We start from the raw sequence: 144,179 nt of genomic DNA on the forward strand, positions 1-144,179 counted from the left end.
GCAACTAGAAAAGAGTATAACCAATCCCCAACTAGACCCCCCCCCCCACACACGTCGCGCGCGCGCTCTCAGGTTGTTCACAAGATCAAGGGCACACATAGGCACATGCCATAGTAATCTGGATTGGTTGCAATCCTCTTTCAAACTCATTGTTGACACGGTTGTTGAATGTTAAGTAAGCATGACATGTTAAATAATTATGCTGACTCCTTGAGTGGTCTATGCAATTCAGTTCAATTATACTACAAAAATGGATCGATAACAGGATCGATTGATTCCTTTAGAGAGTAAGGTCGTGCTGTATCCAGACTGAGCTGTCATGTGTGTAGAATCTATGTACATGTCATTGATTTGGTCGGATGCCCTAATTGAAAATTAATAACTTAAGTACCTTAAGATCCTTTTAGATGTGATAATCTTTCTTCTGAATATGCGGCGATATGTCATGATTAACTACGTAAAACGGTATTGGTAGGAATTGTCCACAATGTTGATTTTGCAAACATCATTAGTTGAGTAAACATTTTATTTATGTAATTGACATTTTACTTGAGAGGTGTGGCATCTAACTTATATCCCCTTAAGATGAGATAATTCATCTCCAAGCCCAGGCTCTTCTACTCCCTATGGACATAAAATCATTAAAAATAGCAAAAGAAACAATTCCAAATTATTTTTGTGGTGCAAGATGCTTGAGTGCGTGATGTCCATGCCAAATTTGGTGAAGTTTGTACATTCCAGTTTGGAAGTGAAAAGGTTCAGTTATTGTCGTGGTTTTGTCACGGCAGATGTCCTAGGGAAAGGACTTAGTCGTGGAGCCATCGCTACAGGTTAGCTTAAAGGGGTTAAAGCGGACAAGGGAGGCAGAGAGTTTATACTGGTTCGGCCCCTTGCGGTGAAGGTAAAGGCCTAATCTAGTTGTTGTGGAATTGCTAGGGTTTCGATGACCAGGGAGCGAATACGCTTTGCCTGAGTCTCGAGTTGTTGTCTGTCGTCCTAAACCGCCGCCGGGTCGTCCCCTTATATACACGGGTTGACGCCCGTCAGTTTACAGAATCCCGAGGCCGGTTCATAAACGTGTCCGGCTTGGTCTCTGCTCTTTCTATCTTACAACACAAGTTTACATATCAATGCCGGTTTATGTCTACAGGCCTTAAACCGGCTTTGGGCCCTGGGCCTTCATAAAGCGTCACCGTCTTTGTCTTCATGGGCTTCAGATACAGTGAACCATTATGGGGTTAACCCGGCCTCTCCCGGCCGGTTTACACCCAGTGGTAATATCCCCAACATTAGGCCCCAGATTGATTTGAACTGGTTCATGTCAATCCTCAACGCATCATCATCTTCACAGAAATCTTGTAACCACCATGACATCACTTTCCAGGACCATGATAAATCGCCATGACGTCATCTGTTATTAAGAACTGCGCATAACCCACCTTTATTAATGGGCCTCCGACAATCGAGGCAATAGAGCTGTCACATATCCCATTTTTCGGGCTCCTCGATTCTCGCGCCTGCCACTTATCCATTCACCTTATAAATAAGGCCGAGGGGTCCTTTCACTTTCCCCCCGTGCCTCTTCGCATCGTCTTCTTCCTCATGCCAACCAACCTTCGAGCTCCGCCGCCGCCGTCGACCTTCGCCTCTGCCTCAACAACGGCCGCTGCATCAACCAGACCGCACCAGAGAAACGCGGCGATCCTCCGCTGCTTCCTCAGCACCAGTAAGTTCCTTTTCTCCTCACTCCAGATCCACCATTAGGGTTCAGTGTTCTTCGTAGTTCTTTGAATCTCTTGGAGCTGTTCTTCCTTGTTCCTCTTCAGTAATACCAATGACTAGTTAGATCTGATTTTTTCCAGTGCCCTTGTAGTTTAAACTCCTTTTTCCTTGTTAGGGCATCTGCCTTATATAAAACTCATCCGAACTTGCTAAACTTTTCGAGCACTTGAAATTAGGTCAGAATATATTTTGATTTTCCAACGCACGGCAGATCTGAAATTACCATGCCAAGCTGTGAAACTTGTTCACTTACGCATCTTTAGACTTGTATCTTCAATACCAGATTGGGCGGTTTAATCCCGTAGAAAATGATGACCCAGTAGATACCATTAGTCCCCTATTGAACCGCCAATGCATTCGTCATTGTACTATCTCCATTGTCAGACTCCGGTTTACCAATAACAAACCCCGGTTTAACAATATGCATACATCCTCGCATCGCTTTATAGTTGTTAATTGTGAATCTTAAACCGGCAATAATTATGTTTCAGCTTGTCATTGAAATGGCAAAACAAGTCTATGAGTGCAACTGGGCTCCTTCTCGAGTCACAGAAGAACAATTGAGCAGATGTGTCGCAACTGGTGCCTTAGCCAAGAAAGAGGTCATCTACTGGAGGGCCCCTGGTCCAGAAAATCCTCCTAAACCCAAGGACGGAGAAGTAGTGGTTTTTGTTGACCATTTGGGTCGAGGTTTTAGCCCTCCCGGTTCAAAATTCTTCCGAGACGTACTTGCCAGTTTCCAGCTTCACCCTCAGGACATCGGTCCAAACTCTGTGTCCAACATCTGCCATTTCCAAGTGTTTTGTGAGGCTTACCTTCAAGAAGAGCCCACAGTTGAGTTGTTTAGAGATTTCTTCCACTTAAACCGTCGCACAGAGTTCACAGATGGACCCAATACTGAACTTGGCGGAATGGCGGTTCAAAAAAGGAAGGAAGTCAGCTTCCCTCACGCCAAGCTTCACAGTCACCCCAAGGAGTGGAACCAAACTTGGTTTTACTGCAAAGACACATCTCCAACTGACGAAAACCCCTTGCCGGGTTACCGGCCTCACCGTCTTAGCAATACACATCCCTTTCCTCAGAGGTTGACTGCAAAGGAAAAGTCCAACTATGCCCCACAACTGTCAAAGCTTAGAGCCTTCATGGCGAACGGTTTAACAGGTGTTGACTTTGCTCGTTGTTGGATAAGCTGGAGTATTCTGCCCTTAAGCCGGCGCCCCGGTTTGATGTGTGAATACACAGGGAGTTTGAAGGATCCTCAACGACACATTGATATTCAGCTTACAGATGTGGAAGTTACCGAGGCTGTGAAAAAGATGCTGAATGAACCGGAGGCTGTTTGTAGCCAGACCGGATTAAGCACTTTCTGTGTTTCCAATAAACCGCCAAAGGTAAGGATCATATACCCTTTTTTACTTTAACTTGCTTCTTTCAAAATATCTTATGAAAAATTGTGTCCATCTTTGACAGGGTGATGATCCGTTCTGGAAGAAAAAGCCACAAGATAAACCGGCCAAGCCACTTCGCCCGAAGACCAAGGTTGCTAAAAAACCTGCCAAGAAAAGGACCACTGCATCTTCCAAGCCAAATGCTGATGACGATGTGGCTAATCCGGACTCAGAGGTAGAACTTGACTCTCTTGGTCCATTTTTCATACACCTCATTGACGATGACTATTATCAGGACGACGCTGAAGGCAGTCAAGCTGATGACGTAGAGGTAATCATTCTTTCCTCCAATTCAGATCCTCTGCCAACATCGAAAATCCGTCGAGCAAACCGGAAAGTAAAATTTTCTCACCCTCTTGCTTACTTGGACCCCAACTTTCTTTTGAAGACGCAACAACACGAAGCTCGCCGCACGACCCGGCACAGCGGCCAGGTAGTTACCTCCGCCGGTTTACCGAACACTCCGGTTCGGAAACGCCGATCAGAGGTCTCTTATACTCTTGACACTTCTTGCCCCAAGGCGGGTTGTTTCCGGCAGCCTCTTAATCCGTCTGATTCAAATTATCAGGGCACTTCCCACTCATCTTCTGGCGAGTCATCGGCCACAAAGCTTCCACCCCTCAAAACAGTTCCTGGGTGAGCTATGCACTTGTTTTTATCCTTGATGTGTTATTCTTACATACTGTACCGATCCTCATGTTTATTTTTCTCAGCGCCAAGCCTAAACCCAGCAAGAAGGCTCGGTTAAATAAACCGGCTGATGATAACGTGGCTGTTGAACCGGAGAAGACTCCAGATCTAGAAGAAACCGATGCTCATGCCATGCTTGATGATCCGCCGCCTCAAGACCATGACTTGTTTACTGAACAAGTAGAAATTGACACCACAGGCCATGCTGATAAACCGACCAGCCTGGTCCGACCGATGACAAATCGGCCAGTCCAGCTAAGGCTACCAATAAACCGCCAACTCCCGTGAAGGCTGCTGATGATAAAGAGGATGATGTTATGATTACCGGTGTCAGCCACACTGCTCCTGGCAACCCGGTCGCTTTATCCAAACATAGCGCCAATGATGAACTTTCTGCTATGGGCAAAGGCAAATGGAGCACCGATTTGTCCAGCTACGCTCATCTCAACGCCCAAGACATTCACTCTGGCTTCTTGAACCGTCTGTACACCAGTCGTGACTATGAAGCCGGTTTAGTAAATCTGATGAAGGAGCGATATGAGGTAACCACACAACTATTTCTCTTATGTCCATTTTCAAATATCAACTCCAGTAGCCCCCAAGTGACGGTTTATGATACCAATCTAAACCGGGACTTAGTAATAACTTTATATTTGCAACACTGCATCTTTTTCACTGGTGTAGCCCCCAAGGGCCGGTTTAACTTTATAAAGATGAACCAGGACTTTTAAAAGACTTCCCAGATGAGTACTTTGAGCAAACATACATTAGCCCCCAAGTGCCAAGAGTAATACTTGTATTATGCTTGGGACTTGTAGAAATTTCCGAGAACAAGCAAATATGCATTAGCCCCCATGTATCAGGTGCATAACTTGTCATGTGCTTGATACTTCAAACATGTATTACCAACTCATTATACTTCTGTCTGTTACAGGCTGAGCTGAGCAAAAAGGAAGCTCAAAACGCCGATCTGCAAGAGAACATCAAATCTCAGCAAGCCGAAACCTCCAAGGCCGAGGAAGCGTTGACCAGCGCTTTAGATGCTATGGAGAAACTGAAAGAGAGCTTCAACAAGGAGCGGGCGGATTGGGAGATAGAAAAATCCGCTTTGCGAAAAAGAGCCGAGGACGCAGAAGCAGCTCTTAAACCGGTGGTAGATGAGCTGACTGGCGTAAAGCGGCAGATACATGCCATGACTGCTGCTGTGTTCGGTAAACATCCTTGCTTAGTTTCAACATATCTTCCCATGTGTTGCCGGTTTACTGACGTTTGTAATGATGCAGGAACTCGCATTAGTCATCTAGGCTCTGATGTACAGAAGAAACTGAAGGCTGCCTACACGCTGATAGAGCAATTGTACACCAGCGCGCAACGAATCATCTGCACCGCTTCTCACAATAAACCGCCCCCGACGTTAATCAAGGATACTTTAGACAGGCTATCTATGCTGCCTGCCCGGGTAGAAGAGCTAAAGAGATCTGCTGCAAGGGATGGCGCTCTGACCGCACTAACCCGGGCAAAAGCATGGGTGCCTGATCTTGATCCGGCGGACGTGGCTAAAGGCTACCCAAGCTTAAAAGAAGACGGATCAGAATTTGGCAATAAAGATCTCCGCGCCATAAACCGAGAAGTACGTCCACTGGCTTGTCAACTTGCTAAAGAGGCTGATCTTTCATTTTACCAGGCGAGTTATGACACCAATAACAAACGGGTTGCTGCACCGACTCCTGAGGCTCAAAACCTGATCCCTCCAATCCGTAAGCACACTTATGCCCCTGACATTGAACCGTCCACCCTTATAAGCGACGAAGCTGTGTTCCAAGCGTTAACTGGGATCGACTGGGCAACTATTGACTTCCAGCCGCTGGGTAGAGATGAAGAGGATGAACCGGTGCAAGATGATCCGCAGCCGTCAGGTCAAGCTGGTGACCAATCATAATCCGGAGGCCGGTTTAGTCTTCCACGTGCTGCAACACTTATTTCAGAAACAATTATCCTTTTGGGCACTGAAACACCTTGTAATAGGCTAGTTAAAGCACTTGGTCTGTTATGCCTTCATGCATATTTATTTGTGCCTGACACTTGTTAATCCGCCATGCTTAAGACATATGATGCTCATAAACCGTAGCGATTTACTCAAGCCATTCCTGCACACAAGAAGTATATAGTGTCCTGGCGGTTTACCGCCGGACGGGTCATGATGCCCAGATATATAGCCAGGGTTTATAATCGAGGCTGCAAAAAGATAATCAAATATGAAAATAATTGATACCTGTGACCTTGAGTCATAATGTTGGCTGACCAACTTGTTGTAGTGAGGGTAACAACCCTAATCCGGAGTATCAATAACTCCTGTTATATTATGCCGGTTTACGGTAAAACCGTTCCGGGTTGCGATAAACACCAATTTATTCAATGCTAGCGACTTTGAGTCGAAACTAGACCGGGTTGAGAAACTCCGGGTTATAAGTGATTACGTACTGACAACTTGTAGTTGACAGCCTAGCTGGGTTGATGAACACCGGTTTAAAAAACATCATAAGTCTTGTCAAAAGAGAGAAAAACTTGGCAAAAAGCAAATGAAAACTTGTCGTCAAGGCTTTTCACGGGCTACCAGGCCCCAAATTCGAGGCTTTTCATGGGCTGCCAGGCCACTGAGTTAAACCATTTTACAAAGCCTTTTAAGATGGTCCTCAATCCTTAACCAATCGTCGTTTTAACTTGACAAGTTCAAGGTCTTATCAGAGTAACTTGTCAAAGTTCGACGGGTCATACCAGGTTTACCTGGGCGGAGTAACTTACTTAAGAAGGCAGGCTAACCCGGGGTTTTAGGTGTATACACCAGGCTTCCAAGCCGTGGCTTGATAGCCTATTACAAGTGTAGATTATTTGTTCATTGCGATAGCAAAGAATCCCCAAGTAACATTGTGAGCTGTGCTCAGTGGGTGCCTATGTTTGAGTTGTTGTTTTGCAACACTCTCTTTGGCCCCGGAGTAATTTGGCTTTGAGCCGATCAAGAGGTGTGACTATGGTTCGAATACCACCAAGCCCCCAAGTGATATTGTGGCATTGCGCCGATCAAGAGGTGTAGCTGTGGTTCAAATGCAACCAAGCCCCCAAGTGATATTGTGGCATTGCGCCGATCAAGAGGTGTAGCTATGGTTCAAATGCAACCAAGCCCCCAAGTGATTTTTATATAAAGCTTTAATAAGCTGAATCAAGGGGTAAACCGGGCGCCGCTTTATGAACGGAAGCCCCCATGTAACCACACATGATATAAGAAAAACAATAGATACCCCGCTTTAGCTGAGGCTCCGGTTTATTATATTGATCATAATATATACATTGTCAGAACTATGTACATAAGCAGGGCCTATGGCTCAAGTATAGTAGGGCCGAAGATGAGCGATATTCCACGGCCGGTGGGTCTCCTCCTCCGATTTACGTGAGTCTTTGGGCTCTCGAACATCGATTAGGTAGTATAACCCGTTGTGCAGATTCTTGCTGACCACAAAGGGTCCTTCCCAAGGGGGGATAACTTGTGCATATCCGTCTGATCCTGGATGAGTCGGAACACCAAATCGCCTTCTTGAAAGGTTCTGATTCTAACCCGGCGGCTGTGATAACGACGCAGATCTTGCTGATAAATCGCCGAACGGGCTGCTGCCATGTCACGCTCCTCATCTAACAGGTCGAGAGCTTCTTGCCACGCCTTCTCATTGTCAGCTTCGACATATGCCGCTACACGGGGCGAGTCATGACGGATGTCACTTGGAAGAACCGCCTCCGCTCCATAAACCATGAAAAAAGGCGTGTACCCCGTCGATTTGTTGGGTGTTGTATTGATGCTCCATAACACAGAAGGTAACTCCTCAACCCAACAACCCGGCGTCCGTTGCAAAGGAACCATAAGCCGGGGTTTGATGCCTCTCAAGATCTCTTGGTTGGCCCTCTCCGCTTGACCATTGGACTGGGGGTGAGCCACTGATGATACGTCAAGCCGGATGTGCTCACGTTGACAGAACTCCTTCATAGCGCCCTTTGACAGATTGGTACCATTATTTGTTATAATGTTGTGTGGAAAGCCAAACCGGAAGATCAACTTTTTGATGAACTGAACCGCCGTAGCTGGATCACACTTACTGACTGGCTCTGCCTCCACCCACTTAGTGAACTTATCAACCGCCACCAAAAGGTGGGTCTTCTTATCCTTGGATCTCTTAACGGGTCCAACCATATCGAGCCCCCAAGTCGCAAACGGCCAAGTAATTGGAATCATCCTCAACTCTTGAGCCGGTACATGAGCCCGTCGTGAGAACTTTTGACATCCATCACACCTTTTGACCAAGTCCTCGGCATCAGCATGAGCCGTCAACCAATAGAAACCGTGACGAAACGCCTTGGCTACCAGCGATTTTGAACCGGCGTGGTGACCACAATCTCCTTCGTGGATCTCACGCAAAATTTCACGGCATTCTTCAGGGGATACACATCGTTGAAACGCCCCTGTCACACTGCAATGATGCAACTCTCCATTGATAATAGTCATGGACTTGGACCGCCGGATTATCTGCCTGGCCGAAGTTTCGTCTTCTGGTAACTCGCCACGGTTCATATACGCCAAATATGGAACCGTCCAATCTGGAATAACATGAAGAGCCGCCACCAACTGAGCCTCCGGATCAGGAATAGCCAAATCCTCTTCACCAGGGAGCTTGACGGACGGATTATGCAGCACATCCAGGAAGACATTAGGTGGAACCGGTTTACGTTGGGAACCCAAGCGGCTTAAAGCGTCCGCTGCTTCATTCTTCCGCCGGTCCACATGATCCACCCGATAACCTTTGAAGTGACCTGGAACAATATCCACCTCATGACGATATGCCGCCATGAGTGGGTCCTTGGAGTCCCAAGTGCCGGACACTTGTTGAGCCACCAGGTCCGAATCACCAAAGCACTTAACTCGGCTGAGATTCATCTCATTAGCCATCCGAAGACCATGGAGTAAAGCCTCATATTCAGCTGCATTGTTCGTGCAAGGGAACATTAAACGGAGAACATAACAAAACTTATCACCTCGTGGGGAAGTTAAAACGACTCCAGCCCCCGAGCCCTCCAATTGCCTGGACCCATCAAAATGAATAGTCCAATAAGTATCCGACTTCTCTTCTGGCGCCTGTAGTTCTGTCCAATCATTGATGAAATTCACAAGTGCCTGAGATTTGATCGCCGTCCGGGGTATGTATTTTAACCCGTGAGGCCCAAGCTCAATAGCCCACTTAGCAATCCGGCCAGTTGCTTCCCTGTTCTGGATTATATCCCCCAAAGGAGCAGAGCTAACCACCGTGATGGGATGACCTTGGAAATATTGCTTAAGCTTCCGGCTTGCCATGAAAACTCCATACACCAGCTTCTGCCAATGCGGGTCCTTTGCTTGGATTCAATAAGTACCTCACTGATATAATAAACCGGCCGTTGAACTGGGTATTCCTTTCCGGCCTCCTTGCGTTCCACCACAATAGCCACGCTAACAGCCCGGGCATTAGCTGCCACATATAGCAATAATGGCTCTTTATCAACAGGAGCAGCAAGAACCGGTGGATTAGCCAGCTGCCGCTTTAAGTCCTCAAATGCTTCATTGGTGGCGTCACTCCAGACGAAGTTATCTGTTTTCTTCAGCATCTGATATAAAGGGATGGCCTTCTCCCCAAGGCGACTGATAAACCGACTCAATGCGGCAATCCGGCCTGCCAGGCGTTGAACATCATTAATACACTTCGGTTTAGCCAAAGAAGTTATAGCCTTGATTTTCTCCAGATTAGCTTCGATGCCTCTGTTAGATACCAGAAAACCCAAGAGCTTGCCTGCCGGTACACCAAAAACACACTTGGCTGGATTAAGCATCATTTTATAATCCCGCGGGTTATCAAAGGTCTGCTTCAAGTCATCTATCAACGTCTCTTTCTGTCTAGATTTTACCATAATATCATCCACATAAGCATGAACATTGCGGCCGATCTGATCATGAAGACAATTCTGCACACAGCGCTGATAAGTCGCCTGGGCACTCTTGAGCCCAAAGGGCATAGACACATAGTAGAAGGCTCCAAAGGGAGTTATGAAGGCTGTCTTCTCCTGGTCCTTAACTGCCATTTTGATCTGATGATAACCAGAATATGCATCCAGAAGCTCAAACGCTCGCAACCCGCCGTAGCATCAATGATTTGATCAATACGCGGGAGGGCAAAAGGATCTGCTGGGCAAGCCTTGTTGAGATCTGTATAGTCCACACACATACGCCAAGTGCCATTCTTCTTAAGTACTAGCACCGGATTAGCCAACCACTCAGGATGAAACACTTCGATGATAAACCCAGCCGCCAAGAGCCTGGCTACCTCCTCACCAATAGCTTTGCGTCTTTCTTCATTGAACCGGCGAAGAAATTGCTTGACCGGTTTAAACGTGGGATCAAAATTAAGTGTGTGCTCAGCGAGTTCCCCCGGTACACCTGGCATGTCAGAAGGCTTCCACGCAAAGATGTCCCGGTTCTCACGGATGAACTCGATGAGCGCGCTTTCCTATTTCGGATCCAAGTTAGCGCTGATGCTAACCTGGATGAATCGCCAGGAACGAAATCAACAAGCTTAGTCTCATCAGCCGATTTAAACTTCAAGGCCGGTTCATGCTCTGTAGTTGGCTTTTTCAAAGAAGTCATATCCGCCGGATCAACATTGTCCTTGTAGAACTTCAACTCTGCTGTTGCACAAACTGACTCAGCATATGCCGCATCACCTTCTTCACATTCCAAAGCGATCTTGCGGCTCCCGTGCACTATGATAGTCCCCTTATGACCCGGCATCTTAAGCTGCAGATAGACATAACAGGGCCTTGCCATAAACTTAGCATAAGCCGGCCATCCAAACAGGGCATGATATGGGCTCTGGATTTTGACCACCTCGAAGGTCAACGTCTCTGATCTTGAATCATGTTCATCACCAAAAGCAACCTCCAGAGCTATCTTACCAACTGGATATGCCGATTTACCAGGCACCACTCCATGGAAGACTGTGTTGGACGGTTTAAGATTTTTATTTGTTAACCCCATGCAATGGAAAGTTTCATAGTAGAGGATGTTGATTCTACTCCCCCCATCCATGAGTACTTTGGTGATATAACCTCCCACCTGAGGTGCCACCACCAACGCCAGATGACCCGGATTATCAACCCGGGGTGGATGATCCTCTCGACTCCACACAATAGGCTGTTCAGACCAGCGTAGATAACGGGGCACCGCCGGTTCAACGAAATTCACTGCCCTTTTATGAAGCTTCTGATCGCGCTTGTCCAGGCTAGTGGTGAAGACATGATACTGCCCACTATTCAACTGCTTCGGGTTGCTCTGGTAACCCGACTGCTGCTGCTGCTGCTGATTTCCCTGATGATTATAACCACCTTGGTTGCCCTGATTGCCTTGATTGCCATGCCCACTCTGATTACCGTGAAAACCTGAACCGGAACTGCCTCCACCGTAACCTGAGCCATGAGATCCGGGGCCTGAACCGCCACCCGGTCCATGATCATACCGAAAAAATCGGAATTTTTGAACTCCTGCATGATATAACAATCCTTCCAGAGGTGCGTGGCTGGTTTCTCCTGCGACCCGTGCTTTGGGAAAGGCTGGTTTAACAGATAAGACAGGCACTCCGGATTAGGGCTTGGTCCTCCGCTACGCCGGGGCGGTTTACCTTTACGCCGCTGGCCCTTGTCCTGCGCGTTTGTATTAGCCACAAAGTCTAAACTGTTATCTGCTTTACGCTTACCGTTGTTTCCATGACCCGCCGGGTTATGCCGCTGCTCCTTGGTGTTGCTGCTCTTCTTTCCCTTCCCTGTCTTATCATTGTCAGACTCGGGATCCTTGGTACTATGAGAGTCGGCATACTTCACCAGAGCGGCCATGAGAGTCCCCATGTCATTGCAGTGACGTTTGAGCCGTCCCAACTTTAACTTCAGAGGTGCAAACCGGCAATTGCTTTCCAATGTCAAAACTGCTGTATCAGCGTTGATGCGGTCTGATGAATGCAAAATCTCCGAAACCCGGCGCACCCAATGGGTTGTCGATTATCCTTCCTCCTGGACACAGGCAGCTAAGTCCACAATTGACATGGGCTGTTTGCATGTATCCTTGAAATTCTGGATGAACCGGGCCCTCAGCTCGGCCCATGACCCAATGGAGTTAGCTGGCAAGTTTTTCAACCAAGTGCGAGCCGTTCCTTCCAACATCATGGTAAAGTATTTAGCGCACGCCGCATCGTCCACAGCCAGCATCTCCATTGCCATCTCATAGCTTTCAACCCATGATTCGGGGGATAAATCGGCGGTGTAATTCGGCACTTTACATGGGCCTTTGAAATCCTTGGGCAGGCGCACGTTGCGCAGCGCTGGGACGAGACACGACACTCCCAAAGAGCTGGAAGTAACCCCTGGTTCCACTGACGTGGTTGGACTAACCGGAGGAAGTTGGCGGGCCTCATGATGTGCTGCTAACTCGGCCTCTCGACGAGCTCTAGCGTGATCCACCACATCCTGAGCATCACCGCCACCACCCGCCGGGTTATGGCCATGGGGTGGATCACGGTTTCGCGCACTGCTTGACACGGCCGGTTCATCAATATGCCTGTTGTAGCTCCGGCTTGGGCGGGGAGTAGAATGGATCCTTTCGCGACTATATGAATAAGCCTGCTGCTGAGTTAAAGCTGTCTGAAGGAGCTCCCTAGCCCGTCGCGTCTCGACCGCTACTGGGGACTCGCCTTCGATCGGGAGGGCCGCCAGTCGTGAAGCGGCAACGACAATGTTATCCATCGGGTTAGTATAGTACCCGGCGGTGTTGGGACATGCTGCGATAGAACGTTGTTCTGACGGGGCGGATCACGGTTATCTGTTGGTGGAGGCTGAACCGGCGCTCCCGTTTCAGGTGCCTCTGCCCGGTTTACCGCCGGCGGATTACTGGTCCCTGCTCCTGGGGTATTAAAGAGGTTCCTTGCCTCATAAACCGGCGGTAGGTGAGATCGGTACCTTCTTCTCATAACGTCGTTTGACGCACTCTGATCCAACATAAGCCGATAGGCCTGTGCATCTAATGCGGCCCGTTCTGCAGTCATTCTGGCATCCTCCGCTGCCAAATCGGCCTTGGCCTGCGTTATCTAATCCTTCACTTTTGCAATCTCCGTAGTATGCTCATCCGGATGTGCCGGATTAACCTACGTCATCAGTGTTGCCAAAGCGTCGAACAAACCAGATAAAACCTGACCCGGCGGTCGCAGAGGGCCTCCTGCCCCGGCCACTGTCGCTGCTGCTGATCCAGAAATCACCACCGCTGCGGTCGAAGAGTGGAGCGCTGGCTGTGTACCGGCCATGAAAATCCCAACCCGATTCGGCAGATCAAAGGGGTCCGGAATACTTTCGCCATCGGAACAGCCCCCAATCCGGCCATCTTGCAACTGGTACAATGACTCGGTCTCCTCGGTCGATGACTCGTCACCGGAATAAACGACGGTTTCACCACCAGATTCCGATCTATCCTCAGATTCCACTCCGTGGATGACTCCCACGAAGGCACGCTTCATGACAGGCTTAACCCGGGCAGATCTCGCACGCTGAGCCGTTTCGACGAGGTCGGTGCAGATGTCCGGCTCAGGGCCCGGTTCGCCTATCTTGCCAATGAAAACATGTATGCCGCCGAAGGGGACCCGGTACCCGTACTCGATTGAGCCGGCCTCGGGGCCCCAGCCTGCATCGTCGATGTAGAGCTTGCCATGACGACTCTTGGTCATCCGGCCCGCAGCGTAGCCCTTGAGTCCTTCGAAGCTGCCCTCTAAGAACTCAAAACCATCGTGCGATAGCCCCACGGTGGGCGCCAACTGTCGTGGTTTTGTCACGGCAGATGTCCTAGGAAAAGGACTTAGTCATGGAGCCGTCGCTACGGGTTAGCTTAAAGGGGTTAAAGTGAACAAGGGACACAGAGAGTTTATACTGGTTCGGCCCCTTGCGGTGAAGGTAAAGGCCTAATCCAGTTGTTGTGCAATTGCTAGGGTTTCGATGACCAGGGAGCGAATACGCTTTGCCTGAGTCTCGAGTTGTTGTCTGTCGTCCTAAACCGCCGCCGGGTCGTCCCCTTATATACATGGGTTGACGCCCGTCAGTTTACAGAATCCCGAGGCCGGTTCATAAACGTGTCCGGCTCGGTCTCTGCTCTTTCTATCTTACAACACAAGTTTACATATCAATGCCGGTTTATGTCTACAGGCCTTAAACCGGCTTTGGGCCCTGGGCCTTCATAAAGTGTCACCGTCTTTGTCTTCATGGGCTTCAGATACAGTGAACCATTATGGGGTTAACCCGGCCTCTCCTGGCCGGTTTACACCCAGTAGTAATATCCCCAACAGTTATAGAATTAAATAACAAAAACTATATAAAGCAAATAGTGGATTAAGGCAGATTGCACTATTTGCTATTTTGAGTCATGTTAATGATTTTCTTTTCGGTCCAGAATATAGGATAAAAAACAAAACAAAAAATATGTAGCTGTCAAATATATACAGGATTGTTAAACATGAAGATATAATAGTAAGCATATGCATTGTACCACTTTATGAATTTTATTCCATTGCATAATATTGCCCATCCCAAATTACTTGTCTTTGATTTATCTAGATACGGATGTATCCAACACTTTTTAGTAAGCAGGACGGAGGGAGTAGGAAATAGTAAGCAACCAAATTACTAATTAAAACTCAAATTACTACCAGCAATCTTGGCGATACAATAGTTTTAATATATAATATAGCTAATTGGAATTCAGACTAGTTAGTACTTGTTCACTGTACATTTTCTTTTCAGATTATAACATAGTTTAATTCTTGATGATGTAAACATAAATAAGCTAACTAAAAGTTTCTCATATATTCTTGTACTATAACTTGTGGATGCAGCATGAGAGCAGATACTTCTATATCTTGATTAGAGAGGAAAATTGGGAGGGTCCTGATGAAAGGGTCTTCCACCATCGATGGCAAAGAAGGATGAGGTTGTGTCTCGGCTGATGAAAATATGCCCTAGAGGCAATAATAAAATGGTTATTATTATATTTTATTAATCATGATAAAGGTTTATTATTCATGCTATAATTGTATTGACTGGAAACTTAAATACATGTGTGGATACATAAACAAATACCGTGTCCCTAGTGAGCCTCTACTAGACTAGCTCGTTGATCACAAGATGATTAAGGTTTCCTAACCATAGACAAGAGTTGTCATTTGATAACGAGATCACATCATTAGGAGAATGATGTGATGGACAAGACCCATCCGTTAGCTTAGCATATGGTCGTTCAGTTTATTCCTACTGCTTTCTTAATGTCAAATACATGTTCCTTCGACCATGAGATTATGCAAATCCCGAATACCGGAGGAATACCTTGTGTGCTATCAAACGTCACAACGTAACTGGGTGATCATAAAGATGCTCTACAGGTATCTCCGAAGGTGTCTGTTGAGTTGGTGTGAATCGCGATTGGGATTTGTCACTCCGTGTATCGGATAGGTATCTCTGGGCCCTCTCGGTAATACACATCGCAAGAAGGTTGCAAGCAAAGTGACTAAGGAGTTAGTTGCAAGATGATGTATTATGGAACGAGTAAAGAGACTTGCCGGTAACAAGATTGAACTAGGTATAGAGATACCTACGATCGAATCTCTGGAAAGTAACATACCGACAGACAAAGGGAATTACGTATGTTGTCATAAAGGTTCAACAGATAAAATATCTTATGAAATATGTAGGAATCAATATGGGCATCTAGGTCCCACTATTGGAGAGGTGTCTCGGTCATGACTACATAATTCTCGAACCCGTAGGGTCGCATGCTTAACGTTCGTTGACGCTAGAGTAGTATTGGGATATTTGATGAGTCGTAACCAAATGTTGTTCGGAGTCCCGGATGAGATCCCAGACATCACGAGGAGTCTCGGAATGGTCGAGAGGTAAAGATTTATATATCGGAAGTCATATTTTGGGTTCCGGAAAAAGGTGCAGCTTTTTCGGTATTGTACCGGGAAGCTTCCAGAAGGTTCCGGAGGATTCCGGAGGGGTCCGGAAGTCCACAAGTGGGTTCACCACGACCCAAGGGCTAGCATGGGCTGCGGGGAGGCACCCTGGCCTTATTGGGCTAGGCGCACCAAGTCCTCAAAAGCCCATGTGGCTAGGGAAGGCAAAAAAGAAAGGAGTCCTAGTACGAATAGGATTGGACTTGGAGTCCAAGTCCTCTCCCCCTTAGCTGCGCCCTAGGGCTTGGAGGGGCTGTTTCCCATGCCCCTCCACCTATATATATAGAGGGGAGGGGGGCCCCCAAGATGATACACCAAGCCCTTGGCGCCCCTCTCTCTCTCTCCCCCGTTACTCCGTAGTTCCACCGCCTCGTCTCGGCGACGCTTAGCAAAGCGTTGTTGGTGCTCCACCGCCACCATGACCACCACGCCGTCGTGTTGGTTGTGATCCCATCTACTTCTCCTCTCCCTCTTGCTGGATCAAGAACGAGGAGACGTCATCGAGCCACACGTGTGCTAAACTCGGAGGTGTCGTCCGTTTGCCACTAGATCGGTTGGATCGTGATCGGACCGCGAAGAGTACGATTACATCAACCGCATGATAAATGCTTCCGTTTAGCGATCTACAAGGGTATGTAGATGCTCTGCCCCTCTCGTAGCTATGCATATGCATGGATAGATCTTGTGTGTGCATAGAATTTTTTTGTTTTCCATGCAACATTCCCCAACATCGGCGGCTCGGGGGGAGGGAGATGGGGCTGGGAGGCAGTGCATTTTCTGTCATGGCCGGCGGTCTTTAAATAGTAGCGGGAGCCTGGGCAGATGGAGTGATGGCTTGAATGCATTCCGCCGGAGTTGGCTTCTCATTCGCCGCGCCGACATGAACGTCGGGCAGGCAGAAAGAAGTTTAGCCCACTTGAAAGCAGTAGGAAGCCATCCCTGTCGGTACTAAAACCGGCTGATCTCGAGTAGGGGGTCCGAGCTATGGATCTAGGATCAATGGATAACAGGAGACGGGGGACGCGATATTTACCCAGGTTCGGGCCCTCTCGAAGAGGTAAAACCCTACGTCATGTTTTGAATATATTGATGTGATGGAGTATCGAGTACAAGATGATCTACCTCGAGATCGTATGTTGTGTTCTAAACGCAAGGCTTGTAATTGTTCCTCTACAGACTAAACCCCCCCCCCCCCCCGACTTATATAGATGCCAGGGGTACCTAGGTTTACACATATGGTCGGTTGCCAACTAGGGATAAACATGCCAGATACAAAAATTGTCCTTGAAGCAGCTTTGGCCATCCTCCAGGCGGTGGCCAGTGGGCCTCGGTTCAGCCCATAGGTGGTAGACCGCATGGGCTAGTACCCCCTAGTCCGGACACCCTCAGTCCCGTCGTCCTGCCCAATCACACTATGAACCGACATTAACGCACCCCAGGGAGTGAGCGCACGCGGCGCGAGCGGTGGGCCGAATCAGCTTTCTCAACCACTGCACCGGTGTGACTGCCACGCCATTTGGGTGGCATGTCGCAGTGACCGGCCACGTCCACTCTGGACCGGCATGGATGCTGCGCAGAGAGCGAAGTGTCGGTTGAAGAGGAACGAGTGTGAGCGTTTTGTCTGGGCCCTAGGTGTCGGAGGCAGTGGATGTCCGGACGCCTACAAACCTCTCCCAGCTTTGCTTTTCAATTTGTGGGATTTCGAACATGCGGCCATGCGGTGGACGTTTGCTACACGACGTTAGATGACCTAAAGTGTCGGACAACACGATTCAGACATTAGCAGGCAATTTTTTTAGGATACATTAGAGCATCTGCAACGGGGCACCCTATATCCATCTCATAAACCCGGGCAGGCCGTCCGGTCACTGACCGGTCACAAAATACCGACCAAACGGAGCTCTCAAACGGGCCTCAAACGCCCGGGCTGACCGGCACCCCTCATATCTGTCCCAAATGTAAGGCGGATATGAGGCGGTCCGAGCACGCCCGCCACATCAGCCCGGCCCACCGTTGGCCCACCCCTACCCCACAGAAACCCCCGTCCGGCAGAAACCCTAGCTCACTCTGCTCCGCTCCACTCCCATCCCCACCCCTTTCCGACGGTCCCATTTCCCCAATCTGCCAAATAAATAGCTCCGACGACCATGTCTAGCACTGGCAACCACTCCGACGGCAGCTTCGAAGAAGAGGAGGAGCTGGCGCTCGCGGGTCGATACGGGCGGCAGCTCTGGCTCCGGTGCGACGCCCCCTGTTGCCCGTCGCGCCAACGCCGGCCCTTCCAGCCCCGCGCGCGGATCAGCGAGGCCTGCCAGATCTTCTCCTCCCGCCCGATGGCCTCCTCCACCTCCGGCCGCTGCTCTGCGCGGGCATCGCTGGGTTCTAGTGCCCGCTCAGCCGATACCGCAGATGAGGACTCCAGAGTCGAAGGCACGAGCTGCCCGCCGCGAGAGGCAGAGAGCTAGGGAGATAGCGGGCGGGTCTGACGGGTCTGCGCAGTCCGCCCGCCGCCGCCGGGTGCCCGACGAGGAGGACCGTCTCTTCGAGTGGGCGTGCCGCCGGTCACTGACTCGAAGAGACGGTCCTCCTCGACACCCTCAGTCAGTGACCGTCGAAGAGACGGTCCTCCTCGACACCCTCAGTCAGTGACCGACGAGGAGGACCGTCTCTTCGAGTGGGCTTGCCTCCATCGTCTCCGAGATATCCTTTGCTCATACTGCAACGCGCTTCTGCTGCGTACTGATCGATAATGTAGCCGTGACCACCACCACCAGCAACGTACGGCATGAGTATGCATGGATTGGCTGGACCAGTTCGTGTGCTCTTGTCTCACTCACGTCGATCATGAATGTGTTTCGTCGCCTACAAACTAAAGATCGGCGGAAAACTGGTTGCGAGTGTGAAACACGGACAGAGATCAGGTGACATGCACCGTGTGCCTTGCGGCCGTGAAACACCCTCTACGTAGCCGATGCAGAGGTTGACCTCTACGTAGTCTGTGCATGGGCATGGCTCTGTGATTGTCAGCGCAGCATGAGCTTGGCTTGGTTGTACAGATCAAACAGTTGAGGCCGTAGAGATCAAACAGTCGTGGCCGTAGTCCGTAGAGATGGAGTGCAGCAGAGCAGAGCCGAGCATGCACTTCGTGCATGTGAGACAGTAACATTATTCAGGGGTGATATACTCTATCCACTCACTGAAATAATTTGGATGTTCCCTGCAGCAAGATGGAGTGTGAACCTATGACTGCGTTGTGCTAAACCAGAAAAGGAGGCAGAATATGCCGTAATAATAATACAAGTAATAATAAGGCGAGCAAGTCAAAAGGGTCCCAGGTATGGAATGATTATTTGTGAATAAACACCATCCATGCACCACCAACTGCTACAGTGATCAGCCTGGCTGAAAGGGTCCGATCTCCAATGTTTATACTGTGTGGCACTGGTGCAAACGGCATCTCCACAGATTGAATTGCCCTTTGCAACAGGGGTCATCTCATGCCTTGACTTTGCACACCAAAACTCAGCATGCCAGGTACTACTACACATGTCCTTTTAGTTCTGTTCCGCTGACCAATCGCTTCATCCACCAATAAGTACTTTTCATACTCTCTTACTGTAAATGGTGCGAGAGAAGACAGGTTCTGAGCACCTGAATGCATGCCACAGTAGATAACATGAACAGCTTACCAAAGAAATTCAGTAAGTGGCATACGGACACTTTAGAATCCTTGCAATTTTCTCGCAGAAAAAGCATGGGCGATAGATAACCCGGTCCATGATCCCCAAGATTGAGTCCAAGATAACACCAAATGCAATCCCAATCCACACAGAACGATAATTCCTCTGACCAGAAAGGGGATCCTTGGACCCTGTCTGCATGCATGGCCATCAGCTCCAGCTCTCGCAGCTCAATCGCTTTCAGCATCTATCGACGGGACGTGAGCTTTCATACTACAAAAGTGCAGAAAGAGATTACATAAGGCCACCTTTCTGCATCATGTCTCTCAGTGGGGGTAATATGAGAAGATTTTGGAATATGGGAATAGATCTTCCCACCCATTATGTAGCCACCAGCACCTGAAAGCTGCGGCCTATTTCTTAAGCTTTCTTAATTCTTATATATGCGGCTTTCAGGCTTTGCGACCCGGTCATGATGTGGCTTGGCCCGGTAAACCAGCGACAGTTGAAAACTTTGGCGTTCTAGCTCACCTTTTGACAGTGATCAGTGATCAGAACGTGCCTGATTTGGACATGTTGTTACAGTGGAATGTATACGGCTCTTGTACTGCACTTCAGCCAGCTGATGCTTTTCTAGTAAGACTGTGGGAGCCTCCGTTTGAACATGGAAAGATTCCAGCTTTTTCCGCAACTCCCTTTGTGTACCTGGTGCTAATTTGACAGGGCAAGGCAGCAAACGCGATGTTGTTTTCATCATATATATATGAGCTTTTCAGAGATTCTTGATTCAGACAAAGGGATAGTTTGGAAAATCTGTCTTGTGAGCAATTCAGGGTATTATTCTTCTGAATGGACCATTTTCTCGATAAAAGGATGCCTTTATTGAATTCTGAATGAGCCATGCATGTGTTAGAACTAGAAGGTGAATTCAAAGATGCATGCCTGAGATTTTACTGACTGTTGTACTATGGAAATTCTATCCTTTTCTTGGACTGATAAACTAATCAGTGGCTCACCATTTGAAGGCAGAGACAAGATGGTCACTGGTCCAAGTTGAACCATGCCGGAGCGCAGTCCAAGGGCTGAACCTTGACTTGGGGTGAGGTTAATTAACTAGTCCAACTATTTAACTGGATTTAGTCAAGCTACCTACTAGCCTCCTTGAGTCATGATTGCATCATGCCTTGCAAGCATCAACCATCTACTAGTTTTGAAATCATTTCTCCTGCCCCAGTCTCAATAGGTCTCTTACGCCATAGGCAAACTCTCAAACATACGGAATCTTTATTTGTTTTAAACTGTTGACCAGTTGACACGGTACACTCCTATGCTTGGATTAAGAATCTTTGATCTTGTACTTGCGTTGGAATCTTGCAGAAGTTACATATTTACAATCATTATTTCTAGACAGATATGATGTCGCTAGCTTAAATTAGCTAAGTAGAGCTGTAGAAATATTTTGTGTAGCGTGCACTCTTTGATCCATGTATCTTTCTGCATGTGGAAAAACAACTAGCAGAAAGGGTCGTGATTTTCCAGGAAAGCGTGTAGTACTATCAGCAGGCTATTCATTCCGATGAAGCCTAACCCACATAGCTCATCGGGAATCAGTTCATTTTCTCTTTGTTCTCCTCTGCCCCATCAAGGCGATAAAGTGGAGCCTCCATTCCTCAACATACACCGTCGGCGTCGAGCTTTTGTGCCCCCTCCCCCTTCGACTACCTCTCTGGTGGCGAGAGGTGTGGGGAACACGGTGCCTCAATGTCGGCTTGTAGATAGGCAAGTGTTTCATGGCGGGTCATTCGTGGTGGGGGCAGCGCGGTCTAATGGATGTGGTCCCCTCAAGCCTTCCCATATCAACGGTGTCATCTGCGAAGGCATTGATGGCTGTTGATTTTGATCTGACGGCTTAACAGGCCGGTTAGATCTATTAGTCTAACAGAAAAAAGGGGAAAGATAACGATAATGAAAAGGCCCGACGCAGCAACGTGCGTGAACTTTTTATCCCAACTACGGCGCCCTGATCGGGGGCACCCAAACCAACTGATGGTTTAGGTCCCCTGTCGCCAGCGCTAGATAAAAGGGGGTACGGGAGAGGGTTGGCAGCCTGCGATCACAATTCTCGTACGGTTTCACTCCCCTCCCGATATTCTCTCACCCCATCCGATCAGGGGGAGCGCTGCAGCAACGGGAAGACCTACTCCAGCCGCCGCTGCCGTCCCCGACCAGTCCCAGTGGCGTCCTAAAGGAATTAGGACGTCGAGGAGAACCGCTGCTTCGACTACATCACCCCTGCATCACGCCTGCACCGAGCAGGCGATCATGTCCACTCCCGTGACATGTAAAGGATCTCTAAACCCCTCTCTGTTCATGTTTATTGGGTGATCTAGATGCAATTTGATTCTGCTAATGGCATCCCATAGATGCATAATTACTCCAACAATGGCTTGGTGGGGTAGATTCCTGCCGGCCATTCTGATCTGTTGGTTAGGGTTAAGGTTTGTCAGCGGTTGGTTCCCTTTGTAGTCGTCTTTGTCATGTTGTTGCGGCCTTCGATGCGGCGTGAAGCTTGTGAGAAATAATGAAGGTTTCGAACTACGGCTCTTTCGGAGGTCACATCGGGGCGGTTGATTCAGCAGGACCGCGGTCTTAGTGACTTCACGATATGCGATCAATGGCGACAAGCTAACTACAGCGATGGGGAGTTTGCGGCGACGCGGCATCGGCCCTTTCAGGGAAAAAGATGGGCGGCCATAGGGACTTCAACGTAATTTATTTATTTTTCAGTAGTGTTTCTAGTGCTCGTTTAGTAAATATCTCTGAGTGTTTAAACAAATAGTTTACAAAATCAACATATGACTATAAGAAACCGGATTACACCACTTTTAAGTAAAATCCCTATTAAGTTTATATATAAAATAACAACATCTTGTTTTTTGTGTGTGGAGAAAATAATATCTTTTTATTTTTTATGGCGGTAATTGTTCGATGGTATCACAATCTCGATGTTGTTTGAGATGACCCTTCTGGGAAAAAAGAACAGCTTGTTGTCGCAGACCGGATTCTAGGGCGGTCGGCCGGCGGCCGGAGAGAGAGACGCGTGCGCAGCACCGGATTCCAGATGCTATTGCTAGCCCCGTTCAACGGCGAGAAGAGTCGTCTTGTCCAGGTTTCCCCGGCCGTGACCAAGCGTACGTAATTCGTAAACTCCTTTGGTCAGCATTCTCAGGCGTGATCGGTCTCACCCCGTGCTCGCTCCTCCATCTAAAACCACCCCACGAAGCTACCTTTTTCCAAAAATAACTTCACTAGCCGCCGGTTGCCACCACGAGAAGGAATCCTGCGACAAATCATCGAAAAACCTACTGGTCTGAACCCATGAGTGCACTGTTGATCTGAATCCAAATAAAAACTCCGAGTTTTCTGACGTGTCGCCGAAGCAGAGACGCATGGGGTTCCACGTCGACGGGACCTAAACTACTATCATATACAAGATGCCACCACAAACTGAATGAAAGCATATACAAAAATAATCATCATATACTATCTTGGAGGAGGAGAACGACCATGATGCCTGTTGTCGTAGCGATCGATGCGGATTAGGTGAGCATGGGATGGGCCCAACTATTTTACTACCCCAAACTTTTGTACAATGTCAACCCAAACGCACATGAGCCCTCACTACAAAGGTTGCCAATGAGGATAAATTAATTAGGGTGTTTGGACTCTGGCTAACATGCTAAATTGTGCACTAAAATAAGGGTGCATATGGGTTTGTAGCTTGGCAGTTTGCTCTGCCATTTGACTCGCATGCTGTTGTGTTCATGTGCGTAAACATATTATCAACCGAGCTAGCTACCAGGTCGCATCGATCATGTCACTAAATAAAGTAGCATCCTTTCTTTTTTCTAGAAGAAGTTGCTGTGTCACTATTAGTTTGTGGACACCAGTGACCCTGCTGCGTCTGATGCAGATCTGCGTTTGACTCTGGTTTGGCCGGTTGCAACTGCAAGTTGCAGCTGTTTATGTGTTTTGTCTGACAACGGCAATGCCGAAGACTCTTGACAAACCGCCGAATTACTAAACAGTGCCAAAGATTCCTACTCCATCGTAGTGCTCCTATACTATAATTCGTGATCTTCAGCCATGTCCGCGTCTCAACTACTCTGAATCTCTTTGCGGGTTAGTATAGTGCCTTGACTGATGAAGCACTTGCATTCAGACCAGGCGTTGATGGGCTTCAACGCTTGACTATATGTGGTGCAGATGTCTGTGGATTACCAACTATAAATTCAAGTTATATATTTGCATGTCAATTTTGTTGCAATCTTGAAATCTCATTATTGACATGGTTGTTGAATGTTTAGTAAGCATGATCAGCTTAAAATAACTTTAATGACTCTAGAAATGTGGTCGTGTTGTGTCGAGACCAAGTCATATGTGTCGAATCGATGAATGTGTCATTCATTTCGTCTGATGTCCTAATTCAAATAGTCAACTTAATAACCCTGAGATTCTGTTAGATGTGAGAATCTTTCTATCATATATGCGTCGATATGTCTAATTAACTATATATACTGGCATTGCCTGGGGTTCTCCAAAATGTCAAATTTGCAAACATCATTACACGAGTAAACAATTTTTCACCATCATTTTACTCGTGCAGTGTGCCATATAGTCTATGTAACACCTAAGTGTTACTAATATGGTCGGTTGTAGGATATGCTGACTTGACTATAAGCTAAGGGCTCTCAGCTTGGCTGCAGCTCGCTGGTCTTTGTTGGTCACCACCATTTTTTTGATAAAGAATGAATTTATTGACTTAAAATGAAACATGAAGAGGATATAAACATAAAGAGCACACGCCCCGCCTTCTATGCACACGATCAACATTAACACATGCACACACACAAAACACGCCAACAAAAAGTCATATAAAACCATAGTTATGGGTAAGCGAGGGAAAAAAACAAAGCGATCAGATCATTGATTGGCAAACTACTGCAATGACCATATATGTACCAACCATCTCATGACACCGCACGACGACAGGATTCTTGTGTCCAACTTAGATGATGTTCCTTGATGTTGTGTGCATGTGGTCGGCGACAGTGGCCATTGTTTGGCACAAATGGGAGCAAGAGGATCATGGGAGGAGCTTATTGAAGAATCTCTTGAATGTTTTCAGTTTGAATGTCTATAGGTGCTAAATCAATGCTGGCCAAGCTAGCAAACAATACAGTGTTCAGCGACCACAAAGAGATATTAAACATGCGACTCCGGCTAGCCGGAGCTAGAGGCACAATCGGTGTACCTCGGTGGCGCGCATATTGTCCTCGTGAGACCTGGTTTAGCCGTCTGAGAAGACGACCTTGAAGCAGTCCTTCTCCTTGGGCACTCCACTCTCGTAGCCTGCCGCCTGCTCTTGCAGTAAACGCGGTCACTTGGGGGGGGGGGGGGGGGGGGGCGTCGGTTCACGGGTGACCTACAGATGTTTGATTTAGCGCAACTCATCTCCCATCGGACAGCATGACCCACATCCAGCCTGCCAAGTGCCAACAGAAAATGCAATTGTTGCCCTTAAGTATATTTGATGTTGATGACAATATAAATATAGAGGACTAATCACGTTTGCTTTGTGTATCAAAGATTTTAGTCCCCATGAAATTATTGTGTGTGGATCATGGACCCATTTTAATGATTATGGCTCAAGGACAGAGAAACGAAGATGCATTTATATAGGTATAGCCTTTGTCGTTTGTTCTCTAGTATAGGGATCCTGCAATATTAAGAGGGGACCGATGGTGTCTTGCAAAAAGATAAGCTCATGATCACGGTTTCGAACATACTCCACTTCCAGTCATATGTCTTTCCCACTTCTATCCAATGCTCATATGACCCCCATGCACACGCTATTAGCCCTGATCATTTTCTTCACTAATGTCTCAAATAGGCCAATTGAACAATAACAAGTGTTCTCTATGCCACCGTATGTCTGGTATACATTGGATGTACGGTACATAGTCACTGCACCAGATGTCTGGTCTTACCTTCACCTAACTACAGCACCATATTTAGGGCCGGCATTCTAGTCCATACCGGATGTCCGGCAACTTATGCCACAGATGCCCGGTACTTACCAAAAATCCAGTAACCACCTATCTAGAGAGGATGCATTCCGGGCCAGACTTCTAGTCCCAACAGATGTCCGGCGACCACATATACCACTAGATGCCCCATATATACCGAATGCCCCTAGTCCCGTTTTTGCTGTGTTCTTCGTATAACCGTATGCACTTTATAGCCATCGGATGTCTGGTACTTACAGTCTATTTACACTACAACAACCTCATTTGGCTGGATTATATATACCCATGTCCCACTCTGGGAGAACGTTTACCACTCACTTTGAAAGAACCCTAGAACACCAAGGTCTCCCTCTCATTTCCTCCTACACCAAATCCAAGATCCCAAAGTGATTTGTTAGACTTCTTGAGAGATTTTCCACCAAGTGATAGATCCACTCCTTCCCCATCGCTTCACCAAAGGAATTCGTGATTTGAGCAACTCTTGAACTTTTCCCCATCGTTCCTGTTACTCTTGAAGGTTGGAGACTCCTAGGTGGTAGGAGTTCTTCGGAGAGGACTCAATTGTTGTGATTACCCCCCAAAAAATTTATGAAGGTTTGAAGACCACCGCAAGCTCACAACTAGTGGTTGATAATCACCTTTGTGATGATATCTGAAGGCGAGAATAGGGTGATCCTTCGTGGTAACACCCATCCCTCCAGCGTTGACTAGCTTCCCTCCAGGGAAGTGAAAACCGGGATACATCCTTGTCTCTGAAGTTTCGATTATCCCTAACCCTAACTCTCTACTTGTGGTTATTTGTCTCCTTGTCTTTGTTGGAAATATGCCCAAGAGGCAATAATATTATTATTTATTTCCACGTTTAAGTTATATTCTATGTTATAACTGCTATGATCCTGGAATATCCGATTCGGTGGAAAACTCATAAGCACGTGTGGAATGATAAACGGCAAAACATGATTCCTAGTCTTGCCTCTAGGGCGCTCAAGTGTTGTATGTGATCATGTTTTCCATATCTTACGTGTAACGATAGTCCCAAAACAACTTTGAGAATATTACGTTGGAAGAACGATCATACTAAATTGACCCAACTTGTTTGTTATACTTTGAGATACTATCATCACAAGTCAATCATTATAATACAGAGAGTTAATATATGCTTTAGTTCCTTAGAACATGAGTGTATCATAGTCACTTCTTACCGTACGATGGACTTTGGGGTTGCTCAAACGTCGTATGTAACACGATGATCATAACGACAACTTACAGGTACATCAGATAGTTTGACAAGGGGCTAGATAGCTCAAGAGTGGGATTTGCTCCTCCAATGATGGGAAGATATTCTTAGGGCCCTCTTAGTGTGACGGCATCCATCATCGTCAGACCAGACACATGTGACTAGGTCATAGGGATGCCGGGAACATGTCAACGAGAAAGAAGAACAAAACCGGTAACGAGGAGACCGCTATAGTGAGCATGAGAATGACTCGAGAGAATGCTGATGTATCTCACCTCGGGTTTTGTAAAGTATCGTGAAGCAAAGGGAATAGCACACGATAAATAAAGGTTCACTCGAATATCATTCATGTATTCATAGGGATCAATATGGATGTCCACGATTCCGATATCGATCATTGAACGAAAGCGAGTTTTGTTCATGTCTATGTTTTATCAAACCTATACGGTCACAAGCTTAACGGAATCACAATTTGTTGAGTGTTAGTTGAGTGAGAGTTATGAGAGAACATTCTCGGAATAGTTCCATGAACATAAGGAATAGTTTCGAGAGAGTTTCAGATGTTTCCAGAAATTTATTGGGAGGTCTCGGGAAGGCCCTAGGAACTTTTGGTGATGTCAAGAAGGTTACAGAACCTTCCGGATAAATCCAAAGGGCTCCTAGTGCAAGGAAACCTTGGTTGGGCCAAGGGGTAAAGCCCACGAGGCCTTAGGTCGGTGCAAAAGGAGGTTTTGCAGAGGACATGGGCTAGACGCCAGGGTCCCTGGTGTTTACCCATGGGCTAGACGCCGGTGCCCTTGGAGTTTACGGAAACACTAGGATCCATGGCGTTTTGTGTTGGAATCCGAGGAGGACTCTCCCTTCTGGTCCAAACCAACTTTGGAGAGGCCCCCTCCCCAAGTTGCGAACCCAGGGCCCGGCATATAATTAGAAGGGCAGGGGCAGCCCCTAGAACACAAGTTTTGGATCCTCTCTTGATCTAGTCACTAGTAGAAAAAGGGGCTTTCGTTCGGGCCTGGCCAGCCCATTAGTCCCGGTTCTGCCACGAACCGGGACCAATGGAGGCATTTGTCTCGGTTCGTGAGCCCAGGGGGCCGGCCGGGGCCTCGTGGGCATTGGTCCCGGTTCGTCAGGGCCCATTTGTCCCGGTTCTTGGCACGAACCGCGACCAATGGGCCTCGCTTCTGGCCCACAACCATTGGTCCCGATTCGTGGCAGGAACCGGGACAGAAGGAGGCCTTTAGTCCCGGTTCCAGCCACGAACCGGGACAATTGAGTTGCCTATATATACCCCATCGCCGGCGGGCAGAGCACTCCACAGTGCTATGTTTTTTGCTGGCCGGCGAGGAAGGGCATTTGGGTGCTCTAGCTCACCTCTTATGCATGTGAGGTGTTCGATGAAATGCCCGAGCCACACTAGTTAAGCTTTCTCCTCTCGAAGCTCGACCTCCGAGCTCCATTTTTTCTGAGATTTGTCTAGGTTTAGCGGTCCGTCACGCCCCGTCCTCGTCTTCACCGCCGTCGATCGCCCGCGCCGATCTCGTCGCGAGCACCACCGTGGTGAGCCTCTTGTTCTTATCTTCTTTCTGAAAGAAAAAAAATCTTACTTTAGATAGATATTTGTCTAATTTTCTTACTTTTGACACACATAATTATATATAATGCACGCAGATGTACCGGCAATGGATGTACGGTGACAGACACACCTCTGAGTACATTAAGGGCGTGCATAATTTTCTCAAAGTGGCTGAGGCAAACAAGCAGAATGGTTTTATGTGTTGTCCATGCCCTAATTGTGGGAATACGAGGTCTTACTCTGACAAGAAAATCCTTCACACCCACCTTCTTTATAAGGGTTTCATGCCACACTATAATGTTTGGACGAAGCACGGAGAAATAGGGGTTATGATGGAAGACAGCGAAGAAGAAGAGGACGATGACAACTATGTGCCCCCTGAATACGGTGATGCTGCAACGGGGGAAGCTGAAGATCAAGAGGAAGCTGAATATCCAGAGGAACCAGACGATGTGCCCGATGATGATCTCCGCCGGGTCATTGTTGATGCAAGGGAAAAGTGCGAAAGTAAAAAGGAGAAGCTGAAGTTCGATCGCATGTTAGAGGATCACAAAAAAAGGTTGTACCCCAATTGCGAAGATGGCAACACAAAGCTCGGTACCGTACTGGAATTGCTGCAGTGGAAGGCAGAGAATGCTGTGCCTGACAAAGGATTTGAGAAGCTACTGAAAATATTGAAGAAGAAGCTTCCAAAGGATAACGAATTGCCCGACAGTACGTACGCAGCAAAGAAGGTCGTATGCCCTCTAGGATTGGAGGTGGAGAAGATACATGCATGCCCTAATGACTGCATCCTCTACCGCGGTGCGTACAAGGATTTGAACGCATGCCCGGTATGTGGTGCATTGCGGTATAAGATCAGACGAGATGACCCTGATGATGTTGAGGGCGAGCCTCGCAGGAAGAGGGTTCCTGCGAAGGTCATGTGGTATGCTCCTATAATACCACGGTTGAAACGACTGTTCAGAAACAAAGAGCATGCCAAGTTGATGCAATGGCACAGTGAGGACCGTAAGAAAGACGGGAAGTTGAGAGCACCCGCTGACGGGTCGCAGTGGAGAAAAATCAAGAGAAAGTTCTGGGCTGAGTTTGCAAGTGACCCAAGGAACGTATGGTTTGCTTTAAGCGCGGATGGCATTAATCCTTTCGGGGAGCAAAGCAGCAATCACAGCACCTGGCCCGTGACTCTATGTATGTATAACCTTCCTCCTTGGATGTGCATGAAGCGGAAGTTCATTATGATGCCAATTCTCATCCAAGGCCCTAAGCAACCCGGCAATGACATTGATGTGTACCTAAGGCCATTAGTTGAAGAACTCTTACAGCTGTGGAATGGAACAGGTGCACGTGCGTGGGATGAGCACATGGGGGAAGAATTTGACCTAAAGGCGTTGCTGTTTGTGACCATCAATGATTGGCCCGCTCTCAGTAACCTTTCAGGACAGACAAATAAGGGATACCACGCATGCACACACTGTTTAGCTGACACCGAAAGTATATACCTGGACAGATGCAGGAAGAATGTGTACCTGGGCCATCGTCGATTTCTCCCGACCAACCATCAATGTCAAAAGAAAGGCAAGCATTTCAAAGGCGAGGCAGATCACCGAAAGAAGCGCGCCATGCGTACCGGTGATCACCTACTTGCTATGGTCTCTAATTTACACGTAATATTTGGAAAGGGTCCCGGCGGACTAGCTGTTCTGAATGACGCTGAGGGACGCGCACCCATGTGGAAGAAGAAATCTATATTTTGGGACCTACCCTACTGAAAAGAGCTAGAGGTACGCTCTTCAATCGACGTGATGCACGTGACGAAGAACCTTTGCGTGCACCTATTAGGCTTCTTGGGTGTGTATGGGAAGACAAAAGATACACCTGAGGCACGGGATGACCTGCAACGTTTGCACGAAAAAGACGGCATGCCTCCAAAGCAGTATGAAGGTCCTGCCAGCTACGCTCTTACCAAAGAAGAGAAGGAAATCTTTTTTGAATGCCTTCTCAGTATGAAGGTCCTGACTGGCTTCTCGTCGAATATAAAGGGAGTAATAAATATTCCAGAGAAAAAGTTCCAGAACCTAAAGTCTCATGACTGCCACGTGATTATGACGCAACTGCTTCCGGTTGCATTGAGGGGGATTCTACCGGAAAACGTCCGATTAGCCATTGTGAAGCTATGTGCATTCCTCAATGCAATCTCTCAGAAGCTGATCGATCCAGAAATCATACCAAGGCTAAGGAGTGATGTGGCGCAATGTCTTGTCAGTTTCGAGCTGGTGTTCCCACCATCCTTCTTCAATATCATGATGCACGTCCTAGTTCATCTAGTCGACGAGATTGTCATTCTGGGCCCCGTATTTCTACACAATATGTTCCCCTTTGAGAGGTTCATGGGAGTCCTAAAGAAATATGTCTGTAACCGTGCTAGGTCAGAAGGAAGCATCTCCATGGGCCATCAAACAGAGGATGTCATTGGGTTTTGTGTTGACTTCATTCCTGGCCTTAAGAAGATAGGTCTCCCTAAATCGCGGTATGATGGGAGACTGACTGGAAAAGGCACGCTAGGAGGGGTAGCAATAATATGCAGGGACGGGCATTCTTGGTCTCAAGCACACTACACAGTTCTACAGAACTCTACCTTGGTGACCCCGTATGTCGATGAACACAAGAACAGTCTGCGCTCCAAACGCCCGGAGCAGTGTGACGACTGGATTACATGTGAACACATCAGGACTTTCAGCAGTTGGTTGGAAACACGTCTCAGAGGTGACAACACTGTTTGTGATGAGCTGTACTCGTTGTCCAGGGGACCATTTTCGACTGTATTGACTTGCAAAGGATACGAGATAAATGGGAATACATTTTACACGATCGCCCAAGATCAAAAGAGCACGAACCAAAACAGCGGTGTCCGCTTTGATGCAGCAACCGAGAGGGGAAAGGACACATATTATGGTTACATAATGGACATATGGTAACTTGACTACGGACATGATTTTAAGGTCCCTTTGTTTAAGTGCAAATGGGTCAATCTGTCAGGAGGCGGGGTACAGGTAGACCCATAGTACGGAATGACAACAGTGGATCTGAACAATCTTGGGTACACTGACGAACCGTTCATCCTAGCCAATGATGTGGCACAGGTTATCTATGTGAAGGACATGTCTACCAAACCGAGAAAAAGAAAAGATAAGGAAGCGAATATATCATATGATGAGCCAAAGAGCCACAGTTCTTTCACGAAAAGGGACATCGTGGGAGTGGAGGGCAAGACAGACATGTCTGGAGATTATGAAAAGTTTCATGAAATTCCTCCCTTCAAAGTCAAGGCTGACCCAAGCATCCTGATAAACGATGAAGATTATCCATGGTTACGGCGCAATAAGCAAAGCACACAAGCGAAAAAAAAGTGAAGACTTTCTCTCCACAACTATTATGATGATACCACGCCAACTTTCAACCTTTTCATAGTTCATTTGAAATGCCTGTTGTAACAGACGAGTTTCCATATGAAATCCTGATACTTCGAAACCGATTGTCCGTTTTGTACACAAAGTGCATCCAGTGTTTGCCGTAACCCTCTCTACTTTCTTGCACATGCTATGTGGGTGAAATGATGATACCATGCCAACTTTCAACCTTTTCAGAGTTCATTTGTAGTGCTTTTCAATTTCATGGTCTTATAGCTCAAAATAATCAGTAAATGCATGGAAAATAACAAATGAAGTCAGAAAGGGTTGAAAATTGATGATGTGGCTTTGAATGGTGCATTTTGAACACAGAAAAACTATGGAGTTCAAATAAGTTCAAAAAATGAAATCCCTTTGTAACAGATGAGCTTTCGTCCGAAACCCTGATACTTCGAAAGAGATTGTCCGTTTTGTACACGAAGTGCATCTAGTTTTTGCCGTAACCCTCTCTACTTTCTTGCACATGCTATGTGAGTGAAATGATGATACCATGCCAACTTTCAACCTTTTCAGAGTTCATTTGTAGTGCTTTTCAATTTCATGGTCTTGTAGCTCAAAATAATCAGTAAATGCATGAAAAATAACAAATGAAGTCAGAAAGGGTTGAAAATTGATGATGTGGTTTTGAATGGTGCATTTTGAACACAGAAAAACTATGGAGTTCAAATAAGTTCAAAAAAAATGAAATCCCTTTGTAACAGATGAGCTTTCGTCCGAAACCCTGATACTTTGAAAGAGATTGTCCGTTTTGTAGATGAAGTGCATCTAGTTTTTACCATAACCCTCTCAAATTTCTTGCACATGCTATGTGGGTGAAATGATGATACCATGCCAATTTTCAACCTTTTCGGAGTTTATTCGAAATGCTTTTCAATTTCTGGGTCTTATAGCTCAAAAAAGCAGTAAATGCATGAAAAATAATAAAATGCATAAAATGCAAAAGGAATCAACTAAAAAGCTTATATAAACCTCTAGTATTTTTGAAACTAAAATTATATAAAATTTATGCAACTTATATTAACAAAGTATTTTTTGTTCAAAACATTAATAGCAAAAAAAAATTAACAAAATCTGGTTTTGATTAAAACAAATATTTAAAAAGATAAACTTTAATAAAATATATAAGTAGAAACCAAATAAAAAATAAAATAAACTTTAATAACATAAAGCAAAAAGAATTATCATAAAGTGAAATAAATAAGTAATTAGAAACAAAATAAAATAAAATAAATAAGATTTTTGTTGTAAGTAGAAACAAAACAAAATAAATAAAGCAAAAAAGAAAAAAAAACAGGGAAAAAATAAAAAATATGCCACCTACTGGGCCACCACTGCCTGAATACGACTAGAAACCAACCCATGGGCCAGGATTCAGGCCAGCAGAAGGCCTAGTAGGCCCATCAGGCATAGAAGTGTCAATTAGGCCCATAAGCCTGCAATGGAGAGGAGCTCGAGAGGGGTGCAGCAGTGGGGCTCCACTGCGCGCCCCTCTCGGCTAGCGAGGTGGGACTAAACTTTCGACGTGGGCGCAGCAGCACAAGGCCTTTGGTCCCGGTTGGTGGCACCAACCGGTACTAAGGGGGTGCATTGGTACCGGTTCGTAGCACCAACCGGTACCAATGCCACCCCTTTAGTACCGGTTGGCGCCACCAACCGGGACCAAAGGCCGCCGCTTCCCGCCCTTTGGGCTGCTGAAAAGAGGCCTTTGGTCCTGGTTGGTGGCACCAACCGGGACTAAAGGTCGCATTCGTCCCGGTTTTTGTCACGAACCGGAACCAATGCTTCGTCTATATAACTAGCACTTGTGAAATTTTTCATTCAGTTCGTCTTCCCCGCCCGATGACGCCGCCAGACTGCCCCTCTGCGCCTCGCCGTCGCCGTCGTCGCCCTGCCTCCGACGCCGTCGCCCTACCTCCGACGCCGTCGCCGCCCCGCGCCCCCCTGCCTCCTCGCCGCCCGTCGCCGTGCCCCTCACCGTCGCCGTCGCCGCCCCCTGCCTCCTCATCGCCCGTCGCCGCGCCCCTCACCGTCGCCATCGCCGCGCCCCTCACCGTCGCCCGCGTGTCCTGCCTCCTTGTCGATCGCCGCCCCATTGCGTAGTGAGCTCCATATATGAATTTCCTAATTTAGATGTGTAGTTAATTTAGATGCGTAGTTTAGATGTGTAGTTAATTGAGTTGTTGTAATTTGTTCATAAATGAATTATATGCAGAAGTTAGAATTTTTTTTCTGTTCATACATTTTTTGGTGATATTATTGTTGAATATGCAAATGTTTGTGTGTTCATATATATGCAAAGAATATGTCAATTTTTTTCATAGAATTTTTATGATTTTTTTCTGTTGTAATTTTGTTCGTAGACTTTTTATTTTGTTCATAGAATTTTTATGTTTTTTCTGTTGTTTTGTTCATAGAATAAGAAGAGAAAGTGTTTAATATAATTAGTTACAAAAATAATAGAACTAGTTAAACTAGTTTATTTTTAATTAGTAAATACTACTTTATTCTATTTATAGTAAGTGCTTAGTAGTTGAACTAGTTGATTTAACAAAACTAGTTTATTTACTATAGAAGTAGTTTATTTTTAGCAAGGAAATTAATAGAACTAGTTTGTTTTTTTAGTTAAAGCAATTATTCCCGCATCGACGTCGACGATGCCTATCCCGCATCCTCGTCGTCGACTCGGCGGAGGAGGCCAGCTTGATCAGAGGGGCCATGTCCGGGACTGGGCTCCGCCGGGCTGGTTTTGGGAGGTGCTACCTTCCGGGGGGCGTAGGTTGGTGAGGAGTCAGCCCGTCGTTGACCCGATCCTTGTTTGGTGGCGGTCGTGTGGGCCAGTGATGGTGCTGAGGCTTCCGGACACCGCGGAGGTGGTACATCACCGTGTCAGCGAGGAGGACGGGCACGTCCGTCGCTACATGGTTGCGTTGGAGGGCAGGTTCGACAATACCTGGCAGGTTCTTCAAGGATCTCACTGGAGCGATCCTGTGATGGTTCCTTCTCTTTGGGTGTCCACCGCCCGCGCCAATACCCGTCGGGCGCTACGGTTCTAGCTGTACTGGCGATGCTATATGTATGATAGTATTCGAGGTGTATTAGTGATAATATTCGACGATGTACGGACGCATGGAGATGATGTAGTTTTGCTTATAATTGAGTGCATCCTAATTTGAATACTACTTTATTTTGCAATTTGATTTTGCTTATTGAATGCTCAAATTGGAAAACTACTCCTACTTTGAATGCTAAAATTGGAGAGCAATATGCATAGCGTATGCATATGATTAGTTGATAACTTATAGGGTTTTTGTTTTCGCAGAAATCTAGGAGCCCCCGGCCCCTCCATCATCCCCGCCGTCGTCCCCGTCACCGACCCCCTCTGACCTCGAGGTGAGACCAGCCAAATCCTCTTTTAGAAAGATAATTAAACGATATTTCGGGTTGATTTTAAGTCTGTCGAGTCTCCACCATATATGAGAGGACGAAGAATCCCGACTGTTGTCGTGGGGGTAGCTTCTCCTTCGTTCCCGTGTGCTAGACAATTTGGTGTAATGCACTCGGGAACGAAAGGAGGAGCTACCATCACCGACGGTCGCAAATGTCAGAGAGGAATCAGTGAGGGAGAGTTCCACCATATATATATGAGAGGAGGAAGAATCCCGACTGTTGTCGTGAGGGTCGCTTCTCCTTCATTCTCGTGTGCTAGACATTTTGGTGTAATGCACTCGGGGATGAAAGGAGGAGCGACCATCACCAACGGTCGAATGTATACACCACGTGAGCTGAGAGTTTTCAACAAAAGACTCGACAGACCGATAGTCAACCCGTGATGAATAATAATGATCTAACTTAGGTTTTTTAGTACATATATTTAATTTTAGATGTTTAATATTTGAATTATGAACATAGGAAATGTCGTACTCGGACGACGAAAGTCTCCCGGGGGAGTGTGACTGGTGCCACGACGACCGAGGTCAGTGCGACAGGCCTCACCTGGACGAAGATCGGCGCTTCAGCATTAAGCTGGAGGAGACCTTCGATGTTGAAACGGCACGCAACGACGACAAGTGTTATTTTTTCGTAATTAAGCACGACTTCAAATATTTCAACATGTAATTTTCATCTTTTACAATTCGACTAGCTTATCCCATGCCATGCAAGACGCTATGTCTTGGAGAGGATGGGTTTTGAAGACCATGAAAGTTTCGAAACAAAGAAAATTCACCTAAGGACCCATCATGGTGTGGATTTTGAAGTAAAGCCGTACAATTCTGAGAGGGTAACCCATTTTGGTTGCAAAAAATGGGAAGCGCTTTGCAAGATGTATGGTTTTGATGAGTGTATGCTTGTCACCATGGATCTTGGTGATCCTAAAATCGAGCAAGACAATATGGACATTTGGGTCCTTGTTGATACGCCTCCAATTCTACCGCTATGTGAGTTTCTCAAACATAGTTATTAGCTAATTTATATTGTTTATTTCAAAATAGTTGACAGCTTATTTCCATTGACAACTTATTTTGATTGTTCAAACAATGTGCGGAACATGGTAGACAAAACCCACTACACCGATGGCTCCGAATTAACTTATCAGGAGAAAAATCATCTGGTCGGATTTTGTACTGATATTGAGAATTACAATATCTACAATCAAACTCCTCAACATTATGGTCGATACGTGCCACTAGTGCACGTGTTGAACTACGGTAACTACCATGGAGATACCCTGGTAAGATTTTTTACTATTACGACATCCGTGCATCTTTTGCATACTTCTAAAACTAGTACATCATTGCTAACTATGAAGTTATTACTATGTTTTTCAACAGATAATCCCAGAGGATTGTGTGCCTCATTTGATGTATCAGAATGGCAGCTTTCGTGTTTTGAACATATATCCAGGTCATCCTACGAATCTCAACTGTCCATACCAGATTTCTCAAAGAAGTGGAGACATGCTAATCAAAAAATGGAAAAAATGTATGGACAGTCGTCAGGAGGTTCTTGGAAGCAAAAGGAAGCGAAGCGCAAGAATTGAAGACAGGATGATCTCCATTCTCCATAATGGAGAGTCATGGTCTATATTATTTTATGCTATTTTACCTTAAAGAGGGAATTTAGGTCCTACCTAATACTGATGATCATGTGCTAAGAACAAAGTAGGGTTGGTTCGATGACTATGAGGATGATGATCGTATGACTTGTTATCAATAACGAGTAGAAGTTGTATGATGATGATTAGTAGGACTTGTTATTATGATGATGCATGATGCGAGCATGAAGAGTTATTATATATCTGTGGGTGAAATGAACATGGATTGGATTGAAGTGAAGGCAACATGCATGTGATGCATGTCGAAAGTAGTACAATCCAAACTTGATCAAGTTAGGATTAGTATTACTTTCGACATGCACCACATGTTGCCTCACTTCAATCTAAGTCATGTTTAGGCATAGCAGTAGCAGTAGCACGGAGATAAGAGAGGACACATCTCTCTATTAGCTACCTATACCAACCTAAATTAACCCCCAAAACCCCAAAACCACCCCCTTTCAAAAACAAAACCAGCCCCTGAAATGCTGACGCGTGGAAGCTAATTGGTCTCGGTTGGTGCTACCAACCGGGACTAAAGGCCCTCGTGCCTGGGCTCGCCGGAGCGGCCACGTGGAGGCCCATCTGTCCCGGTTAGTATAAGAACCAGGACTAAAGGCCTAGGGCAGTAGTAACGACCCTTTAGTCCCGGTTCCCCAACCGGGACAGATGGGCCTTATGAACCGGGACAAATGGCCCTTTTTCTACTAGTAGTTCTCTTCTAGTTTGATCTAGACTAGATCTAGTTCTAGTTATATTTCTTTTTAATCCTTATAATAGAGAAGCCCTGGGCGGTTGTCTTCTTCTCCTTATAATTATTCGGCGATGATTAGCTCTGGACGGTGAAGCTCCCAGATCGTGGAGCTTGTACACTTGCAATCTATAGAGAGGTCGTGCTTCCAGTCTTTTGTTCGAGGGATCGTTCGTGAATGGTTCAAGGGACTTCAAGTATGATCTACACCAACTCTTCTTCCGCTGTAACTCAAAGTTGGTAATGATCCCATCTAAACTGCTAATGCATCTTCATAGTGTTCCTGTTTCGATTGTATGACAATTTTTTTTGTTTTCTACCACGTTTCCCAACAGTCTTTACTAATACCATATTGTAGTTGATTGCCTCTCTACTAGTTGTTGTTGTTGAATATATTGCTAGCTCTTGAATCGGCTTTCCAATTATTAGGCTCACTTCCATATTTCGTTGAACTGCCTAATTGATAAGTAGAAATTAAATTTTGTAATTCTACCTAATCAATCTCCTCTAGGTCCATCTTCATCCTTTCACCAGCGAGCCGAAAATCGCGGCTGTTGGCGCCATCATGTTGTCACCCTTGCAATTCCTTGTATCCCTATCAGACGGCAGCACCTACGCCGCTGCAAGCCTGCTTCTCCTGAGCACATCATGCATGCTCCCTCGACGACCATCGCGCCTCCTGAAGCAGCCACGAGCGGGCAAACCGTGCCACCGGGAATACCACATGGTGCACGTGCAAGGCCGGGGTGGTGGCTGCTCCATCTCATCTCTAGCCAGCGTGGACGGGGAGGACAATGCCGCTCGCGTGCGAGGCCGGGTGGCGGCTGCTTCCCCTCCTCCTTCTCCGGCAACCACGTTTCCTCTTCAAGCAGCTTCCTTATCCTCTGCTCAACCTCCCTTCCCAAGGTGTATAACGGTGACGGGCCGCCTCACTCGTGCTAGAGCTCCATGCGTAGCTCCCAAACCACGGGTCTTCTATGCTGCTGCCACCGCCAAGTTTGTCAGAATCGCGATTCTATTATATGATTCTACGACTTTACGATCCAAACTAACCCCTCTGATTCTATGATTTTACTTCATAGAATCTATGTTAGGATCCTGATAGTGAAGATTCTACTATTTCTGATCCTACCATCGGAGCTTCGATCCGATTAAAAATCACGATTTTGACAACCTTGGCCACCGCCACTGCCGCATGCTTCCTATGCCAACACTTCCTCGCCGCATCGAGAATCAGCGGATCTATGGAGGTTACCGCATCACCGACCTCAGGGATCGCCGGTGAGAAGAAAAATCGAACGAGGGGATGAGAGGGGAAGGGGGAGTGGTAGTGGAGTTGTTCTGGCTAAGAGGATAAGACGCGAAAGAACAAAAAAGAAGAGGTTCGTTCGCGTCGAGAACCGCTGCATCGCACCTTTTTTTGGCTGACGTAACGCCCTTCCATGCTTTTTTTTGCGGGAAACATTTTTTTTTATCTTTGAGCATCGTAAGTTTTTTTTTTTTGAGCTGGCATCGTAAGTTTTTTGTGTGTGGAGAAACTGAGCATCGTAAGTAAGGATCGGAAACATATGCACCGGTGGAGCGTGCACGCTCGATAAATCGGTGGGCGCACGTGGACGTTTACACGGTTGGCATGCGTCCGTCGTCATGGTCGCCGTCCGTCCCGGCCGCGCGCGCCGGCGCCCGAGACCAACGTACGCACGCTCTTTGCTGGCAAGAAGAGGGCCATGCAGGAAGTCGCCGTCGCATGGTCGGCCCGCCCGCGACCAGCCTCGCTCCCCTCGTGATCGAGATCGACGGCTGGCCCGTCCTGTCCCGTTCCGTTCCACCGCCGGAGACCCGCGGCCCTGGGATCAGCATCGGACGGCCGAGGATCCCGCCCGTCATGCACGGTGGCGGCGTCACGCTCGCGCCAGCCTGGACGTGGCCCGTCGCGGGCCACGGGCGCCGGGCCAGGGTCAAAGCGGAGGCGGCCACGTGTCTGGTCTGAACGGGTTGACCCGGCGCGCGGGTTTGACTGGCTGCCCGCCGGTGCGTGGCCGTCATCCATGGCTGACTCGTCGGGAAGAGAAGAGCCGTGTGCGACCTCGCACTGGTCCGTACAACGCCCCAGTGTTTATTACCACTTGGAGTGTGCACTGGTGCTACCCGTTCTTCACCATGTCGCCTCCCAAGTCCCAACAAATTTGGCTCCTAATTAAGCAACTGTTTCTTCATTCTTTTCGACTGAAATTGAGATATTCCTCTAGGTTTGATGCACCGTGGTGAACTAAAACTACGTTTAATATCGGTTGAATAAGTAACATGCGACATTTTGAACTGGTAAAACCTACTCTAGTAAAAAAACTAGCACGTGAGACCAAAAAATCCGAGCAAGTGTGCATGTAGTCTATACTAGTATTGTGCTACCGAAACTGCCATACATCTCCAATTGACGAAGCAAATGAATAGTTAAGTAGAACCATTCCGGAAGGAGAAGCACTTTCCCCGCAAGAAGAAAGAAATAAAGATGAAGAAGCCCTTGACCATGCACCCCCCTACCCAACCACCTATTCATCCATCCATCTTTCTCCGCACACAATCACACACTAGCCCAGCCTTCTACTCGTCGTGCTAGCTAAGCTTCCTCTCCCTCCCTCCCCAGACCCCTCACACACACCCCTCGCCTTCCCCCTCCACTGCACCGCCACCTCTACACATCCGCTAGTACGGCAAGAACCCAGAAGGCCACCGGGACTTCGATCCGATCGATCCAGCCACCTAGCTAACTCGCCGATCCATCCATCCATCCATGTCGGGCGCGAGCCATGACCAGCACCGCCGCCACCTGTCCGGCGACTTCCAGTTCCACGACGAGCTGGCCTCGCTCTTCGCGCAGCGGCCGGCCGACGCCGCCTCGCCGTCGCCCATGATGCAGATGCAGCCGCCGCAGACGCCCTGGTTCTTCGCCGACTACCTGCAGACGCCGGGGATGGACTACGACGACGCCTTCGGCAGGGACTTCATCGGCTCGCCGGCCGGAGGCGGCGGCGGCGGCGAGGAGGTCAAGAGGGAGATGCTGGCGAGCGACGGTGCCGCCGGCGCTGTTGTTGTGCCTGGAGGCGGGCCGGGCGGGACGGCGCACAGCGTGTCGGTGTCGTCCACGTCGAGCGAGGCCGGTGTCGGCGGCGGCGCCGGCGCGGTGGAGGACGAGGCCGGGAAGTGCAAGCAGGAGGAGGGCGAAGGCGACGACGAGAGCAAGGAGGCGGCGGCCGATGGAGAGGCGGACAAGACCAAGAAAGGGTAAGATACTAAGATCTGATTGATTTCTTGCAGAAACTTTACTTGCTGATCTTGGCTTCAAGTTCTAGTTCTAGATCAGATATGTACCTAGAGGTTGATTGATTTCCATACAGTTCACTGATGATTCTCATCTGCCATGTGCTAGATTTTGTTCCTTCACGTTCGATTGTTCTTGTTGCTAGTTTGATTCGTTCTTCACTGATCCAAAATTTTCCAACCGGCCGCCGGGCTAGCCAATCCCCTTTCCACTGGATTAATACTAGGATCATTAACCAGTTCATGCCAGATATATAGCTGGGTGGATATATATTTAGTTAAGCCAGTTGATCGATCCGATTTAATTAGATCTACCATGCAGCATGCATGTGTTCGATCCTTTCCATTCCATTCTAATCTTGTCTTCTATTCGGTCAATGCACCGTATGAACTCGATCTGTTTCTAGGGTTTCCCACCAGCTAACCTGTTGGTCCTAGATCGAATACAAAATTGTAGTACTACTACTGGTGCAAAAAGGGCTCCATCTTTAGGGCTCGATCAGCTGCAAAAGGTTGATGAATGGTTGTTGTTGCATATATATGCCCACAGCTTTTTGATTGGAGTCTCAGCTTTTCCTCCTTTCATGATTTCTTCATATCTTGTGTTCATCGACATCCACTACTTTCAAGTCTTCGAATTTGACTGCACCAACCCTGCTGCGTCCTTGTTAATTAATCCACCAACAATATCACGTTTATTAGGAAATGACTTAAGAGATTCTGGCTAGGTCCTAAAGATACTCCGATTGATCCATCAACTATCAGATATCTAGCTGCTAACACGACTGATCCATGGATAGATCAGGGAAAATTACTTCACAGCTTCTATGGTCACATCGTGATGTACTTGTGCGAGTGACCTTTTTTTTTTGACTCGAACGGCAGGTGCTCTGCCTTTTCATTGAAGATTAGGAATGTACATAAGAGTGAGCAGTCGTCCAGAGAACGCTGCCTGTACAAAAAAAAGAAGAATTACAGCGCTACTCTCAGGAAATCTAAGTCAGCTTTTATCAGAGAAACCACGCCGTCCGCTGAGGTAGACTTGGCGTTGAAGACCCTCCTGTTCCTCTCATTCCACATGTGCCAAGCAAAATAAGCAGCAGCAACGGCCCATACAAGCATGATGGATCGATAACCAAATCCATCCATATCTATGAGTACAAATAAGAACTGTTACTACTGTAGTAGCAAACAAAAGAAAGATTAGGATAGTTGGTGTACGGTGTGAACCTAAAATCTCCATGTGTGTATGCATGCAGTATGTATGCGTGCGCCGGCTGTGCCGTACACACACACCTACCTAGACATGTTGTATACGTACGTACAGCCACTATGTTTGAACGGACCATGCAACTAAGTAACTAACTAATATAATCTCTCTAGTATGAACAAACATGCATATGCATGGCATGATTTCTCCGTACCATGTGATGCACAACGGCTATCGATCGTTAATTTGGTGTCTCCACTTTGATTTTCTAGCACTAGATCGATCTTTGCTTTGGTGTTGTACTAGTGAACTTCGATTTGGTTTGTTGGTATATGCATGTGTATAAGATTGACCAATAATGGAGTTGATTGTAGGGCGGCGAAGGGGAAAGGGGCCGCCAAGGTCAAGGGGGAGAAGCGGCCGCGGCAGGCGCGGTTCGCGTTCATGACCAAGAGCGAGGTTGACCATCTGGAGGATGGATACCGCTGGCGCAAGTACGGCCAGAAGGCCGTCAAGAACAGCCCCTTCCCAAGGTACTTTTATCTGTCGATCAGTGGATTAGGGTTTCTTTCCTTCTATATGATGCACCTGCGTGTGAATGGTTGATGCATGCGACTAACTGCGTAGAACGAAATGGGCGATGGTGCAGGAGCTACTACCGGTGCACGACGCAGAAGTGCCCGGTGAAGAAGCGGGTGGAGCGGTCGTTCCAGGACGCCGCCGTGGTGATCACCACCTACGAGGGCAAGCACACCCACCCCATCCCGGCCACGCTCCGCGGCGCCAACCACCTGCTCGCCGCGCACGCCCACGCGCACGGCGGCCACGGGCTCATCCACCCCGGCATGTTCCGGATGCCGGCGCCGCCCGGCGCCTTCCGTCCCGGCGACGCGCTCGGCAGCTTCCTGCAGCAGCAGCACGCGGCCATGCAGCACCAGCAGCAAGTCGCCGCGGCGGGGATGGCGATGCGGCAGGCGAACGCCATGGCGAGCAGCCACATGCAGGCGCCTCCTGCTGATCGTGGCCTGGCCACCGCCATGACCGGTGGTACCACGGGGAACAATACCCACACTGTCAGCAGCAGTAGTGGTGCCGATCCGCTGCGGATGGAGCACCTGATGGCGCAGGACTACGGCCTGCTCCAGGACATGCTCATGCCGCCGTCCTTCGCCCACAGCGACAACAGCAATAACAACCCCCACAACCGCCATTGATCGAGAGAGATCGAGCTTCCAGCTTGCCCTGACTGCGATCCATCGATCGATTCGGCGCCCCTTTTGCTTGTTAATTGACTCTTTTTGCATGGTACTGATATCTATCTATAATTGATGAATGATGAGGACACGATCTAGCTTAGCTGCAGCACGGAGAGGACGATGCTTGCGCACGTACGTGAGCAGTAGTTGCATGTTAGCGTAGTGTTAGTACTAAGGGTCGTTGTAAATTATGGATGCATGCATGCATGCGTGTGTACCTGATTGATTCTGATGAGCTCGTGCATTGTTGCACTTCGAGCCGTATCTATCTATCTAGTAGTGGTACCTGCTGCGCTGATGGGTAGTGTGGTGATGATTTTGCTTCATCTTGTTCCGTTTCCTTGACTTTGAACCAAGTACAAAAATTATGTGATGCTTAATAGTACTCCCTCCGTTCCTAAATATAAGTCTTTGTAGAGATTTCACTATGGAGTAGATACAGATGTATCTAGATGCATTTTAGAGTATAGATTCACTCATTTTGTTCCGTATGTGGTCCACAGTGGAATCTCTTCAAAAACTTATATTTAGAAACGGAGGGAGTAGCTTTCAAGGACTGCATGCATGCATGCAAGATTAATTGATTGTTTCTTGTTTCTTGATGACAAGGTGATGTACCACAGCATTATTTGCTACCTCTGCCATGATGGGAAATCAGGACGATGTCCTTGCGAACGTTGGGAAATCATGAATTATGTGAATGCAGTGCAGCAAACCGTGATTAATTTGCAGCCATACATGGATGGAGTATGTGTCAGCAATTCGGCACATATACATGATGTTGAAAGATCGTACGGATCAGGAGAGAGGCCGGTCCAGACACGTAACATGGGAGAGGCCATCATGTAGCTAGAGCTACTAGTGTGTGATTGCAAGCTAGCTAGCTACTCGGAACGGAACGGAAGGGAGGAGACTACTGGGGGCTAGGGTCAAAAGCATTCAAGGCACGCGCGGTGCAGCAACGTACGCTTCTCTCGCAAAAAGACACTGACTACGACGGTGCACGTAGACTACTCTGACCATGTACGCACGTAAGTTGAAACCCAGGTTTTCATGTGAGAGCGACTATTCTGCACCCTGCACCCAGGCTCATCTAAAAATACAAATTTTGGGAGTCTGCAAAACTTTGAGAAAGAACATATTCGGATCCGATTTTGTTTTGTTTGTACGAGCTCCTCATATGTCTAAATACCACCAACATTTCCATGCATCTTGCGCACATCAGCATCTTGAATGCCTAAAAATTTCAGTAATATTTTGAATTTTTTTTGGTTTACTGTTCACCGGATGTAGATGTGGCTTGCCACCGCTTTGAATTATTGAGTTTTCCTTTTCTATTTTGGGACAGATACTCATCAGAAGACATATTTTCCACATATTGCGTCGTAGTATAAGCTGTCGCTTTTGGACTAGAGTGGAGTCAAACAAATTTTTCTTTTACAATTAGTATATTTATTACGGGTACCTATGTGTGATTAATGAATTTCCTACATGTCATTTTTTTATAAAAAGCCCCCCCCCCCCCCCCCCCCCCCCCCCCAAAAAAATCTGTATTCAAGGACCAACAGAAGTACAAAGCAATCCAAAGAAACCAGAAATTACATCCAGTTGCGAGGAGCACCTAATAATATAACCTATTGGAGTGAGTCGAAGGCATGCCACTGCTGCTTATTTACATCTAAAGCTGGTCGGACCATGTTTTGCACGACACGTTGTGCAATCCAGTTGGACCAGCACACCATAAGAGACGGCGTCCCCATTGGGGAGACACGGTGACCGAGAAAACTGTCGGATCCGTAGATAGGCGGGCCACCCGCCTTGCTCATCCCGGCATCGTCGCCAAGGAGGGGAGAGAGTGATGGATCCATTATTCATACGGGCACCGACCTCCATCAAAACGACGCCCCATGAAGCAAAGAGAACACTCTGGTCTCTCGGTCCCCCTCCCTCTCGTCGCCACCGGAGTGGCTAAGGGAGGAAAGGGAAACCCCGGATTCGCTGGTGGCTGGAAGAGGCAGTTGCCTGGTCATTCTCCTGCCACTAGCATGGGAGGGGAAAGTACCTTTCGCTGTCCAAAAGCTCGGTTGCCTCGATGTTGTGGATGACGCCGACTTCCTCCTCAATGGGGGCGGCTCGAACGCCGGCGACAATCTAGACAGAGGCGGCTCAACGCCACTGTCATCGGAGGGAGGAAAGCCAGGAACAGGAGAAACAGGGGAGGGTCTGGGCCTCCTCAGCCGCGCGCGCCATTGGTGATCCCTGACACGGCCGAGCGGGAAGAGTACTGGACTGGGATCGCGGTGTCATCCCGAGCCGCATTGGGGGTGGGGGGGGGGGGGGTCGGCTACAACAATCCACTTTTTCCATCAACCTTTTTTCTTTGTTTTTTTAGCAAACCAAGTTTTGTCTATTGTAAGTGGCCATTTCTTTATACTACTATAAAAAGAAGTTTATTAAAAATCCAAGCCAACAGAGTGGAGTACGAGACACGCATTCGATCGGCGTCCCCTATCGTTTAATTGCATTAACATTTCGCATTCAAAATTGCACTGCATTTTGCATTCAAGTCGTCAGCGTCGGCACAAATGGGGATTGATGCCTGCCATTAAGCCGGGGATAGCTTTGAACCAAAGGAAAGTCAGCTCCATCACCGGCCTCTCGCCCGGCCGGGCAGCCAACCGTGAGACACCGACCCAGATTGGCGGCCAGCTACATAACTCGGCTCGCAGCACCAGCTACTAGTACTACTAGTAGAACAGTTCTGTTGTGCGGGTGTAGATTGGGCATGCATGCATGCAGATCATAAAGACTACTCCTGTGCTTAACCAGAGTGCCAGTACTACTGTACTACTACTATGCATGACCAGGTCTAGGTCAAATTGATGCATGCCTCATCCGGACACGTACGTACCGCGCCGGAAGAAACGATCAACCTCGCCGTGCCCCGGCCGGTTTGACGTACGTACGTTCGTGTCACGGTCACATCGCCTGAGACGTCCGGCAGGTAGTACGTACCAGCCTTCGGGAAGACTCAAAGTGCACCTCGCTCGCGCGCAGTTATTGGCGTGGCCGGCGCCGTACGACCGCTGCGTCGCAACGCGACGGAGACGACGACGGGAACGGAACTGGTGGAGTTGTGGCGCCCGATGGGTCCATGTATGTCGATCGCACGGCACCGTCAACAGCACTTCGGTTGCAGAAGTCACGTGCGTACGTGGCCGATGAGATATTGCTATTGCCTGGTCTTCATTAAGCTTCGTGTTTGCAGGAGTACAAGATTATGTGAGTTCTTTCCCCTGAAAAGGAGGGCATACCTTGGCCAGAAGATTTCTTTTCCAGATAAAGGACGCTTTTATTAACTGAAAAATGTAGCATCAAGCAGATACAAAGCATAGTGAGCAACACCTGATCTCTGCGTAGTTAAGATGCACACGACCAATACCAACAGTCAGACAAAAAGAAAAAGAAAAATCGACATATCGGCAGCGGAAGTCATATGACAGACACTAAAGCCTATGTCGAAGGGGGTTGTGAACTGATCCGGAGATTATGTTACCACCCATGTTGGGTAAAAACCTTTGTAACCACCTTCTTCAATCGCGTACACATCATCTTGAACAGCGGTTGGCACTCCGTTCGATGTATCATGAATCACATACGAAGCAAGTGCGTACATCGGAGAATAACCTGCAAAGGAGAACAATTTTTGCTATTAAAGGCCAAATTATTTCTACATAGCCAAAACGGCCATAAGAAGGCATACGCTCCCACCCTTTATTAGCATTTTGAACCTATTTGAAACACCATCCAACCAATGACCAAAAATATCGGCAACACATATTGGCGGAGACAAATTGGACGCTATTTGAATATCTGGTCATGTAGAATGCGCAAACTGGCCACAAGATATGTGAGTGAATATGTGACTTACAAAATGATCATTTGGCTTATATTAGATCAATAGGATATAGATAGTGTCTCCATTTTAGGAGATAGCGTTGGAGATGCCGTAAGCTACAACTTGAGCGAGAAATTTGAGGCGTCCACTGACAGGATACCGGAGCCAGTCATCCAACCATGTCCCTCAAATAGGCATCAAATCCGGACATCATAGGTGGGCCAAGCGAACCTAAGGGACAAATCACATGAGTTGTGAGGACATGGTCCAACTGACAATGGGCCAAGCGGACCTCCGCATGGTGTCCGGATTCCCACAAAGTGGACGTCCATGTTCAGGGGCTCGGGACGCAGTTACAGAGCGACCTCCAAAAGGACATCGCCGCTGCCTCACTAGCCCGACCAAGACACTAAGATTACCTTTAAACGATGGGATAACTCCCGTCAGCAAGGGGCCGGGATCCGCAACATCTCCAAGGCCCGTAGGGCCATTAGAGGTGGGTCGTCAGGGGTGTTATTTTGGAGAGTGGAGCTAAAAGATCCGAGTCAATCTTATAATTAGCTAGTAAAACATCAGGCTTCTTGCTCTTTGTACACCCAATTCAAGAATCCTGCCTCCTCCAATGCGGTTCATACCGGAGGTAGCGTCGGCAAGGGGAGCTGGAACCCTAATAGCCTCTAGATTGCCTGTGGAGGGAGAGGGGGTTGGGGAAGAACTTTAAAGTACTCCCTCCGTCCGATGAAAAGTGTACATCTAGAAATTTTAGGATAAATTATGGAATGAAGTAAAAAATGCATTGAGAAGATGCAAGCCACCATCTCTCTTCTCTTTAGTTACCCAACCCCCAATGATCTAAGTGCATGTAGAAATTAAAAAGACTATGTATAGAATGCTATTGGTCTTGATTACCGTGTGATGAAAGAAATTACTTTAAAGTGCATTGAGAAGATAGAAGTATATTTTTTATGAACAAATTTTAAACCCAAACGTACACTCTTCATTGGATGAAGGGAATACTTAAGTTAACTGTTTCTGAATTAGGACATCAGATGAAATGGGTGACGCACTTATGGATTCAGACGCATCGAATAATAGACAAAAACTGCTATCAAACTGTTATGTTTGTAATGATTCTATGTACCGAGGTACTTTACATCATTAAGTGCTCGGATCTACAACGTACCATGACTCGGTCTTGACACACCACAACCACAATCTACTCCCTCCGTCCGGTGAAGAGTGTATATCTAGAGATTTTAGGACAAATTATGGAGTGAAGTAAAAAGTGCATTGGAAAGGTGCAAGCCACCATCTCTCTCCACTTTAATTACTCAACCCCTAATGAGCTAAGTGCATGTAGAAATTAAGAAGACAATGTGTAGATTGTTATTGGTTTTGATTACCGTGTGATGAGAGAGAAGTATTTTTTTTCTACTTTAAAGTGAATTGGAAAGATAGAAGTACATTTTTTTTGGACAAATTTTGAAGCCAAACGTACACTCTTCGTCGGACGGAGGGAGTATGCGTCAACAAAATTATTTTAAGCAGTTGATGCTTACTCAACGTTCAACAACCATGTCAATAATGAGATTTGCATCAACTGATCAACGCTTGGCCTGAATGGAAGTCCTTGATCAGTCTCAGCTGCAAACGAGATTCAGAGGGTTTTTTTTTTTATAACAAACGAGATTCAGAGTTGACACACAGACATGGCTGACATAGTACGTGAAAAAACTTGTTAATTAACTATGGTATAGGAGCACTATTCGAACGGAATAGGAATCTTTTGTCACTGTTTACTAACTCGGCAGTTTGCCAAGAGTCATCGGCCCTGCTGTTGTCAGACAAAACATAAACTGTTGCAACCGGCCAAACCAGAGTCAAATGCAGATCTGCATCAGATGCAACAGGGTACGTGAGGACAACTGGTGTCCACAATTAATTAACAAGGACACCTTATTTAACTTCCTCGAGGTAAAAAACAAGGATACTTTATTTTGTCCCGGAAACAATTGCTAGATGATGCGACCTGGGAGCTAGCATTGGATAATACTATATGTTTACACAGAGGAACACAAGAGCATGCGGAGGTTTGACATTGTAGAACAGTTTGGGATAGTAAAATCGTTGGGCCCATCCCATCCTCACCTAATCAGCATCGATCGCTACGACAACAAGCATCATGGTCCTTCTCCTCCTCCTAGATATATTCTGCTTCGGCGACACGTCAGAAAACTCGGAGCTTACGCTCTTGGATTCAGATCAACAGTGTTTTCGATGATTTGTGGCATGATTCCTTCTTGTGGTCGCAGCCTGATTACGTCAGAAAACCCATATGCACGGGGGCAGGTAGTTTCATGTGGTGGTTCTAGGCGGAGGAGAGAGCACAGAGTGAGACTGATTACGCCTGAGAATGCTGACCAAAGAGTACTTGTTTCTCCGGCTACAGAATGATGCATAGGAGTAGATCAAAGAGCGTACTACTTGCACACGACACAAGTATTTCTACTACTCTACTTAGCTAAGCTAGCTAGCGGCATCGTATCTGTCTAGAAACATGGACCGTATGAAACTTTCTCCGTGTACCGTGTCAACTGGTCAACAGTTTCAAAAAACTGAAGATTCCGTACGCATGACAGTTTGCTTATGGCGTAAGAGACAGGAGCAGCTTCTGTTTTAATCAAAATCTTGATGGTTGATGCTTGCAACGCATGACGCTATGGTGACCTCATCCGGTTAAATAGTTGGCCTAGTTAATTAACCTCACCCCAAGTCAAGTTCTGCCCTTGGACTGCGATCAAAAGCATGGTTCAACTTGGACCAGTGACCATCTTGTTTCTGTCTTCAAATACCGAGCCAGCTCTGATGATTGATTAATTTACCTGTCCAAGAAAGGGATTAAATCTTTCGCATGCATCTTTGAAATCACTGCTTGTAGGGAAGGGAAGAACCATGAACCCTTCTAGTTCTACCGCATGGTTCGTCCAGAATAACACCCTGAATTCCTCAAATGACAGATTTTCCAAACTATTCCTTGCCCTAACTAAGAATATCTAAAGGTTAATAAAAAAAGAATCTCTGAAGAGCTCCTACATATATATGATGAAAACGACGCCCCATTTGCTACCTTGCCATGGGCTGGAATCTTTTCCATGTTCAAACGGAGACTCCTGCAGTCTTACCAGAAAAGCAGCAGCGAGCAGTAGTGCAGTACAACAGCCGTATACATTCCACTGTAACAGCACGTCCAAATCAAGCACGATCTGGTCACTGATCACTACTAATCCTGTCAAAAGGCGAGCTAGAAACAAACGCCAGAGTTTTGCTGGTTTACCTGGCTAAGACATCACCATGACCCGGTCGCAAAGCCTGAAAGCCGCATATATAAGAAAGCTTCAGAAAAATTATGCAGCTTTCAGGTGCTAGTTGCTTGGTAATGAGTGGGAAGATCTCTATTTTAACATTCCAAAATCCTCTTATATTACCCCTACTAAGAGACATGCTGTAGAAAGGTAGCTTCTATAATACTTCTCTGCACTTCTTTTCTTCGAAAAGTGTGGGATTTCTGTAATCTGAAGAACTCATTCTGCTTTTGTAGTATGAAACCTCATGTCCTGTTGTTAGATGCTGAAAGTGATTTTGCATGCGGTGTTATCTTAGACTTATTCTTGCGGATGTTGGATTGATCTGATGAGGATTTATTCTTTTTCTCCGAGAAAATTGCAACGATTCTAAAGTGGTCATGTGCCACTTACTGAAATCGTACTGTATTTCTTTGGCCAGATTAATGCAGATAGACATGCTAATGTTATTTGATGTGGCATTCATTCAGATGATCAGAACATGTCTTGTCTCTCACCGTTTACAGTAAGAGAGAATCCGTAGATCAACTGCTACATATGAGATTGGTCAGATATAAAAGTAATGTGTTTCCGTGCATTAGTACATTGGCATGCTGAGCTTTGGTGCGCAAAGTCAAGGGATGAGATGACCCTGTTGCAAAGGAGAGAGCAATTCTGCGAAGACCCTATTTGGACCAGTGCCACATTGTAAGGCCAACTCCAGCGCGCGACCCCATCATGTCCGGGTGCGCCCGTTTGAGGTAAAATGGACAAACCAGACAGCCCAGCGCGCGGACGCAAACGGACTTTTGTCCGTTTTATGTTCTCTTTCGACCCATCCCGGGCCCAAGTTTGGGCCGCTTTTGAGGTGAAACGGACAGCGCGTGGAAAGGCGGGACGCGCGCGCTTGTCCTCCCCTGGCCCGCCCGTCGGTGGCACAAAGCACCAGCCCGGCGCCCCATCTCGCGTCATTTCCCCACAAACCCTCACACGTCCCCCCCACCGCCTTCCCCGCCCATGGCCGATGCCCCGCCGAATTCCGGCGGCCAGGACGTCGACCCACCCGGAAAGGTGAAGAAGAAGGCGGCCAAGGGTCCGAAGAAGCCGTGGTCGGAACTCACGCCGGCGGAGCTCGCAAAGATGGACGCGGAATCGGCAAAGAGGAGGAACCGGAGGGCGGTCGTCAAGGGCAAGAACGCCGCGGCCAAGTTCGCTGTCGAGCGCGCTGCGTTGGAGGCCGCGCGGCGCAAGGCCGAGGTCGACGAGAAGGAGGACATCGTCAACAAAGCGCACGTCCTCCCCATGCTTGAAATTTGTTGTCCAGCGAGTTTCTCGGCAGCGCCAGTTGGCCCGACGAGCACAGGCTCTTCGGTCGCCCAGCCTCCGCAGTGCCCCTCGCCGACGTCGCGGACCACGCCTTTGTCGCCCGGTTTTCCTCCGCCAAGGTACGAAGGCCAGACCCGTTTCTTGGGGTCGGCGGACATTGGCGTGATCGTGCCATCCACCCCGCGCCCCTCGGTCGTCATCGACCTCAACGTCACACCGGGGTCCAGCAGCGGTGGCTGGCCGTCCGTCGAGATGCAAAGAAAGCAAGCACGGACGCCGTCTACGGGCACCATGCTGTCGCCCCGTGTCCTGTTTGACGAAATGCCAACACCAACGCCAACGGTCGACGATCCCTTCTACAACCAGTTCATGGAGAATGTCATCTAGGAGGGTGGGCATGGCGGTGCCTACGATCCCGATGAGACCCAAAGTCAGGATGGCCGCGCCCAGTACGGTGCTGATGAAGACATTGAGGCCCACGACCATGCTGACTACGACCATGGTGACTCGTGGCATGAAGATGATGACATCTATTGCGAAGGTGATGGTGATGAAGAGGAATGCATTGATATTGGGGGTGAGCCATTGTTCATCGACGAGCTCACCCAAAGAGCGGAAGCACAAAAGAGGAAGAAGAGCATTCGTACGGGATCATACTCACAAGAGGAGGACAAGTTGATTTGCCAAAGATCTGAGGACCAGTGCGCAACAAAAGGGACTTGTTTTTTGGACAAGAGTTCACAAAACATTCCATGAAAGAAAGTTGTTTGCGCCCTACCAATTTACGAGCGACCATGGCATCACCTCGATTCAAAAGAGGTGGTTGTTCATCCAACAAGAATGCAACAAGTATTGTGCCGCACTTGAGAGCGTTGAAGCACGTCCCGTGAGTGGTCTCAGCATTGGGGCCATGTTATGCTCTCTTATCTTTCATTGCTATGGCCATGAGACTTTGGCCTTCCATATGTTTGCATGTTCAATTGTTGTTGATCGTGTAGGCATTTCAATCTTTGGAAGCATTCAAGGCCCGACACAATGAAAAGCCATTCACTCTCACGCATTCTTGGACGCTCATCAACAATTTCCCTAAGTTCAAAGATCAATACCGTGAACTTCAAAGGAAGAGAGGCAAGAAGACGGCTGTCGGTGTCAAAAGCGGTCGATCTCGGGTAGGGGGTCCCGAACTGTGCGTCTGAGGATCGAAGGTAACAGGAGACAGGGGACACGATGTTTACCCAGGTTTGGGCCCTCTTAATGGAGGTAATATCCTACTTCCTGCTTGATTGACTTTGATGAGTATAGGGGTTACAAGAGTTGATCTACCTCGAGATCATAATGGCTAAACCCTAGATGTCTAGCCTATATGATTTGTCTTAGCCTCTACGGACTAAACCCTCCGGTTTATATAGATACAGGAGGGGCCTAGGGTTGTACAGAGTCGGTTTACAGAGAAAGGAAACTACACATCCGAGCGTCAATCTTGCCATCCACGCAAAGGAGAGTCCCATCTGGACACGGGGAAAGACTTCTACCTTGTATCTTCACAGCCCATCAGTCCGGCCCATATCGCATAGCCCGGACACCCGAGGACCCCATAATCGAGGACTCCCTCAGTAGCCCCTGAACCAGTCTTTCGATGACGATGTGTTCGAGACGCAAATTGTCTTCAACATTGCAAGGCGGGTTCCTCCTCTGAATACTTCAAAGCAGTCTTCTGAACACGAGAACTGTACCTGGCTGTGTATAACAGTTACAACCCTCAACCACAAGGGCACATACTTAATCAAAATAAGGCATGTCTACTGATAGTTTTTCGGCGAAACGTTACGTTGGCCCCTTTATTATTTCAAACGTTTTTCGGCCACCCGCTTCACGTTTCGAGACGCAGCCTCTAGTGACAAGTCTTGTCAAAGCAGCGATCGTGTCCTTTTATTGCGGGATTCTCATCAATGCGGGTTTGTGTAAGTGCATCTAGTGCCACCCCTAGTTGGTTTTGGAGTATTGACGACAAACCTGGTGGAGGGTCTAATGTGTTTGTGAGAATTGCAGGATAACACAGGTAGTAGTCCCTCATTGATTCGGTTTACCTACCTGAGATGACCCCTAAAAATGTATGAAGACATTGAAGACAATGGTGGTATGTGAAGATATTCACATTGAAGACTATGACATAAGAAGACATCGTGTGAAGACTATGGAGCGCGAAGACTTAGTTATTTCATTGTTTCCTTTTCTTCTTTGTTGAGTCATAGGAACCACCGTACTGTTAAGTGGGGTCCCAGTGAACAAAGTCAGAGTGACTGAAGTGATGCTCAACCAAAATCCTATGTCTTCGAGCGAAGACAATGAGAGCAAATCTTATCCAGAGCTGGATGAGTCAGCTTTACTTGTAGCCCAAGTCAAGCTGCCACGTGTGTTTGAAATCTGACCGTTGGAACACGTGTCAGTTCCTTAGTGACCCAGGGTCATTTCGGACAAATCAGGTCGGGTTGCCTAGTGGCTATAAATAGCCCACCCCTACACCATAAATTGGTGGTTGCTCAGAGTTAGTGCACGGCTTTTGTCGTTTGAGAGCAACCCACCTCCGGAGCTTTTGAGAGAGAGAAATCCTTGCGAGGACAAAGCCCAAACACCCAGAGCCAAAGAGTCTTAGGCATCACTGAAGTCTTTCTGTCCGCGTGACATGAAGACTTGTTACACTTAAGGACTGTGAATCCTCCAGCTGGTTAGGCGTCGCGTTCTGAGCATCCAAGAGTCATTGTGGATCGCCGGTGAACGAAGTCTGTGAAGGTTTGGAAGTCTACCTTGAAGACTTACCAGAGTGATTGGGCGAGGACTGGGTGTCTTTAGCTCAAGGGGAATAAGGTGAAGACACGGTCTTCTGAGTTGAATCTCAGCCTCCCTAACCAGACGTACAGTTGTCACGGCAACTGGAACTGATCCAACAAATCCTTTGTCCTCACCAAGTGACTGGTTCTATCCTCTCCCTCTCTTTACTTACAGTTTGTCTTCGTGAAGTCATTGCCTGCTTGCACTACCTGTTTGAATTCACTATGTGACTACTATCGTTGTTTGGCTTCATACTATCTTCCATCCTGATCTTTACTACATACCTGCTATTAGTCTTCTTGCTTTCACTTCATTGAATACTTGACTATGGCTTGCTTAGTGTAGTCTACCTTCCGCCGCATATCAATAGGTTCATTTCTATTGTTTGTCTTCGAAACTCTCATGTTTTGAAGAATTTCATAAAAATCGCCTATTCACCCCCCTCTAGTCGATAACTAGCACTTTCAATTGGTATCAGAGCAAGGTACTCCCTTGTTCTGTGTGATTCGGTTTAACCACCTGGAGTTTTAGCTATGTCGACTGCAGGGATAATCAAAGTCTCCGCTGCTTGCCCCATCTTCGATGGAACTGAATATCCCTACTGGAAGAATAAGATGCGCATGCATCTTGAAGCCATTGATGTCGACCTCTGGTATGTCGTCAAGAATGGTGTTCCCAAGACTGGTGAAGGTGTCACCCCTGCTGATGTCAAGAAGTTCATTAAACTGGATTCTACCGCCAAGAACATCATCTGTGGTCATCTGACCAAAGGACAGTATGGCCGTGTGAGTGCTCTGGAAACGTCAAAGCTAGTCTGGGACTAGCTCTCCAAGGTCAACGAAGGCGTCTCAACCCAGAGAGATCAAAGGATCAGTGTTCTTCGCAACCTCTTCAACCGCTTCAAGAGAAACGACAATGAGAATGTCCAGCTCACGTTTGATCGCCTCACTGACATCACAAATGAGCTTCGTGCTCTCGGGATAAACTCACCCCCATGGCGAGACTAGACAACCCACCCTTTTTCGTTTTCTGCCGCCACTGGGTGGCCGCGCCACTGAGATCACCAAGCATGAAATCGTCAAGACACTCCTGAGATCACTTGACAGCTTGTTCGACACCCTTGCCTTGATGATACAAGAACGCCCTGACTTCAAGACCTAGACCCGTCTGACATACTTGAGAGGCTCAACACACATGAGTTCCAACTATCTGAGAAAAGAGATATCTATGGTCCTAACTATGGCCGAACTCATGCTTTGAAGGCAAAAGCTGTTTCCTCATCTGAAGAAGAATCTGACTGCAGTTCTGGTGATCCTGAAGACGTTGGAAAGGATCTTTCTATGCTTGTGAAGAAGTTCCAGAAGTTCACTAAGAAGAAGGGCTTCAGAAAGTCTTCACGATCCAGCTCAAGAAATGATGAAGCTTCCACTCATGACTACAAGAAGAGAACATGTCACAAGTGCAAGAAACCTGGACACTACATCTCTGAGTGTCCACAGTGGGACAATGAGAACAAGAAGAAGAAGAAATCCTCAAAGTCTTCTTCCAAGTCCTCGTCCAAGTCTTCATCACATAAGAAGAGCTCATCTGGCAAAGGCTTGTGCTTTTGTTGGCAAGGAGATGGATTCAGAGGAGGAGTCTGCTTCTGAGGAGGCGGAGGTGGAGTCTGAGGAGGAGTCCGACCCTGGCGTTGCAAGTCTGGCTCTAGCTACAGCCTACGTTGCCAAGTCCATCTTCAACACTGAAGACAATGGCCCCGTCACCAATGCCGATGCTAATGACAAGGACGACTCTGCTCCCACCTACTGCTTCATGGCACGAGGTGCCAAGGTAAAATCACGCGATGCTTACTTTCAAACATCAAGTGAAGATGACTCTGATTGTGAATCCAAACCCAGCTACAAAACACTTGCTAAAATTGCAACTGAACAACAGAAAGCTATGGAACATACTCAAAAACTGTTAGACAAAAGCGATGACCTGTTGGACGCGGAAATGACCTGTTCTCAGTCCTTAATTGAAGACATAAAAAATCTTCATGTTAAGTACCAGGAACTTGAAAGTCGTCATGAAACGCTCTCAACCACTCATGAAAGCTTTCCTATTATTATCTTCAAAGGAAGCAAGAGCTTGAGAAATTGAGAGCGGCTCATGAAGATCTTCAAAAGGAGAATGAGTCACTTCGCGCTCAACAAATCAGTCCCGCTCAGGAAGGATTTGAACCACCATGTCTAAAATGCCTTGAGCGTGATAACGCTACTTCTGTTGCTAAATGTTCTACAGCTGCCACTGTTGCAATATCTTCAACTGTTGATGTGGTAACTAACCCCTCTACTGAGGATACCACTACTATTGCTGATGAAAATGCTAGGTTGAAGACATTGCTTGAAACAAGGATGTACAAAAGTCTCAAAGGGCATCCGATACTGTGCGATGTCCTCAAAAAGCAGATTCTGAACCGAAACCCTAGGAAAGAGGGTGTTGGGTTCGAGAGGAAAATGAATGTTGATGGCTCCTACTGGAAGCCTGAGCAGTACCCCAAAACCACATGGGTTGCTGCAAAGGGACCTTCAGTGGATCCATCCACCTTATCTGGCTTCACTTGTGCTAACCCTATTATCATTGATGAATCCTTTGATGCAAACTATAAACTGTTTAAGAATCAGAATGGTGAAGTGTTTGCCAGGTATATTGGTACTAACTGCAGGAATGGGCCACCTATGAAGAAGATCTGGGTTCCCAAAAGTTGTCTTGAGAATCTTCCTGTGAATGTCATCATGACACCACCTAGGAAGAAGACAAATCCCAGACCAAAGGCTTCATATGGTCCAAAGGCTTCATACAGACAGAGGACTCACCTGAGTCACCCTAACGCGAATGTTTTGTAGGGAAATCATACTCAGACTTATGAATATGAGCGTGTTTCTTCAAACCGCTATGTTCATAAAACTACGAACTTTTCTGCTTATTCATATGAGTACTATTCACCTCCTGCAAGGCTATTTGCTAGGGCTTCAAAGCCGAAGTTCTCAGATGCTGCACTTAGACTCATTGCTTCTAAGCCACCCCTGAAGATGTGGGTGGTAAGAAGAATTAACTTTCTTTTGCAGGGAAAGGTCTCCAGCCGAAAATCAAAGGCGTCTGATGCTAATGCTGGGGACCTAAAACATCTTGGCGCAAGATCAAATGCCCAAATGGTCTCACTATGTATTTTGTTCCTGAATCGCTTGCCAATCATCCTATCAGTCCTAATCTTGATCTGAGCTTTGATAATCCTCTTGTGCGTCAAATGTTTATGCTTCACAATACTCTTGGTGATGCCTATCCCCCTAACTGTACTGTAGGGTATGACACCTCATGCTTCAGAATGGATTATGGACAGCGGATGCACTAATCATATGACTGGTGATCGAAGTCTTCTCATGGACTCAACTTTACGTCCATCTGACAAGAGTCACATCACATTTGCTGACACTGGTAAAAGCAAGGTATTGGGTCTAGGTAGAGTTGCAATCTCAAAGGATCAGCACATGGATAAAGTGATACTTGTTGAATCCCTTGGTTTCAACTTAATCTGTCTCAATGCTTTGTGACTTGAACATGATTGTGATATTTGGAAAATATCATTGCCTTGTACTAATGGAATCTGACAAGTCTCTAGTCTTTGAAGGGTATCGGAAAGATGATCTGTACATGGTAGATTTCTCAGCAGGACCACAACTTGCCGTATGTCTTCTAGCAAAAGCTTCAGAGTGCTGGCTCTGGCATCGAAGGCTAGGGCATGCTGGCATGAGGAACTTGCACACTCTCGCAAAGAAGAAGCATGTCATAGGCATCGAGGGCGTCAAGTTCAAGAAGGATCACTTGTGCGGTGCCTGCGAAGCTGGAAAGATGACAAGGGCCAAGCATCCCTCGAAGACAATCATGACGACATCTCAACCCTTCGAGCTGCTACACATGGACTTATTTGGCCCTACTCACTACTCTACTCTCACTATTACTGCTTGTCTCTATGGCTTCGTCATTGTTGATGATTATTCAAGATATACGTGGGTGCATATAATTCTCTACAAGACTGAAGTGAAGGATGTCTTCAGACGCTTTGCCAACCGTGCCATGAACAACTATGGCGTCAAGATCAAGCATATCAGAAGTGACAACGGCACAGAGTTCAAGAACACCGGCCTCGACCTTTACCTGGATACGTTGGGCATCACTCATGAGTTCTCAGCTCCGTACACACCTCAGCAGAATGGCATCATGGAGCGAAAGAACAGAACGCTCATTGAGATGGCACGGACGATGCTCGATGAATACACGACTCCAAGAAAGTTCTGGCCTGAAGCTATTGATACTGCATGCCATGTCATCAACCGTGTTTATCTTCACAAGCTTCTGAAGAAGACATCCTATGAACTCCTCACTGGTAAGAAGCCAAATGTCAGTTACTTCAGAGTATTTGGTGCTAGGTGCTGGATCAAGGATCCACATCACACTTCAAAATTTGCACCGAAAGAACATGAAGGTTTTATGCTTGGTTACAGAAAGGATTCGCACTCCTACAGAGTCTTCAACCTCTTTCACTATAAAGTGGTTGAAACTGTGGATGTGCGGTTCGATGAGACTAACGGCTCGCAAAGAGAGCACCTGCCAAATGTGCTAGATGAAGTTCCACCTAGTGAATCCATCAAGCTAATGGGAACTGGAGAAATCATACCGTCTGAAGCACAGCCTGAAGAGGAACTTATCATTTCTGCACCCAATCAACCTGAAGACAATGCTCAGCCTGAAGACAATCCTCCTGACGTTGATAATGATCAGCAAGAACTAAATCATCGTCCAGTTCATCCTCGTGTTGCAAATGAAGTACATATTGAGAAGATAATTGATAGCATCAATGTGCCAGGTCCACTCACTCGTTCAAGAGCAACACAGCTAGCAAATTTCTGTGGGAACTTTGCATTTGTCTCAATATCTGAGCCCAAGAAAGTTGCTGAAGCCTTCATGGAACCTGAATGGATTCAAGCTATGCAAGAAGAGCTTCAACAGTTCAAGCTGAACAATGTCTGGGAACTTGTCAAGCGTCCTCACCCTCACAAGCACAACATAATAGGCACAAAATGGATATATCGCAACAAGCAAGATGAGCATGGCCAAGTCATTAGAAACAAGGCCCGCCTCGTTGCTCAAGGATACACTCAAGTTGAAGGGATTGACTTCGATGAAACATTTGCTCCTGTGGTGAGGCTTGAAGCCATTCGCATACTGCTAGCCTATGCAAATCATCACAACATCCTTCTGTATCAAATGGATGTAAAGAGTGCATTTCTCAACGGCAAAATTAAAGAAGAAGTGTATGTTGCACAACCTCCTGGCTTTGAAGATCCAAAACATCCTGACATGGTATACAAGCTTAACAAGGCACTGTATGGCCTCAAACAAGCCCCTCGTGCTTGGTATGATTCACTCAAAGACTTTCTTAAGAGCAAAGGCTTCAAACCTAGTTCCCTAGATCCTACACTCTTCACAAAGACATATGATGGTGAACTGTTTGTGTGCCAAATATATGTGGATGACATTATCTTCGGCTGCACCAACCAGAAATACAGTGATGAGTTTGGACACATGATGCAAGAGCAATATCAGATGTCCATGATGGGTGAGCTGAAGTTCTTCCTTGGTCTTCAAATTTGTCAACAAAGCAATGTCATCTTCATATCTCAAGAGAAATATCTCAAAGATTGCCTGAAGAAGTTTGGAATGCAAGACTGCAAAGGTTACACGACGCCAATGCCAACCAAAAGTCATCTGTGTCCTGACGCCAATGGTAAAGATTTCGATCAAAAGGTATACCGCTCCATGATTGGTTCTTTACTTTATTTATGTGCATCTAGGCTAGATATTATGCTTAGTATTTGCATGTGTGCTCCATTCCAAGCGACACCAAAGGAATCGCATCACTTAGCTGTGAAGCAAATTCTTCGATATTTGGCTTACACCCCAACATTAGGACTATGGTATCCAAAGGGCTCAGAGTTTGATCTCGTTGGATTCTCGGATGCTAATTATGCTGGCGACAAGGTGGATCACAAGTCTACATCAGGCACATGTCACTTTCTGGGACGATCACTTGTCTGTTGGTCTTCAAAGAAGCAGAACTGTGTATCACTCTCCATTGCTGAATCTGAATACATTGCTGCTGGATCTTGCTGCGCTTAGCTTCTATGGATGAAGCAAACACTCAAGGACTATGGCATCCATCTGAAACAAGTACCACTCTACTGCGACAACGAAAGCGCCATCAAGATTGCCAACAACCCAGTTCAGCACTTGAAGACAAAGCACATTGAAATTCGTCATCACTTTCTCAGAGATCATGTCATGAAGGAAGATATTGATATCATACACGTCAACATTGAAGAGCAACTGGCAGATATCTTCACAAAGCCCTTGGATGAGAAAAGGTTTTGCAAGTTGCGGTGTGAGCTAAATATCTTGGAATCCTTGAATGTCCTGTGATCAGGCACACATCCTAACACTTATGCATGTTGATGACTTAGATGTGCAACACACGAAGTAATGTATGTCTTCAATCAATGAAGACTTACACTCTGAGTGTGAATACATTAATGCGGAATTTGACTTCGGAGCTCCACGATAATTGTGCGCCGTGTCTGGGTCTAATACTTCCTATACGGTGGGTAAAGCCACCACCAAATTCTTCTTCTGAAGTGTTTTTCTCATGGCGTTACATTTGCTAAGTCTTCGCATTTAGTTTGTCTTCAATATTAACATGACTCCATGTTTATCTTCAAAATGTTGATTTGGTCTTATTCTGATATATACATATATTAGTGTTCTGTCCTCTACAGCATTCACTTATAGCTATGTCTTCTCGTTTGAATCTTTTGAACTAAGTGAATGTGATCGGACCCTAACCTCTCTATGCTTCAACCTCAAACTCTATCTATCCAAATCATATGCATTCTGTTGAAAGCCGTCGAATGTCTTCTCTGCGTCCTTGTCAGCAGAAGATACAGAGACAAACATTAAATCTGTTTTAAATGCTCAATTTTTATTGCCTGAAACCCGGAGAAGCCGGAACGACCATCCGACAGTCCAGGCATGAGTGGGAACATGGAACAACTCCCAATGTGTTGCATGTTCGCCACGTGTCCCTCAGATGTGAACCGCCAGGGGCACCTGCGTAATTGCGCTGTGCCGTCCCTTTCCTGATAAATGCACATCCCATCGCGGTCAAAAATCCTTCTTCCACCTCTCCACCTTGACAAACCCTAGCGCCACCGCTAGCTCTCGACGACGCCGGTGACGAAGCGCTTAGCTGCCGTGACCTCACCGACGCCGTCCTCACGCCGGCCGCGGACATCGTCTTCTCCGCCGCCGCCGTAGGTGTCCTCCGTCGCCAAGTTAGGGCACGGAAGATTGAACTGCTCGGCCTCATCTTCTACTCCTTCTAGCAGTTCATCGTGTGGTAAACTAAAACTCTCTTTTTACTGTCTTTTTGATCCGATAGATTCAGTCTTCCTACCAAAAGTGGTTTCTGCCTGCACAAATTTGGATCTATCCTGTTTTGCATCTCATATGATGCCTAGAATATTCACTTATGCTTCGCACAAAGTTAGATTCCTCACTTGTACCTATTCTTGGATTCGTACAAATCTGGAACCAACTCTCAACATATAAGTGAATGTCTTCGCGCTATGAGGTCAATGTCTTCAAAACTCATTTATCTTCAAAATCTTATGAGAATGCATATGACCTCTTCCCCTTCCCTCGCATCTCTAATGCTGTCACAGGTACATGTCCGTGGGAGAATCCCTTGGTCTCATAGTCTGCATTCATTTGCAGAATTCTTACAGCATCATATCAACTCTCCCGAAGCCAGTTCCTGTCTGACCAGCAGACGGAAGCCTTTGACAGTGTTGAAGCCATTCAGTCTGAACTACATGGCCACAGATAAGTTAGCAAGGAAGGGAGGCAAACAGTGCCGTGGGGGAACATAAAGAGATTTTCCACCTGACCTCTATGAGCTATACAAGACAGATCCAGAGGAGGACTACAATCAGCGCAAAACACGAATCCAATGGATTCGAAGATATTGGGCAGAACAATAGTACAAGTACAGGTTCGTGACCCAGGAATATGCTGAAAAGAATGCCATCAAGCGACCCTGGGGAGACATCTTGCACAAAAATCTTCCACCCAGGTCCAGAGCTGAAGCCATTGATCAAGGCTTCTACCCTTGCATGGTCCGTGGACCACAGCCTGCTGATGCTGACCCTTCTTCGTTGCTCTGGTGTCGTGACGACAATCTGTTCAAGCGCAACTTTCAGTTTGCCAAGAACTCGGCCAAAGAGAACAAGAAGTCACAGGGATTAGATTTCAACCCAGGTCCCTCTGCTCCTCGTGCCGATGGCACACGCGAAGCTGAACCCAATCTGTTGGGGATCGTAGCAGAAATTTAAAATTTTCTACGCATCACCAAGATCAATCTATGGAGTTTACTAGCAACGAGAGGGAAGGAGTGCATCTACATACCCTTGTAGATCGCGAGCGGAAGCGTTCAAAAGAACGGGGTTGATGGAGTCGTACTCGTCGTGATCCAAATCACCGAAGATCCTAGCGCCGAACAGACGGCACCTCCGCGTTCAACACACGTATGGTTGGGAGAGACGTCTCCTCCTTCTTGATCCAGCAAGGGGGAAGGAGAGGTTGATGGAGATCCAGCAGCACGACGGCGTGGTGGTGGAAGTAGCGGGGATCTCGGCAGGGCTTCGCCAAGCTCAACGAGAGGGAGGGTTGTTACGGCGGGGGGGGGGGGGGGAGAGGGAGGCGCCAGGGGCTTGGGTGCGCAGCCCTCCCTCCCCCCTTTATATAGGGGCCCTGGGGGGGTGCTGGCCCCTGGAGATCCCATCTCAAGGGGGGGTGGCGGCCAAGGGGGGGACTTTCCCCCCAAGTCAGGTGGGGCGCCCCCCACCCCCAGGGTTTCCAACCCTAGGCGCAGGGGGAGGCCCATGGGGGGCGCACCAGCCCACCAGGGGCTGGTTCCCTTCCCACTTCAGCCCATGGGGCCCTCCGGGATAGGTGGCCCCACCCGGTGGACCCCCGGGACCCTTCCGATGGTCCCGGTACAATACCGGTGACCCCCGAAACTTTCCCGGTGGCTGAAACTGGACTTCATATATACAAATCTTTACCTCCGGACCATTCCGGAACTCCTCGTGATGTCCGGGATCTCATCCGGGACTCCGAACAACTTTCGGGTTACCGCATACTAGAATCTCTACAACCCTAGCGTCACCGAACCTTAAGTGTGTAGACCCTACGGGTTCGGGAGACACGCAGACATGACCGAGACGACTCTCCGGTCAATAACCAACAGCGGGATCTGGATACCCATGTTGGCTCCCACATGCTCCTCGATGATCTCATCGGATGAACCACGATGTCGAGGATTCAAGTAATCCTGTATACAATTCCCTTTGTCAATCGGTACGTTACTTGCCCGAGATTCTATCGTCGGTATCCCAGTACCTCGTTCAATCTCGTTACCGACAAGTCACTTTACTCGTACCGTAATGCATGATCCCGTGACCAATCACTTGGTCACATTGAGCTCATTATGATGATGCATTACCGAGTGGGCCCAGAGATACCTCTCCGTCATACGGAGTGATAAATCCCAGTCTCGATCTGTGCCAACCCAACAGACACTTTCGGAGATACCTGTAGTGCACCTTTATGGTCACCCAGTTACGTTGTGACGTTTGGTACACCCAAAGCATTCCTACGGTATCCGGGAGTTGCACGATCTCATGGTCTAAGGAAATGGTACTTGACATTAGAAAAGCCTCAGCAAACGAATTACACGATCTAGTGCTATGCATAGGATTGGGTCTTGTCCATCACATCATTCTCCTAATGATGTGATCCCGTTATCAGTGACATCCAATGTCCATGGTCAGGAAACAGTAACCATCTATTGATCAACGAGCTAAGCAACTAGAGGCTCACTAGGGACATGTTATGGTCTATGTGTTCACACATGTATTACGATTTCCGGATAACACAATTATAGCATGAACAATAGACAATTATCATGAACAAGGAAATATAATAATAACCATTTTTATTATTGCCTCTAGGGCATATTTCCAACAGTCTCCCAGTTGCACTAGAGTCAGTAATCTAGTTACATTGTGATGAATCGTACACCCATAGAGTTCTAGTGTTGATCATGTTTTGCCCGTGGAAGAGGTTTAGTCAACGGATCTGCGACATTCAAATCCGTGTGTACTTTACAAATATCTATGTCTCCATTTTGAACATTTTCACGAATGGAGTTGAAGCGACGCTTGATGTGCCTGGTCTTCTTGTGAAACCTGGGCTCCTTGGCAAGGGCAATAGCTCCAGTGTTGTCACAGAAGAGAGTCATCAGCCCCGATGCATTGGGAATGACTCCTAGGTCGGCAATGAACTCCTTCATCCAGATTGCTTCATGTGCTGCCTCCGAGGCTGCCATGTACTCCGCTTCACATGTAGATCCCGTTATGACGCTTTGCTTGCAACTGCACCAGCTGACTGCCCCACCATTCAAAATATACACGTATCCGGTTTGTGACTTAGAGTCATCCAGATCTGTGTCGAAGCTAGCATCGACGTAACCCTTTACGACGAGCTCTTCGTCACCTCCATAAACGAGAAACATATCCTTAGTCCTTTTCAGGTACTTCAGGATGTTCTTGACCGCTGTCCAGTGTTCCATGCCGGGATTACTTTGGTACCTTCCTACCAAACTCACGGCAAGGTTTACATCAGGTCTGGTACACAGCATGGCATACATAATAGACCCTATGGCCGAGGCATAGGGGATGACACTCATCTTTTCTCTATCTTCTGCCGTGGTCGGGCATTGAGCCGTGCTCAATCTCACACCTTGCAATACAGGCAAGAACCCCTTCTTGGACTGATCCATATTGAACTTCTTCAATATCTTGTCAAGGTATGTGCTTTGTGAAAGACCTATGAGGCATTTCGATCTATCTCTATAGATCTTGATGCCTAATATGTAAGCAGCTTCTCCAAGGTCCTTCATTGAAAAACACTTATTCAAGTAGGCCTTTATACTTTCCAAGAATTCTATATCATTTCCCATCAATAGTATGTCATCCACATATAATATGAGAAATGCTACAGAGCTCCCACTCACTTTCTTGTAAACACAGGCTTCTCCATAAGTCTGTGTAAACCCAAACGCTTTGATCGTCTCATCAAAGCGAATGTTCCAACTCCGAGATGCCTGCACCAGCCCATAGATTGAGCGCTGGAGCTTGCATACTTTGTTAGCATTCTTAGGATCGACAAAACCTTCCGGCTGCATCATATACAATTCTTCCTTAAGGAAGCCGTTAAGGAATGCCGTTTTGACGTCCATTTGCCATATTTCATAATCGTAGAATGCGGCAATTGCTAACATGATTCGGACGGACTTCAGCTTCGCTACGGGTGAGAAGGTCTCATCGTAGTCAACTCCTTGAACTTGTCGATAACCCTTAGCGACAAGTCGAGCTTTATAGATGGTAACATTTCCATTCGCGTACGTCTTCTTCTAAAAGATCCATTTATTTTCTATCGCTTGCCGATCATCGGGCAAGTCTGTCAAAGTCCACACTTTGTTTTCATACATGGATCCTATCTCGGATTGCATGGCTTCAAGCCATTTGTTGGAATCTGGACCCGCCATTGCTTCTTCATAGTTCGAAGGTTCATCGTTGTCCAACAACATGATTTCCAAGACAGGGTTGCCGTACCACTCTGGTGCGGAACGTGTCCTTGTGGACCTACGAAGTTCAGTGGTAACTTGATCATGATCGTCATCATTAACTTCCTCTCTAGTCGGTGCAGGCACCACAGAAACATTTTCTTGTGCTGCGCTACTTTCCGGTTCAAGAGGGGTCATCTCATCAAGTTCCACTTTCCTCCCACTTACTTCTTTCGAGAGAAACTCTTTCTCCAGAAAGGACCCGTTCTTGGCAACGAAGATCTTGCCTTCGGATCTGAGGTAGAAGGTATACCCAATGGTTTCCTTAGGGTATCCTATGAAGACGCATTTTTCCGACTTGGGTTTGAGCTTTTCAGGTTGAAGTTTCTTGACATAAGCATCGCATCCCCAAACTTTAAGAAACGACAGCTTAGGTTTCTTTCCAAACCATAATTCATACGGTGTCGTCTCAACGGATTTCGACGGAGCCCTATTTAAAGTGAATGCGGCAGTCTCTAAAGCATAACCCCAGAATGATAGCGGTAGATCGGTAAGAGACATCATAGATCGCACCATATCCAATAAAGTGCGATTACGACGTTCGGACACACCATTATGCTAAGGTGTTCCAGGCGGCGTGAGTTGTGAAACAATTCCACATTTCCTTAAGTGTGTGCCAAATTCGTGACTCAAATATTCCCCTCCACGATCTGATCGTAAGAACTTTATTTTTCTGTCACGTTGATTCTCAACCTCACTCTGAATTTCCTTGAACTTTTCAAAGGTCTCAGACTTGTGTTTCATTAAGTAGACATACCCATATCTACTCAAGTCATCAGTGAGGGTGAGAACATAACGATAGCCACCGCGAGCCTCGACGCTCATTGGACCGCACACATTAGTATGTATGATTTCCAATAAGTTGGTTGCTCGCTCCATTGTTCCGGAGAATGGAGTCTTGGTCATTTTGCCCATGAGGCATGGTTCGCACGTGTCAAATGATTCATAATCAAGAGACTCCAAAAGTCCATCTGCATGGAGTTTCTTCATGCGTTTGACACCAATGTGACCAAGGCGGCAGTGCCACAAGTATGTGGGACTATCATTATCAACCTTACATTTCTTGGCATTCACACTATGAATATGTGTAACATCACGTTCGAGATTCATTAAGAATAAACCATTGACCAGCGGGGCATGACCATAAAACATATCTCTCATATAAATAGAACAACCATTATTCTCGGATTTAAATGAGTAGCCATCTCGCATTAAACGAGATCCAGATACAATGTTCATGCTCAAAGCTGGCACTAAATAACAATTATTGAGGTTTAAAACTAATCCCGTAGGTAAATGTAGAGGTAGCGTGCCGACGGCGATCACATCGACCATGGAACCATTCCCGACGCGCATCGTCACCTCGTCCTTCGCCAGTCTCCGCTTATTCCGCAGCTCCTGCTTTGAGTTAAAAATATGAGCAACCGCACCGGTATCAAATACCCAGGAGCTACTACGAGCGCTAGTTAGGTACACATCAATAACATGTATATCACATATACCTTCGGTATTGCCGGCCTTCTTATCCGCTAAGTACTTGGGGCAGTTCCGCTTCCAGTGACCGTTTCCCTTGCAATAAAAGCACTCAGTCTCAGGCTTAGGTCCATTCTTTGTCTTCTTCCCGGCAGCTTGCTTACCGGGCGCGGCAACTCCCTTGCCGCCTTTCTTGAAGTTCTTCTTATCCTCGCCTTTCTTGAACTTAGTGGTTTTATTCACCATCAACACTTGATGTTCCTTTTTGATCTCCACCTCCGCTGATTTCAGCATTGAATATACCTCAGGAATGGTCTTTCCATCCCCTGCATATTAAGTTCATCACAAAGCTCTTGTAGCTAGGTGGGAGCGACTGAAGGATTCTTTCAACGACCGCGTCATCCGGGAGATTAACTCCCAGCTGAGACAAGCGGTTGTGCAACCCAGACATTTGGAGTATGTGTTCGCTGACGGAACTATTCTCCTCCATCTTACAACTGTAGAACTTGTTGGAGACTTCATATCTCTCGACCCGGGCATGAGCTTGGAAAACCATTTTCAGCTCTTGGAACATCTCATATGCTTCGTGCTGCTCAAAACGCTTTTGGAGCCCCGGTTCTAAGCTGTAAAGCATGCCGCACTGAACCAGGGAGTAATCATCACTACGCGACTGCCAGGCGTTCAGAACGTCTTGAGTTGCTGGGAAAACAGGTGCATCACCTAGCGGTGCTTCAAGGACATATGCTTTCTTGGCAACTATGAGGATAATCCTCAGGTTACGGACCCAGTCCGTGTAGTTGCTACCATCGTCTTTCAGCTTGGTTTTCTCTAGTACGCGTTGAAGTTGAGGGCAACATTAGCGTGGGACATTTGATCTACAAGACATATTGTTAAGATTTTTAGACTAAGTTCATGATAATAAAGTTCATCTAATAAAATTATTAACGAACTCCCACTCAGATAGACATCCCTCTAGTCATCTAAGTGTTACATGATCCGAGTCAACTAGGCCGTGTCCGATCATCACGTGAGACGGACTAGTCATCATCGGTGAACATCTTTATGTTGATCGTATCTGCTATACGACTCATGTTCGACCTTTTGGTCTCTTGTGTTCCGAGGCCATGTCTGTACATGCTAGGCTCGTCAAGTCAACCTAAGTGTATTGCGTGTGTAAATCTGGCTTACACCCGTTGTATGCGAACGTTAGAACCTATCACACCCGATCATCACGTGGTGCTTCGGAACAACGAACCTTCGCAACGGTGCACAGTTAGGGGGAACACTTTCTTGAAATTTTAGCGAGGGATCATCTTATTTATGCTACCGTCGTTCTAAGCAAATAAGATGTAAAACATGATAAACATCACATGCAATCAAATAGTGACATGATATGGCCAATATCATTTTGCTCCTTTTGATCTCCATCTTCGGGGCGCCATGTTCATCATCGTCACCGGCATGACACCATGATCTCCATCATCATGATCTCCATCATCGTGTCTTCATGAAGTTGTCTCGCCAATTATTACTGCTACTACTATGGCTAACGGTTAGCAATAAAGTAAAGTAATTACATGACGTTTCAGTTGACACGCAGGTCATAAATAAATTAAGACAACTCCTAGGCTCCTGCCGGTTGTCATACTCATCGACATGCAAATCGTGATTCCTATTACAAGAACATGATCAATCTCATACATCACATATATCATTCATCACATCCTTCTGGCCATATCACATCACATGACACTTGCTGCAAAAACAAGTTAGACGTCCTCTAATTGTTGTTGCAAACTTTTACGTGGCTGCTATAGGTTTCTAGCAAGAACGATTCTTACGTACGCCAAAACCACAACGTGATATGCCAATTTCTATTTACCCTTCATAAGGACCCTTTTCATCGAATCCGATCCGACTAAAGTGGGAGAGACAGACACCCGCTAGCCACCTTATGCAACTAGTGCATGTCAGTCGGTGGAACCTGTCTCACGTAAGCGTACGTGTAAGGTCGGTTCGGGCCGCTTCATCCCACGATGCCGCCGAATCAAGATAAGACTAGTAACGGCAAGTAAATTGACAAAATCAACGCCCACAACAACTTGTGTTCTACTCGTGCATAGAAACTACGCATAGACCTAGCTCATGATGCCAGTGTTGGGGATCGTAGCAGAAATTTCAAATTTTCTACGCATCACCAAGATCAATCTATGGAGTTTACTAGCAAAGAGAGGGAAGGAGTGCATCTACATACCCTTGTAGATCGCGAGCGGAAGCGTTCAAGAGAACGGGGTTGATGGAGTCGTACTCGTCGTGATCCAAATCACCGATGATCCTAGCGCCGAACGGACGGCACCTCCGCGTTCAACACACGTACGGTTGGGAGAGACGTCTCCTCCTTCTTGATCCAGCAAGGGGGAAGGAGAGGTTGATGGAGATCCAGCAGCACAACGGCGTGGTGGTGGAAGCAGCGGGGATCTCGGCAGGGCTTCGCCAAGCTCAGCGAGAGGGAGAGGTGTTACGGGGGGAGAGGGAGGCGCCAGGGGCTTGGGTGCGCAGCCCTCCCTCCCCCCTTTATATAGGGGCCCTGGGGGGGCGCCGGCCCCTGGAGATCCCATCTCAAGGGGGGGCGGCGGCCAAGGGGGGGACTTGCCCCCCAAGTCAGGTGGGGCACCCCCCACCCCCAGGGTTTCCAACCCTAGGCGCAAGGGGAGGCCCATGGGGTGCGCACCAGCCCACCAGGGGCTGGTTCCCTTCCCACTTCAGCCCATGGGGCCCTCTGGGATAGGTGGCCCCACCCTGTGGACCCCCGGGACCCTTCCGGTGGTCCCGGTACAATATCGGTGACCCCCGAAACTTTCCCGGTGGCCGAAACTGGACTTCCTATATACAAATCTTTACCTCCGGACCATTCTGGAACTCCTCGTGATGTCCGAGATCTCATCCGGGACTCCGAACAACTTTCGGGTCACCGCATACTAATATCTCTACAACCCTAGCGTCACCGAACCTTAATTGTGTAGACCCTACGGGTTCGGGAGACACGCAGACATGACCGAGACGACTCTCCGGTCAATAACCAACAGCGGGATCTGGATACCCATGTTGGCTCCCACATGCTCCTCGATGATCTCATCGGATGAACCACGATGTCGAGGATTCAAGTAATCCCGTATACAATTCCCTTTGTCAATCGGTACGTTACTTGCCCGAGATTCGATCGTCGGTATCCCAATACCTCGTTCAATCTCGTTACCGACAAGTCACTTTACTCGTACCGTAATGCATGATCCCATGACCAATCACTTGGTCACATTGAGCTCATTATGATGATGCATTACCGAGTGGGCCCAGAGACAAATCCAAGTCTCGATCTGTGCCAACCCAACAGACACTTTCGGAGATACCTGTAGTGCACCTTTATGGTCACCCAGTTACGTTGTGACGTTTGGTACACCCAAAGCATTCCTACGGTATCCGGGAGTTGCACGATCTCATGGTCTAAGGAAATGATACTTGACATTAGAAAAGCCTCAGCAAACGAACTACACGATCTAGTGCTATGCTTAGGATTGGGTCTTGTCCATCACATCATTCTCCTAATGATGTGATCCCGTTATCAATGACATCCAATGTCCATGCTCAGGAAACAGTAACCATCTATTGATCAACGAGCTAGTCAACTAGAGGCTCACTAGGGACATGTTATGGTCTATTTGTTCACACATGTATTACGATTTCCGGATAACACAATTATAGCATGAACAATAGACAATTATCATGAACAAGGAAATATAATAATAACCATTTTTATTATTGCCTCTAGGGCATATTTCCAACACAATCTTGTTGGGCCCTTCTACAACCTAGAAGGTCTCATCACTCACATTATGGTTCAAGGGACTGCCGTGGATCACTCCGCAGATGACGCTGATTCTGACGAAGCGCCTGCACCACCGAAGCTTAAGAAGCTGAAGAAACCCAAGGCTTCGAAGCCTTCCACTGCACCAAAAGCTTCACGAGCGAAGCCTCTGGCCACTGCTCCTCCTTTACCGAGTGTGCAGTCTGAAGATCTCTCACGCATCTCCAAGTCTGAGAAGAAGAAGAAAAAGCCCATGCACACCACTGGTCAAGCACTGACCCCTGCTGCTGTTCTAAGAAATGAGAACGACGCCATTGATCTGTCGAGTGATGACGATCTTGCTAATGATGCTCTTGAACTGCTGATAAAGAGCACGCAAGAGGCGGAAATCTTCAATGATTTGCCTCTCTTTGACGTGGATGTGTTGAACAATTTCATTGACGAGTGGTTTGACACCCCCAATCTCAGCTTTGATGATCTGCAACTCCCCATTGGCCTCAGCGTCTCCTTCCATGGAGCCATTGCTCCTGAGCTGGCTCTAGCTCAGAAAATTGTTGAAATGAAGCACAAGATCGACTATGAAAAGGCTCAGTTCAAGAAGCATATGGCCAACCTCAGTGTGACAGACGTCCAAAACTTCAAGACAATGCTGCATGAGCTCAAGGAGGCATTTCACAAGAAACGTAACGAAGCCAAAGGTTCTCGAGAGAGAATGAAGCATCTGGCGGCAAAGTGTGTTCAAGCTTACAATGAAGCTGAGAAGCGCAAGGCACTTGGGCGTCCTGGCATCGACCCCAAGATGGCTGCCAAGCAGAAGAAGCCTGCTGTGGACCAAGCTGATACATCCAGGTGGGAAGAACCTCGCATTGTCTTCCCTGCTAGTATGACAGGCGTGAAGCCTAAGGTCCCCACAGTGGCTTCAGAGCTTCAGAAAACAAGGGCAGCTGAAGCCAAAGCCAGAAAACGCAAGACCAAGAACACCACTAACGAGGCTCCACCTGCCAAGAAGCGTAAAACCAAGAAGAAAGATCGGGCTGCTCCCACAGAGCCCCTTGTCGTCGAGCCAATTTTTGTTGCTCGTCCTACATCTGCACAACAAGAGCGTCGTTTGATAGTTCATGAGCCTGCTTCCCAGAGGCTCCTGAAGCTGAAGACATTCCAGCTGTCAACCCCATCGCAGCTGAAGACATTGGTCCCCAAGACAATGTACAAGATGATGAAGTCCTTCCTCAGATCGAGCACAATGTGGTATCATCGCCTGTTCTCACGAACAGCAAACTCATCAGCATTGGTCGTCCTTTGACGCCAATCGCTCAGGATGATTCATGGGCTGATCACCCTCAAGACTCCTCCCGACAAGAAGAAACACCAGCTACTCCCCCAACTCAAGTCACCACTCCGGTGCTTCAAGATGATGACTTTGAGGCCCAACCTACTCCATCTCCACAAGCGTCGCTAGCATTCCGCAGGCTTCGTAAAGGACCAAGGCCACAAGTCACTCTGTCGAGTGTTCCAGAAGGAGAAGAGCACCAATCAGTATCACGCCAAGTTTTTCCTGAAGCCTCTCCTACTGCGAACATCTCCACGTCTGAAGCCAAAGCGGCTGAAGACATTCCGGCTGCATCAGCCGATGAACAAGAAGAGCCAAGAATTGAAGAAGAACATGTTGCTACACCGCCAACCAACCCTGAAGTTGTTCTCGAGGAGAACGTGTTCGACCCTCCAGCTACTCGAGTGGAGGTTGATAACATTGAGGCGACCACCAACACCAACACTGAAGCCAATGACGTTGTCATGGCTGACGCTCATGTGGCTCCTGAAGTTAATGTGGTGCCCGAAGTGATTGCACCTGAAGTCAATGCTGCACCTGATGCAAATCTGCAGTCTGAAGTCACTACCACAACCACTGCCACTGCTCCTGGACCGCCTCCAAGGCCACACACCATCGAGCAAGCATTTGATCGTGGTCAGTTGGTTACTGTCAGATGGCCCATTCTGGTTCCTCCACCTGCTGCCGGTCCACAATTTGACTATCATGTCGAGCACAGGCCTCAGGTCCAGAAGCCTAAGCCAAGACCGCCAAGGTTTCCAGGTACTACAACTTCACCAGGGTCGTTAAATGCTAATGGCTTCATTACGCACAACACTTTCTTCGATAGTGCCAAGAACCCCTATTCCAAGCCAAGGATCTCATCTGATCGGTTCTGGAGCTATCAGCAGCGCAATTACTATTCTTGTGTTCTCTATGACCAAGGGCGCATCTTCCCACATATGCGTCTAGACTGTGAAGCCATTGCTGGACTGCCCTGCCTAGAAGAAGCCCTAGACTGCTTCCGTGATGCTGGTCTTCTGAACTTTGTGACTGATAAGGAGCATTGGAATGAAGAGCTTCTGCTACAATTTTATGCTACCCACCACATTCGCGACTACAACAGGGATCCGAAGACTTGGGTCATTGAGTGGATGGCAGGCAATGTCCATCATGAAGCCAAAGCTCTTGATATCATTGAGCTAACTGGCCTGCCCACTCCAGGTGAACTCTTCGAGATTGGTTGTCAGCTTCACCGCTATGCATTGGAGAGCATTTTTCAGAAGCCCGAGCCCAACATGAGCCAAATGCTAAGCATGATGAAGCCTCTGCGACGCGACACTGAATACCCAAGAGAGTTCTTTGTTGAAGACCTAGAGTATCTGCCCCAAACAATCTATCATATCATAAGGCGAACTCTATGGCTCATCAAGGGACATTCTTCTGCAGCGAAGCTTGAAGGAGCGATGAAGACATTGGTCTTCTATATCTTCAATGGCATCAGCTTCAATGCTCAAGACTTCTTTATCAGGCAATTGGCTGCATCAGGCTCTGATCTCTTTGGTCTGAAGTTCTACGCTCCATGGGTTATGCGCCTTATCAAGCTTCACTCAACTATCAACTATCAGCTTTCTGCTCGCAACCATCTGATATTTTTGCCAGAGGTTGATATGTCAGTTGAAGCCATATACCCAGAGCCTGCCAAGGAGCCCATTTATCTTCACAATGCTGATCACCAAAGCTTCACACAGCCCATTGCAGGAGCCAGGCAGTCACTCGTGTTTATCCTTTGGCTGGCAATACACGTGGCCTCGAAAGCGATCTCGTGTTCTCAATGACCGAGAGCTTCTCGTCGCCCTGCATCAGGAACAGGATAAGCATCACTACTGGCTGAAGCGACAGATGCAAAGCCTCTTGGTGGATGTCAATCGCATTCGCAACCTTGCCACCAAGAATGCCTTTGTCACTCATGAAACCTGTCGGAGGTCATGGAAGAGTTTAACATTGCTAAGTGCTGAAGCAGATCTTCAAGACGATGGCTTCGCTGAAAGATTCAAGTTTGACTCCACTCCTCCAAGGAATGTTGTCTTGCGTCGAACTCCCTCTCTTGAAGACTCTGACTATTCCTCCTCGGCTGCAACGGTGTATGCCAGAGTCATAGATGACCAAGATGATGCTACTTCACCACCTCCAACCTCAGCGCGTGTAGACACTGCACCAAGTTCTTCTGCACCGCCAAACGCCAACGACGTCCCTGCTGCTTCACCTACTCCTTCTGGGAATGAGTAGAGGCTCTATGTCTTCAACCCTTTTTGGTCCTTACTGACAAAAGGGGGAGAAGCATATGAGTTGATAGTCTTCAAGCGGGTCCATATGGGCGGTTGCTTTATATTTTGCCTACTGTTTACAACTCTCGCTTTTGATACATTTGGTTCTTTGAGATGTAACACTTAAACTTGATGGTCGTCTGCTACGTTTTCTGCTATTCTGTGATGCGATGATAAATTCCGCTGCGATGATAAATCCCGCACTAAGTCATATTGCAGACGTCCATTTTTCATTATGCTTGTCATTATCCTCGTTATATCAAATCATGCATGATGAATTGTCTTCATAAGTTGAAGAGGATCTCCATAAGTACAACCTGCCATGTGCATTTGCATTCCAAAAGCAAATTACTTATATGCACATCTTCAGGGGGAGCCTTTTGCTACTTATGAAGATGATACCTTTATCCTTTACAATTCCACATATTTATCCCCATTGAAAACTTCAACCAGTTTGTCATCAATCACCAAAAAGGGGGAGATTGTAAGTGCATCTAGTGCCACCCCTAGTTGGTTTTGGAGTATTAATGACAAACCTGGATGAGGGACTAATGTGTTTGTGAGAATTGCAGGATAACACAGGTAGTAGTCCCTCATTGATTTGGTTTACCTACCGGAGATGACCCCTAAAAATGTATGAAGACATTGAAGACAATGGTAGTATGTGAAGATATTCACATTGAAGACTATGACATAAGAAGACATCGTGTGAAGACTATGGAGCGCGAAGACTTAGTTGTTTCGTTGTTTCCTTTTCTTCTTTGTTGAGTCATAGGAACCACCGTACTGTTAAGTGGGGTCCCAGTGAACAAAGTCAGAGTGACTGAAGTGTTGCTCAACCAAAATCCTATGTCTTCGAGCGAAGACAATGAGAGCAAATCTTATCCAGAGCTGGATGAGTTAGCTTTACTTGTAGCCCAAGTCAAGCTGCCGCGTGTGTTTGAAATCTGACCGTTGGAACACGTGTCAATTCCTTAGTGACCTAGGGTCATTTCAGACAAATCAGGTCGGGTTGCCTAGTGGCTATAAATAGCCCACCCCCTACACCATAAATTGGTGGCAGCTCAGAGTTAGTGCACGGCTTTTGTCGTTTGAGAGCAACCCACCTCCGGAGCTTTTGACCTAAAGACTTGTCCGTGTGACCTAAAGACTTGTTACACTTGAGGACTGTGAATCCTCCAGCCGGTTAGGCGTTGCGTTCTGAGCATCCAAGAGTCATTGTGGATCGCCGGTGAACGAAGTCTGTGAAGGTTTGTAAGTCTACCTTGAAGACTTACCAGAGTGATTGGGCAAGGACTGGGTGTCTTTAGCTCAAGGGGAATAAGGTGAAGACACGGTCTTCTGAGTTGAATCTCAGCCTCCCTAACCAGACATAGAGTTGTCACAGCAACTGGAACTGGTCCAAAAAATCCTTTGTCCTCACCAAGTGACTGGTTCTATCCTCTCCCTATCTTTACTTACAGTTTGTCTTCGTGAAGTCATTGCCTGCTTGCACTACCTATTTGAATTCAATGTGTGACTACTTTCGTTGTTTGGCTTCATACTATCTTCCATCCTGATCTTTACTACCTAGCTGCTATTAGTCTTCTTGCTTTCACTTCATTGAATACTTGACTATGGCTTGCTTAGTGTAGTCTACCTTCCGCTGCATATCAATAGGTTCATTTCTATTGTTTGTCTTCGAAACTCTCATGTTTTGAAGACTTTCATAAAAATCGCCTATTCACCCCCCTCTAGTCGATAACTAGCACTTTCAGTTTGGGTAATCCAACTGTGACATTCACACGACCCCTTGGGAACAGGCGAGTTTTATGTCTTGAGGGGGGGGGGTCGCTTGATATTCACGGCCTATATAAATGGATAAAAATCCCTTCTTTTCAGCCCACGCCTTCTCCCTTCCCCAGCCTCTCCATCCTCGAGCTCCAGCGCCCAAGTTTCGATCTTCCCCACCGCCACCAACCTTTTCAGTCATGTTCGGATCTGGTTCTCAAGGCAAGTGGGTGGCCTCCTCTATGACGCACAAGGACATCAAGGAGCTCCGGGGGGCGGGGTACCTGAGCACGGACGTCGCGCACAGGATCCCTGTCAAGAAGCAGGTCATCCCCATCCCGAAGCCTGGCAAAAGGGTGGTTTTTATCCCCCACTTCCTCCGCGTACTAGGGTTTCCCCTCCATCCCTTTGTTCGAGGTCTCATGTTCTATTACGGGCTAGATTTCCAGAATCTAGCCCCGAATTCCTTTCTCCACATCTCGGCATTCATCGTCTTGTGCGAGGCGCTCCTCAGCATCCCCCCACACTACGGCCTATGGCTCAAGGTCTTCAACGTGAAGCCGAAGGTGGTCGACAGGCAGCACGCGGACTGCGGCGGCGCCGTGGTGAGCAAGCTCCCCAACGTCACCTGGCCCAAAGGGGTCTTTGTGGAGACGGTCAAGATATGGCAGCAGGAGTGGTTCTACATCACCGAACCTCGTGGCGCCAACTGGGCGGCCACTCCTAAGTTTAGGTCCGGACCCCCAATGCGGCTCGAGTCGTGGACCAACAAGGGTCTGGACTGGGGGTCAACTGACGAAGTGATGATGCTGCAAAAGCGCATCAAGAATATTATTGAAAAGAACACCAGCCTCACTAACGTGATCCAAGTGATGCTGTTCCGCTGGATCCTTCCCTGCCAGCGTCGGCCTCTCCACATGTGGGAGTTCAATCCGGAAGGACCACGGACCCTGCAGCGATTCTTCAGCACGATGCACGGAGAGATCTGGAAGCTGCTCTTCAAGGCCCAGAATTCGTGGCCGAAGAAGACCGATGACATCGGCCTCGACTGCAATCATCCAGCCACCAAGGTAAGTGTTCAGTTTCCGAACATAACTCAGTTCACAAATCAAAGGGGTATGCTGAAACTTCCATCCTTTAATCAGGGCTGGACAAAGAAGGCGGAGCGGATCAAGTGTCTGGCTCCGCTGCCCGAAGACCCAGCTGATCCTCTGCTCACGAGGATGCTGGTCCCGGCTGAAGGAAATATGCCCTAGAGGCAATAATAAAGTTATTATTTATTTCCTTATTTCATTATAAATGTTTATTATTCATGCTAGAATTGTATTAACCGGAAACATAATACATGTGTGAATACATAGACAAACAGAGTGTCACTAGTATGCCTCTACTTGACTAGCTCGTTGATCAAAGATGGTTATGTTTCCTAACCATAGACATGAGTTGTCATTTGATAAACGGGATCACATCATTAGAAGAACGATGTGATTGACTTGACCCATTCCGTTAGCTTAGCACTTGATCGTTTAGTTTACTGCTATTGCTTTCTTCATGACTTATACATGTTCCTATGACTATGAGATTATGCAACTCCTGATTACCGGAGGAATACTTTGTGTGCTACCAAACGTCACAATGTAACTAGGTGATTATAAAGGTGCTCTACAGGTGTCTCCGATGGTACTTGTTGAGTTGGCATAGATTGAGATTAGGATTTGTCATTCCGATTGTCGGAGAGGTATCTCTGGGCCCTCTCGGTAATGCACATCACTATAAGCCTTGCAAGCAATGTGACTAATGAGTTAGTTATGGGTTGATGCACTATAGAACGAGTAAAGAGACTTGCCGGTAACGTGATTGAGCTAGGTATTGAAATACCAACGAGCGAATCTCAGGCAAGTAACATACCGATGACAAAGGGAACAACGTATGTTGTTATGCGGTTTGACCGATAAAGATCTTCGTAGAATATGTAGGAACCAATATGAGCATCCAGGTTCCGCTATTAGTTATTGACCGGAGACGTGTCTCGGTCATGTCTACATAGTTCTCGAACCCGTAGGGTCCGCACGCTTAAAGTTCTGTGACGATCGGTTTTATGAGTTTATATGTTTTGTTGTACCGAAGTTAGTTCGGAGTCCCAGATATGACCACGAACATGACGAGGAGTCTCGAAATGGTCGAGACGTAAAGATCGATATATTGGACGACTATATTTGGACGTCGGAATGGTTCCGAGTGAGATCGGGAAAATACTGGAGCACCGGGAGGTTACCGGAACCCCCCGGGAGGTATATGGGCCTTATTGGGCCTTAGTGGAAAAGAGGGAAGAGGAGCAAAGGAGGGGGCGTGCCCCCCATGCCCAATCCGAATTGGGAGGTGGGGCGCCCACACCCCCCTTTCCTTCCTCCCTCCTTCCCTTCCTTTCCCTTTCCTACTCCAACTTGGAAGGGGGGAATCCTACTCCCGATGGGAGTAGGACTCCCCTTGGCGCGCCCTCCTCCGGGCCGGCCGCCTCCCCCTCCTCTACTCCTTTATATACGGAGGAAGGGGCACCCCTTGGAGACACAACAATTGATCATTAATCTTTTAGCCGTGTGCGGTGCCCCCTCCACCATAATCCACCTCGGTCATATCGTAGCAGTGCTTAAGCGAAGCCCTACGCCGGTAGCATCATCATCACCGTCCTCACGCCGTCGTGCTGACGGAACTCTCACTCGAAGCTCTGCTGGATCAGAGTTCGTGGGACGTCATCGAGCTGAACGTGTGCTGAACTCCGAGCTGCCGTGCGTTCGGTACTTGGATCGGTCGGATCGTGAAGACATACGACTACATCAACCGCGTTGTTCTAACGCCTTCGGTCTACGAGGGTACGTGGACACACTCTCCCCTCTCGTTTCTATGCATCACCATGATCTTGCGCGTTCGTAGGATTTTTTTTGAAATTCCTACGTTCCCCAACAGTGGTATCAGAACCAGGTTTATGCGTAGATGTTATATGCACGAGTAGAACACAAGTGAGTTGTGGGCGATACAAGTCATACTGCTTACCAGCTTGTCATACTTTGGTTCAGCGGTATTGTTGGATGAAGCGGCCCGGACCGACATTACGCGTACGTTTACGCGAGACTGGTTCTACCGACGTGCTTTGCCCACAGGTATCTGGCGGGTGTCTGTTTCTCCAACTTTAGTTGAACCGAATGTGGCTACGCCCGGTCCTTGTGAAGGTTTAAATAGCACTAACTTGATGAAATATCGTTGTGTTTTTGATGCGTAGGTAAGAACGGTTCTTGCTCAGCCCGTAGCAGCCACGTAAAATTTGCAAGAACAGAGTAGAGGACGTCTAACTTGTTTTTGCAGGGCATGCTGTGATGTGATATGGTCAAGGCATGATGCTATATTCTATTGTATGAGATGATCATCTTTTGTAACGGAGTTATCGGCAACTGGCAGGAGCCATATGGTTGTCGCTTTATTGTATGCAATGCAATCACCCTGTAATTGCTTTACTTTATCACTAAGCGGCAGCGATAGTCGTAGAAGCAATAGTTGGCGAGACGACAACGATACTACGATGGAGATCAAGGTGTCGCGCCGGTGACGATGGTGATCATGACGGTGCTTTGGAGATGGAGATCAAAGGCACAAGATGGTGATGGCCATATCATATCACTTATATTGATTGCATGTGATGTTTATCCTTTATGCATCTTATTCTGCTTTGATTGATGGTAGCATTATAAGATGATCTCTTGCTAAATTTCAAGGTAAAAGTGTTCTCCCTGAGTATGCACCGTTGCCAAAGTTCGTCGTGCCGAGACACCACGTGAGGATCGGGTGTGATAAGCTCAACGTTCATCTACAACAGGTGTAAGACAGTTTTGCACACACAGAATACTCGGGTTAAACTTGACGAGCCTAGCATATGCAGATATGCCCTCAGAACACTGAGACCGAAAGGTCGAGCATGAATCATATAGTAGATATGATCAACATAGTGATGTTCACCATTGAAAACTACTCCATCTCACGTGATGATCGGTTATGGTTTAGTTGATATGGATCACGTGATCACTTAGATGATTAGAGAGATGTCTATCTAAGTGGGAGTTCTTAAGTAATATGATTAATTGAACTTAAATTTATCATGAACTTAGTACCTGATAGTATTTTGCTTGTCTATGTTGTTGTATATAGATGGCTCATGCTGTTGTTCCATTGAATTTTAATGCGTTCCTTGAGAAAGCAAAGTTGAAAGATGATGGTAGCAATTACACGGACTGGGTCCGTAACTTGAGGATTATCCTCATTGCTGCACAGAAAAATTATGTCCTGGAAGCACCGCTAGGTGCCAGGCCTGCTGCAGATGCAACTGACGACGTTAAGAACGTCTGGCAGAGCAAAGCTGATGACTACTCGATAGTTCAGTGTGCCATGCTTTACGGCTTAGAACCGGGACTTCAACGATGTTTTGAACGTCATGGAGCATATGAGATGTTCCAGGAGTTGAAGTTAATATTTCAAGCAAATGCCCGGATTGAGAGATATGAAGCCTCCAATAAGTTCTACAACTGCAAGATGGAGGAGAATAGTTCTGTCAGTGAACATATACTCAAAATGTCTGGGGATAACAATCACTTGATTCAACTGGGAGTTAATCTTCCGGATGATAGTGTCATTGACAGAATTCTGCAATCACTGCCACCAAGCTATAAGAGCTTCGTGATGAACTATAATATGCAAGGGATGGATAAGACAATTCCCGAGCTCTTCGCAATGCTAAAGGCTGCGGAGGTAGAAATCAAGAAGGAGCATCAAGTTGATGGTCAACAACACCACCAGTTTCAAGAAAAATGGTAAAGGGAAGAAGAAGGGGAACTTCAAGAAGAACGGCAAACAAGTTGCTGCTCAAGAGAAGAAACCTAAGTCTGGACCTAAGCCTGAGACTGAGTGCTTCTACTGCAAACAGACTGGTCACTCGAAGCGGAACTGCCCCAAGTATTTGGCGGATAAGAAGGATGGCAAGGTGAACAAAGGTATATGTGATATACATGTTATTGATGTGTAACTTACTAGAGCTCGCAGTAGCACCTGGGTATTTGATACTGGTTCTGTTGCTAATATTTGCAACTCGAAACAGGGACTACAGATTAAGCGAGGACTGGCTAAGGACGAGGTGACGATGCGCGTGGCAAATGGTTCCAAAGTCGATGTGATCGCCGTCGGCATGCTACCTCTACATCTACCTTCGGGATTAGTTTTAGACCTGAATAATTGTTATTTGGTGCCAGCGTTAAGCATGAACATTATATCTGGATCTTGATTGATGTGAGACGGTTATTCATTTAAATATGAGAATAATGGTTGTTCTATTTATATGAGTAATATCTTTTATGGTCATGCACCCTTGAAGAGTGGTCTATTTGTGTTGAATCTCGATAGTAGTGATACACATATTCATAATATTGAAGCCAAAAGATGTAGAGTTGATAATGATAGTGCAACTTATTTGTGGCACTGCCGTTTAGGTCATATTGGTGTAAAACGCATGAAGAAACTCCATACTGATGGACTTCTGGAATCACTTGATTATGAATCTCTTGGTACCTGCAAACCATGCCTCATGGGCAAGATGACTAAAACGCCGTTCTCCGGAACAATGGAGCGAGCAACAGGTGAATATTGAGGCTCGCGGCGGGTATCATTATTTTCTCACCTTCACAGATGATTTGAGCAGATATGGGTATATCTACTTAATGAAACATAAGTCTGAAACATTTGAAAAGTTCAAAGAATTTCAGAGTGAAGTGGAAAATCATTGTAACAAGAAAATAAAGTTTCTACGATCTGATCGTGGAGGAGAATATTTGAGTTACGAGTTTGGTCTACATTTGAAACAATGTGGAATAGTTTCGCAACTCACGCCACCCGGAACACCACAGCGTAATGGTGTGTCCGAACGTCGTAATCGTACTTTTCTAGATATGGTGCGATCTATGATGTCTCTTACTGATTTACCGCTATCGTTTTGGGGTTATGCTTTAGAGACGGCTGCATTCACGTTAAATAGGGCACCATCGAAATCCGTTGAGACGATGCCTTATGAACCGTGGTTTGGCAAGAAACCAAAGTTGTCGTTTCTTAAAGTTTGGGGCTGCGGTGCTTATGTGAAAAAAGCTTCAACCTGATAAGCTCGAACCCAAATCGGAGAAATGTGTTTTCATAGGATACCCGAAGGAAACTGTTGGGTACACCTTCTATCACAGATCCAAAGGCAAGACATTTGTTGCTAAGAATGGATCCTTTCTAGAGAAGGAGTTTCTCTCGAAAGAAGTGAGTGGGAGGAAAGTAGAACTTGATGAGGTAACTGTACCTGCTCCCTTATTGGAAAGTAGTTCATCACAGAAACCGGTTCCTGTGACACCTACACCAATTAGTGAGGAAGATAATGATATTGATCATGAAACTTCAGATCAAGTTACTACCGAACCTCGTAGGTCAACCAGAGTAAGATCCGTACCAGAGTGGTACGGTAATCCTATTCTGGAGGTCATGTTACTTGACCAAGGCGAACCTACGAACTATGAAGAAGCGATGGTGAGCCCAGATTCCGCAAAATGGCTTGAGGCCATGAAATCTGAGATGGGATCCATGTATGAGAACAAAGTGTGGACTTTGGTTGACTTGCCCAATGATCGGCAAGCCATAGAGAATAAATGGATCTTCAAGAAGAAGACTAATGCTGACGGTAATGTTACTGTCTACAAAGCTTGACTTGTTGCGAAAGGTTTTCGACAAGTTCAAGGGGTTGACTACGACGAGACTTTCTCACCCGTAGTGATGCTTAAGTCTGTCTGAATCATCTTAGCAATTGCCGCATTTTATGATTATGAAATTTGGCAAATGGATGTCAAAACTGCATTCCTGAATGGATTTCTGGAAGAAGAGTTGTATATGATACATCCAGAAGGTTTTGTCGATCCAAAGGGAGCTAACAAAGTGTGCAAGCTCCAGCGATCCATTTATGGACTGGTGCAAGCCTCTCAGAGTTGGAATAAACGTTTTGATAGTGTGATCAAAGCATATGGTTTTATACAGACTTTTGGAGAAGCCTGTGTTTACAAGAAAGTGAGTGGGAGCTCTGTAGCATTTCTAATATTATATGTGGATGACATATTGTTGATTGGAAATGATATAGAATTTCTGGATAGCACAAAAGGATACTTGAATAAGAGTTTTTCAATGAAAGACCTCGGTGAAGCTGCTTATATATTGGGCATCAAGATCTATAGAGTTAGATCAAGACGCTTAATTGGACTTTCACAAAGCACATACCTTGATAAAGTTTTGAAAAAGTTCAAAATGGATCAAGCAAAGAAAGGGTTCTTGCATGTGTTACAAGGTGTGAAGTTGAGTCAGACTCAATGCCCGACCACTGCAGAAGATAGATAGAAAATGAAAGATGTTCCGTATGCTTCAGCCATAGGCTTTATCATGTATGCAATGCTATGTACCAGACCTGATGTGTGCCTTGCTATTAGTTTAGCAGGGAGGTACCAAAGTAATCCAGGAGTGGATCACTGGACAGCGGTCAAGAACATCCTGAAATACCTGAAAAGGACTAAGGATATGTTTCTCATTTATGGAGGTGACAAAGAGCTCGTCGTAAATGGTTACGTCGATGCAAGCTTTAACACTGATCCGGACGATTCTAAATCGCAAACCGGATACGTGTTTATATTGAACAGTGGAGCTGTCAGGTGGTGCAGTTCTAAACAAAGCATCATGGGAGGATCTACGTGTGAAGCGGAGTGTACATAGTTGCTTCGGAAGCAACAAATGAAGGAATCTGGATGAAGGAGTTCATATCCGATCTAGGTGTCATACCTAGTGCATCGGGTCCAATGAAAATCTTTTCTGACAATACTGGTGCAATTGCCTTGGCAAAGGAATCCAGATTTTACAAGAGAACCAAGCACATCAAGAGACGCTTCAATTCCATCCGGGATCAAGTCTAGGTGGGAGACATAGAGATTTGCAAGATACATACGGATCTAAATGTTGCAGACCCATTGACTAAGCCTCTTCCACGAGCAAAACATGATCAGCACCAAGACTCCATGGGTGTTAGAATCATTACTGTGTAATCTAGATTATTGACTCTAGTGCAAGTGGGAGATTGAAGGAAATATGCCCCAGAGGCAATAATAAAGTTATTATTTATTTCCTTATTTCATGATAAATGTGTATTATTCATGCTAGAATTGTATTAACCGGAAACATAATACATGTGTGAATACATAGACAAACAGAGTGTCACTAGTATGCCTCTACTTGACTAGCTCGTTGATCAAAGATGGTTATGTTTCCTAACCATAGACATGAGTTGTCATTTGATAAACGGGATCACATCATTAGAAGAATGATGTGATTGACTTGACCCATTCCGTTAGCTTAGCACTTGATCGTTTAGTTTACTGCTATTGCTTTCTTCATGACTTATACATGTTCCTATGACTATGAGATTATGCAACTCCCGATTATCGAAGGAACACTTTGTGTGCTACCAAACGTCACAACGTAATTGGGTGATTATAAAGGTGCTCTATAGGTGTCTCCGATGGTACTTGTTGAGTTGGCATAGATCGAGATTAGGATTTGTCACTCCGATTGTCGGAGAGGTATCTCTGGGCCCTCTCGGTAATGCACATCACTATAAGCCTTGCAAGCAATGTGACTAATGAGTTAGTTACGGGATGATGCACTACAGAACGAGTAAAGAGACTTGCCGGTAACGAGATTGAGCTCGGTATTGAGATAGCAACGAGCGAATCTCAGGCAAGTAACATACCGATGACAAAGGGAACAACGTATGTTGTTATGCGGTTTGACCGATAAAGATCTTCGTAGAATATGTAGGAACCAATATGAGCATCCAGGTTCCGCTATTGGTTATTGACCGGAGACGTGTCTCGGTCATGTCTATAGAGTTCTCGAACCCGTAGGGTCCGCACGCTTAAAGTTCTGTGACGATCGGTATTATGAATTTATATGTTTTGATGTACCGAGTTAGTTCGGAGTCCCAGATATGATCACGGACATGACGAGGAGTCTCGAAATGGTCGAGACGTAAAGATCGATATATTGGATGACTATATTTGGACGTCGGAATGGTTCCGAGTGAGATCGGGAAAATACCAGAGCATCGGGAGGTTACCGGAACCCCCCGGGAGGTATATGGGCCTTATTGTGCCTTAGTGGAAAAGAGGGAAGAGGAGCAAAGGAGGGGGCGCCCCCCCCCAAGCCCAATCCGAATTGGGAGGGGGGCCGGCCCCACCTTACCTTCCTCCCTCCTTCCCTTCCTTTCCCTTTCCTACTCCAACTTGGAAGGGGGGGAATCCTACTCCCGGTGGGAGTAGGACTCCCCTTGGCGCGCCCTCCTCCTGGCCGGATGATAACCCACAAGTATAGGGGATCGCAACAGTTTTCGAGGGTAGAGTATTCAACCCAAATTTATTGATTCGACACAAGGGGAGCCAAAGAATATTCTCAAGTATTAGCAGTTGAGTTGTCAATTCAACCACTCCTGGATAACTTAATATCTGCAGCAAAGTATTTAGTAGCAAAGTAATATGATAGTAGTGGTAACGGTAACAAAAGTAACGGTACCAAAAGTAATATTTTTGGTGTTTTGTAGTGATTGTAACAGTAGCAACGGAACAGTAAATAAGCGAAGAACAATATGTGAAAAGCTCGTAAGCATTGGATCGGTGATGGAGAATTATGCCGGATGTGGTTCATCATGTAACAATCATAACATAGGGTGACACAGAACTAGCTCCAATTCATCAATGTAATGTAGGCATGTATTCCGAATATAGTCATACGTGCTTATCGAAAAGAACTTGCATGACATCTTTTGTCCTACCCTCCCGTGGCAGCGGGGTCCTAATGGAAACTAAGGGATATTAAGGCCTCCTTTTAATAGAGTACCGGAACAAAGCATTAGCACATAGTGAATACATGAACTCCTCAAACTATGGTCATCAGCGGGAGTGGTCCCGATTATTGTCACTTCGGGGTTGTCGGATCATAACACATAGTAGGTGACTATAGACTTGCAAGATAGGATCAAGAACTCACATATATTCATGAAAACATAATAGGTTCAGGTCTGAAATCATGGCACTCGGGCCCTAGTGACAAGCATTAAGCATAGCAAAGTCATAGCAACATCAATCTCAGAACATAGTGGATACTAGGGATCAAACCCTAACAAAACTAACTCAATTACATGATAGATCTCATCCAACCCATCACCGTCCAGCAAGCCTACGATGGAATTACTCACGCACGACGGTGAGCATCATGAAATTGGTGATGGAGAATGGTTGATGATGACAATGGCGACGGATCCCCCTCTCCGGAGCCCCGAACGGACTCCAGATCAGCCCTCCCGAGAGGTTTTAGGGCTTGGCGACGGCTCCGTATCGTAAAACGCGATGAATTCTTCTTTCTGATTTTTTTCTCCCCGAAAGCAAATATATAGAGTTGGAGTTGAGGTCGGAGGAGCTCCAGGGGGGCCACGAGGTAGGGGGCGCGCCCTAGGGGGGAGGGCGCCCCCCCACCCTCGTGGCTAGGGTGTGGGCCCCCTGGTCTTCATCTTTTGCAAGGATTTTTTATTATTTCCAAATAGACGTTCCGTGGAGTTTCAGGTCATTCCAAGAACTTTTGTTTCTACACATAAATAACACCATGGAAAGTCTGCTGAAAACAACGTCAGTCCGGGTTAGTTCCATTCAAATCATGCAAGTTAGAGTCCAAAACAAGGGCAAAAGTGTTTGGAAAAGTAGATACGACGGAGACGCATCACCGGCCGCCTCCCCCTCTACTCCTTTATATACGGAGGATGGGGCACCCCTTGGAGACACAACAATTGATCATTGATCTTTTAGCCGTGTGCGGTACCCCCCTCCACCATAATCCACCTCGGTCATATCGTAGCGGTGCTTAAACGAAGCCCTGCGTCGGTAGCATCATCATCACCATCTTCACGCCATCGTGCTGACAGAACTCTCCCTCGAAGCTCTGCTGGATCGGAGTTCGTGGGACGTCATCGAGCTGAACGTGTGCTGAACTCGGAGGTGCCGTGCGTTCGGTACTTGGACCGGTCGGATCGTGAAGACATACGACTACATCAACCGCGTTGTTCTAACGCTTCCGCGTTCGGTCTACCAGGGTACATGGACACACTCTCCCCTCTCGTTGCTATGCATCACCATGATCTTGCGCGTTCGTAGGAATTTTTTTGAAATTACTACGTTCCCCAACACCGGTGCTGAACCAGGCGCCGGAGAAGAAGGCAAAGAAGAAGGGCAAGGAGGCCAAAAGTGGCCTCCGCCGTAAAGGTACTTCGGACGCTATGTCCGAAGAGACCGAGGCTCACTCCTCCCACGAGGGAGATGAAGGCGAGGAGGAGGAGGAGGAAGAAAGCAATTCTCCCCCTAAGGGGAGGAAGAAGAAAAGGGCGGCCTCCGCAGATCCAGAGGCGTAGGCGTCTAAAAGAGGAAAGATATCCCTCTCGGATGGCTCGGATTCGGATGCTGAAGCCATCCCCAAGCGGCGTCCTAGGGCAAAGCCCCTGGCCGAATCGTAAGTATCTAAGAATGCTTTACATACATCCGATCTCTTACAAGTTGTAGGATAACATGTTGGTTACGTGTTTCAGTTCAGCCCGTGGTCTCCCCCAGCAATCGTCATCTTCGGGGAACTCTCTAGCGCCGGAGATGGTGCAGAGCGAGACGCCCCCGGGAACCTCTCCACAACCCACCGCAGATGACACCGAGGTGTTATCCCAAAGGACCTCTCCGGGCCACGAAGAGGTGCGGGAGGCCGACAAGGCAGCACCAGAGGGTAATGCCTCGGCTGCCGAGAACATGGGGGCGCAACCCCCATGGAGACCGACGACGGGGGCCCTGACCAGTCCGCCCCCCAGCTGAACACCATTCCGGAGACCAATGTGGCTCCGGAATTGAGCGAGCAACCCCCTTCAAAGGAAGGGCGAGCGCCTACTCCGACGGCGGTCTCCACTAATCCGGAGGCGCCGAGCCCTCTGATGGATGCACTGCAACGTGCTTTCGTCGTGGAGGAGCACCGTACCCTGATGGGTACGGTGATTGAGAAGGTCCAGTCCGCCAAAAGCGGGCTGAACGAAGCCTTCACCAGCCTACTAATAGGCTTTGAGGTATGCGATGTAATATTTTTAGCCGCTTTTCATATGAAAACATGCCTGTGTATAGATAGTAGCCCCTGAGACTCTGTTCGGCTTTTGAAAAAAAAAAGAACAGAGGATCGATAATATTCGCAGGAGATAATGTACTGCTCTATTTTGAGAAACAGGCTTCACTGTTAGCGGCGACCGTCCAGGCCGCCGAAGTATCTGAGCTCAAGCGGAAGTTGGAGTTGGCCAATGAGGATCTCGTCCGCATCAAAAAGTGGTTCGATCAGGCGCAAGGTATGTTTGGAAAAATTGTTTACACACCTGAAGTAATATGCCCATGCGGAGTCTAAGCCCCTGTGTTGCCCTGGTCATTATTGCAGGTAGTGCGGCCGAGGTCGAGACCCTGAAAGGCGACCTCGCTCGAGCCAAGGAGCAGGCATGGGTGAGCCAAGCGGCCGCAGATTTGAAGGCCGAGCAGGTTGCCCGCCACCGATACTAGGAGTGGGTGACCGAAGTCGAGCAAGTGCTCAAGGATGCCGCCGGCAAGTGCGAGGCCTTGGAAGAGAAGAACAAGGCCCAAGAGGCCGATCTCGCTAGGGCTCTCCAGGGGGCCAAGGAGGCGCGGACTGAGTCCCGGGCGGCTCGCTAGGAGATCAAGTAGGCTGGACAGATAGCGGCTGGTAAGCCCTTTCTTTTGCAGAGTAAATTCGGCGGTCAGAGGTATCCTTGCTCACTCGACTATGGAGTTCTCCATATGCCTTTGCTGATCTCCCGAGGAGCGCTGCCGACGCCGCACAGTATTTCCGGGCCCAAGAGGGGAACACGACGGAGAAGCTCTTCTGGTCATAGTACCTGGCATCAGAGCGTCCAGCGCTGTTGAACGACCAGATGATGCAGCTGGCGAAGCTGCATAGGATGTCCGGTCTAGCCATGAAGGACTTCATAGTCCGGCTCTGGCCGGCCAAACCCATTCCTAGCAGTTACTTCGGCCTGGTGAAGTGACTCGCTGACGCACTGCCCCGCATTGACTCTGTCAAGCGCTCAGCATGCATAGAAGGTGCGTGGATGGCCTTTGCCCGTGTCAAGATGCACTGGGCGAAGATGAAGGCCGCCGTCGTGGTGGTAGAGGGCCCACCCGAAGGCAAGGACCACCGCAAGCCGGAGCGGTATTTTGAAGACGTCCTGGAGGGTGCCCGATTAATAGAGGGCCAATGCTCAAAGGATGTCATATTTGAGTGAATGTATCCGAGCTGTCCAGACGTTGTATTATGAACCAAGGCCTTGTGATATACTTATGGCTTTATCTAAACTACTTACCTCCTGTGCGGCCGTATTGTATTATTCTAAAAGTTTGCCAGTCGTCGGCTTCAGCCCCCACGTGGATGCTAAGGGGTGTTCGGAATAACGTATAATCACTCTTGACCCAACGTCTTGGTCCGTAAAGGAGGTGACTACGTAGCGAACCAGGCAATCAGACTATGCGGCTTTAGCACTTTCACTTAGCCATAGGAGTTTGACAGTGGAGCTAAGTACTAGCCCCTGGTGCGTATGCGGCTGTCCGTACTGGGATGCCTTGAGCGCGTGACTGAACCGAAGTCAGTCCTTCGTATAATACGGAAGAAATCGCAAGAGATTTATATTAAGTCGCTGAATAGCTGACCAGCTCTCGCCATATCATGACAGTCAGTTTTCGGCTTTCTCTACTGAGGTGTTTGACCGGACGAGCCAGAAACACAATCGCAATAGTTCTCCCTTTACTACCTTAGCCGAACAAGTGGAACATAAGGTGGTAACCACAGGAGCCGGGCAACCCAACTATTGACCAAAGACATGATTCGGAGCTGATGCATATAATGCCATATTTGAGATGCCGAAGTATACTATAAAAGTGTTTGGACTTTTTGAAAAAATATATGAGGCCGAATAGAGCCCCTGGCATTGTAAGCCATTGTGAAGTGTATATGCCAATCTGACGTGAAGAGGGAATACAAATTAGGAAATAAGCCAATACCAAATAGGGTTGGGCGAAACTGTTTCCATTATAGACTGATTGAGACGTCAAAATGTGTTCTTACAGAGGATGCCATAAGCGTCAAGGCTATTTTACATGCCGAGAATTTGTGAACAAGGGAAAGCTGTATACGGGTCCTAAAAAGAAAAGGTGGTCTTGAAGATCCTTTCGATACCCTGCCGCATGTTAGCGTCGCTTTCGCCTTTGAGGGAGAGATTCCTTGAGAGGAACGGCCCACGGTTGCCCGTATGAAACCGGGCTCGGAAAGAGTCCTTGTACGACCGTGGAGTAGCTAGGTTTTAATGCACCTATGGTATTGAAGAAGAAAAGGAGAAAATGATCAAAGAAAAAAGGTCAAGGTCATATAGGGTTGAACCATACTATAGACCTATCCGTATTGTGCCTCCGTCATTGCCCAAGGTATTTTGAGTGCGTAATTTTGCAGACGCGGTACAAGTGCCGCGGATGTGTGTGGCGATCGACGAAGGCAAAACTGCTAGTCTAGCTCGGGAGTCGCCGAGCTGTCATCATGCAGAGTGGGCTGGACTCGTTTAGCATTGTCCTAGGGCTTGATGGCTGATGAAGTGTGCGTCTTGACAGGGCCGCTCTGTACCTCGGCCGCGAGGGCCACGGTGTGCTGCTCGGTACGGAGGGAGCGCTCCATGTTTCCATTAACTGTATTAACGCCGCGGGGTCCGGGCATTTTGATCTTTAAGTAAGCATAATGCGGGATCGCTTTTAAGCGAGCGAAGGCGGTTCATCTGAGCAGTGCGTGATAACCACTGCGGAAGGGGACGATGTCGAAGATCAAGTCTTCGCTCCGGAAGTTGTCCGGCAAACCGAAGACCACTTCCAATGTTATTGAGCCCGTGCAGTGGGCTTCTACACCAGCTATTACTCATTTAAAGGTAGTATTAGTAGGCTTAATTCTTGATGGGTCAATACCCATTTTGTGGATCGTGTCTTGATAAATCAAGTTAAGACTGCTGCCGCCGTCCATAAGGACTCGGGTCAGATGAAATCCGTCGATGATTGGATCAAGGACCAAGGCTGTCGAACCTCCAGGACGGATACTGGTCGGGTGATCCTTACGATCAAGGGTGATCGGACAGGCCGAATTTTGGGGCGACCTGCTCTACGACGTAGACGTCCCTTAGCGCACGCTTGCGCTCCCTCTTGGGGATATATGTAGCGTATATCATATTCACTGCTTTTACCTCCGGGGGAAATTTCTTCCGTCCCCCTGTGTTCGGTGGGCGAGGTTCTTCGTCGTCCTCGTTTGGCGGCCCTTTCCCCTTGTGTTCGGTGTTTAACTTACCGGCCTGTTTAAAGACCCAACAATTTCTGTTGGAATGATTGACAGGCCTGTCAGGGGTGCCATGAATCTGGCAAGGCCGATCGAGTATTTTGTCCAAACTGGATGGGCCATCTTTGTTTCCTTTGAATGGCTTCTTCCGCTGTCCGGATCTAGAGCCGCTGAATCCGGCGTTGACTGCCTTGTCTTTGGTATCATCATTGTTGCTTCGACGCTTGTGTTTGTTGCGTCGTGGCCTACCATTGCCATCTCTGGCTACGGAGGTGCCAGGGTCGCTGGTACTGTTGCTTCTACGAGCTAACCAGCTATCCTCCCCCACGCAAAAGCGGGTCATGAGTGCGGTAAGGGCTGCCATGGACTTCGGCTTTTCTTGGCCGAGGTGTCGGGCAAGCCATTCGTCGCCTACGCTATGTTTAAAGGCCGCGAGGGCTTCGGCATCCGGACAATCGAGGATTTGGTTCTTTTTAATTAAGAATCTAGTCCATAGCTTGCAGGCTGACTCTCCGGGTTGCTGGACTATGTGACTTAGGTCATCGGCGTCCGGAGGCCGGACATAGGTACCTTGGAAGTTCTCTCGAAAGGCATCCTCCAAATCTTCCCAGCAGCCAATGGAGTTTTCTGGGAGGCTGTTTAGCCAGTGCCGAGCTGGTCCCTTTAGTTTTAATGGGAGGTACTTGATGGCATGGAGATCATCACCGCGAGCCATGTGAATATGGAGAAGGAAATCTTCAATCCATACTGCGGGATCTGTCGTTCCATCGTATGATTCAATGTTAACGGGTTTAAACCCTTCTAGGAACTGGTGCTCCATTACTTCATCGGTGAAGCATAAAGGGTGTGCGGCGCCTCTGTATTGGGCGACGTCACGACGGAGTTCGGACGACATCCGTATTCGGTTTTCAGCCCGGGTAAGGTTATGATGGTCGCGCCGGGCCTGATGGCCGACCTCTCGGTGTTGGAGCGCGCCCCCTTGATCCTTAAATTGATCTGGTTTGACCAGCTCTATTGTCCAGGTCCTTGCGTAGGTCGTAGGTGTAGCCCGGAGCTGCTACCTCCTTGCCTCTATGGCGGGGTGGTGCGGGCTGGTGTTCGGCGTAAGTAGCTGCTCTGTCCCGCCCACGTGGTGGTTGGTCAGGTTCGTCAACAGCTTTATACTTTGGCGGTATTGGCTCAAGGGCCTTGTCGTCAAATTGTGGTAGTAGCTTGCCCTTCGGGTAGCTCTTTGTTGGGCGTTCAAGGCCGTATTCTTCGGCTGCTAGGACTTTATTCCATCTGTCATTGAGCGTATCCTGTTCGGCTTGAAGCTGCTGCCGCTTCTTTTTTAGGCTTCTCGTTGTTGCGATTAGCTGGCGCTTAAAGCGCTCTTGCTCGAGGGGTTCCTCTGGCACGATGAAGTCTTCGTCGCCGAGGCTCACATCATCCTCAGAGATTGGTAGATAGTTACTATCCTCTGAGTCCTCATTCCCGACTGGATCGTCGGGGTTAACTTGCCCCTCCTCCCAATCGTCATGTTCGGATGTGAGCTCGACGGGGGCTTCGGGGTCTTCGGCGTTCTCCACAGTTTACTGTCTCCGGTGCCGGTATTGCTGTCTTTTTGCGACGTGATTTTGAGCGGTGCCGCTGGCGTCGACGTTTCGGTGGTACCTCAATGGGCTTGTCCTCGATCGGATCCTGATTGTCGTCGTCGTCCTCTTTGGGTGTGTCCACCATGTACACATTGTATGTTGAAGTGGCCGTCCACCATCCTGTGATAGGCGGGTTTTGGCCTGGTTCGGCTCCGGCATCATCGTCCATACCGTCGATGTCTTCGGAGGCGTAGTCAAGCATGTCGATTAAATCCTCGATAGTGGCTATCAAGTGGGTGGTGGGTGGGGCGTAAAATTCCCCGCACCCAGCCTCTAGTTCGGGCTGTGAGTGATTCGGATGTGATGCATGCTACCTCTTCAGCATGCGTTGGTTTTCCCTTGAAGAGGAAAGGGTGATGCAGCAAAGTAGCGTAAGTATTTCCCTTGGTTTTTGAGAACCAAGGTATCAATCCAGTAGGAGATAACACGCAAGTCACCTAGTACCTGCACAAACAATCAAGAACCTTGCAACCAATGCGATAAAGGGGTTGTCAATCCCTTCACGGTCACTCGCAAAAGTGAGATCTGATAAAGATAATAAGATAAATATTTTTGGTATTTTTTGTTGTATAGATTGGAAAGTAAAGATTGCAAAATTGTAAACGAGATGCGATGTAAATAAAAGAGATGTAATATAATAGGAAAGAGACCCGGGGGCCATAGGTTTCACTAGTGGCTTCTCTCGAGATAGCATCTATAACAGTGGGTGAACAAATTACTGTCGAGCAATTGATAGAAAAGCGCATAGTTATGAGAATATCTAGGCAATGATCATGAATATAGGAATCACGTGTGTGTCAAGTAGACCGAAACGATTCTGCATCTACTACTATTACTCCACACATCGACCGCTATCCAGCATGCATCTAGAGTATTAAGTTCATAAGAACGGAGTAACGCATTAAGCAAGATAACATGATGTAGAGGGATAAACTCAAGCAACATGATATAAACCCCATATTTTTATCCTCGATGGCAACAATACAATACGTGCCTTGCTGCCCCTGCTGTCACTGGGAAAGGACACCGCAAGATTGAACCCAAAGCTAAGCACTTATCCCATTGCAAGAAAGATCAATCTAGTAGGCCAAACTGAACCAATAATTCGAAGAGACTTGCAAAGATATCAAATCATGCATATAAGAATTCAGAGAAGAACCAAATATTATTCATAGATAAACTTGATCATAAACCCACAATTCATCGGATCTCGACAAACACACCACAAAAAGTATTACATCTAATAGATCTCCAAGAACATCGAGGAGAACTTTGTATTGAGAATCAAAGAGAGAGAAGAAGCCATCTAGCTAATAACTATGGACACAAAGGTCTGTGGTAAACTACTCACACATCATCGGAGAGGCTATGGTGTTGATGTAGAAGCCCTCCGTGATCGATTCCCCCTCCGGCGGAGCGCCAGAAAAGGCCCCAAGATGGGATCTCACGGGTACAGAAGGTTGCGGCGGTGGAAAAGTGGTTTCGTGGCTTCCCCTGATGTTTTTAGGTTATAAGAGTATATATAGGCGGAAGAAATAGGTCGGTGGAGCTCCATGGGGCCCACGAGGGTCGGGGGCGCGCCTACCCCCTGGGCGCGCCCTCCTGCCTCGTGACCGCCTCGCGGAGTTCCAGACTTCAACTCTAAGTCTTCTGGATTGCGTTTGTTCCAAGAAAGATCATCGCGAAGGTTTCATTCCGTTTGGATTCCGTTTGGTATTCCTTTTCTGCAAAACACAGAAATACGCAAAAAAACAGGAATTGGCACTGGGCCTTCGGTTAATAGGTTAGTCCCAAAAAATATAAAAGAGCATATTAAAGCCCATTAAACATCCAAAACAGATAATATAATAGCATGGAACAATAAAAAATTATAGATACGTTGGAGACGTATCAAGCATCCCCAAGCTTAATTCCTGCTTGTCCTCGAGTAGGTAAATGATAAAAACAGAATTTTTGATGTGGAATGCTACCTAACATATTTTTCAATGTAATTTCCTTTATTGTGGCTTGAATGTTCAGATCCGAAAGATTCAAGACAAAAGTTTAATATTGACATAAAAATAATAATACTTCAAGCATACTAACCAAGCAATTATGTCTTCTCAAAATAACATAGCCAAAGAAAGCTCATCCCTACCAAATCATATAGTTTGGCTATGCTCCACCTTCGTCACATAAAATGCTCTAATCATGCACAACCTCGGTTTCAGCCAAGCAATTGTTTCATACTTTAGTATTCTCAAACTTTTTCCACTTTCACGCAATATATGAGCGCGAGCCATGGACATAGCACTATAGGTGGAATAGAATGGTGGTTGTCGAGAAGACAAAAAGGAGAAGATAGTCTCACATCAACTAGGGTATCAATGGGCTATGGAGATGCCCATCAATAGATATCAATGTGAGTGAGTAGGGATTGCCATGCAACGGATGCACTAGAGCTATAAGTATATGAAAGCTGAACAAAATAAACTAAGTGGGTGTGCATCCAACTTGCTTGCTCACGAAGACCTAGGGAAATTTAAGGAAGCCCATCATTGCAATATACAAGCCAAGTTCTATAATGAAAAATTCCCACTAGTATATGAAAGTGACAACATAAGAGACTCTCTATCATGAAGATCATGGTGCTACTTTGAAGCACAAGTGTGGAAAAAGTATAGTAACATTGTCCCTTCTCTCTTTTTCTCTCATTTTTATTTTTATTTTTGGTGGGCTTCTTTGGCCTTTTTTATTTGGGCTTCTTTGGCCTTTTTTTATTTGGGCTCTTTGGCCTCTTTTATTTCTCATAAAGTCCGAAGTCTCATCCCGACTTGTGGGGGAATCATAGTCTCCATCATCCTTTCCTCACATGGGACAATGCTCTAATAATGAAGATCATCACACTTTTATTTACTTACAACTCAAGAATTACAACTCGATACTTAGAACAAAATACGATTCTGTATGAATGCCTCCGGCGGCGTACCGGGATGTGCAATGAATCAAGAGTGACATGTATGAAAAAATTATGAATGGTGGCCATGCCACAAATACGATGTCAACTACATGATCATGCAAAGCAATATGACTATGATGAAGCGTGTCATAATAAATAGAACGGTGGAAAGTTGCATGGCAATATATCTCGGAATGGCTATGGAAATGCCATAATAGGTAGGTATGGTGGCTGTTTTGAGGAAGGTAAATGATGGGTTTATGGCACCGGCAAAAGTTGCGTGGCACAAGAGAGGCCAGCAATGGCGGAAGGGTGAGAGTGCGTATAATCCATGGACTCAACATTAGTCATAAAGAACTCACATACTTATTGCAAAAATCTACAAGTCATCAAAACCAAGCACTACGCGCATGCTCCTAGGGGAAGGGTTGGTAGGAGTTAACCATCGCGTGATCCCGACTTCCACACATAAGGAAGGCAATCAACGAAACACCTCATGCTTCAAATTTGTCACACCACATTTACCATACGTGCATGCTACGGGACTTGCAAACCTCAACACAAGTATTTCTCAATTTCACAATTACTCAACTAGCACAACTCTAATATCACCATCTTCATATCTCAAAACAATCATCAAATATTCAATGCACTCTATATGAAAGTTTTTATTATACCCGTCTTGAATGCCCATCATATTAGGACTAATTTTATAACCAAAGCAAATTACCATGCTGTTCTAAAAGACTGTCAAAATAATATAAGTGAAGCACGAGAGATCAATAATTTCTATAAAATAAAACCACCTCCGTGCTTTAAAAATATATAAGTGAAGCACTAGAGCAAAATTATCTAGCTCAAAAGATATAATGAAGCACATAGAGTATTCTAATAAATTCCGATTCATGTGTGTCTCTCCCAAAAGGTGTGTACAGCAAGGATGATTATGGTAAACTAAAAGGAAAGAATCAAATCATACAAGACGCTCCAAGCAAAACACATATCATGTGGTGAATAAAAATATAGCCTCAAGCAAAGTTACCGATAGACGAAGACGAAAGAGGGGATGCCTTCCGAGGCATCCCCAAGCTTAGGCTTTTGGTTGTCCTTTAATTTTATCTTGGGTTGCCCTGGGCATCCCCAAGCTTAGGCTCTTGCCACTCCTTATTCCAAAATCCATCAAATCTTTACCCAAAAACTTGAAAACTTCACAACACAAAACTTAACAGAAAATCTCGTGAGCTCCGTTAGTATAAGAAAACAAACCACCACTTTAAGGTACTGTAATGAACTCATTCTTTATTTGTATTGGTGTTAAACCTACTGTATTCCAACTTCTCTATGATTCATACCCCCCGATACTACTCATAGATTCATCAAAACAAGCAAACAACACACGAAAAACAGAATATGTCAAAAGCAGAACAGTCTATAGCAATTTGTAACTTTCGAATACTTATGTCACTCCAAAAATCCTGAGAAATTAGGAAGTCCTAAGCAATTTGTTTATTAATCTTCTGAAAAAATAATCAACTAAAAAGCACGTTCCTGTGATTTATGAAAATTATTCTCGTGCGCGCAAAAGTTTCTATTTTTCAGCAAGATCAAATTAACTATCACCGTAGGTTATCCTAAAGGTTCTACTTGGCACAAACACTAATTAAAACACAAAACCACATCTAACCAGAGGCTAGATGAATTATTTATTACTAAAAAGGAACAAAAAACAAAGAACAAAAATAAAATTGGGTTGCCTCCCAACAAGCGCTATCGTTTAACACCCCTAGCTAGGCATAAAAACAAGAATAGATCTAGGTATTGTCATCTTTGGCATGCAATCCATAAGTGGCTCTCATAATAGATTCATAAGCTAATTTGATTTTTTTCTAGGAAAGTGTTCCATGCCTTTCCTTAACGGAAATTGGAATCTAATTTTAGCCACCTTAAGTTAACCATTAATTAACAATCTCACATCTCTCATGGATACACTCAAACCCAATCCACGTCTACGAGCATAGCATGGCAATATAAGCATAACGTAGAAGTAACTCCCAAGGGTTTGATAATAAAACAGGTAATAGGTTCTACCTCATCATCTACTTCCCAATACCCACAAGTCAATCACATCCTAATCATGCAGTGTTTGAGGATTGTAACTAATGCATAAAAACTCATTTTCTCCTTTATCTCGGCAATCTCTTTGTCATCCTTCTGAGCTTCACGAATCTTTCCCAATAATGTCGACTGAACCTCCATTACTGCAAAAAAAACCTCTAGGGACTATCTCCAAACGAAGCTCCCTGAAATCCTCGGCTAACTCCTTTGGCAATACTCCGCTTACGAGGGTATTGACATAACTCTTCCGGCTCAAAGCGTTTGCTACGACATTGGCCTTTCCTGGATGATAATGCAACTTCATATCATAATCCTTAATAAGCTCCAACCATCTCCTCTGCCTGAGATTCAGCTCCTTCTGTGTGAAAATGTACTTCAAACTTTTATGATCCGTGTACACATCACAACTTTTTCCAATAAGAAAATGTCTCCACGTCTTGAGTGCATGAACTACAGCTGCTAACTCCAAATCATGCATAGCATAATTCAACGCATGCGGTCAAAGTTGACGTGAGGCATATGAAACAACTCTTCCGTCTTGCATAAGTACACCTCCAAGTCCTAAGCGAGAAGCGTCGCAATACACTTGGAAATCCTTGCGTATATCCGGCAAAATCAGCACTGGGGCTCTAACCAAACGTTTCTTCAGCTCCTGAAAACTTGCCTCACATTCATCTGTCCATTTAAACTTGGTGTCCTTCTTCAACAACTCCGTCATAGGCTTCGCAATCTTGGAAAAATTCTCAATGAATCTCCGATAATATCCCGCGAGTCCTAGAAAACTACGGATCTCTCCTACTGAGGTGGGTGCCAACCACTCAGTGACTGACTGAACCTTGGTGGGGTCTACTGCCATACCTTCTCCTGTTATAACATGCCCAAAGAATCCAACTTCCTTCAACAAAAACTCACATTTGCTGAACTTGGCATACAACTGATGTTCCCTGAGCTTCTCGAGAACTAAACGCAAATGCTCCTTGCAACTGATCAATACAATCATTGATCATCGGCAGTGGGTACTTGTTCTTGATCGTCACTTCGTTCAATGCACGATAATCAACAACCATTCTCAAAGATCCATCCTTCTTTTCAACCAAGAGCACTGGGGCTCCCCACGGTGACGAACTTCGTCGAATGTAACCTTTCTCCAATAACTCCTTGACCTGCTTCTTAACCTCCTCCAGATCATTCGCGGGCATCCGGTATGGTCTCTTCGATATCGGCCCGGTGCCTGACAATAGCTCTATCAAAAACTCAATGTCTCGATCCGGCGGCATGCCTGGTAGCTCCTCTGGAAATACATCTGGGTAATCCTCCACTACAAGCACTTCCACCTGAACAACTCCCGTGAGAGAATTTACTTGGATCCTCCTTGGCGCATGCCTGGATACATACTTGATCCTTTTTCCCTCCGGGGTGGTGAGCAGAATTGACCTACTAGCACAGTCAATGTTTCCTCCATACTTCGATAGCCAATCCATACCAAGTATCACATCCAATCCTTGTGACTCCAAAATTATTAGGTATGAGGGGAAAACATGGCTACCAATGGTTAGGGGTATCCGATCGCACCATCGGCTGGCCATATACTCTGCTCCTGGTGAGCCTACTAACATGAGTGACCTAAGGGCTAAGGTGGGTAACTTGAACTTGTCCACAAACCCCCTTGAAATGTATGAATGCGATGCACCAGTATCAAAAAGAACGATTGCAGTAAATGACTACCTATAACTGCATCTGGCTGCTCTTCAACCTCTTCCATGTTAACGTGGTTCAATTGTCCCCTGTTGAAAGGGTTGGGCTTTTTCCCAGAGCTTCCATTGCCATTACCATTCTTTGCTTCAGAACACTCAGTGGCGTAATGTCCAGTCTTCCTGCACTTGAAACTAGTAATGTGACTTAGATCCTTCTTGGCGGGAGTAGAGGGGTTAGAGCGGTTCTGATTGCTGCTTGTTCCATTCCCATTTCCACTCTTGGGGCCACTTTGGTTATGCAAACTTCCTCCATTATGAGTGTGGCCTCCATGGTTATGGGTAAATCCTCCCGAGTTCGTGGTGAAACGAGGCTTCTGCTGCGCTCCTGAATTGTACTTCCCTTGTCCATACTTCCTTTTGCAGCTCTCAATCTGCTGCTGCTTCCCTTCAATCATAAGAGCCCTATCTACTAACTCCTGGTAGTTAGCGAATGTCGCTACCATTAACTGCATACTCATCTCATCATTCAGCCCTTCCATAAACTTCTCCTGTTTCGCGGCATCGGTGGCCACATCATCTTGGGCATAGCGGGCTAACTTACTAAACTCATCCACGTACTGCCCCACCGTACGGTTCCCTGGCGTAAGTTGCGAAACTCATGCTTCTTCATGCTCATAGCTCCAGTTGAGACATGTGCGGTGTGGAACGCTTGCTGAAACTGATCCCAAGTGATATTGGGTATAGGGAAAGTGGTCGTGTAATTCTCCCACCATGAGGCTGCGGGTCCATCCAATTGATGTGCGGCAAAACGCACCTTCTCAGCATCTGTGCAACCTGCGGTGGTCAACTCCCTTTCAATCCTGCATAGCCAGTCATCGGCAACTATTGGCTCGGTGCTAGTGGAAAACACCGGCGGCTGTAACCTCAGAAAACGGGCTAAGTTGTCAACTGGAGGTGGTGGCGGTGGGTTGTTGTTGTTGTTGTTGTTGCCTTGGTTCTGGACTAGTAGCTGCATCAAGGCATTCTGCTGTTGGATCAACTGAGTGAGCTCCGGTGGAAAGACAAATCCGGTGTCACGTCTCAGAGGCATCTGATGGGTTTAGAGGGGAGAGATTAGAATAGAATGAGGTCTAATGAGAAAGAACTACCCATATGCACATGAGACAACACAATCATATCACACCAAAACAATTCAAGCAAGGGCATACAATCGATCTAATTATCGTTACAGTGCTCGGACTACTACTATATACATGGGGGAATACTACTGATAATATGGTGGTCTACTAGAAATTTTGATTGGTGGAAGACTCCATGATATCCGCTCCAGCTTCGTCTTCATAATCATCATCACTACTGTCGGGGTCGGAGTCGGTGTCGTCGATGATGATGTAGTCCTCGGGATGGTCGTCATCTCCTCCTGGCGCGGAGTCTCCCATGAATACTCCTAGCTTCCTCGTCAGGTCGTCATTCTTCTCCACTAGTATTGCGATTTCCTCCTCATATCTGTCGCGTGTAGACTTGAGTTCCTCTTCTAGCTCCATGTTCCTGGTCATCACCTTCTTCATATCTATCATGCTTGCGCACATCTGGTTCTCCTGGTGACGAATGTCCTGGTTTAACTCCTGGATGAAGGCTGCAATGGACCTGTCCCTCCTGGTGCTGATCATCTCCCATTGCTCATCTCGGCGCCCACATATCTGGTAGATAGTTTCCTTAAGATCCTTGTGATAAACTTCGCCGATGCATCCCATGGCGATGTGGGCTGCCATGCTCTTTCCTAGACTCCAGGTTGGTGCATCAAAGGAAAACTCTATGGGCTCAGTAACTGGCGTGAACGTCCTTCCTGGAACTTGAACTCGAATCATCCAACACTCCTCTTCTGGTAAAGTGGCGGTGTAGGTCCCGGTGAAGCTTGGTATTCCGATGTTCAGGTACCTAGTGACTTCCTTCAAGTGTCGACCAAAGGGTGTGTCTTCATCCGGTTGTGCAAACTTGTTCCTTGAGTCCGCCATCCTAAAGAGTGGAAAATGGAGAGGAGTCAGAAATGAGTAGAGAAGAGTGACCTATGGCTTATCTTAGTGGTCGTGTCCTACAATCAACGTATGCTCTGATACCATCTTGTAGCGATCTGACCTCACACGGTCAAATCTCTGTGTATATGTGTCATCCCTGGATCGGTAATGCTGACACACAGTACTTGAAGGATTTATAACAGAGTGCAATCACACACTTATTACATCGAATGTCTCAAAAGAGATCTTATTACAATAATATGGCTTAAGGCCATCTAAATAAGATAACAGCGGAAGGCTTGGAAGATAAAATGAGTCCATCAACTCCAATGGCATAGCTGAGTGCACGACAATGACCTAGCGCACCTTACTCTTCATCTGAAAAGTTTGCAACAAGATATGTTGCAGCCCGGAAACGGGTCAGCACATGGAATATGCTGGCAATATAACACAATAGAGCAATGAACAGATAAATGTTGTCACTATATGCATATATGACTGGTGGAGGCTCTATGGTTATAATGTTCTGCGAAAAGCCAATTTTTTCCTACAACAAACGAATATATTTTATTTAACTACCATGGTGGTTGAAGCATTGAGAAGGTTCCTCCAACTCAATCCCAATTAAGCAGTATTAATAACCCAACAAATTAATTTAGAGTGATGAGATCAAATCAATAATTCAAGTACCAGATACTCAAGATGTCCATAACCGGGGACACGGTTAACCATGATTAGTTTGTACACTATGCAGAGGTTTGCGCACTTTTCCCCACAAGACTCGATCTCCTCCATTGGATTTCTCGCACTACATGGTGTTTGAGAAACGGATGACCGAGACATAGTCTTTCAGAAGCAATAACTCTAACCCTGGGTAGATAGTACCAACCTACATCCCCTACATCTGCTAGCCTACCACTGGAAGAGGTCATGCAACATACTCAACTATGCTAGAGCCCATAATAGCTTGTGGCTGCACATGGAAGTTTCTAGCATAAATAATCTTATGATCCCTTTGAGCCTGGGTGGCGAACCATAGGATGATCACACGGGTACTCCGGGGTATCCTAGGACAACACTGTATTCTCCAGGTGCCCGCAACCAATCCACCAAGATGTGTATTTAAGTAGCCACCTGAAGTTAACCATTAATTAACAATCTCACATCTGTCATGGATACACTCAAACCCAATCCACGTCTACGAGTATAGCATGGCAATATAAGCATAACGTAGAAGTAACTCCCAAGGGTTTGATAATAAAACAGGTAATAGGTTGTACCACATCATCTACTTCCCAATACCCACAAGTTAATCACATCCTAATCATGCAGTGTTTGAGGATTGTAACTAATGCATAAAAACTGGGTATGGAAAGAGTATGATCAATGAGTTTCTTGCCTTGCTGACGATCCGCAAACCATAGAGACTCGTAGTAGCACGCTTCGCACTCCGGGAATTCTATCGCAAACAAAAAATAGCATACATAAGCACTCCAGCAAAGATGCAAGGGTAAAACTCAAATAATAAGATCAAATCTGAAATTTCAACTGAAGAGATTCGATCTGCAAAAAGAATCAATCGAATCGGAGCTACGGAACTGAAACTACGGTCAAAAGAACTTCGAATTCAAATCTGATTGAAACCAAATTTTAAATTGTCAAAATAATGTTCAAGTTGATTAAACAGAAAGAGGGGCTCGAGACGAAGATTTTGGCATTGGTTTCACTGGATTTGGACAAACGGTTTAGAAGTTGCGACGGTTTGAAGATCAGGGGCTGATCTGCGATAAAAGTAATCGCGGATAGCTCCCTGGCCAAAAAAGAAAATAAAAGGAAAAATCTATCGGACGAACGCCCGCTAACAGAGACAAACGGACGAACGCGTTCGTTTAAAACAAACTAACGAGCGGACGCTCGCTAAATAACGAAACCGAAGAAAAACCGAATCGATCTAATAAAAAAACCAAACTAGGGTTTTTAAGAAAAACCGGCGGTTTTTACCTAAACCGAAAAAAACTGGCGGCGGCGGATCCGACGGCGGCGGTGGGATTCCGGCGAGGCAGGCGGCGAACGGCGAGGCGGCGGGCGGCGGCGCGGCTGCACGGGGCGGCGGGGCAAGCGGCGCGCGGCGCGAGGCGGCGAGCGGCGCAGCAGCGGCGGCGGCGGAGCAGCGGCGGCTTGCGGCGCGGTGCGGACTCGGCGGTGGGGTGCGGCGGTGGAGCGGGACTAGGTGAGGAGGGGCGGCAGCGGGCGGTATTTAAGAAGGGGAGGGGCGGGGTTGGCGGCTTGAGGGAGGGGCAACGGCGGCCAGGGCAGAGTTGGACTCCAGCGAGTCCGGCGCGAGCACGGCTCGCGACGCGGGGGCGGTGGCGCGCGATGGGCCGGCTGGGCTTCGGGCCAGTCAGTCCGGAGATTTTTTTTTATATAATTCCACCGAAAGAAAAATCCAAAAGAAATATAAAACCAAAAACAATTACCGTCTAAATAAAATATTTAGAACAAGGAGAACATTTTCTTGGCCTAAAAATGCAATTTTAAAAAATGCATATTTTTGTAATTAAATAAAATTGCAATAAAATCCAAATAAAATAATTTATTTGATTTTAACATTTTTCTTCCAATATTTCTTTTGTTTTGGAGAAGTCATATTATCTCCTCTCATATATTTTTAATATGAAATATTTTGAAGAGAAAAATGATTAAAACCAAAATGATCCTATTTTCAATATTTGAGAAAATTCAAATATGAAAAAATACATGAAATCCCAACTCTCTCCGTGGGTCTTTGAGTTGCTTAGAATTTTTAGGATCACAACCGAAAAGCAAATAAAATATGAGATGCATATGATGACCTATGTATAACATTCCAAATTGAAAATTTGGGATGTTACACTAATATTTCGTTCTTTCATGTCAATAATTGCACCAATCGTTCTAAGGAAAGGTCTACCAAGAATAATAGGACATGTAGGATTGCAATTTATATCAAGAACGATGAAATCTACGGGCACATAATTCCTATTTGCAACAATAAGAACATCATTAATCCTTCCCATAGGTTTCTTAATGGTGGAATCTGCAAGCTACTAATTTAAAGAACAATCATCAATTCACGGAAACCTAACACATCACACAAAGTTTTTGGAATCGTGGAAACACTAGCACCCAAATCACACAAAGCATAGCATTCATAATCTTTAATCTTAATTTTAATAGTAGGTTCCCACTCATCATAATGTTTTCTATGAATAGAAACTTCTAGTTCAAGCTTTTGTTCATAAGATTGCATTAAGGTATCAACGATATGTTTAGTGAAAGCTTTATTTTGACTATAAGCATGAGGAGAATTTATCACGGATTGCAACAAGGAAATACAATCTATCAAAGAGCAATTATCATAATTAAATTCCTTGAAATCCAAAATAGTGGGTTCATTGCTATGTAAAGTTTGACCTCTTCATTCCCACTTTTATTAATTTTAGCATCAAGATCTAAAAACTCCTAATCATTGGGACGCCTTTTAACTAAAGTTGACTCATCTCCAGTCCCATATTTATCAAGATTCATATTGGAAAACAAAGATTTAATAGGAGTCACATCAATCACTTTTAGATCTTCATCTTTATTATCATGAAAACTAGAAGAACACGCTTTCACAAAGCAATCTTTTTTAGCACGCATTCTAGCGGTTCTCTCTTTGCACTCATCAATGGAAATTCTCATGGCCTTGAGAGACTCATTGATATCATGCTTAGGTGGAATAGATCTAAGTTTCAAAGAATCAACATCAAGAGAAATTCTATCCACGTTCCTAGCCAACTCATCAATCTTAAGCAATTTTTCTTCAACCAAAGCATTGAAATTCTTTTGCGAACTCATAAATTCTTGAACACTAATATCAAAATCAGAGGGCATCTTATTAAAATTTCCATAAGAGTTGTTGTAGGGATTACCATAATTATTAGAGGAATTACTAGGAAAAGGTCTTGAATTAAAGTTTCCTCTATATGCGTTGTTACCAAAATTGTTCCTACCACCAAAATTCACATCCATAGATTCATTATTATTCTCAATCAAAGTGGACAAAGGGATATCATTAGGATCAGAAGAAACACTCTTATTAGCAAACAATTTCATAAGTTCATCCATCTTTCCACTCAAAACATTAATCTCTTCAATCGCATGAACTTTTTTACTAGTGGATCTTTCGGTATGCCATTGAGAATAATTAACCATAATATTATCTAGGAGTTTAGTAGCTTCTCCTAAAGTGATTTCCATAAAAGTGACTCCCGCGGCCGAATCTAAAAGGTTTATAGAAGCAAAATTCAATCCGGCATAAATTTTTTGTATAATCATCCATAAATTCAAACCATGTGTAGGGCAATTACGTATCATTAATTTCATTCTCTCCCAAGCTTGCGCAACATGCTCATGATCAAGTTGCTTAAAATTCATAATATCGTTTCTAAGAGAGATGATCTTAGTGGGAAGGAAATACTTAGAGATAAAAAGCATCTTTGCACTTATTCCATGAATCAATACTATTTTTAGGCAAAGAAGAGAACCAAGTTTTAGCACGATCTCTAAGTGAAAACGGAAATAACTTCAATTTGACAATATCATTATCCACATCTTTCTTCTTTTGCATATCATACAAATCAACGAAGTTGTTTAGATGGGTAGCGGCATCTTCACTAGGAAGGCCAGAAAATTGATCTTTCATAACAAGATTCAACAAAGCAGTATTAATTTTACAAGATTCAGCACCGGTAGTAGGAGCAATCGGAGTGCTAAGAAAATCATTGTTGTTGGTATTGGAAAAGTCACATAATTTAGTATTATCTTAAGCCATCGTGGCAAGCAATCAATCCAACAAACAAGCACACAAGAAGCAAGCGAAAAGAGACGAACGGGAAAGAGGCGAAGAAAAGGCAAAGGCAAAGGTTTTTGAAAATTGTTTTAGAAGTGGGGGAGAGGAAAACGAGAGGCGAATGCAAATAATGTAATGCGAGGGAGAAGAGTTTGTGATGGGTACTTGGTATGTCTTGACTTGGCGTAGATCTCCCCAGCAACGGCGCCAGAAATCCTTCTTGCTACCTCGTGACCATGCGTTGGTTTTCCCTTGAAGAGGAAAGGGTGATGCAGCAAAGTAGCGTAAGTATTTCCCTCAGTTTTTGAGAACCAAGGTATCAATCCATTAGGAGCTAACATGCAAGTCACCTAGTACCTACACAAACAATCAAGAACCTTGCAACCAACGCGATAAAGGGGTTGTCAATCCCTTCACGGTCACTCGCAGAAGTGAGATCTGATAAAGATAATAAGATAAATATTTTTGGTATTTTTGTTGTATAGATTGGAAAGTAAAGATTGCAAAATAGTAAACGAGATGCGATGTAAATAAAAGAGATGTAATATAATAGGAAAGAGACCCGGGGGCCATAGGTTTCACCAGTGGCTTCTCTCGAGATAGCATGTATTACCGTGGGTGAACAAATTACTGCCGAGCAATTGATAGAAAAGCGCATACTTTTGAGAATATCTAGGCAATGATCATGAATATAGGCATCACGTCTGTGTCAAGTAGATCGAAATGATTCTGCATCTACTACTATTACTCCACACATCGACCGCTATCCAGCATGCATCTAGAGTATTAAGTTCATAAGAACGGAGTAACACATTAAGCAAGATGGCATGATGTAGAGGGATAAACTCAAGCAATATGATATAAACCCATATTTTATCCTCGATGGAGACAATACAATACGTGCCTTGCTGCCCCTGCTGTCACTCGGAAAGGACACCGCAAGATTGAACCCAAAGCTAAGCACTTCTCCCATTGCAAGAAAGATCAATCTAGTAGGCTAAACTAAACCGATAATTCAAAGAGACTTGCAAAGATATCAAATCATGCATATAAGAATTCAGAGAAGAACCAAATATTATTCATAGATAAACTTGACCATAAACCCACAATTCATCGGATCTCGGCAAACACACCGCAAAAAGTATTACATCGAATAGATCTCCAAGAACATCGAGGAGAACTTTGTATTGAGAATCAAAGAGAGAGAAGAAGCCATCTAGCTAATAACTATGGACCCGAAGGTCTGTGGTAAACTACTCACACATCATCGGAGAGGCTATGGTGTTGATGTAGAAGCCCTCCGTGATCGATTCCCCCTCCGGCGGAGCGCCGGAAAAGGCCCCAAGATGGGATCTCACGGGTATAGAAGGTTGCGGTGGTGGAAAAGTGGTTTCGTGGCCCCCTGATGTTTTTAGGGTATAAGAGTATATATAGGCGGAAGAAATAGGTCGGTGGAGCTCTGTGGGGCCCACGAGGGTGGGGGCGCGCCCTCCTGCCTCGTGACCGCCTCACGTAGTTCCAGACTTCAAATCCAAGTCTTCTGGATTACGTTTGTTCCAAGAAAGATCATCGCGAAGGTTTCATTCCGTTTGGATTTCGTTTGGTATTCCTTTTCTGCAAAACACTGAAATACGCAAAAAACAGGAATTGGCACTGGGCCTTTGGTTAATAGGTTAGTCCCAAAAATAATATAAAAGAGCATATTAAAGCCCATTAAACATCAAAAACAAATAATATAATAGCATGGAACAATCAAAAATTATAGATACGTTGGAGACGTATCAATGCCTCCGTGATGGCGAGAGATCGCATTAGGTCCAAGGCCTCGCTTAAGAGTGCGGGCCGGATAGGGAACCCAGGACCTGCGGGGCTGGGCATGGTGGATTCTACCAGGTTGTGTTCACCAGACGCAGATCTTAATAGTTCGGGGTTGGCGTCCAGAGGCGAGTTCGGCTCTCCGATGAGAAGGAGGGTCCTGCTTGATTCCAGGCTCGCCGAACATACTGTTGCCTCTGGGTCTTCGACAAAGGGCTCCATGGAAGGAGAGGGTCCGATGGGATTTAAGATCCTATCTTCGGATGAGGTGACCTGCTCTGGATCTATGGCCAGGGCAGGGATAGTAGTTGGCCTTTGAGCGGCGTCTGATGACGGATCCGATGGGTTGCCTTCTTGGAGACGAGGAATAGCGGCCGAGACCGTGAGCCCTTCGAAGATTAAGTCTCCTCGGATATTAGCGACGTAGTTCAGGCTCCCGAATCTGATCTGATGACCGGGGGCGTAGCTGTCGATCTGCTCAAGGCGACCAACTGAATCGGTGCGCAAAGCGAAGCCGCCGAATACGAAAAGTTGACCGGGGAGGAAGGTCTCCCCGGAAACAGCATCGTTGTTGATGATCAAACGAGCCATCGATCCTTCTTCCGATGACACAGTGGAACTCTCAATGAAAGCACCAATGTCGGTGTCAAAACCGGCCGATCTCGGGTAGGGGGTCCCAAACTGCGCGTCTGAGGATCGAAGGTAACAGGAGACGGGAGACACGATGTTTACCTAGGTTCGGGCCCTCTTAATGGAGGTAATACCCTACTTCCTGCTTGATTGACTTTGATGAGTCTAGGGGTTACAAGAGTTGATCTACCTCGAGATCATAATGGCTAAACCCTAGATGTCTAGCCTATATGATTTGTCTTAGCCTCTACGGACTAAACCCTCCGGTTTATATAGACAACGGAGGGGCCTAGGGTTGTACAGAGTCGGTTTACAGAGAAAGGAAACTACACATCCGAGCGTCAAGCTTGCCATCCACGCAAAGGAGAGTCCCATCCGGACACGGGGAAAGGCCTTCTACCTTGTATCTTCACAGCCCATCAGTCCGACCCATATCGCATATCCCGGACACCCGAGGACCCCATAGTCCAGGACTCCCTGAACGGCCGCGTTGGCCAGAGGTGGAGATGGTGAGGCGTTGAAGAGGCCGAGGGGAAAGACCAACTCCAAGATGGATGACATACGTGATGCGTCATCCATGGCCTTGCATGAGACTTTGCACGGCATGATGTCTCAAAAGGATGTGAGGGACGAGAAAAAGCGACAAAGCGAGGACGAGCAAATGAAGCAATACCTAGAGCTTCAAAGGAAGAAGCTTTTGATGGAGGAGGCGGACAAGAAGAGGAAGATCGAGATGGAGGAGGCATACCGGCAAAGGCAGCTCGACATCGAGGCCGCCAATGTCACGGCCAGGCAGAGGCGGCTCGACATCGAGGCCACCAATGCCGCAACCAAAGCAAAGGAGGTGGCCCTAGCGATCATGAGTGTGGACTTGACCAAGATGAGCAAGAAAACGAGGAGCTGGTTCAAGGCCAGGCAGAAGGAGATGTTCGACGCCGACGGCCTGAACTAGGTGGTCTGTTCGGCCGTGGCCGTTATTTTCTGAGGATTGCATGGGTGCCGGCCGCTGGCTGTGTGCCGGCGAGAAACCTATTCATTTTGGAGGCTGGCTGTGTTGCCGGCAGCAGACTGTGTTGCCGGTGACAAAACTATTCATTTTATAGGCTGGCTCTGTTGCCGGCCGCTGGCTGTGTTGCCGGTGAGGACGTGTAGGCGGGCTGTGTTGCCGGCGTGAACTAGGGCCGCTGGCATGAACTACGGGCATGCCTTATTCGAAAATTTGCGTTTGAAAAAGAAGGCGGACAGGAGGCGGCCAAAGGATACATCTGTGCGTTAGGCGCACGGCCACCGCATCCCAGAAATGACCCGGACACGACCCCGTTGCCCGCCCCAAACGGACAGAATCCGGATCAAACGGACGTCCGTTTGGGGTTGTGCGCTGGAGTTGGCCTAACCTTTCAGCTTGCTAGGCTGATCACACCATATACGACCTGGTCGTACGCAGCTGAACGAGACGAGAGTTTTGTATGTACTTGGTGTCTAGCTTGCACCAATAATCATGCCTATGTACATCTGGGACCCTTTGACTTGCACACCATTGTTTTTCTTTTTATTTGCACCATCTGACTCTAAGCCTCCTTTTCTGGGTCTTACATCTAGGTTCACACTGCATTTTGCTGGGGGCAGGGGCATAGTGCAGTGAGTGGAGAGTGGTGTGGTGTTCCTATATGTAGTATCTTCCAGAAAAAGACATCGTACATCAAAAGCCTCAAATGTACTGTACTACATTGATCTGTTACATGTCTATACAAACCCCAAACGCATGCATATGCACGACGACACGGAACACCAAGTCACCAACACACTGAATTGTGTTTTTATCACGCATGCACGCGTGCATGCTCTGTCTGCTGCATTGTTTGATGTGCTCAAAGTGTACCATGCTCTGTCTGCTGCATTGTTTGATGTGTTCACACTCGCAACCAGTTCCATCTTCGAACTGTTGAGGGTCGAGATGAGACAAGAAGGCGTGCGTCGTGATCATTATGCATGGCGCATCACAGATCAGACCACACGCCCACATGGTCGATCGGGCTAGATTCCTCACCTCTCCCGTCATCCTCGATCGGGGCCATCCGTGCATGCATGGACGTAGCTGGCTCCCCGATGTCAACCACACTCCACTAGATCGGCATCGCGCCTTGGCGTGAGGGTGCCGGTTCCAACGCCGTGGTCAAGCAGGTAATGCTCAAGTTAGTACGAATCCTGATTTAGCGTCCGTATTGAAATAGGACAACAGAATAAAAGAAAGAAGAAACATTCACTTCGAATAGAAGACATCATTGAGTTTAACATCGTCGTGAGATTATAAGGCAATACGATCATGAGACCACGAAAGGCAATCACTAAGTTCAGTACTAAGACCACAAACATAAGAGAGCAATGTCCTAATCTAAAACTAAGTTTGCAGCACATCCGTATATAAGCAAGGCAGCCACTCAATATAGGCTAAAGTTATGCCAAAAACAACTTGACTACAAAGGGCAACATCTCAAAAAGGAGGTTATTAAACACTTACTAATGATTCAGTATTAAATATCAAGGTTTATCACACAACATTGGCAAATTACATACCAAATCATACTTGTTATAACAAAAATACAAATATACTCAGAACAACCTTCTAGGAGCGTTAGTGCATTTCATAAAACAATGCTATTAAGGTGGGCATCGACGATACAACATACTTGTTGGTCCTCAACTTTCAGTTCTATCTCCAAGTATATTGGAATTCCAAAGAGAGCGGTCTTAGGGCATCTGCCCTGTCCAGCACCACGTTCCGGTGCTCAGATCCAAACCGTAAAGCAGGTTACAGTGGTACATAGTCCAGATGGTGTTGAGCAGAAAAAACAACATTATATCACACGGGAAAGAATAAGGATGGCAATGGTTCGGGTTCGGCTCGGGTTGAACAATATTAAACCCATGAAGACATTATGTGCCCGTCCATGGAAAAATCCATCGGCAAAAAATTATGTCCATGTCCAAACCCGGTGAATATCTATCAAGTATGGATATCCATCGGATTCTCTCAACGCGTACACATAAAACATTACACAACATTCACATAAGCTCCCAAGTTCTCACAAAATTACATAGAAAAAGCGTACAACATCAAATAAGCTCTTATTCTCTCAAAATGACATAGGACAAGTTCACATCACCAAATAAGCTCTCAGATTCCCATAAAATGACATAACATCAAATAAAAATAAGTACACAATTCTCTGTCCTCATAGAATGACATAGCGATAACATAACATCATTTCTCAATCTCAATTTCTCACAAAATGGCTTAGCACAACATCAAGTAAGCACATGTACGACTGTGCATCATCTTCCATTCTTCACCTCAATGTTCTAGGCATCATCTTCTATGCTTCTGTTATGTTGGCTCCTAGCAGAGCTAACATTTCCAGGGCTAACTGCAACAGGGCCTTGTGCTCCATCATGAGAAGCTATTGACCTCTACATGAAAAAAAACAGTCTTCAGTTTCAGTTAAAGTGAGTCAACGTACACAATGTCTAAACTGTACAGATTTGAAAATATTGTAATCTCTAAATTGTAGTGAATGGTAACTACCAACCTAAATTAAATTTTCTATCTTCCTTCTTTTATGGAATAAGATAGACCTGCGAGATTACAAGTTAGATTCTAATGAATCTTAATCATTCACAACCCTATAGATTAAAATACACTGATGTGGTATAACCTAATTACTAATTAACCTGCATAGCTACAGATCACGTCATGTATCCAAATAATATGTGCTCATTTGGTAACCAACAAAAATGTACCTGACTCTATAAATATCTTCCAATTACTACTGTAAACTGCAAGAAATAATTAATTCGCAGACATACATGAGAGGTATTCAAAAAAAGGGCAACCCGGTGCATGTAGCTCCCGCTTGCGCAGGGTCCAGGGAAGGGTCCGACCACTTTGGGTCTATTGTACGCAGCCTTTCCCTACAGGAAACAAAAAAAATTACTACTGCTCCAATAACTACTATAAACTGAAAGAAATACAGTACTTAATTTTATACATACAGAGAAGGATTCACGGGACAAAAAAATCTCCTACTGCTCCAGTTACTATTGTACTGAAGAAATACTTAATTTGCAGACATACATGAGAGGGATTCAGGAACAAAAAAATTACTACTACTCCAAATACTACTGTAAACTAAAAGAAATACTTAATTTGCAGACATACATGAGAGGGATCCATGGACCAAGCACAAGTTGCATACCCACATACAGGAACACCAGACGTACATGAGAGAGATTCAGGGAACTATTCGTATTTGACCATATGGTACATTCACAGCAATGCAGCTAGAATAAAAAATATATCTAAACTAAGAGTAGATATGTTACAAGTTAAAAGTCGCCAAGAAGTGAATATATCTTTTGGAACTAACAATAGAAACAGAACCAAGATACAAAGTTACAGACATGTGAATGAATCTTTCAGCACGACAATGTCAAATAGAGGCCACTTTCCCGGGTTTCATTGCGTATTCACCCTGGATCCAACACACATGGACACATGGATACACACTGGATCCAACTTGTCTATTTATTAAAAAAGAAAGCAGAAGGATCATCTGTAAAGAGAAAACACCACATCGCCAGAAAACAAATGCTTAAGCTCGAAAAGGTATTCTTCATCCACTATTTACAACTTATCCTACCAAGAAGAAACATTTAAACAAAGTACAACAGGCACTGAAGAAAACATAAGAGCAGCTATTCTAAAAATATGATCAAGATGTGTTAGAAATAACTCGCATAATATATACCATACAGGAAAATATACACCTAAAATAATATACTTTTAATTGGCTAACAATACAATAAAACAAAGAGGGATAATCATTATGGATAAGAAAGATTAATAAACAAAAATCGATCGGATGGTGAGAGAGAGAGAGAGAAGGGGAAATCTTACCGGTCGAAGGTGCCACGGGAGTGAGATGAGGAGACACTCAGAAGCAGCGCCGCTAGCCGGCAGCACCCCAAAGACTGAAGCCAACCAGCTGGACTCCCGATGCCCACCCGCCAGAACTTGATCCTTTTGCCCGGGACACTGTACAATAGAAACGCATAAACTTGATCACACAGAGCTCAGAGCAAGTTTCTTTATTTTTTTACTGGTCGAAGGTTCCACGGGGCTTAAAAATGGTGTTAGAAACCAATACGCTCGAGGAAAAGTGCAAATGTAGAGACAAACATGTAGATGGTAGAAAAGGAAAATAAGGCACCTCTTTGTTCTACAATCCAGAAATGCTCGTTCGTGGTTGAGATAATCAACCATCAGTCGTTTTTGTTTGGCTAACAAATATCAGTTCTGTAGGCAAGCACAAAATGACCAGATTCTTCAACTTGTCAATTCAGATGCAATGGGAATGTCCTCGTGAGCACATATATAAATCACAGAGATCTACATCAAGGACATACATGTGCATTTTCCCTCCTTTACAATTTGAACATATAAAGAAGAGAAATAATGAAAATCCATAGGAAAGGACAAGAAAAGTAAACGCTAAAAGTAAAAGGTGGAAAACTAAAGGGTGGATCAGCTCACCGGCGGGTCCTAGACACTAACACTTCCTAGTATACATCAGGGGTTTGCATATTTTACAATCTGCTCGCATTGCATATAGAGTAGCTAGTAGCTACTATACTTTAACAAAAAATAAACCTACAGTTGTCTGCTCTCTGATTTCAGAGTAGCATGTTCAATTCATGCAAGGGGATCAAACATCAGCTTGGAACTATTAGCAACTGTGGCTCAAGTGTACTTTAAAACTGGAAGCATGGTTTAATTCATGCAAGCCAAACAAAACATCTGCAACCCTTAGCTGAAACCTGTTCCAAGGATTCGGTGACCATAGTAGTCAAATTGTGAAGAAACGATGTGTTCTATAAACCAGCGTTGTTTCATTGGCCGGCTCTATGGAAACCTCAAAACATATCTGCAGAATAAAATAAACTATTATCTCCGCGCAATAATAGAAAAATATTGAAGGCCTGCAACCAGCAACCAAAAGGATAATTCAGAACTGGAAGCCCGAAATTTATACCTGACTTTTTTACAAAGTCTTTCATCATCTCCGCCTAATCCTGGCATATCTCACATCATTTTCTTGTACCCACATCATTTTCTAGCATCAACATGCCACGCACCACGGATCTGACGGCGGGCAGCGACGAGTCGACCAGATCTGAGGGGGTTGGCAGTGAGCTCGCTCGCCAAACCCTATGTCAAAGCCGGGCTCGCTGCTCGTAACGAAGCGGGGGCTAGGCAGGGTATTGAGGCGGCAGCCTCATCCTGGGAGCAGCGCGAGAGGAGGCTGCAGCTGCGTGACAGCCCGCTCTCCACACGACTTGGGAGTGACATCTTCTCCATGCCGAGGAGAAGGGTGAAGCTGACGCCGATGGTGCTTCTTCAACATGTCATCTTCATAGCCGTAGCGCTGTGTCATGCAAGGCACACTGATTTATCAATTCCAATGAGAATATATTTTAACCCTAAATGCTCGCAAGAATCCAAAGAAACACCATATACATGCTAGCAACGACATATTAGTTTTATTTCAAAGAGGCAAAGCATCAGGCTTCTAGAATCAAAAGAGAGTTAAGTTAAGTAAATAGTACAAAATCATATTTCAAAGAGGCAGAGCATCTAGAAGGCAATTTAGACAACACAGCGACAACATGAGTTAGTATATTTAAAATTAAATGCTGGAAGACACAACTTGAATTTCACTATATAGTAAAATGTTGGACACACACAAACATATGCAACACTGTAAATTCAGTCAAACTCCAGCATCTTGTCCTTCTATGGAATAACAGTTCAGTTACCGCATTTACCTTTCGGTATTCTCTCGATGAACCCAACAGCGGATGACGGATACTGAAAGTCTACAAAACGATTGGCCATACAAAAGGTGGACATCAGAAATCACAAATATCAAATAAATAACACAGAAAGGTGCTCTGAACCCAAATCTTTTCTTCATAAACATGGAGAAACATGGGTGAACAGAGCAATCTTAAGTCATAATTTTAATTTTGTTGTGTAGCATTAGTTGGAAAGAGAAGTATAGAAGAGCATTTATCTAGCCTAACCACGAGTGAAGGAAAGTTGTAAATCTGCAAGGTAGTCAAAAACAGCGTCGAGCTTGATTTAAAGATGTGCTTCATCCATGACACATCTATATTCAGTCATTATGTACAGCAAAATGGTATGGAAGATGAGTTCTACATGTTTTCCTGTCCACTGATTACGAATAGAAATGTAGCATTAAACCTAAATCAATCCTCTGATTGCGTACATGTCATGCCAGTTTATACACTTATAAAAGCAGCTATAGCATTACAGTCACCGTCAGGGTATGCGTTACCACAAGACAAATAAAATTGAACCATCTAAGTTCCACGTTGACTCCACTTGGGATCATATACACATGAGTCGGCTAATTGGGTTGACAGCAAAGGAAATGATTCACTATCCTGTTTTGGTAAGGTCATGGCAGTTGAATCAACCACTTGCAGATATCTAAGTAGGAAAGTGCATCAGACCTCAACGCAACAAAGGTACATTAAAGCTAAAATTGGCATTAGTTGTTTATCATCCGTCTTGGCATTAGAAGTTAAACATCAGAGTTCATTGCATTTAGTGAGACAGAACAATATAAAGAGGGGATATGTTAATTATAGTTCAGTCTAATTAAACGAAACTAAATGAGTGACATGTACTGCAATTTACATCAAATAAACTATAGATGCAACATATATGCTTTGCTCTTCTCACCGACAAATACGCAACAAATAGTAGATGGAGCTTTCTATGAAGCTTTCTTTGACAAAAAGAGAGAAGATTTTGACTATACACTGGACATAATATAAGTTTGAAGGCACTGGTCATCTTGTGAAGACACGATCTGACTCATATCTCAGTCATGTTTTTGGAAACAAACTACCGACATGGCAGATAAACAAACTAAGGACTCTTGTTATAATTAAAAGAATAAGAAAGAGAAAACCTAACCTTTAATACTGAGTTTGTTAGCCAGCTTGAAGCTACTATGCAAGAAAAATCTGATGGCTTGTGCTGTAGGATTAGTGTACAACAATTATAAGGGGATAATCGAATCTGTTTTGGCATTTTATATAGCAGGTCTTGTATAACTTTTTTTGGCATTTTATACAGCAGGGCTTATCTTTGCTGCCCCATGAGAAATAGAACACACAACAACCGAGAGCCCATCTAATCCTCGTCAAGGTCCTAGCTAGCAAGGTATGTTGGAACTGGAGTTGTGCATGTAGCCCCATCTACAACGCCACCATGTCGACATGAACAAAATCTGCCGCACTAGTTTTCAATTGAAAAGCAACCCTTTTAAGAACTGAAAGGGCCTATTCGATAGAGGGGCATCATGGAAATATTTCAAATACAATCATGAAATGTGGAAAATGCTCTGGACCTTCTGTTGATAAGCATTCGTGGGGCTTCATCAGAGCACTACCTGAAATTCAGTTTCTATAATGGGCAACCATAGATAAAAGGGACACATCCAATTCAAAATTATCTTGAGCTGTTGTGATATTTCACCAAAAGTAACATGATGCGAAAACTCATGTACCAACCTTCATGTATGCAACTGCAAATTAGTTACCATTGGTACTTAAGCGTTCTCAAACTACCATTAATCAACAACTTCATAGGAAATCTAACCTTGTACTATTAGGTGAACCCGTAGTGCTGCTTTTATGCCTTTTTTTCTCCAATATATATCATACAATGCATTTTCCTAAGCATCATACATACATAAAAGAAAAGGAAAAATAAGATCAAGCAAAACACACCATAAAAATTACAGGTTCTTGATCCAGTGTCACCTGCTTGGCTTGCTTCCTGTACATTGTTTGCACGGGCCACTCCTGAGTATCTGAATCAGTTGTAGAAATCAAACTCAGATGTGGAGAAAGGGAAAAAACATGGATCGATTAGAGACATTAAAGTGGGGATCAAAAGGAGATTGGATGGGAAGAACATAAGAGAACTGGGAGAGAAAAAAAGGGCGGAGGAACCTCACCTGGTTGTCCATGGAAAGAACGACGGCGACGGTGCCGCAGCAGCCATCTCGGAGAGCCATCCTCCACATGCCATCTTCATGTCGCCTCCTATTGCCGCCGTGTTCTCGGCAGCCGACGCTCCTCCCGGCGATGGCACGCGCACAAGTCGTCCCACTCGCAGAGGTGGCCGCCAGGCCCTTGTACGGCAGCGCCCAGTCGCCAGCCTTCCTGCTCTCGCTGGCGCTCATGGTCGCCGTGTCCGGGTGAGGAGGCTGGGGGCGGCGCAAGGGGTAGCAGCAGCGACGGGAGAGGACGAGAGACGGCGAGGATCCGGCAGGCTGGGCGACGGAGATGGCGGCGGCGTGGAGCAGCTAGGGTTAGGGTTTGGGTGGAGGCGGCAGGGAGGAGAGGAAGCCGATTGGGGAGAGGAGAGGAAGCCGATTGGGGACAAACCCTGGCGTTGGGCTTTTATATCACATAGCGAAATTTCGAAAATGCCCTCAGTGGGGTGATGTATTAACAGGCGGTGGCACGAGATCTTTACAGCGGGCGGTAACTATTCATTGCCACAGGAGCTCATCTTCGTTCCGACGGCCCAGCTCCTTCCACCTCTCAATCCAACGCCCAGAATCACATCAAGCAAACCGATCCGACGGCCAAGAGTGCCTGATCGCTGTGAGAGCTCGGGAGCTCCCTAGATACTTATTCCTGGATTGGACAGTGCTCAGTAGCGACTGGACTGGCGTAATATAGTACATCTACACCGAGCCACGGGAGGAATATTAAGATACTGCATATAGGTTACATCGTAGATCACATTAAGAAGTGGCAGTCAATGGTCATTGCACGAGCGATCACGTACAATCACGAGGAGATGTCTGTCGGTCGTTCCTCTGAGTTTGAGCGCCCGCGCGCGTAATTTGTGCCTTTTTTTTAACTCTGAATTTTTAGACTACCTACAATGGAAGTAACATAGTAGGTAATAACATCACACATATCTAGATAAAATAGATGATGTGGCAAGTAATAAATGAAGAAATGAAATAAAAAAGTATGAGTAACATCACACATATCAAGGCAAAATGAGTCTATAGCCTAATAAATGAAGTGTTGCATGTTACCACACATATGTTACTCCCCACTATAAAGATAGTAACATAGACTAGTAACATGTGCATGTTACTAGTCTATATTACTACCCATTGTGGCCAGTCTTAATGGACAAGAGCGTGCATCATGCCGACTGGCCAATCTCCCAAAAGTCAAAGCCCACGCGTTAATTCCCTGTATGGATGCAAAAAAGAATAAGGAAAATAGTTCCAAAAATTAGTATTCCCTTCGCGCCAGTGCGTAAGTCATCTTACGAAAACTAAATAATTCTAAAATACTTAGGCGCGATGTATTAACTCTCACTTTGTTTTTTGTTTTTTGACATTAATAAAGGAATCAACCAATAAAAGACATGGGACGTATATATTTTTAATGACTTGAGACTGCCTAACACGGCATGTAGGGGCCAGTTTATTGCATGAAATAATATTAATTAGTAAATAAGCATTAAGTTTTATCGATTTCCTCTCCGTTTTGATCGCTGTGTACAACATAAGATGACTATGCACCGATACGGAGGGACGTGATAGTATGAAAGTAATCAAGCAGTTTGGACGAAGTCCAACCAAGTCAAACGCAACCGTGCATGGTGGCAGCAATTCATTCTTGATCACGACAAAATAGATAGGGCGTACGCAAACAGAATTTGACCAACTCTTAAGGGCAACTCTAACCGATCCTTATTCGGTGTTAGAGGAGGATAATTTCAATTTTTCTCCTCTAACGCGCACCTAGTCGATCCCTAATTTCGTCTCATACCCCTCCCTATTTTTACTCCACCGCGCCGGCTCGGAGCAAAAGTCTCGCGCTACTTTGTCGCCTCTCCCTCGTTGCTGCCTCTTCGACAGCGACCACCCCTCCCCCCTCCCGGCTACCGCGTTGCCTCCCTTGGTCCTCGCCGGCCATCTGCCCGACGCCCAAGCCCTTCGTCCACTGTCGCCGTCGCCGGGATCAAGGAGAAACGCCTCCGCCGACTGCATAACCGTTTCGTCGGATTGATTAGTTTTTTCTTCCTCTTCGGTGGCCGCCGCTCCTGACCTAGCTGTTAGATAAAACGAGATCAACGAGACACAAGAGACATAGATTTAACGTGGAAAATTTTTGCGGGAAGAACCACGGATACACGAAGGCACAATTCACTATGATGGAGAAGTGTTACAAGCACGAGACGACATGCCGTCTTTAGGTGCGACTACAATGGTATATATGAGGGCAATACATAAGAGTCCTTGGAGGACAAGTAAATGAGTTGTACTCGTAAGCGTCGACGTCAATGCAACACAACGCCCAAACCGTTTGTACTATGTCTAGTCCAACACGATAACCATGGCATACATAAGTGAACCAACTGCACTCGAATAGGAAACTCTAGACTTGTACTCTGTATCTACATCTAATTTAGGACATAAAGTTGATGATAACTTGAAGTGTGCAGCTAACGGAGTACTCACCTGCTTGGCATTGTGCATATTAAAACAACGAAGAACTTTATCAATATATCTCTTCTGACTTAAATATACTTTTCCAAATGGTCTACCTCTGGATATTTTTCAAGTATTTTCTTTGCTGCACCCAAATCCTTCATCTCAAATTCATTACTCAATTGCTTCTTTAGATCAGTAATCTCTGACATGGTGTTTGCAGCAATTAACATATCATCAACATAAAAGAGCAAATGAATAGCTGAATCATTGAAAGTTTTCAAATAAATACATCTATCATAATTAGACCTTTTGAAACCTTGAGAGAGCATAAAAGTGTCAAATCTCTTGTACCACTGTCTAGGAGATTGCTTCAATCCATAAAGAGATTTATTTAGCTTACAGACAAGCTTTTCTTTTCCAGAATAATAAACCTTCAGTTTGTTCCATATAAATATCCTCTTCCAATTCTTCATGTAAGAATGCAGTTTCAACATCTAATTGTTCAAGCTCAAAATCATTCATAGCAACAATACTGAGTAAAGTGCGAATAAAACTATGCTTCACAACAGGAGAAAAGACTTCATTATAGTCAATACCTGGAATCTGGCTATACCTTTAGCAACTAACCTTACTTTATATCTTGCCTCATCATTAGGAGAAATACCTTCTTTCCTTTTGAAAATCCACTTGCAACGAATATATTTCTTCTCTCTAGGTAATTTTACTAAATCCCAACTGCCATTCTTTTCAAGTGATTTCATCTCATCATGCATGGTGGCGGCAATTCATCCTTGAAATACATGGGGCATAGGCAAACAGAATTTTGACTGGCTGGTAAACATAAGAGGATCCGCCAAAAAGTGGTATAATCCGGTCTTCAATAGCATACGTTGATTTTTCTATAATTTTCTTAAAAACACACTCAAGGCTATAAACCAAACAAGCACTAGAAACACCACTAAAAATACAAAAAATACATCGAAGTCTCTATGGCCAACCGTCTTCTTTGTCCCATCGTCAAGCCATCAACGTTGTCGCGCATGACACCGTTGTGATGGGAAGGCTCCAAGGGATCTTATCCGTTGAACCACGCTGCCCCCACCACCAACTACACGTCGCGCCACTGTGAAAGCCTAACCTATCTACTCAGCCAACATTGAGGCACCGGGGTTCCCCATACCACTCACCGCCGGAGAGGCAAACAAAGGGGGCAGGGGCCGATATGCTCGACAGTGGACGGTGAGGAACGAAGGCTCTACTTTATCGCCTTGATGGGGACCGAGGAGAGGTGAGATAAAGTGAATTGATTCCCAATGAGAAAGTGTGTAATTATTCTACACACTTAAATACTTATCAAACTCCAAATAGATAAATTATTGCAGTGTTGTATTTTTGGAAGGAGAGAATAGTTTGCCAAATCGGAACTATAAACAGGGAGCAGAAAAAACAAATTCAAAACTTTTTTTTTTTGATAAAAGAGAGCTTGCCTCTCCGATTTCATATAAAGAAATCAACCGTTCACAGACTCCAGACAAACCACACTGAACCCCTCCAGCACCCTGGCGATGATATGTTGGAGAGGAAGCCATCCCTTCCGTCTCCCCCACATCATCATCTTGCCAGGATAATTGGTAAACCCCTAACGAAGAACACGCTAAGGAAATCCAAAAGCAAACTAGACTCCAGGAACATCGCTAGCTATTACATCATAAAGCCAAACACGGCCAACAGCGCAGAACTACAAGTCTTTGATCAGGATAGGAAGACGAGAGAAAGGCAGGAGAACTAATATCAGACACAAATTCAAAACTAGATGGTTGATGCTTCCAAGGCATGGTGCAATCATGATACAATCACTGTGAAAGCCTAACCTCCCGTTAAATAGTTGGACTACTAGCTTAGTTAATTAACCTCACCCCAAGTCAAGGTTCAGCCCTTGGACTGCGCTCCGGCATGGTTCAACTTGGACCAGTGACCATCTTCTCTCTGCCTTCAAAGCCGCTGATTAGTTTATCAGTCCAAGAAAGGGATAAAATTTTCATAGTACATGGTTCATTCAGAATATTGAACCCTTATTGGTAGCATCTTTGAATTCACACCATGTAGGGGAGGAAAGAATCCTAGCCCTTCTAGTTCGACCACATGGTTCATTCAGAATTCAATAAAAGTGCTCTTTTTATCGAAAAACTGTTCCATTCAGAAGAATAATAGTCCAAGAGAGATTTTCCAAACTATTCCTTGTCTGAACCAAGAATCTCTGAACAGCTCCGGCATATATATATGTTGAAAACAACATCCCATTTGCTACCTTGCCCTGTCAAATTAGCACCGGATACACACAAAAAGTGGGCGACAAAGCTGGAATCTTTCCCATGTTCAAACGGAGACTCCCGCAGTCTTACTAGAGAACCATCAGCTAGCAGAAGTGCAGTACAAGAGCCGTATACATTCCACTGTAACAACATGTCCAAATCAGGCACGTTCTGGTTACTGATCACCGTCAAAAGCTAAAGCTAGCTAGAAATGCCAAAGTTTTCAACCGTCGCTGGTTTACCGGGCTAAACCACCATCATGGCCGGGTCGCAAAGCCGCACATATAATTGATTAACAAAGGTTTCAAGTGCTAGTTGCTACTATAATGGGTGGGACGATCACGCTCAACTGAGAGACAGGGTATAGAAAGGCAGGCTTCAGCAATCTTTTTCTGGACTTCTTTTCTTTGGAAAGTGTAGCCTTCCTCTTTATATAATCCGAAGGACTCGCTTTGTCTCCGTCAATCCCTGTTTTTGTAATATGAATGCTCACGTCGTGTCGATAGATGCTGAAAGTGATTTGAGTAGCGAGTGTTGGGGCCATGCAGATAGGGTCCAAGAATCCCCTTTATGGTCAGAGGAATTATCGTTCTCTGTGAATTGTGATTTCATTTGGTGTACTCTTAGACTTGTTCTTGCGGATCTTGGACTGGGTTATCTGATAAGGATTTATGCTTTTTCTCCAAGAAAATTGTAGCTATTCTAAAGTGAGTGGCTACTTTCACTTGTACTCCCTCCGTTCCTAAATATAAGTCTTTGTATAGATTCCATTAGGTGGACTACATACAGAGCAAAATGAATGAATCTACACTTAATGCATCTATATACATCCGTATGTGGTTCATAGTGGAATCTCTACAAAGACTTATATTTAGAAATAGAGGGAGTACTAAGTAGCAAGTAATAAGTAATATATGGATATATGTCACTTACTGAAATAGTAGTAGCATTGTCAGAACCTAAGTGCTGCATTTCATTGGACAAATTAATACAGATGGAGTTGCCCATGTTATCTACTAGCTACTGTGGCATTTTTTTCTCAAGGATACGTCAAAGCTGACGTATCGAGATCATAGATAGAAGATGCCTAGAAAGGCTGATAATTTTACAACTTAGCTACGGCTATGAAAGCCAGTTTTCGACATGCCGACTACTCGCTACTAACCCACTCATCTACTCTAATCGGGAGTGATCCCGCCTCACGCAGTAGCCCTGCTGCCCTCCAGTCTTGCCCTTGTAGATCAATCTTCCTGAGGAGCTCACTTGTGGAGGCTGTCGCTCCATTGAACACTACATCATTTCTGCGTTTCCACAACATCCAAGTCACCAATGCAATGACGGTCCAAGTCTCCTCCCTAAGCTTTGGCTGCGGGTTGGTGGAGGTCCACCATTCCACCAGATTGTCATCCGCAGTTGGCAACCAAGTTAGCTTGTCCCAGTGGTCGAGAATGGTGAACCACACTTGTCTAGCAAAGACGCAGCCGAGAAGGATGTGGTTGATTGTCTCCGGCTCCTGATCATAGAAGGGGCAAGCCGGAGGATGCGGTAGGTGCCGACGCGCAAGCCTGTCAGCCGTCCAACACCTCTCCCGAGCCGCCAGCCATGCGAAGAATTTGCAGGTCCCCGGCGCTCTTGACCGCCAGATTTGCACGGCCCCAGCGGCCTCCACTCTCCCAGCAAAGAACGCCCTGTAGGCCGATCTCGCCGAGAAGGACCCATTTGGTTCCCAAGCCCAGATCAATCTATCTTCCATGCCATCCACAAGCTGGATGTGCTGGGTTCTTTCCACAAGCTGCAGGAACTCAGTGAGGGCTTGGGGACTCATGTTAGGCGACACATCTAGCCACCAGCCTTCGGTTATGGCTTGTCTCACTGTTCGCTTCTGCGCTCTCCTTTTGACTGCAGCGAATAGATTTGGCATGAGGTCTTGGATTCTTCCATCCCATAGCCACCAGTCTGTCCAGAACAAAGCCACCTCTCCATTTCCTATCGTGCACTTCGTCTCCGCCTTGTATATGCTCAAGGAGTCCAGCGAAACTTGAATGTTGAACTCATGCCATGGCCGGTCGCGCTCCGTTCGCATTAGCCAAGGCCATCTTGCTCGGAGTGCGGCGTTGAGAATGCACAAATTCGGAATGCCGAGGCCACCATATTCCTTTGGCGTGCATATCTGATCCCATGCCACTAGACAATGACCGCCATGCACGTCTCGGCGTCCCTTCCACAGGAAACCACGACATATCTTATTTGCAGCTTCGATGGTTTTCACTGGCAGGTCCAGCGCCGCCATCGCATGTATGGGCATGGACACTAGCGTGGTCTTTACTAGCTCCAGTCGCCCAGCCCGGAAGAGCAGTCTTGCTTGCCATGCGGGGAGGCGACCGGCCATTCTATCCACCACGTACTGCAGCTGCGATGCCGATATCTTGCGCAAACCCAAAGGCAGTCCGAGGTACCGGCAAGGCCATCCGGTCACTTGGCAACCCAGCTCCTCAGCTATCCACTGCACTTGCTCCTCCGAGCAACGAATCGGGTGTGCAGAACACTTGATCATGTTCGTCCTTAGGCATTCAGATGTTGAGAACGTGTATTCTTCCTCACCATATACAGTAAGAGAGAAGTACCATACTGATGGTGGATGAAGCGATTGGTCAGCAGAACACATCTAAAAGTGCATGTTTTGTACTAGTACATCAGTACCTGGCATGCTGAACTTTGGTGTGCAAAGTGAAGGGAGATGGCAATTATGCGGAGATGCCGTTTGGAGCAGTGCCACATTGAGACCTTTCAACTAAGCTGATCATCTCCTGCCCATAGCTAGGATTGTTTAAGCAAAGACCAAGAACAAGACAAGAGTTCTGTAAGTATGTATATGTAGCAGTTGGTGCATGGATGGTGTTTATTCACAAATAATCATGCCATTGCCATGCCAGGGACCCTTTTGACTTGCACACCAGACACCGCCGTTGTTCTTTTCCTTTTTATTAGGCACCATCAGCCTCTTTTTCTGGGTCAGCGCACCGCTGTTGCAGCGAATCTTGTTGCAAGTGTACGTAGGTTCACACTGCATCCAAATGATTTAGCATGGCTTGAGCCAACGAAAATATGGAGGCTAGGAAATCCAGTGAGTGGAGAGAGTGGCGTTTCTAACTTTGTATATATCACCTCTGAATATTACTGTCTCACATGCACGCGTGCATGCATGCATGCACAGCGTGCTCTGCTCTGTTGCACCCGATCTCTACAGCCTCCGCTGTTTGATCTACCAAGCCAAGCTGCATTGAGAGTGACAGGGCCATGCACAGCAGACACCCTTGCACCGCATCGGCTACAGGAAGGCCGTTTGTTTCACACTCGCAACCAGCTCCATGATACATCCATCTTTAGTTTGTAGCTAGGTAACATCAGGACCGTTCAGACATGAGACAAGAACTCACCAACTGCCCAGCCAATCCCTGCATGCCCTACCGGTACCGTACGTACTGCTGGTGGTCACGGCTACAGATAGGTACACAGCAGAAGAAGCGCGTTGTGGTATGCGCAGCGGGCAGCAGAAACCTACGATGGAGGCAAGCGCGTGCTTGACTGCTCGTCAGTCAGCATTGCTCTCCGCCTAGAAAGATTCTTCCCCGGTCTTGCTCGACCGTCGGAGCCATCCGTGCATGAATCGACCGATGTCAACTGGAATTACGTACTACGTCCGTACTAACACGCATACACCGAGTTACATGAGGGTTGACATACCTCGCAGATCACACAAAAGAACAAAAGTATACTGCCCAGTAGTCAACAGTTCGTTGCACGATCGAGTTTGTACAATAGGCATTATGGGATGGATGAGAGGAGATGTTTGTCGGTCACTCCCCGCAAGATTTGTGCCAACTCCTCGGCATTGTTTCGTTAATTTAGCACATTAGCATCTCAACATGCATCGTTCTTGTTAACCCATCTCCCAAGAGTCACACATGCACGCCCTGCGTGCCAAAACAAAAGGAAGAAAAAATGGTTCCACTGCATTGCACAAGACGGCAGAACAGTCTCAAGCAGGCTGCTAAAACTTGAGGTGAATCAAACCGGTTTTGATCGATGAGGTACGGCGGCAGCCCAGCTACAGTCAAACGCAGCCATGCATGGTGTTGATAGCACGGGTCAAATTTTCAGTCCTACGCGGTCTATATTGTAACATCCAAAACATCCTATTTCTGAATGAAGGGAGCACCTAATAAGGAAGATATCAGATTAAGTAGAGGCGCATATGGAAATGGGATTGACTGATTGGGTTGGAACGAGAGGAACCAAGATCAAGCACTAGCTACTGTGTTGCTTCCAAATCCATCGATGTTGCGGGACGTGGAGTATCTGCTCGCGAACTCAAATGCTTCCTGATGAACAATAAAATAAAATGAATAGTAAAAAATTAAAACATTTTGAATTTTTTTGGTAAACTTTCACAAATGTTTTGTGTGCTTGAAAAAATTTACCATAAAATAACATTCGTGGAAGTTGTGGCAAAAAAAAACAAAAGTGATGCTCAAAAATGCTATTTTCAAAAGCATTTTGGGGTGCTGATTTCTTTTTGCCATGACTTCCACGAATTTTATTTCGTGATGAAATATTTCAAGCATACAAAAAAAATTCAAGGTTTGATAAAAAAATCAGAAATTTTTAATATTTTTCATTTTTGTTTGATTTTACTGTTCATTCCAATTAAACAGAGCATGCGCTCGTCTCATGGCAGCCTCTATTGGGCCGGTCCAATAGGAACCCGTCACTTTGTTTGTTCATTGGTGTTCGTTTGTTTTTATTTGTTTTTTTAGTTTTATTTGTATATAAATAATTTAAAATAGGCATGCAGTGTAAAAATAATGCTCGTGCTATTTTCTAAAAATGTTGATATTATTAAAGTAATGTTTGTGCAATATTAAAAAGACTCACGTGTTATGAAAGAAGTTTGTGACATTCAAAATATGTTAGAAAAATTGTATAGGTTTTAAAAAGGTTTGCACCATTCAAAAAAATATTCACGCGTTCTAGAATATGTTTGTCAGATCAAAAAAATGTTTTGTACCATTAAAATAACTGTTTGGGACATTTCAAAGAAATGTTCATGCATTTCAAAAATATGTTAATGGTATCTTTAAGACATATTTATGCAGTGTAAACATGTTTCTTTCCATTCAAAAAAATGAATGTATATTTTTTTAAACAATTTCTTGTATAAAAAAATTCAACATATATTTGAAAAACGATTTCTTGTCTAAAAGAATGTTCAAATATGTATTTAAAAAAAAGGTTCGTCGCATATTGTAAAAATGTTCGACATTTATCAAAAAGTTGTTTCGTGTTTATATGAAAATGCACATTGTGTATTAAAAAATAATTGACCTGTATTTGAAAAAAGAAAAAATCTATGAAAAGCGATAAAAACCAATAGAAATAAAGAAAGAATAAGGCACACAAATGCTTTTAAACCTGGTGAAACAGGTCTATAGAAGCTTCCCAAACCCACTCAATGAAGCTAGAATATTGGGTTGGCCCGTTAGCCCCATGTCAGAGGCGAGACGGCAGTTCATCTCACTGCGGGCGAGATTTACCCATGTCGACGTAGAACACCAGGCCTGACGTGATGGCTTCATAATTCATCTCACTGCACCAACTAGAATGGTGTGCAGGTGTTTGTTTGATTGGGCCTGTAAATGTTCATGGCTGAATACATGCTTGATCTGGACTCCAAAACCAGTCTCCGATAGCCCAATATGTTCTTTTAAAGGTAATCTCTTCTAGCCTAAATGAGTGTAAAACCACTATTTAAGGGGTACCGTTTGCAAAGGTTAGTGACACTTCCTCTAGGTGGTGACACATGGTGCACTGCATGTGCGACACGTGTCGCGATCTAGGAGTTTTGATGTGATTTCTTCCCACATACCGGAAGCCTGGGGTGAGTTCTGTCTGTGTTTTTTCTTCCTAAATTCATTTTTTTTCAAAACATTTTCTCTCTTCTCTCTCGAACCGTGCATCCAAACCAAGAACTATTTACTCTGTTGTGTTTCTCGCGTGCATCATGAACTGCATGCTCTGCTCTACTGCACTTGATCTCTACAACCTCGGCTACACGAAGGCCTTTTGTTTCACACACATAATTTTTATATGTGAGTTCCTGGAGTGTCAATTTTTATATGTGAGTACTTGGAGTTAATTTTTATTTTCAGTCTAGAATAAAGTAAGTCATCACATTGCAGGTGAATACTCTTGGCGATGATACTTAAATATTGAACCCAATGCATGCACTTATTGTTAAATTACTATTTAAACATTGAAAACAGAAAAATAATCATGTCAGGCACATAACAGTGATTGTTGAAACTTGCAAACACAATTGACCACGAAAAAGAGATAAAGAATCATATCAATTATGTGGAAGTTTCTATAAATCTGCTTACCTAATCATACACAAAAAAAATACTATTATGATATTTGTTAGGCCATATACTATAAAGATCTCAACTATAAATGCGTACAATTATTTAATTTATGCAAGTATAAAAAAAAGCAAGCAACAAATTTATTATAGATACAATTTCATTGTAGTACGACACAAGTATAATTTCAATGATGTAATACAATAAAACTATGTGATCAAAAATATTGTAAAAGATGTAGCAATTCTCGACAGTTAGGTTACAAAAAATTATACTTCTTAACATTACACTATGATGAACATAAGTTCCTAAGAAGTATAAAAGTTTCGTATAAAATATATTTGCATAAACATGCATCTATTATACTATAATAAACTATGCTATATAAATCACACGGAAAAATTGAACATGTGTAGTCTAAAGAAATATTCTTATCTCTGACAGACTGTGACCTGGATGGCATGGACATTAGCTCATTGGTGCATACAACATAAATCAGATTTGTAAAATTGACCTTATGTTTTAAATATATACGATGAAAATCTAGAAAGGTAATCCTGATTTAGTGTGTCACAAAATAACCTAGGACATTATTGATCATTTAGTCTGCGGACCTCTTACAATTTATTGGAATATAAACTTTGGTGCATCATGTTGAGAACTTAGTTTTTGCCGAATATAATTATGCCTTTTCATAATGTATGGTTGATAAAATTGTATTATACTTGAACAAGAAGTAATAAATTGTAGGTGAAGCAACATCTGGACCGATAGAGAAGTTATGAACTTGCTAACCTGCATACAGGATAGGGCAATAGACATGCTAGGAAATTATCTCAGTGAATAGTCACAAATATGTATTTTTGTAGACTAAAGACTAAATAAGATGATCCAACAAACAAATCATGTGCAACTAAAACATTTAAGCTTTATCATCAGTGAACGTGTTTTTAGCAGTAAGTTTCTCATGTAGCAGACAGTTGTTTCTACTTCTCATGAATATGGAAATGTTGCGAGGTGACTTCCATTTCTTGACATTAGGATAATGCAATGTTCTCCTAACAAAGCTAAGAAAATTATTGATTTAATCTGCAAATACAGAACTACTATATTATATAAGTTAGAGCTCAGTTCGCTCTATTCTTTGAACAACTTCTTAATAAGGAGGTAATAACATGCAAAAGTTACAACATATAGATTTTCTATTCAATTTTACCATGTATCTATATTTCTGCATCAAACCAAAATCCTACAGAAGTATATCATATATATCATTGTTCAGGAAAACCAATAAGTTAAGAGCGCATGCTCAACCATGGAGTGTTTCTGTTCAAGGATCGGTGCCAGCTTAGTGTTGCAACTGTTGTTGCTCCTGATTATGCTCCACATGTCCTTATGGGTGATGGAAATATGCACTAGAGGCAATAATAAAGTTGTTATTATTATATTTCCTTATTCATGATAAAGGTTTATTATTCATGCTAGAATTGTATTGACCGGAAACTAAATACATGTGTGAATACATAAACAAATACGGTGTCCCTAGTGAGCCTCTACCTAGACTAGCTCGGTGATCAAAAGATGGTTAAGGTTTCCTAACCATAGACATGAGTTTTCATTTGATAATAGGATCACATCATTAGGAGAATGATGTGATGGACAAGACCCATCCGTTAGCTTAGCATATGATCGTTCAGTTTATTGCTAATGCTTTCTTAAATGTCAAATACACACTAGTAGAAAACAGGGCTTTCGTTCGGGCCAGATAAGCCCATTAGTCCCGGTTCCTATACGAACCGGGACTAATGTGAGCATTGGTCCCGGTTCGTGCGGCTAAAGGCATTAGTCCCGGTTCAGATGAGCCTTTTAGTCCCGGTTTGCGACACGAACCGGGACTAAAGGGTGTGATGCCCTTTAGTCCCGGTTCGTGTCTCAAACCGGAACTAAAGGTCCCATTTTCAAACTCTACCCCCCCCCCCCCTGCGGATCGCCTTTCCAGTTTTGTAAAAAGCAAAAGAAAATGATAAAAACTTCAAAAATTAAAATCCTTCGAGTGTAGTTATGTTACTACATCTATTAGTTAGGAAAATTTTAAAACTTAAATTTGGACATGTTTTGCAAAAAGTGTAGGGAAAATGTAAAACGGCTATAACTTTTGCATACGATGTCAGAAAAAAAACATATAATATATCAAAATGTTCAGCACGAAAATCCGCATCCGATTTTGACCGCCTACGGCCTGTTTGCAAATTTTTAGAATCCTCAAATTCCAAAAGGAAAAAAAGATATGCTCAAATTTCAGTTTTTTTGAATTTTGGTTAAATCTGGTCAAACTACTTATTCAAGAAGTATTAGTGTTACTACATAATTATTCAAGAATATTAGTGTTACTAAATAATTATTTTAATTTTTTTGAATTTTGGTCAAATCTGGTCAAAATGTGGTCAAACTATGGTCAAACTACTTACTCAAGAAATATTAGTATTACTAAATAATTATTGTTTTTTAGAATAATAATTTCAAACTCAAACAGTGAAACGTGTGACTTCATGCTCAAGCTAAACTCCTGAGGGTTAATTGTATTGACATCTTACTATTGTCAGGAAAACAACAAGTGCAGACTTGAAAATCAGAGAGAATAGAACCCGGAAGTTAAGCGTGCTCAGGCTGGAGTAGTGAGAGGATGGGTGACCGACCGGGAAGTTAGTGAATTTGGAATGATGAGAGGTGATTAGAGATTAGAGGTTAAATAGAGCAGTGATGAGGGGTGATTAGAAATTAAATTGAAAATAATTCAAAATTTTAAAAATTGGAAAAAAATTCAAAAAAAATCTCGTTACACCAACCGGGACTAAAGGTGGAGCTCCAGGCAGCGGCCACGTGGAGGGCCTTTAGTCCCGGTTCGTATAAGAACCGGGACTAAAGGGGGGGCTTTAGTAACGACCCTTATGAACCGGGACTAATGGCCCTTTTTCTACTAGTGACGTGTTCCTTCAACCATGAGATCATGCAACTCCCGGATACCGGAGGAATGCCTTATGTGCTATCAAACGTCACAACGTAACTGGGTGATCATAAAGATGCTCTACATGTATCTCCGAAGGTGTCTGTTGAGTTGGCATGGATCGAGATTGGGATTTGTCACTCCTGTATCAGAGAGGTATCTCTGGGCCCTCTCAGTAATACACATCATAAGAAGCTTGCAAGCAAAATGTCTAAGGAGTTAGTTACGAGATGATGTATTACGAAACGAGTAAAGAGTCTTGCCGGTAACGAGATTGAACTAGGTATGTAGATACCGACGATCGAATCTCGGGCAAGTAACATACCGATAGACAAAGGGAATTACGTATGTTGTCATAAAGGTTCGACCGATAAAGATCTTCGTAGAATATGTAGGAACCAATATGGGCATCCAAGTCCTCCTATTGGTTATTGACCGGAGAGGCGTCTCGATCATGTCTACATCATTCTCGAACCCGTAGGGTCCGCACGCTTAACGTTCGTTGACGATATAGTATAATATGAGTTATGTGATTTGGTGACCGAATGTTTTTCGAAGTCCCGGATGAGATCACGGACATGACGAGGAGCTCCGGAATGGTCCGAAGGTAAAGATTGATATATAGGACGATGCTATTTGGTCACCGGTAAGGTTTCGGAATGTATCGGGTAGTCGTCAGATCACCGGAAGGGGTTCCGAGAGGCCCCGGGAGGTTATTGGGCCATATGGGCCAAACGAGGGGAGCACACCAGCCCACAACAATATGCAGACATTTAGGAAAGCAAAGTTAAGCCAAATGTTATTAGAAAAAATGTATAGTGAACATTAAAATCTTTTAATCTGAAGTTGTGGAGCAAAAGAATATACACATAAACTCACTTCAGGTGTTTGTTTATACTATCAGCTCGATTACTTCCATAATCAGGCCTAATCATTCAGTATTGATTCTATTCAGGCTCTAGAATCCAGCTTTCCATGTTTTGCAAATTAGCATTGTTGTACTGACTTCATGGTCCAGCTATTTTGTTGAACCAAAATTTATTGTCGAATACTTCAATGGGCTTTGCTTTGGATGCACATTGTTTGAACAATATATAAAAAACCTGCCCTGCAATATGCAACGTCAGGCTAGTGGTCCAAACTAAAATGAATAATCAAATTAACCTTAAAGGAAACAATGTCACTCTCTGATTCATGAAAGGAAGCAAACTATAGATTGGACCTAAGGCTAATGGCGGTGAGAATATAGCTAACTGAAGCGGTGAGAGATGTATTTCAATGATAGCAATAAGAGAAATTGAGAGGTGATGAAAATGATTTGAGTAGCAAGTGTTGGTGCTGACGGACATACAGACAAGGTCTAAGGATCTCCTTTCTGGTCAGAGGAATTATCGTTCTCTGTGAATTGGGATTGCATTTGGTGTTATCTTGGACTTGATCTTGGGGATCACGGACCAGGTTATTGCTCATGCTTTTCCTGCGAGAAGATTGTAACAATTGTAAAGTGAGTGGCTACTGTCACTTGTGAGTAGTAACTAATGTATAGATATATGTCACTTACTAAAATAGTAGTGGCATTTTAAGAACCTAATTGCTGCATTTCCTTGGACACATTAATACAGATAGAGTTGCTCATGTTATCTACTGTGGCATTCAAATGCTTAGAACTTATTTTTCTCTCTTACTGTAAATGATCAATACATTTGATTCAGAAAAACAAAAGTTAGAACATCTTATATTTGTGAACGGAGGGAGTACATCAGTACCTGGCATGCTGAACTTTGGTGTGCGAAGTCAAGGGATTACCCTGGTGCAAAGGATGTGGCAATTATGAGGAGATGCCGTTTGGACCAGTGACACATTGAGACCTTTCAGCTAAGCTGATCATCTCCTACCCTTGGACCGGGGAGCTACCCGTTTGGACTAAGATTGTTTAAGCAAAGACAAAGAACAAGACAAGAGTTCTAAATGTATGTATATGTAGCAGTTTGTGCATTGCATGGATGGTGTTTATTCACAAATAATCATTCCACGCCTGGGACCCTTTTGACTTGCACACCAAACACCGCCGCTTGTTCTTTACCTTTTTAGTAGGCACCAACCACGCGCCTCCGTTTCTGGGTCAGCACACCGCAGCCTTGCTGATGCAGAGAAATTGCTGCAAGTGTAGGTTCACACTTCACACTGCATCTTGCTAGCTGGGAGCATCCAAATGATTTAGCATGGCTTGAGCCAACCAAAATATAGAGGCTAGGAAATTCAGTGAGTGGAGAGAGTGGCGTTCCTATATATCACCTCAGAATATTACTGTCTCACATGCACGCGTGCTGCACTCGATCTCTACAGCCTGCACTGTTTGATCTACCAAGCCAAGCTGCACTGAGAGTGACAGGGCAATGCACTGGCACACTCTAGCTCTGGTCAAGCCCTGCACTGCATCGGCTACACGAAGGCCGTTTGGTTCACACTCGCAACCAGCTCCATGATCCATCCATCCATCTTTAGTTTCTGGCTTGGTAACAGGACCATTCAGACATGAGACGAGAACACACGAACTGGCTCCAGCGAATTTTTTTACAGATGGGTACACAGCAGAAACGCGTTGCGGTATGCGCATGCAGCTCGTCAGTCAGCATTGCTCTCCGCCTAGAATAGATTCCTCTCCAGTCTTCCTCGACCGTCGGAGCCAACCGTGCATCGCATGATGTCAACTCTAGGCTGCAAACTTTTTTCTCAAGTGAGTACACGGCGAGTCACAGCCTCGCAGGAGGATTAACATACCTCGATCGTGGATCACATACAATAATAAGTCAACAGCCATTGCAGGACCGAGTACGTAAAATATTGATGCGTGGGGGCATGCATGGCATGTCACGGGATCAACGAGAGGAGATGTCTGTCGGTCCCTGCTACTCCGAGTTTGGGCGCGCGCCAACTCCTTCGGCATTGCTTCGTTGATTTAGCTCTGAATTTTCAATAGACAAGAACGTCTGGACATGCATCTTGTCTTGTTGACCCATATCCCAAGAGTCAAAGAACGAGACAGCAGAACAGTCGCAAGCTTCCACGTGATTTGCGCTAACTCCTCGGCATCGCTTCGTTAATTTCGCTCTGAATTTTTAAGGACAAGAACGTCTGAACATGTATCGATCCGATCTTGTCGACCCATCTCTCAAGAGTCAAAGCACATGCATGCGTTGGGTGCCAAAACCAAAGGAAGAAAAAAAAAACGGTTCATCGCATTGCAAGAGACAGCAGAACAGTCTGCTAAAACTTGAGAGAAATCAAAGCGGGCCTGATCGATGCGGTAGGACAGGTGAAGTGAGGTCAAACGCAGCCATGCATGCATCAGCGATGCTACATCGACGGACTTCTACAGGATTTTACAGGGTGTGTTTCAGCTGTCAAATTGTGATTAGACTAAGGCAATAATCCTATACTCACGGACCAATACGGGCATCTCGAAGCTAATTAATCTTCACCCCTCTGAATTTCATGAGGGTGGGGCCCACCTCACTCCTAGCCCCCAAATTAAAACCTGCCAGGTGCCAGCTATTTACCGTCCGTTGAATCCGTGAAAAGTAGTCCGTGCGTGTAGCATTGTCGGGACGAAGGGGAGATTGGGGCCCCACCCACCTGAAAATCAGGTGGGGGGGGGGGGGCATGTTTAGTTGGTTAGGAATACATCTAGCATTTTTTATGGAGTAAAATGCACTACAGGTACTTGAACTTGCGCCGCGAGCTCGGTTCGGTCACCGTACTTAGGAATACGGTCACTACGGTCACTTTGTACGATGGGACGTGATTATGCGGTCACTGTTCCCTGTACTGAGCCGGTACGCCGCCGGCTGACCACCTGTTGACCAGACCCCGCGCCACGTGTCGTTTGGAGAAGCGAAGCGGTGGCCAATTTACAAAAAAAAAACCTCTCGTCTTCGTTTCAATCTCTGGTCGCCCTCCCACCTCTCCACTACCCCCGTCTCTCTGCTTCCCCTGTCTCGTCGTTTTGGTGGGTGGAGGCAACAGCGCGGCCGAGGAGGGAGCAGTTGATCGCCGGCGTAGGGGTCGGTGGTGATTTTCGGTCTCGGGTCGGAAGGATCGGCCGCGGAGGAGGGTCTCGCGACCGTGGTGAAGGCAAGGCCGCGCCGCCATGGTTGTAATTCGTCGCCCTGATGGAGCCCCTGCCCCCGAGTACAGCAAGTGCAAATTTCTGGTCTATTTGACATCAAATCGAGTTATGTAGAGATTTGATTCAGTTTGTCTAAGTTTTCTGTTGAACTTGCCGCATTGGAAGAAAATCTAGGGTTTTGTTAACCGATTTGGGGGGTTTTCGGTAGGGTTTTTGCCACGGTTTGAAAAGTGGAATATAGGTTTGATTCCGCATGCAATTACGTTTGTTATTTATTGGTGTACATAATTTGTCCTAAATTGTGTACTCGCTCGTGTACTAGGGTTCAGAATGTGTGCTAGGGTTTTCAAGGAAGAATTGGGGGTTTGTTGTAGGGTTTAAGGTTCACATAAAAGGTTCAATTTTTGTTAAGTTCGCGGTGGGCGGCGGCGAGCAGTGGGCGATGGCGACGGCGAGCGGTGGGCGGCGGCGGCGACGAGCGCTGCGAGGGGAACCAAACTAGGTATTTTGGATAACACGGGAACTGAGCTATGGATTGTGAGCTGGATGGATTTTTACACATACCCCCCCCCCCCCTAATTGTGCTGTTGAAATAAGTAATTCCCCCCATCCCCCCCCCCCCCCTACGTGGCGTTCGTGGACAGGTCAAAACGGCGTCGTACCGGCTCAGTACGGGGAACAGTGACCGTATAATCATGTCCCATCTATAAAGTGACCGTATTGCTAAGTACGGTGACCAAACCGAGCTCGCGGCGCAAGTTCAAGTACCTGTAGTGCATTTTACTTTTTTTGATGCATGCATGGTAGCGACAGTACGGTCAAATTCGTCCGTACGTGTTTTGGGACGCGACGATGGGGGCATGGTAAGGATACCACGGTTACTACCGTGTAGCTTATAAGGAAGAAATCAGATTAAGTAGAGGGGCATGTGCAAATGGGGTTAAGTGATTGGGTTTGACGGAGAGGAACCAAGAGCATTCCCACTGATCCATCGATCTCTCGTTGCTTTTTGATTTCCACTGATCCATCGATCTCTCGTTGCTTTTTGATCCACTGATCCACTGATCCATCGATTGGGGTTAAGTGATTGGGCTACGGTGCTGCTTCCCACTGATCCATCGATCTCTCGTTGCTTTTTGATTTCACCATTCGTGGCTGGAATAGTCAGACAAGCATGTCAAATTTGGAGTATCCATGCTGGGCAATGAGTGTTCTTTTCTTACTCTTAGGTACGAGTGTTTGTTACCCGCAGAAGCAAAAGTTAGCAGTACAGTAAATTTTGTTTTTGAGAAGAAAAAAATGAGCAAGTACAGTCAAAGCGAAGAAATGGTGTCGAGCGCGAGCGTATGCGGAGTATTTGAACCGGAGCTCACATGCTCCAGGATGAACAGTAAAATCCGAAAAAAAAATTAAAATAATTCAAAAAAATTCTGAATTTCTTTCTGATAAACATTGATGAATGTTTTAATTTCCTGCAAATTTTTGTGATGAAATGAAATTCGTGTAGGTCTTGGCAAAAAAACAGAATCGATGCTCCAAAAAGACTATTGTTGGAAGCATTTTGGAGCACTATTTTTGGTTTTTTTTGTCCAGACCTCCATGAATATTATTTCATCGGGAAAATTTGCAGAAAGTTAAAACTTTCATCAATGTTTAACAAAAAGTATATTGTTTTTTCAAAAAAATACAGTATTTGAGGATTTTGCTTTTCATCGGGAAGCATGTGAGATGGGGATCAAAAGAGAGTGCGGCGTTTCTGTTTCCGAGCTCATTTGCAACCCCCCCCCCCCCCCCAACGAAAAAATTGAAACAAATACTAAAAAAATTCAAAAAACTCCAATTTTTTGTGTGGTAGATAAATTTATGCGTGATGTGCGCTCCAAGTTTCAACTCATTTGGACATCTGAGAAACTCTCAGCAAAAAGGACAAATTCAAGGTCTGTAAAAAAATTTACTGTTCACACACTGTTATGACCCGTTTGTTTTTTTTTTTGCTGAGAGCTGTTCAGATGTCCAAATAAGTTGAAATTTGAAGCGAACCTCGCGCATAAAATTGTCTATCACATAAAAAAATTGGATTTTGTTGAATTTTTTTAGTATTTGTTTTGAATTTTTTCTCACCGGGTGCAGATGAGCGTGGGCACCGAATTGGGTTTTCGATCAAAAGAGAACTTTCGTGAGCACAGAGCACTTCCCGAGCAATGTGGCTATTCTTTTCTGGAAGAATGTGGCTCATTGCTCTCTGCCAAGGGCCTACAATAGTACTTCCTCTGTTTCTTTACAAAGTGAGTACTTCCTAATGGCCCATCTTTGTCACAGACTGCAAAAGGTAGTAGGCTAGTGGCCCATCTGTAGATTGACGTGCTCTGATTGTCAACATTTTATCAGTACGTGCGTGCTGCCTGCTAAAAAGGAAAAAAACTATGCGTCAAATAGGCGCCCAAACACAAAGGACAGCATACTTATGGGCCGGACCAACTCTTACGCAGTTATTTCCGGGCAAGGTCTGGTTTTTTAGGTTTTTGTATTTTTGTTTCTTTCTACTTATTTAAAAAAAGTAAAAGTTATTCGGATTCAGAAAATTTTTGGGGTATTCAAAAAAATTTCGGAAGTCAAATTCTTTTGTGGGATTTAGAAAATTTGTTCAGAATGTTTTTTAAAAAATGGAATATTAAAAAATATTCAGGATTTTTTTTTCGAAATTCAAAATATGTTAGGGATTTGCTAAATTTATTCAGAAATTTCAAATTTATTGGGAAATCATAAAATTATTAGGGATTTAGAAAGTTTTTTGGACATTCAAAATTTATTCTTCAATTTCATAAAATGTTGGAATTTAAATTTTCTTTGGAATTTTAATTGTTTCAAAACTTTTAAAGAATCCAAAATTTAAAAATACGTTCACATTTTTTTAAACATGTTCATGTTTAAAAACTAAAACCGACTGAAAATATATATAAAAAAATATATCTGTGCAGTCTAGTACCTACGGTGCATTTATTGTTTATAGTACAAATGGGCTGGCCAGTTGGTTGATTCTGTGTACGCCATGTTGCTGTACGACGTAAAATGAGTAGAGCTCCCTGCAGGTTCACAGTCATGAGATATCATCATCCATGGCACTTGCAGCAAAGCACGGGCTGTGCTTTGTCTGCCCTACAGCGAGACAGAACATTCACACCTCTCATGGCAGCCTCTAGTGGCCGGTTCAGTAAGAACATGTCGCTTTGTTTCTTGGTGGTTTTTGTTTTTTCATTTTTTTATTATATTTTCAAAATACTAAAACTACAAATATACAGAAATAATTTCATCAAATTTCCAAAATTGTTCGGCTCACATTTTAAAAAATGGTCATGCAGTGTAAATTGCGCAACTTTTTAGAAAAGTTGATAGTGCTCAAGTAATATTCAGGTCATTAAAACTTCACGTGTTTCAAAAAATTTTTGTGACATTTCAAAAAATGGTTAGACAGCAATTACATGATCTTTAAAAAAATTTGTGCCATTAAAAAAATGTTCACGCATTCAAAAATATGTTCATCAGATTTTTAGAAACAAATCCTACAATGTAATAATTTTTTGCCTAATTCAAAAACTCTTTTATCATTAAAAAAATGTGACATTAAAAAAAATATTCACGTATTTCTTATGTTCGTGACATCTTGATTATACAATATAAAAAATGTTCACATCGTCTCAAAATTGTTTAGTACCATTAAATAAAGGTCAATTTATATTGGAAAAACAATTGCTTGAATAAAAAAGGTTCAACGTATATTGGAAAAAAATTGCTTGTATCAGTGAAATATTCAAACATATATTTGAAAAAATGTTCATCAAGTATTAAAAAAATTCAGCATGCAAATTGTTTGACGTGTATTCAAAAATGTACAACGTGTATTAAAAAAATGTCGACATGTACTTGGAAAAAAGGAGGGAAAAAAGATAGGAAAACTGGAAATAAATCAATGAACAATAAAAATAGATATAGAAGTAATAAAGAAAGAAAAAAAATGCACAAAAGCTTTATACCTATCTAAACCGGTCCATAGAAGCTTCACAAAGCCACTCGGTAAAGGAAAGTATTGGGCCGACCTGCTATCGGCGTAGCACACCACAACTAGCATGGCGGTAACATATCCGGTGTTGGGAATCGTTGCATGAAAACAAAAAAAATTCTATGCACACGCAATGATCTATCCATGGAGATGCATAGCAACGAGGGGGAGAGTATGTCTACGTACCCTCGTAGACCGTAAGCGGAAGCGTTTGACAATGCAGTTGATGTAGTCAAACTTCTTCTAGCTCCGACCGGTCAAGCACCGGAGTACGACACTTCCGAGTGATCTGAACACGTTCAGCTCGGTAACGTCCCTCGCCTTCTTGATCCAGCAAGACGTCGAGGTAGTAGATGAGTTCCGTCAGCACGACGACGTGGTGACGGTGATGGCGAAGTGATCCTCGCAGAGCTTCGCCTAAGCACTACGAAAATATGACTGGGGGTGTAAATGGTGGAGGGGGGCGCCGCACACGGCTAGGAAATTGTCTGGGGTGTGCTAGGGGCGCCCCCACATATATATAGGTGGGAGGGAGAGGGGAGGCAGCCAGGGTGCACCCCAAGTAGGATCCGAATCCTACTTGGGGTTTCCCCAAGTGCCCCCCCCCCTCTTCCATAAAACACCGGAGAGAAAAAGGGAAGGGGGAAGAGAGAAGGAAGGGTGGTGCCGAACCCCCTCTTTTCCTTCTCCCAATCGGCCTCCTGCCATAGGGGGGCGCACCACCCCTTGTGGGCTGGTGTGCTCCCCACTCATGGCCCATATGGTCCATATATTCCCCCGGGGGTGTCCGGTAACCCCTCTGGTACTCCGATAAATACCCGATACCTTCCGAAAACGCTTCCGGTGTCCAAATACAAATCACATCATGTCTGTGATCTCATCCGGGACTCCGAACAAGATTCGGTCACCAAATCACATAACTCATATAATACTATATCGTCAACGAACGTTAAGCGTGCAGACCCTACGGGTTCGAGAACTATGTAGACATGACCGAGACACCTCTCCGGTCAACAACCAATAGCGGAACCTGGATGCCCATATTGGCTCCTACATATTCTACGAAGATCTTTATCCGTCGAACCGTTATGACAACATACGTAATTCCCTTTGTCCATCGGTATGTTACTTGCCCGAGATTCGATCATCGGTATCTTCATACCTAGTTGAATCTCGTTACCGGAAAGTCTCTTTACTCGTTCCGTAATACATCATCCTGCAACTAACTTATTAGTCACTTTGCTTGCAAGGCTTCTTATGATGTGTATTACCGAGAGGGCCCAGAGATACCTCTCCGATACTCGGAGTGAAAAATCCTCATCTCGATCTGTGCCAACTCAACAAACACCTTCGGAGATACCTATAGAGCATCTTTATAATCACCCAGTTACGTTGTGACGTTTTATAGCACACAAGGCATTCCTCCGGTATCCGGGAGTTGCATAATCTCATAGTCAAAGGAATATGTATTTGACATGAAGAAAGCAATAGCAATAAAATTGAATGATCAATATGCTAAGCTAACGGATGGGTCTTGTCCATCACATCATTCTCCTAATGATGTGATCCCGTTATCAAATGACAACTCATGTCCATGGTTAGGAAACCTTAATCATTTTTGATCAACAAGCTAGTCAAGTAGAGGCTCACTAGGGACACAATGTTTGTCTATGTATTCACACATGTATTTAGGTTTCCGATCA

The 144,179-nt window shown here is 45.6% G+C and overlaps 2 protein-coding genes and 1 pseudogene across 23 annotated transcripts; 2 read left to right on the plus strand and 1 right to left on the minus strand.

Annotated features, from left to right (window-relative positions):
* Window positions 1–40,573: 40,573 nt before the first annotated feature.
* On the plus strand, window positions 40,574–44,068 carry LOC123176785 (WRKY transcription factor 28). The gene is made up of 3 exons (XM_044590847.1): window positions 40,574–41,201; window positions 42,822–42,980; window positions 43,097–44,068. The coding sequence occupies exons 1-3, from the start codon at window positions 40,711–40,713 to the stop codon at window positions 43,659–43,661; spliced, it is 1,215 nt and encodes a 404-aa protein (XP_044446782.1). The 5' UTR covers window positions 40,574–40,710; the 3' UTR covers window positions 43,662–44,068.
* A 7,640-nt stretch (window positions 44,069–51,708) lies between these two features.
* LOC123161041 (uncharacterized) lies at window positions 51,709–111,883 on the plus strand (annotated as a pseudogene).
* Window positions 111,884–114,091: 2,208 nt separating this feature from the next.
* On the minus strand, window positions 114,092–120,461 carry LOC123183143 (uncharacterized). 22 transcript variants are annotated; one of them, XR_006492448.1, is made up of 10 exons: window positions 120,042–120,455; window positions 119,845–119,894; window positions 119,681–119,756; window positions 118,994–119,056; window positions 117,814–117,864; window positions 117,021–117,413; window positions 116,199–116,912; window positions 115,886–116,023; window positions 114,796–114,900; window positions 114,092–114,399 (listed from the first exon to the last, which is right to left on the minus strand). XR_006492448.1 is itself a non-coding variant. In XM_044595883.1 (8 exons), exons 1-5 carry the CDS (start codon window positions 120,267–120,269, stop codon window positions 117,264–117,266), a joined length of 567 nt encoding a protein of 188 aa, XP_044451818.1. In that variant the 5' UTR covers window positions 120,270–120,455; the 3' UTR covers window positions 114,092–114,399; window positions 115,886–116,023; window positions 116,199–116,912; window positions 117,021–117,263. The 22 variants fall into 22 exon arrangements, 1 of the variants encoding a protein (XP_044451818.1); XR_006492449.1 differs by lacking the exon at window positions 118,994–119,056 and adding an exon at window positions 119,430–119,471; XR_006492452.1 differs by lacking the exon at window positions 118,994–119,056 and having other exon boundaries at window positions 119,845–119,886.
* Between the last annotated feature and the right edge of the window lie 23,718 nt (window positions 120,462–144,179).

Source organism: Triticum aestivum, chromosome 1D, assembly GCF_018294505.1.
Source record: "Triticum aestivum cultivar Chinese Spring chromosome 1D, IWGSC CS RefSeq v2.1, whole genome shotgun sequence".
Taxonomy (NCBI): Eukaryota; Viridiplantae; Streptophyta; class Magnoliopsida; order Poales; family Poaceae; genus Triticum; species Triticum aestivum.

What these genes read in the sequence shown, in the direction of transcription:
- LOC123176785 (XM_044590847.1), top strand. Translation starts at nt 40,711, where the DNA reads ATGTCGGGCGCGAGCCATGACCAGCACCGCCGCCACCTGTCCGGCGAC. An exon ending in GCGGACAAGACCAAGAAAGG is followed by an intron (nt 41,202 to 42,821) that starts GTAAGATACTAA and finishes AGTTGATTGTAG; the next exon opens with GGCGGCGAAGGGGAAAGGGG. An exon ending in AAGAACAGCCCCTTCCCAAG is followed by an intron (nt 42,981 to 43,096) that starts GTACTTTTATCT and finishes GCGATGGTGCAG; the next exon opens with GAGCTACTACCGGTGCACGA.
- LOC123183143 (XM_044595883.1), bottom strand. Translation starts at nt 120,269, where the DNA reads ATGAGCGCCAGCGAGAGCAGGAAGGCTGGCGACTGGGCGCTGCCGTAC. An exon ending in AAGAACCTGTAATTTTTATG is followed by an intron (nt 119,057 to 119,811) that starts GTGTGTTTTGCT and finishes CTAATCCTACAG; the next exon opens with CACAAGCCATCAGATTTTTC. An exon ending in CATCGAGAGAATACCGAAAG is followed by an intron (nt 117,414 to 117,813) that starts GTAAATGCGGTA and finishes TGCATGACACAG; the next exon opens with CGCTACGGCTATGAAGATGA.